Source organism: Dermacentor variabilis, chromosome 1 (assembly GCF_050947875.1).
Source record: "Dermacentor variabilis isolate Ectoservices chromosome 1, ASM5094787v1, whole genome shotgun sequence".
In the NCBI taxonomy this organism is placed as follows: Eukaryota; Metazoa; Arthropoda; class Arachnida; order Ixodida; family Ixodidae; genus Dermacentor; species Dermacentor variabilis.
In genome coordinates this window covers 228,126,189-228,270,367 of record NC_134568.1, presented here as the reverse complement: position 1 = coordinate 228,270,367, position 144,179 = coordinate 228,126,189, and the positions used below count along the sequence as shown (strand labels likewise).

General features: G+C 46.5%; 1 protein-coding gene across 3 annotated transcripts; it reads right to left on the bottom strand.

Annotated features, from left to right (window-relative positions):
- Positions 1-25,651: 25,651 nt before the first annotated feature.
- LOC142558217 (stearoyl-CoA desaturase 5-like) lies at positions 25,652-101,979 on the bottom strand. Of its 3 annotated transcripts, none has more exons than XM_075670376.1 (5): positions 101,836-101,979; positions 38,141-38,315; positions 31,766-31,896; positions 30,779-30,984; positions 25,652-27,102 (listed from the first exon to the last, which is right to left on the bottom strand). In XM_075670376.1, the coding sequence occupies exons 1-5, from the start codon at positions 101,950-101,952 to the stop codon at positions 26,652-26,654; spliced, it is 1,080 nt and encodes a 359-aa protein (XP_075526491.1). In that variant the 5' UTR covers positions 101,953-101,979; the 3' UTR covers positions 25,652-26,651. The 3 variants fall into 3 exon arrangements, with proteins under 3 accessions (XP_075526491.1, XP_075526496.1, XP_075526501.1); XM_075670381.1 differs by lacking the exon at positions 101,836-101,979 and adding an exon at positions 39,158-39,314; XM_075670386.1 differs by lacking the exon at positions 101,836-101,979 and adding an exon at positions 39,115-39,264.
- Between the last annotated feature and the right edge of the window lie 42,200 nt (positions 101,980-144,179).

The following is a 144,179-nucleotide window of genomic DNA, read 5'->3' as shown; positions in this document are numbered from 1 at the left end:
TGTAACCGTATAAAGTTCTGACGAATAATAATAATAATAATAATAATAATAATAATAATAATAATAATAATAATAATAATAATAATAATAATAATAATAATAAGTAGTAGTAGTAGTAGTAGTAGTAGTAGTATGTACGTATGAGTAACACACATCAAGTGGAGAAACAAGAGAACTTTTGGCCAACACTGCTGTCAATGAAAGGGGCGCCAGAAGCTTGCTGCCAAAAAGGCCAACTTTCTTTTGTTCGTCTCCTTTTTATTAATCGGTAAAAAAGAAGAAAAAACACAAATGAAAGAAAAACTGACGTGACCGGCGACTTCGCTTTGGCAACACACACACACACACACACACACACACACACACATGCAGTGGGAAGCAACTCGTTGTGTTGCCCGCTTATGGACGCGCTGATTGCGTACTCTGAATACGAACTGGTTATTTATCACGCACTCGCAACTGCGACAAAACATCGTGTGGTGTTTACTTTGCATTCGTTTTCCCATTGCGAGACCAGCTGCAATGCACACGCGATGTTTCGCCGGCTGCCATAAACGTATAGTGTTCGCAGCCTCTTCCTCACCGTATTTGTTCGACGCCCGAACGCAAGTATACCGTATTCACAATTGTCCCCGCATCACTGGCAATATTTGTGTTTGCGCTATTGGAGACATCATTTCTGTGGCGCACACGGTGCACACCACCACCAACATCGCGCGACTCCGGCCGAGTGCGCGACATCCACCGCGTATTGTAACGCACGAAACACCGTCGCCCGGTCTGGCCGGTGTCAGCGCCTTGCGTGATTGGTTTCCACATTCCGCCGCGCCGAAGTTTCGGAGGAAGGGCTGTTGGGAGAGGACTGCGTCGGCCCATTCGAGAAACCTGTCGTTGAGGGCGAAGTGGTTGGAGTGTGCATCGCTCTTCGGCAACTCGCTCCCCAGCCACGCATCGCCGGCCACTGTTTGACGATATTATTCGCGGTTCCGGTCGCACAAAATGCGCCGAATACGGGGCTGGCGCGTCCGCAGACGCCATTTGGCCGCTGGGCAGTCTTCGTCCCTTCTTGAGAAACAGGGCGGACAATTGTTCGACGGCCACAAATACCGAGCTCGACTTTCGCTATACTGCGTTACGCACGCGCTTAGAAAATTCTCAATGAATAGATCCGAGTCCTGTGCTCGCGTGTCATGGTCTTGCGAGAAGTAAACTAAGGGTCGCTTACTCTGGGGGATTAGATTCACCCGCGCGTATAGGCGATGCCTCACCGAAGTAGCACGCTTCTCTTCACTGTAATGAAAACAACGCTAAAGGGACATTGCCAAGCACCGCTTTTTTTCTTCGACATCCGTTTCCTGCTGCAAATGAAAGCGCGTTCCATCGGGCTCAGCGCAGAATGCGCGAAGCCCGCGATATCTGGCATCACCACGCGGCCATGATTGCACTCTTTCTTTTTTTTCTTTAGCCGATGCGTCCTTCTAAGTGTTTTGCTCTCCCTCCCAAGAAAACTATGCCGTTCGTGGCTCCCATCTCCAATGATACAATTGTGTGCGTCCTGCTCCGACCTCAAGTCTATTCTTAGAAGTACTCAGAAAGACCGATGCGAAGCAACAAGTGGAAAGCGACGTAGTGGATTCACTTTGAAGCATGGCTCGTTTTTAGCCATAGTTGGCCAGAGCTTCCTCTGGAATTTTGTGTTGGAATCCCGTGCACAAAGCAGTTCGCATCCTAGAGGCTCCGAAAAAAAAAAATACTGCAGGCGTGGCGCGCAAATGGTAATAGCGAACACATACATCACTAGCGAAGCCGCCCCCGCTCAACAAGAAATATAAACTAAAGAAGTGCGAATTTGTTTCCTGGCCCCGTAATCACAAAACTTAACCGTGCGTTTATCAACACGCGGAAAGTGACATGAGAAGTTGTAAGATTGGGGAAAAATTGAGGAGGCGCTACAAACGAAGGAAGAATGAGACATGAAATCGGCAATAACATCATACGTACGGCAGCCAGTGATAAACAGGGCAATGTGATTAGCCATTTATACGACGCAGTGAGAACAACAGAGAAATTCTATATTAAGATGTACATTACTCAAAACAGTGACGTGGCCGTATTTAGACGCAGTTGAAGGGAATATATGGAAAGTTCATGTGCAAATAGAAATGAAACCAGAGAGGATTTGCATGGTACATCCAGGGGTGAGGCGGCAGTAGCTCAAAACCGGGCTTCATCACACAAGGCGCACAAAGATGAGCATGATACATATGTTTGAACACAAGCGCACATAAATACAAATTAAGTTCATATAAATAGAAGTTGGTTGCGTCTACATATTGTACCCAGTGCGTCACCTAGTACACGTTTATTATTCATGTTTCCTCAAATAAATGTCCAAGTGCGTCCTATATGCTTTATAATTTCAAGTCTCTATCTTCCTGCCAACCTCTGCGTTGTGCGGAACCCAAAAATGGCCTACCTAGCTTACGAAAAAACGTTCGATTCTGTAGAGACACCAGCAGTCATGCCCGCATTGTGGACTTGAGGCGCGGAGAAAGGGTACGTTAGCGCCTAGTGAACATACATGCAGAGATTACACACACACACACACACACACACACACACACACACACACACACACACACACACACACGCACACGCACACGCACACACACACACACACACGCACACGCACACGCACACGCACACACACACACACACACACACACACACACACACACACACACACACACACACACACACACACACACACACACGCGCACACACACGCACACGCACGCACGCGCACGCACGCACGCACGCACGCACGCAACGAAGATTAGAATACAGGTTAACAAGAATGTCATGCATGGAAACCCAATCTAATTTATTCATTGCAGGGTCGCTATAACGTAAAACTATTCCACTCTATTTTTATTACAAATCCGCCATTAGCCCTCCGTGATTGGGCAAAAGATTTCGAGCCGCACCCACAGGGGAATACAGGGTCTGTTCTGAAAGTAGTAGGAGTAGTTTTTTCCTGCAGGCGAACGGGCGGACGAGAGGTGGCCTGCGCTCGCAGGATCGGTGAACGCTGGGAAAAATCGGCAGTCGGCTCTCGACCGTTCAAGAGAGCAGGTCGCTTGTACTGTGAACCCCTGTCGAAACGCCTCGTCGCGGAGAATCATGGAGCGTTTACTGGATCAGCGATACGCGATCAAATTTTGTGTAAAGCTTGGTAAAACGGGAAAACAGACTCACAACATGATTAAGGAGGCCTACGGGGATGCTGCCATGGGTAGATCTGGTGTTTTGGAGGGGCACAAGCTGTTCAGGAGAAGGTAAGGAAAGAGTGGAAGACGACGACAGCTCCGGACGCCCTTCGACCAGCAAGACCAACGAAAATGTGTCGCAAGTGAAAAGCTTACTCAACAGTGATCGTAGGATGAGTATGAGAATGATTGCTGATGACTTGAGCATTCCTCAAACCCAAGTTTTTGAGATCGTGACAGAAAACTTAGCTACGAGGAAAGTGTGCGCGAAGTTCGTGCCGCGAGTGTTGTCAGAGGAGCAAACGGCCAACCGGAAAGCGATCTGTCAGGATCTTCTTCATCATGTGAATGAGGACCCCGACTTTTTGGACAATGTAGTGACCGCTGACGAGACGTGGGTGTTTGATTACAACCCGGAGAGCAAGCGGCAGAGCTCAGAATGGCACACCCCTTCTTCGCCACGTCCCAAGAAAGCATGATTGAGCAAATCCAAGCAAAAGTCCATGTTCATTTCCTTTTTTTTGATCGACATGGAGTCATCCACAAGGAGTTTGTACCACCCGGACGAACAGTTAATGCAGTTTCTTACGTATAAGTCCTCAAAAGACTGCGAAAACGCATTGTTCGTGTCCGCCCAGCCATCGCCAACAACTGGTGGCTGCACCATGACAACGCGCCGAGCCACACAGCGTTCCGCGTAATAGAGTATCTCGCCCAGCACAAGGTGGCAACGCTACCTCAGCCCTCCTACAGCCCCGTCTTGGCCCCGCCAGGCTTTTTCCTATCCCCGAGAACAAATTGACGCTCAAGGGGAAGCATCACGGATAGGAAGAGGCGGTTCGACAGGCCGTGACGAGGGCAGTTAAACAGCATTCCGGTCCAGGCGTTCCTGGAGGCGTACGAAAACTGAAAAACTCGTCGGCAGCAGTGTGTAGATGCTGAAGGGTGCTACTTTGAAAAATTCTTACCGTTTGTACTATTCTCACGAATAATTTTTTTTTTTAAATGAGTCCTAGTACTTTCAGAACAGACCCTGTAGTTTTACGGTATCGCAATCCAAGTCTGCAAGAAGTATTCAAAATGCCATACGGGGAAGGACTACAGGCAAGAATTAGAGGGAGGTATCTCAGGAACCCACAGTTTTCAAATCGCTTTGCCCTGGTCAGCAGCGTAATGAGGACCTGAACCGGCAAAGCCTTAACGGTACGTCTGAAGATCATAAGAATCGTCATTTCCAAGTGAATGACAGTTACCACTGTCTTTCATGAGTGTTGTTATCTATACAATATGGAACGCCTTTTTATGAAGATCGTATAAAGAGGTTTGTTATGATTGGTATATTTCTCAATAAGCTGAATGATGACATGAATATAATACGTGTTGCTGAATATTCTCTTCCAAAGCCAGCCAGTTCCCCAAGTTGGTGGCAGTCAGGCGTTCTTCTGATTCGATTTTAACTTAGTGAATTATTTCTGCATAATGCAGACAGCGCGCTAGTGAGTTCGTCATTTTTCAATTCTGCGGTTCGAAAAATTGCTTTTATCCTTTAAAGCGTTCTTTTTTTTAGATTTTCCATGCAAAATTACGCTTGGGGATTCTATTTTCATGTGCAAAAAATCAAGGCGCATCTTAATCTAGAAGGCTGCGAAAAATTATTCTAGTCGAGGCACAATAGCTGCAGTGGCGTCATATTTTTTTTTTTTTTACTATTCATGCCCACCTGACGAAGGTCACAAACCACAAGTTAACCCACACGGGTGAGTTTTTCTGGTGTAAGAATGAGCGAGCACTAGTTCTGACTGAGCTGGCACCAGCTCATTCTCAAATTTTCATTAGTGCTCAGCCGAATTCACGCACTGTTGTAAAGGTGGCCACTTCTATATTCATATTGTGGTCCACCAAAGGCCACGAAGGCTTCGAAGAGGTTCTGCAAGAGCTGGTCGCGCTTCCAACTCGGGAGTCGATTCGCTCTGAGTAGCCAGACTAACCAGAGGATGGAGACGGCTGAACCCAGACCTCGTCGTCGCAGTCCAGCAAAAAAAAAAAAAAAAAAGGGACCGCCCGGAGGAGGACGCTTGCAAGGGTTAGGAGCGCACCACCTACTCATAATTAAAGTTTTGATGAGGTTGTCCACTTCTTGTGCAAAGACTGGTCTGCATTCTGGCCGAATTTCATGCATAGGGAGGTAACATAGAACATAAAGTAGCAGAAATAACAAACATCGTCACAAAATATAAGAAATAAAGATATATATGGATGCAAAGTGTGCAAAATTATACAATATACATAAAAGTTATACATAAATACGTTCTTAGCAATAAGTACACATCGGGAAAAACAATTTTATCGGTGTTGGCATTATCACAGGAAACGTGAAAAGATATCTTTACCAGTTACGGTAAAATCATCATATCGAAGCCGGTACCAATCCGGCATTCGGGTGTGTACACACGACACTAGGCGACCAACATGGATTTAGAGAAGTTAGCCGCCATAGTAGCACAGCTAGGCCTGTCTGGCGCTGAACTTCGCGAGTGTATTGAAGGAGAGCAGGTTAGGCAGAGGGATGAACGAGCAACTGAGTGAGGGGCAGCCAAAGAAGCAGCAGAAAGTCTGCATTTAGCCGACGAGAGGCAGCTACAAATCTTCCATGGCTGAAGCTTCAAGAAGGAGCGCAGAGCGAGATATCGGCCCCGGCTGCGCCCGTAATGTCCCGAAGCCTACCCTGCTTCAATCCCCAGAAATTAATACCGCTGTTCGATGAACGACGCGACGACCTGCACGCCTATCTGCAGAGGCTTGAGCGCGTAGCCACTGGGCAGGACTGGCCTAGAGATAAATGGGCTGTCGTCATAAGCGTGTGCTTGACTGGTGAGGCATTAACTACGATTGGGCGTATGAATGCTGTCGACTCCCTAGACTATATACGAGAAGGTGAACAGGACGCTTCTCCAGAGCTTCAGATTTACAGACCAAGGGTACAGAGAGAAATTTTGCGAAGTACGGCCAGAAGATGGCGAAACTCGGAAACAGCTTGCCACACGCATCTCAAGCCAATTTGATAACTGGATCGAGATGGCCGACGTTCCTAAAACTGAAAACCTTGACGAGTAGCGCAAAAAAACATGAACCAAGAAAGACACAAGTCTTGGTCCATGTTTGATTGCGCTACTCGTCAAGGTTTGCAGCTATGAACCAACAGGCCCAAACAAAAGTTTTGTTCCTAAAACGCTTGAAGACCTACGGGATCACGTTATAGCTGAGCAGTTCTTGCGTTGCTGCCACCCCAAGCTTGACATCTTTCTAAAGGGAAAGAAATGCAAAACCCTTACAACTCTTGCGGACACCACAGACCATTTCCTCGAAGCCCAGGGCATCAACAATATTTGGAAAGTAACAGACGACGCCAAGAGTATCAACGAACCCAGTATTGTACAACAGAACAAGCAAGGCCGACTTGCTTTCTTTGCACCCGTAAAGGGTTTACGGCGCCTGATTACCGAAGCGCTTCAAGAGAAGCTGAGAAATGCAAGTCATGCGGACGGCTGAGACGCAAGAGGGCTGACTGCAAGATTCAGCTTAAGGAGAAACACGTATCTTGCGTCATAGCAGATATGTGGAAAAGCGAGATTCTGGTTAGCTAGCAAAACCCACGGAAGAGACATGCGCTACAATGGAATGCCGCAAGACGAAAGAGAAGCCGACAATGTTACTAGGGGGCACTATGCCAGTTGTAGAAGGACGAGTACTAGGACAAGTAGTAAACGTTCTGAGAGGTACGGGCAGCAGCACAATTCCATTATGCGGCGTGATCTGGTTCCCGATCTGTGGCAAAACCAGGAATGTTGTACCGTTGGATGGCAATGGATAAGGACTTGGCAGAAGCACACATCCGAATTCATACGCCTTACTTCATTGGGGACGTAAATGCACTATGCATGAGTAATCCTCTGTATGAACTCGTGCTTAGCAATATTTAGGGACTCAGGGAGCCGCACGAGCCGCGGATCCTTATTGGGAATTTCGAGACGTGCCTCCCGAAGCAAATAATTCGAGTCAACAACCGGCAACTAGAGGAATGTCAGGCATAGTTCCTGCCCTCGCACTGGCGCAGCAGAAAACAGGCTCTGCGATAAAAGCGCCGTTCACAGACTCGTCAGAAGTTGCTCGAGCAGAACTAGCCGAGGAATTAGCCAGGGCCGGAAGGGTTAAGAAAAAGGAATTAGCAAAAGTGTGTATCTTTTACGGGTATTCTCATATTAAAAAAAAAATGTCTAGACCAAGCAACACGTGTACCCATCGGTTCTAAAGGTATTCGTGGGAATTTATGGTAGTCTGATTATAATAGATATGGTGAAGAAATTTGAGCCGCACTTTCTGCCTTAGTGTTAAGAGCTCCCATCGCAATGTACGTTTTATCTCACTGAGAAGTACTCGAGAATGAATTGTAGTTATTACGCACAGATACAGATGATTAATTTCGAACTTTTTCCAGTCTATTGATGAGGTATTGAATATGAGCGTCCCAGATTACACAAGCATAATCTAATAAAGATTTTTCCTAAAAAATGTAAAGTTAGCTTTACAGATTTTGAAGCTTGCTTAAGTTTCCCCCGTATAAAAATGTAGTATTTTACTCACCCTTCTCATTGCAACATCGATATGATTATTCCACGTAACGATATCAAAACAGTAGACAACGAGATACTTATAGGCCGATGCGTTGCTAATTATTGTATTGTTGATGTTGTAACTTATCTCTAATCTATGGACACATATGGTGAATTTTACGCAGCAGCATACACTGTAAAATAATTTAAACCCTTAAAAGTGAAAAAGGGTGTAAATGTGTCTATAACTAACATCTTTAGGGTGTTATCTATTTAACAGACACCCTAAGGGTGTGAGTTGTAGACACATTTACACCCTTTTTCACTTTTTAGGGTGTAAATTATTTTACAGTGTATCCTGACGTTTAGGTTGATATTCCATGTTTGTCACGATTGCGCTGTTGTGCGGAAATCCCTCTGCATTTCGGTATTTCGCCGCGATTTTATTTCCCTAAACCACTACGCATTCATTATCAAATAATTTGAGGAGAGGCGTAATATCTTCAGCGATGCTATTAATATATATTAAGAGCAACGGCCCTAATACTCCTCCTTGACGCACACCAGAAATCACGGTTATGGGTGATGATTTTGAGCCGTAAAGAATTTCGCTTTGTTGGCGACCATTTAAATAACTTTTATTCAATAAACTACTTTAAGATTTATGGGTACAGAAAACAATACAAGTTGCAATAGGTTGTGTGGTACGATGTCGAAAGCCTCACGGAAATAAATAAATACTTCATCTATTTGGAAATTACTGTCTAAAGCACGTGAAATGTAAGGCTGCAATTCAACTGCTGCGTGTAGGTGAGTGTCCATGTCTAAAGCTATGATGAGAGGGCGTGAAGAAGCTGATTAAATCAAGGTGTTTGACCATACAGCTGTAAGTGATGTGCTCAAACAAGTTACAGCAAATTGCTTTGCAGTATGAAGTGTGATTTCGAATATGATGCACAGATACTGTGCAATGATACTATGGTATTTAAAACGACCAACGATAATCCATCAGAACCAGCTGCCTTCAATGTGTAAAGAGTGTTTTCTTTTAGCTGCACCAAATTTTTAAAGATTGCCTGTGGCAGATACTTTAATTATTAACTAACAAAATTACGTTAATTAACTTTTAATTATTAGCACTACGGCCACTATTTCAATTACGAATTATAGCCGGTGAGTTTACAAGGCGTATTCACTTGGAACGAATTCTCAGTACTGCACCAATTTCGAGATATTATTTTGAAAGTGTCCGACGAAATGCACTGGTGTTTTAGTTACTTTTGTGCTTCAATGAATAAAACAGCGTTTTCTTTAAAAATGTAACTGGAACACCAATTAATATCTCGAAACTGGTGCAAACGTGCACTAGCGTCCCCGCTGTGCAGCTGTGTGCAAGTGGCTAGGATACACTCGTCTGAATGGACCATAAGCGTCAAGCCGCAGACACATATACGGTGACTTCCAAGCCCTGAAAAAAGTATAAGACCAAGCGAATCATGCTGTCCAGTGCATACGCCACACCTGGACGAAGCCAGTGAGTGATTAAGCTCCCAAATGACAACATGACCCGAAGGTGGAGACCTTATATTGTGGCAGGTGCTACGACGGTTTGAGACTGTTACTGCAACAAATGTTCACTGTTGCACAAATTACGTCACTGGTAAATATAACATCGCCTTTGCAAGCACTAGAATTATTCATAAGGCACCCATGTGTTTTGTCAAGTTTTCTGTTGTTGAAGAGCTGAACACGAGGCTTCTAGATATATAAAGAAATTCGAATATCGCACTTTCCCCAAGGGGCCTTTACCAAAAAAGGAGACACTCCTTTTTCGTACGTCACTCCGCGGGAACGTCTTTCTGCTATAGATGTTTCGGTAGCAATTACCGGCCTTGATCGCCAGGCTAAACCCGCCTGACGCTACAACCCGCCACCACGACTACCCCGTCCAAAGGCCTTTGGAGTGCTCATGTGTCGATGATCAGGAATACAGACCAGATATACGAAATACCTTTCTCGTTTGTCAAGATCTAGGACCACGATCTGGCATATCACAGCAGCAGGAGGCCACAAAAAGCACTGCTGCGATTCTAGCTCTGTGAATTTTTCATTGCGTCGGCTACCTCAGTGCACATTAACTTCTGATTTTGCATGCTTGCATCAACCTTGACCTTGCATCACGGAGTTCATAGCTCAGGTTGCTGCTGCCAGGCGCGTCGCCGTCGCCTGGTGTGCCTTTTCTATGGTGTTGGTAAGGACAAAGCGCGCTTAGCGGCTTGCTGGAATATATGCGCATATGCATTATACGTACTATCGTCCAAAAAAGTAAACGGACCACGGCTTAGGTGGCCGGAGCGGCTGCGGGACCTCACCGGGGCGCTGCTATCTCGTTCGGCGCGCTGACGGCGAGAGTGCCCCGAGCGACGCCAGACTCACTCTCACGCGGTACCTCATCACGCTTCATAAATTTCTAGTGCTCCGTTCGGTTGCTCTGCTGCTGATGGTCGCGACGAAGGGGGATCGTGCATCGCCGGTAGCCTAGCACATGGCGCTGTCGCACAGTAGCGGACGGCCGCGCAGCATCAAACCGCAGAACTGAGAAGGAACGAAGACCCGTTCTGATTGTTTTGCTTATATTCACCTTATCTTTCATATTAGTGCATGCCGACGGCGTCCACCGCTGCTCGATTTTAGGCAACATCACGCAAGTAAGCGCAATGGCGGCTACGGTGACGCGCGGTCCTTCACGCCGGCGCGATATTCGTGGCTTCGTGTGCTCGACACACCTTTTCAACCTTCTCTAGGGTCGGATCTTCTAACTTGAGAATGTCTGCACGGGCCTTTTCGTCATAGATACCACAGACGATCTGGTCGCGGATCATTTTTTCTCTTTCGTTTCCGAATCCACAATCGCGCGCCTTGAGCTTCAAATCTGTTACGAAGCTGTCGAACTGCTCTTTTAGAGTGGGAAGCGCTGCGCGGACGTCCGAAGCGGCGCTCTATGACTCGATGTCGAGGCGAGTAAGCCAAGTCATCGCGGTCGAAGGGAACTTTTCATCGCACTGAGAACCCCTTCAAGCCATGGAATGCTTCCGTGAATAAACTTGCACGACTGACTAGCTTATCCGATTCGTCTTCCCACTCATCTCTTCCTGAAGGTACTTTTGTAAAGTTACATAACGGCCCACGCATTGTAGTAGCTAATCAAAGCAGTTTTCAGAGGCGTCGCTGGTATGAATATTAAACCAACTGCGGGAGACAATGCCGGAGAAGTAAGCTCGACAGAAAAACCGTACCCGCAGTAAATCTTGACACCTGTAACTTATCGCTTACCTTGCCGGTGAAGCAGCGCACTGACACGGACACAGCGAAAACACACAAGACGACACTCGCTGCGTGTGTCGTCTGCGTTTCTTGTGTGTCTTCACTGTGTCAGTGTCAGTGCGCTGCTTCACCGGCAAGGTATGATGGTTAATCACCAACTAGCCCAACTTTCCACATTACGCAACTTATCGCGCTGGCGTGAAAGTGCGCGCGTCACCGTAGCCGCTATTGCGGCTGAATTGAGAGGCGGTTGACGCCGGTGACATGCACTAATATGAAAGATAAGGTGAATATAAGCAAAACAACATTAAGAACGAGTCTTCGTTCCTTCTCAGTGCCGCGGTTTGATGCCCCGCGGCCGTCTGCTACTGGTCGACAGCGTCATGTGCTAAACTACCGGCCATGCACAGTCCCCTTCGTCGCGACCGTCAGCAGCAGAGCAACCGAACGGAGCACTAGAAATTTATCAAGCGTGACAAGGCCCCGCGTGAAGTGAGGGCGAAGTCTGGCGTTACTCGGAGCACTCTCGTTGCTCTCGTCGTCAGCGCGCGGAGAGAGATAGCAGCGTCCCCGGTGCGGCCCCGCAGCCGCTCCGGCCACCTAAGCCGTGGTCCGTTTACTTTTTTGGCCGACAGTACATACGAAAGAAATGTGCTAAGAGAGGGCACTTTCAAAGTCGTCCGTGCTGACCTCGGTCGAGACCATTGTCCTATGACTGCCGTGTCCTAGACTGTTCCGATAGTGGACGGTTGTCCACCTTGTCGCACGCGACGGGAAGCACTCGATACGATTTGCGCACCGTACAAAGCGAAGGCAGCCACAAAAAGCGTCGGCAATCGTCTCGCCATGCTCGCAGACATAATAAAACGCGCTGTCGGCCACACCAATAAGAAGTAAGTAGGCTTTTGTGAATGCCACGCCGAAGCGCCGGCGCTCACTCTCGCAAATTTATCGTCACGCAGCCGGCGAAGGGCGCAACATCGTTTATTAATGGCTACTATGTCACTGCGCACGGTAATTGGAAATGCAGAGTCGACGCTGCGCCGGATCTACCCACGACGGCGTCAGTTGTGTTGACATCCCGTTTTCCAGAGCGGATACAGGGGTTATTGCTGGCGCTGGCGCATATGTTGGTTCTTTACATTTAATGTAATCGAGAGTACGACGGAAGCCCGTCTGGTCGGGATGAAACATGACAAAGAAAGACGTACAGCGACCAAGTAAAACATATTTAAAAACAAGGCCTTTCGTCTTTCATACGGAAGCCGGAACGTCTTGTTTTCAAAAAAGTTTTACTTGGTCGATGTACGTCTTTCTTTGCCACGTTCTTTAAATTGTGTCTTCAACTTCGTCTTCAGCCTGTGCCTGTGCACCCTTTTTTGTGGCAGTTGGGGCTCGATACCGAGATTCTCGTACACACTCAATAAAGTATGTTAGCGTAAGCAAACGTACTGTACGAAAAAAAAACTTGCCGCCGATGTAGAAGCAGAAACCACGCCCTCCGCACCGCGCGTGAGGTGGGTGCGAGTTCGGATTCCGTACCGGCAGCAAGTTGTTTTTTTCGTTTACTTTCATTGTAACCTTACCTTAACGTTTCTACACTTGAATTTAAAACAACAAATAATTTTCCCTGCGCTTTCCTAGGCTTCATTGACTGTTTGCTTCATATGTCTGCATGCTAGTGTATCATTATTTTGTGCCACCAAATATGAACGCACATCGGCTCGCCCAGTATTATATCTTGCTGCGGGAGAGCCGCGGTTGTTGTGCAGACGTTTCTGAGCAACGCACGAGGCAGATTAGCTTTGCGCAACTAGTTCTAATCATTCAATATGAATCCCTCGCTTTTAGGCAGCCTGCGAATTTGTTGTCTCGATTTGGGCTAAGCAAGTTACTATACTCGCGGCTAGACTTACGACGCTTCCATTCCTTTAAAAACAATGTGTATGCGGTGCTGCGGTATCACACTTCCCTTTTTGAACGGACTCATATATATAGCTCATGTGCATCTCGTGACATGCTGACCCCCCCCCCCCTTTTTTTTTTCCTTTTTCTTTCTCTCTCTTCATTAATGTCATGTTGCACCAGATAACTATATAGTGCACCAGGATCCTGGAGTACCAAATCATCGCTCGCAAGGATTTGCATTATACCCGCTCACGACCCAATGCCCGCGTCGTCTGCTTCGGCGATATTTAAAGGCTGTTTAACCAGAAAATTATACAATCACCAGCCCTGCAGCTTTTCCAAATATTGCTTCCATAGTGATACTAATCAATTATAAACAATTTAGCAAGCGTGAAATTTCCTTGCAGTTGGCCGTTAATTAAAACACATTCGCTTACAGCGCGGTTGCCCCCCGAGTGCTTCATTTTTGTATTCCTCTGATAGGTTATAGTTATAGTGTCGCCGTCGTGCGCATAGTCCCAAATCATTCGATAACTTTAGGCTTGGCTGCTGATTCCTTAGAGTACCGCGACGTTGAAGGCAGCCCGTGAGTAGTGGGCGAACAAGGGAATACTAATCCCGCTGCCAACGTTTCGACAACCCCTGTCTCGACGCCGTCTCCGGGCTCAGGATTTCGCGTTTCGCGTGCTGTGAATAAATTCGTCTCCATCTTCGTGCGACCCCTCGTCTCGTTTGGATGAGGGCAACCGCTTATTCAAAAAATGCACTGTAGCAGACTAATGAGGAATGTTGATGTTAGCTTTCACAACGCGCTCAGTTCATCATGCCTATAACCTGGCAGGCCAAATTACTACATATCGAATGGCAGTGCAGTAGCTGCAAGCGTAGGACCATCGGACGATAGTCACAAGACGTTTAGCTCGCAGTACGACTAGTAATGCTGGGAACGACATCTGCATGCACGACACATTTTCGCCTGATGCACCGAAACCTTCAGGTTTCAGCCGTAGCTGTTGGAGTGCATTAAAGGAAGGATAGAGAGGCTCATAAACTTATTCAGGTAGGAAGTACCAGAGAATGTTGTCATTGCAAGCGGCTTTTATTGCCTTTGGTCCGAACTTTTTTTTCTTTACCTGACACGTGGAGTGGATGGGCTTTGTTTATTCGCAAAAGAATAACTCAGGCCATTTTCGTCGAAAAGCACGAGGGATCGTAATTACAGCCTCTCGAATGTATACATTGACAACTTTTTTGATATTTTATGCCACCTTCACAATGAGCTGGCCTTCACAATATTACTGACTATCCCTTACCCAATCATAAGCGCAAACATATGTTTTCGTAGGCGCGCCACGAGCTAAGCTGGGAGAAAGGAGGTTAACCGAGGGGCCCGATTTTTATTAGTCATATCATAAGAAGCCAACAAACACTGACACCAAGTGCAACATAGGGACATAGGACAACACTATGTTGTCCTTGGTGTCAGTGTTTGCTGGCTTCTTAAGAGCTAAGCTGGTCGCACGTGACGGCATTTCACGCCTAGAATATTTTGGCCCGACAGAATATAAAATATGGCTCAAGTATGAGGGCAGAACGCGTGATTGTCATGTGTGGATTTTTCTCGTAGTGAAGCAGGGTGGCAACGGGCTGTAGCTTTGACGCGTTGCCAACGCTTGCCATTACCTTCAAGTGATGCTGTTACGTGGCTTATTTAGACTTTCTAAATATACACATTTTTGTTACTTCAGCGTTAAAATGTTCCCGATGAGGGCGCGGCGGTGATTAAGTTTTTCTTGTTTAATAACTGCTTCTGCCCGCGCCTTGGTTATCATCTCACTGGCCATCACTACGACTGATCGATGCGCAGTCGCACCAGGATCGTACTCACGCCGCTGCCAATCTCGTCTTTGTTTCCATGCGCTTCTCTGCCAGGGGCCACCCCTCAAGGTCTCCTTTAACTTAAACGGGTCCACTTCCCTGCTATATGATTTCGTAAAGAAGGAAATAATACACCTGAGCACGGAACACTTTTTACGTAATGCTCACGGGGGAGTCTTGGTGATGGACTTGGCGTTATTGCTTTCAAGAGCAAGTGGGAGCGCTTTGTGTGATCGTTACTGTTATATAATTATCGTCATATAATCATGCACATGCTCTTCCATGCGTTTCAAGAAACGAATACCGTCGTTTTATTGGTGTATATACAAACTTGCACCGAGGCATGTCGCCCAAATTTTAGCGTTGTAAAATGTTATTGTAATAAGTTCTCAACTGGCTGGGTAGTTTTTATATGAAAGCTTGCAAAATTATAAGCGATAATGTGAACCACGCGGGTAAGGATAAACACCCATCACGATGGCTTCAATTCAGCTCTTTTCAGCAATTAAACCCTCTTCTTTCCTTGTATATGGTGACGACTTAAAAGTATTTAGGATGTCGACAGTGTTCGCGACTGCATTGGCCTCAAAAAGACATTTATCTCACTCTCAAACGGGTACATAGCCCCTTTACAATACGCTACTCTTAAATGCTTCCAAAACTATCGAAGTTATACGCGGAAGACACACAATGTGCAATTTTTGTACCCTCTTCATGAAGCTCCTTTGGCAAGGGCCAATGAAATTAAAATCTTGGTGTGTACTAAATTTGACAAAACGCACAGCTTTTTTCCACACCTTTCATATGTGATAAAACGCGCCTTTCACGCTCTAGGCATTGTCTGTAGAATATCGGATGACTTGCGCTTGCCTGCTGTCTTTCTCAAACTGCATACATCTGTGCGCAGAAAGTGCAAATTTAATTCTGGCTTCACTGAGCACGTCCAGAATAAATTTATATATATTTTGAAGCACCGCTTCTGCCCTTCTGAAGTAGACGTGTTAAGTCCGACCTTTCGTTCCCCAAAACTCTACCAGGCAGCATCCCGCGCTTTATGTGCCCCCGTATTGCAAAATTCGCTCGCCTTTTCTTGATCTAAAAAACAAACGCACGCGCGCACGCACAGTCACCATACATATTATGCCCATATTGACATATCTCTATTGACATATTGTCATGTGTTCTTTACAAGTGTAGATAATCATGTTGTGTGATTAACTCGCTTTGTCGTTGTTATTTTTTCTTCTGTTGTTCCTGACTCATATTGCTTTGTGTACCGCATTTACCTTTTGCGTGCATTGTGTTTAAGTTTTTAAGTGCACCAGTACAGAGGCTTCATAATTGTTCCCGGGCATTATAATTAATCATTATCATCATCATTATCATCATCTTCGTCATCGTCGTAGTCGTCGTTATTGTTGTTAATTAGTTCTCTCTATCTAAAGCATAATATTTCTCCTATTTTGTTTCATGAGGTCATCTTTCTTCTATTTGAAAGCGTAATATCTTCCCATAGGAAGCACAAGAGTAACCTTCTTGGTGATTTTAATACACCTGGACTTGATTGGATTGGACATTTAGATCTGCTCATTGCAATCATTACATAGTGAACAAGTCCAGCTTGTTGTTGGACTTTCTGGCCTTTAATTCCTTTCAGGCAGTATAATTTTATCGCGAATTGCCGAATAATGCCTTAGACCTCTGCCTGTGGAACGCTCAAGTTGTAGACGTCTCTCGTTCTGACAGTCCCTATGTGCGTCCCCATAAGTTTCACCCGTCACTAAACATAACTGCCTCTGTGCCAGCCCCGAGGCAGAGCTCCTCCAGCGGCATTAGCGAATCCTCTCGCTTTGCTTTAAAGCGTGGTAATTACGCTGGTTCATGATTTCTTGTGCACCATCGAATGTTCACTGATTACCGACAAAGTCAATGCTCATGACCGAGTAGATCAGTTCACGGAGCTTGTTTTGAGCAGTATGCGCAAACACATTCCCCTGTACTGGCCTAAACATTCTGAATATCCACATTTGTTCTCATCTGAACTTACTTAAGTGAACTAAAGCATAAAAATCATGCGCGCCGCAAATCTAGAAGTCCTTTGCCTAAAGAGTAGAGAGACGAATCGAGCTTTTTTTGAGGCTCTCTGCAATAGCCCCCGCAAGTGGGATTGCGACCTTGCATATTCCATTTCTGTAAAAGAGCCCCTCTGAACAGCCTGCGAACATTTGGAGGTATATCCGCAATCGCTCCATAGTAAACGCAGAGAGTACTTTCGCCTGCTCGCCTATAGCAGTGTAGAAGTACAAGAACTTGCCGACTGTTCTGCCGCCCATTTCTCATCCTTATATAAAGCTTCGGGTTTCAACCCTCCATCAGTCAGCAGCACGCGACGATTCCTACGTCTATAGTGCTGTGTTGTTAGATGAAAAGCTCACCAGCGAATGCCTTAAGCGTTTGAAGCCGTCCCTGCAGCCCCGATGGCCATTCCCTTCGCGATTATAAAAGTTTACGGCAATATATTTGCCCCATTATTTACATCTATATTTAATAACTGTTTGAATAATTTTACTTTCTATCGCATGTGGAAAAGGGGCTCGTGTCTTTTGTGTATTTAAGTCTGGCTTCAGAAACGATTTCTCAAATAATAGCCCGATTTCTCTTGTCTGTGCCACATCTAAGATGTCTGAGCTTGCGCTTCACAGCAGGTTGTCTTTTAATGTACAGAACTCCTTGATTTCGAATCAGCATAATGTTCTCTCCGGTCGCTCAACTATTAGAAATCTTGCAAGTTTCATGACGCAGATCTCCGCTCCGGTATATTAGAGAAGGCAAGTTGACACCATTTACTGGCGACTTCAGGAAAGCTTTTGACGTAGTCAGCCGTTCACTACTTCTGGTTAAGGTTGCACACTTTTGGTGCTGACTCTTCTGTTGTCAAACTCTTGCACAGGTATCTTCTTGATAGATGATATTATGTTAACGCCGATGGCCAAACAACTTCTATGTATAAGGCAACTAGCGGCGTTTCTAAAGGTTTAGTATTAGGGACACTCCTTTTTAAAATTTCTGTTAATGGCGTTTCTTCCGCTATTCGGAATTCTTTTCGTCTATATGCCGATGCCATCAAGATTTTAAAGGAAATTCACAGTGTTGATGACTGTCGCATCCTAGTGTCCGACTTGCTTTCTTTTTCTGAATGGTGCAGATTTAAAGACCTCCCTCACAGAAAAACTACGCTGGTGGTGGAAGGACTCATAATCGTAGCACCGTAGAACTCACAATCGTATATTGCACCAGTTTTCGTAAACAACTTGGCTAACGTTGTCTGGGGCACCTTCTACAATAACGCTTTCCCAGAGAAATGCAATGTTTTGCGCTCCAAGTGTGTCGGCTTCTGTCCGTTTATTAGCAACATCCTATGCCAATAGTTGGCGCATTCGAAGCGTGCGTTCCGACTACCTTCCGGCTTTTAAACTACGTCCTGTATATGACTCGTGCAATCCATCGAGCCCCGCTTGCAGGATGTACACCGTATGTGTGGAAAGACATTGTGTCTGCGTGTTCGACATTTGCGCGATCTCCGTTTCCGGAATATGCGGTACAGTACTTTGGACCACTGCAGCTAAGTTGTTGTTAATGTATACATCCAACTTACCACTTCCGTAACATCGGCCTCACTATATCATATATTGCATGGCAATGTTCCTTCTTTTGTGATTTGTGAAGACTTTAGAGCGCATAGTTCACTTTCGGAAAGTGATCACTGTGGTCGGCGGCGTATGCTTGTAGATCCCTTTACTAAGCGATATCAAGCTTCTTTACTTAATTATGATTGCCCAATTGCATTACGTAGCTATAATTACTCCACTTGACTGCTATGAAGATGTATGAAAGGACCACATTCTGGTAAGTTGACCGTATACACAAGGGGTAGGGATCAAGTGATTCGTAACTGCGCGTTCAAGCAAAGCGGGAAACAAAGCGGACTGTCTTTTGCCAAGATATGGCAAATATTTCGGTAGCAGCACCATCCCTAAACATGACAATAATGGAGTCTTAGATGTCTATAACGTGTCCAAGTACGCATCTAGTGTGAACCGTTTCATGCCTTAAACATACTCGGCAATTTCAGTGCCCCTTACAATGGTTTTCACACGTGAAGGTGACGGTCGTGCTGGCACCTTAACTAATGGTAACAGCTATGTCTGGTTTGCATGCTTTGCGTTGCTTTTAGTCGAGACAAAACGTAAAAATTGATTGGAGTAAAACTTACAGGATATCCTAATGGGTAACAGCGGCACCACGCTTCATGTTACATACATCGTACGGTCCATAGCGTCGAAAGAAGAGGGCGTAGGGAGGGGGGCGGTATAGAGGAGGGGGTGGCAGCCGCTCCATTCTCTAGACCTAGATGGATGCCTCTACAAATACAGCGCTCGTCTTCGTCCTTTTTTTGGCCCCTGTCTATGTACGCGCTGTAAGTGATGTTTGAAATAATGGAATACCAACTAGCCCGTACCCAAACCCTGCGACAAATACTAGGCCAGACATCTCAGCGAAGTGCGAAGGGAAAATGACCACTCCTCCAACACTCCAGTCCCTGTCTGTTCCTTCGTTCGTTCTTGTCGGTGTTGAGCTGCATCTTTCTTAAAGCATAATGAACCAACTAGCACAGCATCAAGCCATGCACGAGCCCTATTAAATAAGAAAACCCATGCGCATCATAACTTCCATATCCAATTATCCAGTATGACATATGGGAACGTACGTCTTTTTTACAGGATGCGGCAAACGTTCTCGCGCTCAAATAAAAACACGTATATGTTTGATGCACTGTAACAAAATCACTTTTATGTTAACGCAGTGCGCAACGTTTTAGATACACAAATCCAAATCTACTTTTCGAAAGTCCAGATATGGTGCAAATGCAAGCCTTGAGTCGCTTCGGAGAATGCATCGATGGCGGCACGGATGTAGTCTTCGTCTAACTCATTCCATGCTCTATCTAATGCACAACGGAGAGCAGCCAAATTGCGGTGAGGAATAGATCAGGCTGTGCTCTTCAACACCGACCAGCCTGAATGGTCAAGCGGGTTTAGACTTGGGCTGCTGGGGGGCCATTCTGAAGCGGAAATAAAATTAAGGTAGTTCCTCATGCACCATTGTTGCACGACCTTCGCCTCGTGAGCCGGATCTGAATCCTTCTGATCCACTGATGGTTTCCGAAGCGTAATTCGGCCCAAGGTGGATCCTCCTTCTTCAGGATATCCACCATATAATTTGCGCTGATCACATGGGTCCTTGTTCGAAGAAAACCAGCGGTATTTTTCCATGAGAGAGATTGCTCCAAAAACCATCACTGATTGAGGGTGAGCAATACTTGAGGCAATCCTTCCACTGAAGCAGGCTTCTTTTGAAGCTTCCTGTCAATGCTCTATCGTTTGGCGGTTTAAAAACTGCTTGATATTAAACATTGACTCGTCTGTGACGAGAATGCTGCGATGGCGTGCCATTCTGCCGAAGCGTTTGAGCAGGTAGTTGCATCTTATGACGCTGGTCTTTCATGTGCTCTGTGAGTCTGGGCTTTCTGAACGTTGTACTTCTGCAGCTTCTTCTTCCCAGTTCTTCGGAAGGAACGTTCAGAAATTTCTTCAGTTTAGGCCATTTAGCTTTTTTACAACAGATTTCTGGAGAGTGCGGGAACTTTTGGCGTACCCTGTATATGGGACTTAAAGAGGAATGCAGCCAATCATGCGCGTGACAAAACGTCATATCTCGTAAATCGATGACCGTTAGACTGATTGAACGCAGGAAGGGATCTTCTGACAGATGTACGGAATTTATTAGTAAGATTTTTATTTATTTATTTACTTTCTCGCGGACAATGTGCGCACACGCTTGTATCACATCGTTCGAATCAGTCAGATCGTTATCTTTGGCCGTCTACATCCAGGAAATACAGCTTCAATATCCGCTTAACTTGATGCTGCAAGTATCTTACTCACTTATCGGCAACATTGTTTAACAATAAATCTTTGTAGAAGCTTAAGTTTTATCGCCCGTGCAATGCAGAGCCTCGAGAATCAGCACGCGCGTTACTAGCCTGCATAAGAAGCGTATCGTACTCATTAGTGGTGTCTCAATCGCACGCGCCCCAGTGCGCGATAACGCAGACGTTATCTTGCTATAATTTTCTGTGTTTATCATAGAAAGTGCCCGAAGAGAGCAGAAGAAAAAAAAATCCGAGGACATCTTAGCACTTTTGATGACTTGCGAATGCATTAACGTCCAATTTAACGCGGCTGAGCGGTCCTTCCAGTTATGAACTCCTCGCGGGCAAGCGAGCGCGTTTTGTTATCGAGGCGAGCTTCGAACGCCGGCGAGAGCTTGCGCGGACAAGCGCGAAACTACGAAGCGAGGTGGCGAAGTGGCTCGTGTTTGTGTCCTGTGTGTCTCGAAGTGTTTTGGAGTGTAAAATTTACGTAATTTTACGTTTGTGTGATGTAGTAGTCAAAGCCATCTTTATTTGCGCTGCTGGTGAAAAGATTGAAAAATTACTTAAGTACTTCTCTTTGCACTGCGGCAAACATTATCACCAACCGTAACGTGGCCGTATCTTGAAGGCTGACAACGTTTGCCAATAAGTTAACTTACGGATAACACAATGCTGAGGAGCGATAACCGATCCATTAAGCTTGTAAAACATATCTGACGAGCTTACTTTATTGCATAGATCAGGTCTTGTCGCTGCATTCGAAACTAACAACCCCGCCAAATCAACAACATATCCCGGCGTTGGCTGGATGTATTCCACGATGAGCGTATTAAAAAGAATTTAGAAGGCTCCGAACAACTTTTTTTTATGCTCTAATACGACAGTCAGTACCCCTCAGCGACAAGGAGCAACACTTTATGAACGATCAAAATTAAATAAACCTCCTAAGCCACGGGATAAAATCGTCGCGGCGTATCGATGTTACGTAATCCCACTTTCGACGCAAGAACGATTGCACCGTCGGCGCTTCCTGTGGGGCACCCTCGTGCCCAGTATATGTCAGTATATACCATACGATGACTGCTTCCCTGCGCTGTAATCTACTGGATTCACAGGGAAAGTCCACCCCTAAAAGAAACACTTGATTAGTCTCTTCCCAATGTGACTTCAAAATCTCGTCTATAATATATGGTAAAAATATGACGACGATATATATACTAAAGATTATTCTGCAGGGCACAATGTCAAACTTCAGCCGTTGTGATCGCGTGAATGCTGAATAGGTCTTCCCCTCACCGTGTACGCGCATTGTAGCGGCAAATGGGGATGACGCACAAGCAACTACAACTGTGGCGCGAAAGTGGTAGACAGTGGTTCATGAAATATAATTTTATAGGACTTAGGAGAAACATAATCCCAATGCAGCCCTACTCGAGCTATTGACTCCACTCGTGACTTTGGTGATGCATACACGGATAATTTCCTTCTCTCTATTGAACATGCTTATCGCGCATGCCAGTATGTCTAACGGAATGCGGCGTTGGAGAAAACATAGGCCATGTTGGCTGCGCTTGCAGCGGTACTTGCCTTTGTGGAGGCGTCGACAAGGCATGCATGCCTTGTCGGGACAAATGCCTTCCTATCGCTCTTGATCCGTGAGAGAATTAACCCCCGCCTGACCGTTTCGCGCAACGGAGTCAAATTTATACAGGTGCGGACTACGTGTGGTTGGACTAACGTCTCCAGTTTTTACAAATGTCTGTCTGGATCTTGTGGAATTTGGCCGTTTTCGAGACACCGCCCAATCATTTACGGATATCCGGTGTCGTCGTATTTAAATCTGAATATTATGTCCCACAGCACGACGTCTTTCGTATGTCCGACTTATGCCCACCAATGCACGTCCGCTTCTTACTTTTGACGGCCATACAAATTATACCTATAAATAACTCTGCCAATAATTATGCTTATATGTGAACTTCAAGGGCATATTTTGGACATGTCTTAATTGATGCAGCTTGAAACACGTAAAGGATACCTCAGCATCATAGGTGACAAAGTTGTAGTGAGATTTCCTTTCTTTGCTATAATGCCCCCCCTCCCCCCCCAAAAAAAACTGCCTAATTGAAAAAATTCGTTCTATTTAAATCTAACTAGATGCACCTTGTGTGAGTGGAGAATGCTATTCACTAAAGAGGTAGCGTATAAATAGCGTAATTTTACCGCAATTCGAGACTCTGACAGTTTAAGAGTAAAATTAGAGAAGCAAGCTATTATATAAGTTCCACGGAGCAGCAATATAGCCCGAAGGAATTGTGCAATCACGGTAAGCATAGAACATTTCAGGTGCAGGTCTTTGCAGTCTAACAATGGCGGATAATGGTGCATTTCTTTCATTTCTTTACCCGGCGAAACCACTAGCTAGCGAAAAATTGCCCGTCAAATTTGAGTCATCAGTTCAAATAGGTATCCCAAATTTCGTTTCCTGCTATTCAGTAAAGTTGTGCCTAACAGCCAAAGTGTCCTAATGTATGTGTGATGAATTACTCAGAGAAGCTGCATGTGGCCATACAAAACGTTTGGTGTCTATTCTTTATTTAATATCGTAACTCCATCAGGAGGTTTGCTGCTGGGCCACTGCGGCAGGGTGTCCAAAATCAGTCCCTTCCTGGATACTGTACAAAAATTCATGGATATCCAAGTGAGTTAATAGTTTTTGAAAGGTTTTCACATTACAACCCGCCCAGTACTTTTTTTGTATTTGCCAATGAATATCACAAAACGAAATATGGCGGATGTTCAGTGAATGTCCTGCGCTTCGCTAGGCGGCACAGTTCGAAAGTGTTTTGCTATTCGAAAATGGTGCACGATTAGAGACCGGGGAAGCAGCTTGGAATTTATACGAGGAACATTCGCAGCTACACCATGCCTTTTCCAAACAACCCATTTCCAGCTTTCATCCTCTTCGTTGACAACTCGTACGACACGGGATGAGCGAGAAATGACAGTTAAAAGAAAGATAAATCAAGGACAGGAAAGGCCAACAAGACGGGCGTCCGGTTATCTACCCTACACCGGGTTCTAAAGGCGAATAGAAAGAGGGAAGGCGAGGGAGAGTGAGCGCTGCACGCGCATAGGTGGGCGCAGAGGGGGGACTATAGACCGTCGCTCACGCCGGTGCACCACGGCAAACTGCACCAGTGCGTGAATAGCTTTTCCTTGCGTTAGCGACGGCCACGGTGTCAGAATTTTAGATTCAGTTAACGGCCTGGAATGGCAGAAAGCGTTCTAGAATGGCTGATAATCCAACCGCTCCCGTAGGGGCGAGGAAATCATCGAGCGCCTGTCGGGTCTCTGTCCTCGGTATACGTCGTCCAGCGCTTTTCTCTCCAGAAACGTCGGTTGAACATTAAAGAATTCGACCTCGCGTCCTTGCAGCGTTAATATTTGGTGTGGATACTTGCTTGATGACATGTTCTACAGAGTGGAAAAGAGAGAAAGAAAAAATTGGAAAGGCAGGGAGCTTAACCGTAATATAAATATCCGGTTCGCTACCCTGCACTAGGAGAGCAGTAATGCGAGACAGAAAGAAGGAAAGAGGAGAAAGAAAGCACATGCACGGAGGGCGTAGGAGTGTCAGTCAAACTGTGGCTCTTCTTGGTGCTGCAATGCTTCAGGAAGCCCATCTTTATATAGATTACTGCCGAGTTAGACACAAGTAGCCTTCACAACCGCCAGAGAATCATGCGTTCAGTCATCTCGTACGTGTTGAAGGCTAATGACGGGCTTCAAGATGGGTCTTGCCTGGTGCGAGTTTGAAACTTACAACATCTAATAATGAAAGTGTTTCGTTTGGTAATATGAAGGTTTAGCTTTCGTTAGCTTTCACTATTCTTCGGGCTCTGCGGGGTCTGCAACCCATTTTGCAATAATATTCACCAAATAAATAAAGTGCTAACGCTTTTAAAACTCTGCGAACTAACACAGCAGCTTAAAGTATACGTGGCTGCGTGGGCAAAACAAGGAATGCGAAGAACACATACAAGACAGAAAAGAAAGCAAACATTTTTTAGGCAGAGGAACATTTATGCAAGCGTTTCTACAGACATGAAATTTGACTGAAAAGTGGCAAGACTTCGCAAATAATTGCGAGACTTGACACACTGTATAGACTCCTCTGCTAGTGACAAACTTTGCATACATCAGCAATGTATTGAAAATTCACTGCACAGAACCTGCATTAGTTATGTAGAACATGCAAAGGCGCTGAAGTTACCTAGCTTACAAATAACGCAGTGGGGACTAAATTTTGGCAGCCAAAAGCTGACTACAGGCTTCGCTTTCAGTAGTTCGCAAGAAGGTGCGAATGCAGGTTCATGCGTTTTTTTTCCGAGTTCTTAGACGGTGTAGCTGACGACGCCAATAGTACCGCTTGAAAGCAGAGGCGGCCTTCCTGTGGACCCTGCCCACGTGAGAAGCCCGGATCAGGCACTGCTGAAGGCAAGCTGTTCCAAGTTTTCCTCAGAACCTTGGTTTTATTGTTAGTGACTGCTGAGATAGGCAGACACATAAAAAATATCTTCCTGCGACAGAACATCATCACCGTGGGAAAGCACTGCGACGTTGCCTATAGGTTTTGTTGCGAACTAAGTGGGAGGGCACACAAATTTAGATCACCTCGGAATTTTATTCACCGGTGCTTGTAGCTGTTGTATACATTATAAAGTAAGTCACATTTCACACAACATCAACCTAAACATACGAGATAACTATCACAGAACATGAGAAGGCTTCTTCCCTGCTTAACATACATGTAAAAACACCGCGTGACTTTTGGTGGCTGCTGTGCACATATACTGAGTGTCCAGTAACAGCCCGGCATTTGGACATGCCTAGTTGTACTTCAAATTGGCCATGACAGTACCAGGTGCTCAAAATTGATCTAAATTAATCCTGGTATTCAATTAATTGGATACAAGGCATTGAATAATTTTGTTGCATAGAGCCACGTAATGCATTTGTTGCACCAGGCGTGCCATTTATACTCAGCCTTCAGTAGTGCGACTGGCGAGACATTAGCTAAACTGAAACCATTTATATGGCTGAGGTACGACGGATTCTGCCAGACGAGTGCCCGTGAAAAACGTGCTATGAATGTGTTTTAAGTTAGGCAGACGTATCCGATCTTCAAGTTTGGTGAAACCAAGATACCCTGACGTCAAGACAAATTCAGTAAAACACAGAGGCAAAAGTTGGATCACTAATTGGCTGCTGCACCCGACGGGATTATAGCGGGCTGCTTTAATTCACTTGGCCTACTTTATCTACGCCTTGACGGGAAACACTACAGCGTTGGCTTTCATACTTCTACCGGGGCCGGACGGCAGGGGAGGCGGGGGCACCAGTGCGAGGCTGACAGTTCCGCACAACGTGGCTGCCATCCAAGCTGCCCCCTCTTGGCATAACAATGGGAATGTTTCCACCTGCAGCTCCTCCACAAACTTAGGAGGACTGCATGAGCTGACCGACGTCCTTGCACTGCAGCATGAACTACCAATCGCAAGTTCCATACGACAGACACGGGCGCTGACTTGTCGGAGCACGCCCACCCAAATGAGGAACAGAAGAGAGAGGAGAGCAGGTGGTCGAGGCCAGACTGTGCGCACGTCAGATGCTGCGCGTGCCCGCTGTCAGGCCCCGGGAGCCGTCGCCGGTACGCTCCATGCGCCGCTCCACAACATTCGTGGGCACCTCCTTGCGGTCGTACACCTGGCCGAGCCAGGCGAAGAAGTCGATGAACCACGTCGTCGTGTTGATACTGCAGCCCAGCTCGCTGGCGCGGTAGTCATAGGGGAATGTGTGATGGTAGTTGTGGAAGCCTTCGCCGTGGGCACCGACTATGGTCACCAGGTTTTGCCGGGGATTGATGTGCTTGTCGTAAGGTCGGTTGCCCCACATGTGTGCCGCGCTGTTCACCAGCCACGTCATGTTGAGCGTGAAGCAATAGCGAGTCAAGGAGCAGACCAGAAAGGCATTCCACAGCGACTCTCCCCACAGCCACCACGGCACCACAGCCGGAAGGACGAAGCAGATAACCACCATCATGGACAAATAGTGCCTGCGCAGAAAGAAACGATTAGGTTTGCACAGCAGGCTTTGAAGTCATCGGAGACTGTTCTCGATCTATCGCTATTGGTGACATTACATCTGAAGCACGCGTTTACTCGCTAAACCAGCAGAGGCAGTTACGACGAAATACACTTGCGGGCGGGAACAGGCCCTTAGCTTGGTGTCACGCTGTTATCGATGGCACGTACAGTACGGACAATGGAGACAGGCGCCCGTCGCTGCAGTAAGGCACCACAGGGATGACGCCTTACTGTAGCGTATCGTCCGACTGGGCGATTTCACGTCACGTGGAAATGAAATAATGAGCGAAAGTAATCTATCGAGACTGCCGGGTCTCAGTTTATAAACTGGCACTTCGCGTTCACGTGTAGGTGAGGGCCATGTGCTGCGATGATCCACGTGCGGTCGCTGGCACGAAGCACTTTAGCCGTGCGTAAATTTCATCATCATCTTATTACATGTCTACTGCAGGATGTAGACCTTTGATGGCTATTTCCAATAATACCTTTCCCCTGTCAACCGCTGCCGTCCCATTCTTGCAACTCTACTCATCTCATCGCACCATCTCTAGCACCCTCGACGTGCGTTTCCTTTTACTTGGTGCCGAGTCAAAGAGCCTACCGGTTATCTACTCTACGCCTTACACGACGAGCTCAGCCCCACTTCTTTCTCAACTAGAATATCAGCTGATATCAGATATCAGTTTGATCTCTAATACGCTCTGTCGCCTTCATCGTTTACCATTCCGTCGCTCGTTGCGCTGTTTCTTTGTTTATGCAAGTTTGGTTCCATAGGTAAGCGCCGTCAGAGTACCACTGAATGCGTACTTTTTTTTTGTTTTCAGAAATATCTATCTATTATCTTTGCAATTATGTCAAGTAATTAGTTTAAGTTTACTTCTCTTGTTTGTATTCTTAGTATCCACTCCTGCATGGGCCCGACAAGGGCCTGCAGTATCTGTAAATAAATAAATAAATAAATAAAAAAATATCTGTACGTTGCATTTCATGACTTATTGATACCCGTCGCACGTCCTCCGACCCATTTTTATTCGGCTTCCGCCTTGACAGCTCGACTGACAGCGGGGCGATGTGGAGAAGCCGTAGTGGAGGATTAACATTAAGCACCTCGGATTGTTGCAACGCTCACATAAATCAAAGAGCACGAGCGCTCTTTTTGCATTTCGCCCTCCACTCAAAATGCGGCCGACGTCAGCGGATATGCGTAAACCACGACCTCGTGCTCAGGGGCAGAACGCGACAGCCACTCGTCGACAGTTTCAACAAGGCTGACTATGCGATTCACGGACTGCGTTGCTCCCTGTCTACCGAGTAGTACTACCTTGGTCTCTTGTGCACTAAGTTCTGAGCCTGCCATTAGGCATTTTCGGTTCAAATCTTCAATCTCATTTGCTATACGTAATCTGTCGCGTTGCCGTGCAAGAAAATGTCATCTGCGAAACGAAGATTGCGGAGATATTCCACTATAATTCTCACACCTAACCTTCCAAATCTAGCCTCCCGAATACCTTTCGCAAGCGTGCAGTGATTAACAATGGTCAGATTGTACCTCCTTGCCTGACACGCTTCTTAATCGGTAATTTTGTTTCGACTTTTTCACGTGAAGAATTACGTTGGCCGAGGAAGGCTGAAAATATTTTCGAATATATGCAAGTGCGCTTTCAATACTTCTTGACTATGCAATAACTATGACTGCTGGAATCTATACTGAATCGAACGGCTTTCCGTAATTAGTGAACGACACATACTGGGTTTCTCACGAAATTTGTTCGAAATCCTTCAAAAGTAAAGAAGCTGAGATAGGGAAATTATTTCTTCTGGGTTACTTTTACCACAGAGGCATACATTTGAAAATGACTCGATGCGGTAATTAGGCAAGTAGTTATGTAAATTCGATTGACTTTCTAAGCAAAAGAGCTATGCGAATGGTTCCAACGGAAGACTTGAAGCGCGCTATCCGAGGAGCTCATAACCGATTCAAGGAACTAGAAAAAAAGTTGGCGCTGCTAATTTTTAAAGCGTAATTAATTCCGACCGATTTCACGCAGAGAGGCGAAACTGAACAACCGAAGAGTACAACTGTCGCGCCCTTATAGTAGGCGCCCGTCCAGGAGTGGCGTGAACCTCACCGTCGGGCGAGCATGAAGCTAGCGCGATGATAAGGGCGGTCGCACGATGCTCGCCCGACGGTAACGGGCGTCTACTAAGGGCGCGATAGTTGCACGCCTCGGCTGTTTCGCTATTCTGCGTGAAATCGGTCGGAATTGCGCTGTAAAAATTAGTAGCGCCAAAGTTTCTCCTTTCTGGAAGAAACCTTGGCAAAGCTGCAAGGCTAGTAATTGTCTCATAGCAGCCTTTAAATTAGCACCTGAGCAGACAAACGCGTACACCTGGTTGTTAGTGGATACGACGCAAGTCCCAGCACGTCGTCTCCGAGATATTCCAGCGCGCCGCCTAATCTTGCTGGTCATGCCGAAGAGGAGCCGCGCTGGTTCTCAACGTTCTGGTTTATTTCCGGCGACTGATAGCGGCAGCGTCATTTCCAGCTCGGGTATCGAACACGTCTATTTTTGCTAGCTTTGAGTGACGCATCCACTCGTATTTCACACCTACGTTTTGCACAGAGGCCGAGATATATCTATACTACCTGAGACTATAGGATTTTTATGGCGTCCGAAAATACTTCTCTCAGAGCAAGCCTATACTCTGCCCTGATTAAATGAAGTGTTCCCCTGGCGCTATTCGAAATCATATTAGTGAATATTTTGTACATTTTTAGAAGCAAGCTAATAGATCTATAACTCGTCACTTTCAAGTCATTTTTTTTTCTGAAGAATTAGTATTATACTGACATCCTTTCAAGTATCTGGTAGATTTCAAACCATTAGGCATTTCGTACAAAGGGTATCAAGCTTTCATAGTACAATGTCCCGGCAGTAATTCGTCAGATTCACTCTCATTCCGCCTTGTCCTACCGCTTTTCCCATAAACATATATTGCAAAGCCACCCTGAACTTGAACGTTCATTCTGCTCTGCAACTACGTCTAACCACGGCTACGCGGTTGTTCGTAGGTTCAATGTAAAACTCCTTCGTTGCTTTTACTATTTCATCGAATTTGATTATCTTGTTTATCTTTGTTCGGATGCATCCTGTTCCGGTCAATGACAAGGCTCCTCCTAGCCGATTTCAAGTTTGCCCCATTTTTTACCACTCCGACAATCTTTCCAACGTTACAATTTAAATTTCCGATGCTTTTCTTTAGCCCCGGGTAAACTTTTGCATGGGACAGCAGTGAGTTCCCGTAGAGCATATTTTCGAGTGACAAATAAGTAAAACTTGCGCGAAACGTTTTCCTTTGCTACTAGGCGGCTTACTGTGCGGTAAGCGAGCGTCAGCTAGCGAAGGTTTTTAAACGCGGGTAAATTGAGGTACCACTAAAATACTTCGTGCAAGTAGCCCTTGGCGTCTAGAAGGCACGTAAACGAGGTCACGCACTGCTATAGCATACGCGTAAGCCCTGTAAGAGCTAGTTAAGTAAGCGCGAGCTGTAGTCATAATCTTTGCCTTAGTACACTATCCTTCAGTGTACTTTAGTACGCTGAAGTATTTGTTAGCATATGCTTTGATGTACGAGTGTACGTACTTTCTTTGAAAACGGACGACTGGGTCAGCCAGGAGGTCACTCATGTCGATGGTCTTGCCCTTGGCACGCACGTCGGGGTGCTTGCGAACCAGAAGCCAGCCGACATGAGAGAAGAAGAAGCCCCGCGTTGCATCGTGAGGATCAGCGGTGGTCTCGGAGTACTTGTGGTGCATCCGGTGATCTCTCGCCCACTCATAGATATCGTTCTGCAATGGAAAACGAAACCATCACAAGATTAACCAATTCAATGCGATCGGTGCATTTCCCAAAAGACGCAACCCGCCTGCAGCGGTTCCTTGGAGCCCCAGAAACCGTGGCGCACTTGCACGACTTGAAAAAACGTTGCGCGTTAGATCTAAACGACGTTTGGGGAATCCCACTTCATTTAAACTGTACTAAGTAAGTTCCACAAGCACAGGTACTATTTATTAAATCTATCAGCAACTGGAATATAGCTATTAAACTTTTACTTCCGAGTTGGTAATCTGCAAGCACGTTTGCGCCCACTAGTTCGCGGAGCACGCCTCCTCAAAAGAATTGCTTATGAGTTACAAAGGAAGATCAATTGTCTCGATGTAGGCGGTCTTTCCGGGTCTTTATTTTCACAACTAAAACTTACATCGACGTCAAGATTTTTTTTCCAACGATTGCGAAGACGACGAGGTGTATTGAATGCGAACCAGGAGCTTCCAGCGCGAGGTTCTTCGCAGAAAATGTGTGCTATGGAACTGATTTGATTCGCAAGAGTTGCTACTTCACAAGTATCATTGCGTCCTTTCCTGCATTCTGAAGGGGCCACAGCCGCGCAACTGCAACACTAAAAAGCCGTACGAGACGAAGGAGCACCTCGGCACATCATTATCTGACGTGTTTCCAGCGGGATTTATACACAGCGACCACATTTCCAGGCGCTTCTGACGCGTCAGTTACACGCCCCCCACTGCCTTTCTCTAAAATGGAAGATCCAAGCTGACGTCCTTTGCTCACCTGGAATGCCATGGTCTGGAAAACCATCATCATGATGCGGTAGGGTAGTTTGGCTTTGTACGACTTGTGGGACCACATGCGGTGGGAACCGGCTGTTATTCCAATGCCAGACAACGTGTACAGGATGTATGCTGAAAGATGGAGAGATCATGCGCATAAGTACTCGCGTGATTCCCCGATGGGGTAGGCCAGTTGATATGCTCTGCAGTTGATACGCCCTGAGGAAACAGTTACACTTAGAAAAAACAAGAGAGGGGGAGACGCTGCCACCAACGTACAATTGTCAGCGCCAATGTAAGTGTAGAAATTACTAAAGCATTTCTTTTAAAACGATAAAGGAAAGTCATTCTTGCACACCTTCAAAAACAAGACGAAGAAGAAGAACAGCAACAAGAGCAGCCAAAACAAAATCAGTACAGATCGAACATTAAAGCACTGAAACGTAGTTGGGTCCGGTGGACCCAAAATGGATCCGACGACTTAGCATGCGTTAAGTGTCGGGTCTCCAATCTGGAAACTGCCGAAGGGACTCCCAATATTAATGATTTATTTATGGAATTCTGCATCGCAAGGCATGCCATAGTGGAGCACTTCGAATCAATATCGACCACTTGGTGCACTCTAACGAGGCCCTTCATTTCAATATACGTTTCCCCTTTCCATTTGTCTTCGGTCTCCATATCTGAGTTCTTACACTCTCCATCCTGACGCGCAGGGCAGCCTACTAGATTTTGATTGGTTCGCCGGTGTGCATTTTCTTATCTCTGTTCTGCCTCCACCTCTCACAGCATGTTCTGGCGCAACACCGCTGTTTTATTGCCAGCCACTGCATTATACAGGGTGATTTTTTTTTAGTTGCACCAAATTAAACAAAGAAAGTTGCCTATGGCAGAAAGCACAATTCTAACCCTTGACCTAAACTACTCGATGAGGCGGCCTTTACTTCTACGAGAAAGCGAAACGTTAACTGAATAACTAAATTGCGCCAATTAACTTTTTGAATAATTACTTTACGCCACACATTTAGATCTACGAATTATAGCCGCTGAGTTCGCACGGCGTATCCACTAGGAACGAATTCTCTGGACAGCACCACTTCCGAGGTATTAATTTTCAGTGTCCGATGTAATGCACTGGCGTTACAGTTACTTAAACCGCTGTTTTAGGCATTGAAGCACAAAAGTAACTGTAACGCCAGTGCATTTCGTCGGACACACTGAAAATTAATACCTCGGAAGTGGTGCTGTCCAGAGAATTCGTTCCTAGTGGATACGCCGTGCGAACTCAGCGGCTATAATTCGTAGATCTAAATGTGTGGCGTAAAGCATAAAGTTAATTATTCAATTGAACATTTTAATTTCTCGTAGAAGTAATGGCCGCCTCATCGAGTAATTTAGATCAAGGGTTATAAATGTGCTATCTGCCAAAGGCAGTCTTAAAAAAATGGTGCAGCTAAAAAAAGAACACCCTGTACGTGCCGGGGTCACCAGAAGCAGGCAGTTATTGAGCGCAGTGTCGCGGGCATATGCGCTTAAATATGTAACACGTGGCCTGGTGTTCTGTACAGAAGGCGCAGACAACATTCAGTTTAAATAGGAAAGTAACCTGCGTGAAGTTTCGTCAACAATGTTTACAAAACTCCCGGCAGCAGTTTGGCGCAACCCTGCTGGTTATACAAGCTTGCACGTGACACGCACGCACGCACAAGCTAACGTCAACGTCATAAAGGTTATAAAACTAAGATGTGAGTCATCCTCGCTTGCGCGGGACTGGCCCGGATGCAGCGCCGTGAAAAACTGAAAAACACCGTACCATAAACTGATATCGTAAAATACTGGTATATATATATATATATATATATATATATATATATATATATATATATATATATATATATATATATATATATATATATATATATATATATATATATATATATATATCGGTTCGGTTCAACTTGCCTGCTCCGCTACCACACGGTATTCTGCGACCACAAGCATCTCTGCAATTTTTTGAGCTTATGAAATTCAAAAACGCACGAGATGACGCAAGCAGTTACGTAGGTAGCTGCGTCCGAGGAATTAACGAACGAAAGGTTGATTCATAGAAAATGTAACCAGCTGACCGTGGAATCGAATCTGCCAATTTACGCACGTCTTATCACAATATCAGCTGCAGGGTTGTCGAGACTGGCCCGCCTCTGTTTTGTCTGGCATGAACGCCTTGCAATATGCACTGGCACTAGATTTTGCAACCGAGTCAGGAAATGGCTCTGGTCACTCCGTTATCTACTTCGGAGAAGCAGTATTTTAGACATAAATAAAACCAGGGGTCTACCACGCAAAGTTTTTCTGCTGTATGCGTAACACGTAATGGGCGAGTACTTGCTTTCTGCTTGCAGCCGCTAGAGATGCTGGTAGATGTCCCCCATTCCTGCTCATGCAAATAACGAAACTCTCACACCCTCAGGCCCCCTCTGAGGGGGCGTCAGGCCAAACTCCAGTAATCAATGAATAAACGATCCGCTGTGGCTGCTGCGGGGCTTTGCAATGCGTTTTATTATCACTGGTGGAAACCGTGGTCTCTCCCATAGCTAAACACAGCGCTCGTTAGAAGAAGAAATTTATTATGCAAGACAGCGTACGCGGTTCGATGGCGTTAGCATGAGAAAAAAAGAAATAGCGATAGCTAGTTGTTTCTCTCCCCCTCCGACAGCACAAACCAATTCGTGCACGCGAGTGGCCAATACTGCATCGAGGAAAGAAAGGAAATGGTCAGTTTCCATTTTTCCACAATGAATGGTATTGCGTACCCCAGGTCAGAGCGGAAAGTTTAACAGAAGAAGAACGGCACCATTCGCTTTCCACTGAACGTGCCAACTAACGCGAGCACTCTGAATATTTCACCGAAGGAACGAGAGAGCGATAACATATATAAGAAAGCAGGGTATGGGTCGAACTGAGAACTAGAAGGAAAGGTTGGAAGCAACAAGTTTCTACCAACTCCATTTCACGCACTTTTTGGTAGACGGTGATGCGCAACGACCTGGATTTCCGAACCACCGTATGTAGCCATGCAGAAGATTAAGCCGGAGAAAAGCTGGCAAGTGTCCAATGGCTTGTACACCCTCGATATTCGACTCGAATTAAGCCACACACACTATTTTTCTTCTCTTCGCACAATACACTGCTCTGTATTGATCCTCGCTGCTTTGGCATAGCAGCTACACTGATGGTTGCAAGTTCTCGTGCCGCTCCAGCCAGGGCCAGCCTCCGACGTCGCAACGCCCAGCAAGCACGTTAACGCGGACCTCGTATCGCATACTTTACGTCGCATACGCCGAAGAGACCGATTTGGAGCCTTTTTTGTGAGGCGAAGAGAGTTATACGATAATGCTGACCCTCATTCCCTCTATAGCTCTAAGGTCGCCTTATTAATCAATGAAGACATCCTTATTGCCTACATCAGCATACTTCATAGAACTTCCACGTGTTTATATCAGGGTGCTTTAATGCACGGAACGTGGCTAGACTGCGATGAACTTTTGGAGGACGGGCCTAAATTATTCTTAATCAGTCCATTACGAAATTACGCGCTGCACGCGTCATTTTATCACTGCTACCTTTTCGAACCTTCCGAGGTCGTCACAGGTACAGCTTTTCAGGGGCGAAGGTCTGACATAATTCTGTGCCGGCGATGACCTAGATCAGATAAGGCGGTTCGCAGCCAACGGAGATCCTAATCGAAACGAGGCCTGCGGTTGCGCCTGCGAAGGTAAAGCGCTTCGCGGGCGTTCCTAGCCGCACATGGCCCCGGTGCCTGCACTCAGCGCAACGCGAAGAGGAAGGACTCGAAAGGGAGAGAGAGAAAGCGTTCAGAGGACGAAGATCCAATCACGAAGGATTACCGCCTCCCGCGTGTGCCACTTGTATCTTTATGAGCTCATCAGCAATAGTCTTTTTTTCCCTACACCAATTGCAACCCGCAACAAATATCAACTTTACATGCATGTTTAAATGCCAAGACGGATACGTGGCCGAGTTTCACGATGTATAGGGCAAGCTACGCGGGAAGGAGAAAATTAGCTCATTGCCTTCTGGTACACTGAGCGTGGTTCCTTATACGAATATCTGGGACGATTTCAGGAGACCATTGTATAACCTTTTAGCAATATTAAGTATCCCAGTTTGAAACCTTCGGCTGCTGACGACAGGTTCCAGTCGCATGACGACAGTTTAGTATACTCTGCCTCAGAGCGGCCATCCAGAGGCTTCCCTGCGGAGACATCCATCTCCCGGAGGAAATGTTTATGCTTCCCAGCAGACGGCGCCACTATGGTTCAATGACCTGTTCCCATGTTTGCCTTGTCTGTCATCCCTCTAAGCACTAAGTGGAAACGTCGCGTACATAACTACACCCGCCGCAACAGCTAAGCGGTCGTGTCGTTCTGATGTTGAGCACCAGGTGGCCAGTTCAATTGTCGGCAGCCGCATCACATGTGGTTCAGGATAACCCGGAACGTTATTCTGCTAATGCGTCGCTAATAGTTCCGCTCCAAATTTCCGAAGACTCCACCAATTAACTTCGAGACGTCCTATTCCATCCTCTTTTCCTTGGCATTACCGTCTTACTTATTGACGCCATGCTGAAATAATTCTCAATCCCTCCCCCTCACGAAAAAAAAAAAAAAACGGAACACGATAATACGGTTTCGTTAGCTGCACCATTTCGACCGTCTAAAGCCTACAAATATGTAATATTTGTAGGTGGCGACGGAATGCGAAAACGCTCGTGTACCGTGCTTCGGGAGCACGTTAAAAGAACACTCAGCAGTCAAAATTACTCCGGAGTCCTCCAATACGGTGTCCCTGACAACTGATTGCGTGATTTCGGGACGTTAAACCCCATAACTTCAAATTAGAGCCCACTTATTATTATTATTATTATTATTATTATTATTATTATTATTATTATTATTATTATTATTATTATTATTATTATATAGACGCGAGCTCCGCAAAAGTTTTGCTTAGAAATTGTCGGTATACCTCACCCGCGTGTACAGTATATTCGTACGCTCCAGATATTCAAAGAGATGCAGTTTAGGGAATTGTGGTAGCGTTTTAGGTGTGTTGCCAAGTTACAGGGTTGTACACTTCATGGGCATCAGATTTTTAAAAATTTTCCAATTTTCGATGTGTTCGCGAGCAAAACAAAAATGACAGACGGTAGACTTACGCATCATGTGTTCGGAGCGACTGTTAGCAGCATATTCTTTGTAAACATCAACGAAAATAGAGGGGAAATAATGCGAGTGTGAATTACGCAAACAAAACTCGCAATTGTGCAAACGGCATCTGTCCGTCAGGGCGTCTAAAGCGGACAAACGTGACAGGTAGCGCACATAACCTTGATAACGACACTGTTGTGAAGAAGACTTTTCCACGGCCCAATTAAAGTAATCTAGGCAAACTCCCAATTGAGGTGAGTTAGTGCGCTTTAAACGACCTGTTAGTCGCTGTTCCCAAAATTACGATACCTGTTTTGGTTGGGGATGTGAATGAGGTAGCTTTAACGTCTTCTCTTTCTTTTTTTTTTAAATCGGTCCTTTTCGTTCTTTGTTCTTTAAAATGTAATTGACAGCCTAAATTTTCCGAAGTGCAGCAAATTTCACGCATGCATGTTCAGTGGTTGCGAAGTGATAGCATTTCCGCGTTTCATACGTATTCGAAGACGCAGTCCAATACGGGTGTCAAACAGTGCAATTTCGATCGCGATCGAGCACGATCGAGATTGATCGCGATCAAGAGTGCACCATGTGACAACCGTATAAGAGACAGTGCCGAAGAATCGCTGGCTTTGTGAGCAATTTAAAGAAAGAATTAAAAAAAAAGGGTACGACAAACAGGACCAGGCGCACACATGAACTTTCGGATGCAATGCATTATATGACAGTTTTGCAGACTAGCTGTGTTTACTCTGTCTAGACATGCTGCCATTATGAAACGTCCAAAACGCTTTGCGGCTAACACCTTCTGCGCTTGAGAGCATTCATGTCGATACATGAGCGAGTTAAGAAATATGAAGCAGGCGACACACAATGATCCTTTATACGTTTTTTGTCGTTGTGTGTGGAGTTCATTAAAGGACACTGACTTTTGCTTTGCAGACTGGCAATAATTCCTTCTGAGGGCTTCAGAGCGAAGGGCCACTTCAATGCCCACATTTGTACAGGCGGGCAAACAAAAGGCTCAGGTCTAAAAAAACAAGGAAGCGCAAGTAAAGCACATCAAGCTGGCTCGTGATGCTGCGTGGCCAGAAAAACGCTGCAACACGCGCCAGCGTTGAATGAATGGAGCGTGGGGAGGGCCTTACCGGCGAGCACTGTCTTCCACTGAACGGTGAAGAAAATCAAGTAGAAACCGTAGAGAGAGATCAGGTGCAGGCTTCCCATGAGAAGCACATTGCGCCATACAATCTCCCTTTTGTACGGCTTGGGGGCCGGCAGCTCTTCCGTCACGGTCTCCGTCACTGTCGACATGGTTCGCTTCTGCGTACGTTAAAGACGGCAACTTTTCAGTTTAGCAGACGACATGGCGGACTAGACTAGGAACTTGACACTCTAAAATCCGGACATACGCTGCGCGACATAGTGTGGTCGTGGCAAGAGCACTAGCAATCGAAATGAATTCCCGCTGTAACCCAGGGTTGCCCTATAAAACAATGCCTGGAGCTTGCGTGCTGGAAGGGGATGTGTTTAGGCGTGAGAACCTTGATTCGTCTGATTTCTACAAAGGTCTGGTGGACGGAGTGGCAGCAACAGGTAAAGGTGCCGGAGGAATAACACATCGAAAGACCTTTGACAGTCTGTACGAAAACCGCTCTGCATGGTGCTGCCGTTTTGCGGGAAAGCCAATGTGCTGACAGCAGCACAAGCTAAAGTTGTGCGCGCAACGCTACAGGCAGCCAAGGAAAACAATTTGCAACATCATTGGTGCCCGAAGCACACTTGCGAAGAAAATATGCTATCGAAACAGGGGCTTATGTACAGCAGCAAAAATAAGAGAGATGTGCTCCGATTCATTCTTAACATCACCTATACGGACGCGAAGTTCATAACGCGAATTGCATCACCCGAACTCACGGAAGGTAAAAGTTTTAAAAAAGAAAGGAACAATTTGTAACTTCAGTAAAGACTTAAGGGCTATATTCGCCAAAACAATACTAATTTCTGTTCTAGACACTAGAGAGAGAAAAAAAAACAACTGCCTAGCCAGCCCGTGTGGGCAATGTTGCCCCGGCAAATTCACCGAAACTTCTCCGTCCACCGAAGCTATCCGGTCCCTTACCGGCAGGTACACTTCAGTCAAACGCCAAGAAGGGAGCACTCGCCTGTGGTTAATCCAGCCGCGCGGAGTATCCAATGTGACGGCTGCCAACGTGCTGCCACCGCAGTTATAAGAGGAGACGTGCGCCGCTGCTGGCGGGAATCCAGAGAGAGCGGATAAAAATCACGCGTTCACAGGCCGACGGGAACGCCGGCTGGAGGAAGCCGGTTGTCACGTGGCGTCATCTCGCGGTCTTATGATTGGCTGGGGCGCGCCGGAAGCAACGTGGCCTTCCCTCACCATCTCCTGACGAACGAGCGGATGGGAACCGAGCACGCCGCCGAGCAGACGACGCTGACCGGCTGCTGTTCGCCATTCAATGAGAACTCAAAATATATAGCAAATCTCATGCCTTACGAGTGACCGAATGAAGGGAGCCTGTCGAAGACTGCTATCACTGTTTCAATACTTTAAAACAGCTCCGTGTTCGCACGCAGCCGCAGAAAAGGAGCCGCTGCAAACACCGGTTGGCAGTAAAGGGTGGCGTGACGCCCGTGGCGTGAGTAGATCAGATGATGCGCCTTCTCGCCCCGCTGCTTTCTCGCCCCTTCAGTCGTGCTTAGAGCGTACTAGATAGGGCGAGTGGATCCAATGCGGGCTCCCCGCTGAGGCATTTCTTTATTGAAGTGCTGGTGGCGCCATTGTCGCCTTTACCTGAATGAGCGGCCCCGCGCGCCGGCCGTACGCCTGTCGACGCGCGTCGGAGGCCCTACTGCAGCGGCATGGAGCTTGGACATGTGTCTGCTGTGTTCACTTTTTCTACTCAGCGGCGGAAACAGGGATGCTATTCCCCACGGACGTGTTATAAAGAAAATGGAGAAACAGTGACGAAAACAACAAAGGCGACGCAAGAACGACGATGCATCGAGCAAACGACGGCGACCCGGGCCGCAAGATCGCCTCAGCCAATCGGCGCAGCCGAAACAACCGGAGCTCCAGGATAAGGCGATGGCAGCGCCTCCGCAATTTTAGGGTTTTTTTTTTTTTTTTTTGCGTCACCCTCGGCGCTTGCTACGGCGCCCGCTGGATCCACTATTACATTTTATAGTACACTCTACCCGTGCTCGCTTTCTCCACGCTTCGCGCCTCCGCTGGGAGGAGGATGGGCAAGGACGTACCTAGGGGCGCCACTTTTGAAAAAGGTGGCAGCATCGAGCAGAATCTCGCGAGTGTACGTATATATATATCTCGCGAGTGCATGTATATATATATATATATATATATATATATATATATATATATATATATATATATATATATATATATATATATATATATATATGTATATATATATATATATATATATATATATATATATATATATATATATATATATATATATATATATATATTACATCCATAAAGCCAACAGGCAATGAAGCCAGGGAAGGCATAGGGGTAATTAGCAATGGTTGCAATTGAAATGTAGGAAATAATGAAGACAAAGGAAATAAAAGTGTTCGAAAAGATAACTTGTCGCCGGTGGGGATGGCGCCGGTTAATACTCCCAGGACAAGATATAGTACACATAAATACCTAAGTGGTGTAATGGATTGATGATCGTCGCTGTAGCACAATTGGTAGTTCATCGTGCGCGTAATGCGATGGTTGTGGGTTCTGTGCCCACCGGCGACAAGTTAGCTTTTTATCCACTTTCATTTATCGCCAGTATTTTTTACATTTCAATTTAAACCATATCTAGTTACCCCTATGCTCTCCTTGGCTTCATTGCCTGTTGGCTTTATGTGGTAGTGATTAACAAAAAAGTCTAGCCCCTCTGTTTCGCTCCTTCTCGTTGATACAGTGCAAGTGACGGTGGTCTGCTCCGGCCCACCATCATTTACACTTCGAAGAGAGACACAGGATGTGTGTCGAGTGAGCTCCTGAACAACACTTTGCGATGTGGTGAACGTGGTTTAAGTCATAGATCCGAGACCTCAAAGAAGTGCGTCGTAATGCTAACGCTTTTCTCTCATTTCTGCTAAATAGCCACAGCAGTTTTCTTTTTTCTCCACCCTCTAACTCTCGGTAAATTTCGAGCACCTCTGAGGTTCACGATAGCCGTTAGGAGACGACTATCCTGTAACACCCTCTAGCCAGTGTTTTCAGCGTAGTCAATGGCCTTGCTCGACCTGCTATGCTACCGGACCGATTCAAAAGTGTCTTAAGAGGAAGCTTTAGCTCGGGCCCAACTCCGACGCGGCCTATTCAAATACATGTAAAACGCAAAAACGTTTTTCTGAGATAACCCCTAGACCGATTTTAATGAAATTTGTTCAATGTCAGAGAGAAAGTTAAATTCTAGTGACTGTTGGAAGCGGAATTTCGATTTAGGTCCTGGATTTTGTTAAAAGAAATTGAAAAAATTCGGAAGTTCGAAAAGAAATAGAAGAACGAAGTTTACAAATTCATAACTCTACATCAAAGACAGATATCGTAGTTCTGTAAACGCAATCCATTAGACCATTGAAAGCGGACAAATTCAATATGTCATTTTATATCTTAAGTGAATTTGTTACGCTGTTTACGAAGGTTCTGCAAAAACTTTATTTCCATATTACTAAATTTTTTTAGATTCATGTGTATCATATCAATTTTGTCCGATTTAGATGTACTATTAGATGCAATTCACAGAATTCTATTATCGTTTTCAATTTTTGAGTTACAGAGTTGTAAACTTGATAGTTCCTTTTTTTGAAAATTTTCGATTTTTGCTAATTTTTAATAAAAAATTAAAGACCTAAATCAAAAATTCGAAACCAACGGTCACTAGATTTTAAGTTTTCTTTTAAGGGTAACAAACTTCGTCAAATTTGGTGCAGTGGTTGCCGAGAAAAACGAATTCTCCTTTTACATGTATATTTAGATAGGAGCACTCGAGCTAAAGCTTCCTCTTATCTCCGATAGCAATAAAAAAAAAAAAAAAATGCGCGGGGTGTGTGAGCGTTCGGCCTCTATGTGTTGTAGTTGTTACACGGAGCTGTCAAATGTAGAGAAAACTACTGATTGGACGGCAAAGGTATATATAGGTAGTCATCGTGTATGGGCAATGTGGTCGAGTGTAAAAGTTTCGGAATACAGCCAGTGGCGCCTACATACCAAAAGATGTCCAACAACACATATTGAAAATTTTTTGTACACTTGCCAAAGCCGGTAATGTGGGGGTGCATGCTTGTACCAAATTTTGATAGTTGCAATTCTCTCCAATACACGCCATAAATTCTTACACACTATGTTGAACGACTTCCAATAACTGTGGCAGTGAGGGTCGATTCATTATTTAATTAAAACAAGAAACATTGCTGGCTCGGCTAGGTTCTGATAACTTCGGCCAACGACCAAGTGATGTATGAATGGCGAGTACTGAATCTTCGCTATAATGTCCTTTTGTCTGACTACATTCGCTCTTCGAAGCGAGAAAGATATTGATATAGACATCGATCTTTGATATATTGACACTGGTCGCGCGCTTAAATGCACTGTTGCTGTTGTGGGCTTGGAAAAATGGCGCTTACTTATGAAGACTATCATCCTGAAGTAGTGTCCAGGGTCGCATTGCAAGCGAAGGATGATAATGAGAACGATGGAGAAAAAGTGCAATCGGCCCCTTGGACCGCGAACTCTCATCGAAATATTAATAGGTGTAAATACCGCCACCTACAGGTTTTACTTGCGACACGCGGAACGTTTCCTTTGCTTTTGTGCAATGCGCAATCTTCTAGCCTTACAAGAAACGCGTTTGGGCATTTAACTGCTCTAACACCCTGCTTCGCCACTTCCCTCAAATGGGATGATCCAAAAGTTTATTTATGCATCAGTGAAGATTACAGTGGTCTTTTTTTTTTTGCATTGCGTAATCAACAGCTGCAGTAATCTGGCGATATATGTGGTAATTGCCGATTAAGTGATTAGCATATATGTGCTAGACAACGTCGTAATTCATTACTTTAGGTAAAATTTAACAATCGCAGAATTGAAGCACGTCAGCGCTCAAGACATAGCGATATCTCTCCCCCCAAAATTACAGTGGCATTTGTGTATTTGCTTTATTTCTGCAAAGCCTCTCTCGCTCTATGCTGCGGAAAGCTAAGCGCAACACCGGTGCGTTTTGGCACAGAAAAGCTTTCAAAATTGAAATAGTTCAAAATCAACTCTCCGGCTCCCTACTAAGTGGACATGTCTACAGCCCCTGTACTTGCTTCAGCTTCGTGTTTGCAACGCTTGCCTGAAGTAATTGATCGAACTGTTATTCAGCCCATCTTAGTTAATTATTAATTACCACACATCTACTGATGTATGCCGCCCCTAGTAATAGGCTGCTGAAAGAAATGACATATCCTCTGCATTAGGCTCCGAAATTTCGGCTCTTCCCACTTTAAGCAGGTGTACTCAGCTCAGACATTAAAAGGCACTACACTCGCTCCGGTAGGTATTCGTCATTCAGAGCCGGTTTCGATAGTGCTCAACAATCCATACTCAACAGCGTCCTTTTTTCTTTCTCTTAATTTAGTACACTTTCCTGTTAAGTTATATATTGCCTTTCTAATTATATATGCATTGAAAATATGATATTGATGTTCGCTGCAGTCTCCTAAAATTTTTTTACCTTCCCATATGAAGCAGGCGGGATCGTCGACGGGTATTCACGCACTTGGTTTCTTTCTTTGCCTTTCAGGCATGCTTTCCAAGCTAAATGAAGCAACGCCAATGTAGAAGGGCGTTTGATATTGGCCGCGTCAATCGACGACTTTAAATGGACATGCAAAAGCAACAGTAAATTAGCTTAGACAGGTAATGTGCCATTTCAAAACTCAATTTTCATTCATTCGTCGAAGAAAGAAATATTCACTTTTACTAGAAACAACAACAACAACAACAACAACAACGACGACGACGACGACGATGGGTAAACTTCCCATTTCGGAATTTCGCGTCGAGGACGGGCACGTCAGTGCGACCTCGCGAATGCCAAAGTATGTCCCCGTGTTTGGGCCATTTCGGCGCAGGAAAAGCTCTGTAAGCTAGCTAGCTTTAACCTTTCGTTCCATTAGAATGCAACGGAGCCCTTTCGTTAACAGATAAGCAGTTAACGAGGCCTGAGCAGAGGCTGTCAAAATCCTCGACGTCACGGCGAGTTGGCGCGGTTCTTTTTTCGTGGCGGCGTTGCCATCAGTTTTTTTGTTCTTGCGCCTTTTCTGGTATACCGAAGCCTCCTCTCGCGGGAAGCGTGGCCCTTTTGCTGGCAGATAATCGTAACTTGCTAATACAACCTAACCTAATATTCATATTTAGTCATACACCCGCTAAGCTGAGAACCGGTACGTCTATCGTGCGGTTTATACATAGGGCGGCAAAATGGATGAGGTGGAAGCCGTGCTCGGGCGCCGGTCTCACTGCGTACGAGTCCTGTATTCGCGACACTCTGCGTGCTGCAGGAAATGCATCTATTCAAACGATGATCGCGGGCATTTCTGAGGGCGTTGCCTTTGAGGAGTTCGCAGACAGAGGGACCTGGCATCCTTCAGATCTGGTTTATTAGTTTCAATTGAGGCTGCATGTACGCTGCTGTCAGCGCGCGTATATGGGGCGTTGAGCAACCACCCGTCGCTATTTGGAATGATGCTTCAAATGGGACTACTAGTTGGTACGACGTCACTCGGTTTGCTGCGCTGGTTTCGTGCCGAAGCACAAGTTGTTCGGCTTGGCCTTCTTTGTGTGGTGTTGTTAATCGTGCGGAAACCAGCGCATGGAAGCGAATGACTTTTGTGGACGTTGAGAGCCACCTTAGAGAGCGGTTCACGGCCAACTTATCTGTGTATAGCGGTTTATGTTGTGATGATGCATGCAGCCGGATGACCACAACATAAACCGCGACACAGAGAAGTTGGCCGTGAAACGCACTCCAAGGTGGCTCTCAACGTCCGCAAAAGTCATAGTGTATATATATATATATATATATATATATATATATATATATATACACACACACTCAAATCTATCATGAGAAGCCAACGAACAAAGACACTAAGGAGAACATAGGGGGAACGACTTGTGCCCACTGATTGAATTAAAGAAATGATAAATTAATGGCAATGAAAGTGGATGAAAAAACAACTTGCCGCAGGTGGGGAACGATCCCACATCCTTGCGGTACGTGTGCGATGCTCTAACCAATCGGGCTACCACGGCGCCCCATCGCTCCCATCCCATCCACTTTCTGGGGTATTTATGTTTTACTACTAGAACTAACCTTGGGCGAAAAAGATGAGGAACAAGGATTGGAATTCAATGGAAAAACGGAATATCCTGCTTGCTAGCCTCTACTATGCACTTGGGAGCTGGGCGAAACGAGCATTAAGATGAAAGGAATAGTGATTAAGGGAAAGTTTGGCGGAGGCACAGTCTATAAGGGCAAATAAACGCAATAAAGAAGTTATGCATACAGCCCTCTGCAAAGTAGAGTGAATGAAGAGTATAGGGAAGCGATAAAACCTCAGTCAAAAGAGAACTTGACGCTGCAGGTGAACAAACAAAAACGACACCGATGCTTCAGCTTTTGCAGCTTATATTGCAAGATCTATTGGCAAAAGAGCAGGCTGTGAACTTGGGGGAACTAACTGATTCGTTTCCAGCTGGACGAAGAAGAAAGTAAAGCATTTGCAATTGTGCGTGTACGATATGCACCTATTCCGTAAAAAAAAAATTAAAAGATAACAGAATTAGATTCTGGGGTTTTACGTGCCAAAACCACGATCCGATTATGAGGCACGCCGTAGTGGGGGGCTCCTCATTACTTTTGACCTAATGGAGTTCTTTAACGTGCACCCAATGCACGATACACACAGGTGTCTTTGCATTTCGCTGCAATGGAAAGGCGGCTGCCGCGGCCGAGATTCGATCCCGCGATCTCGTGCATAGCAGTGCAAAGCTAGAGTTACAGTAACTCTATGCAAAGCCACAGTCGCTGAGCCATGGCACGGCGCGTATGGGCCTATATTGAGACGAACTTATTGGAAAATGGGGTCATGCGAGATGAAAACCGTCTAACTATAAACGGTTTCGTATCTACAGTGGCATTCCTTATTAATGTTTTAGTTTATTTTCTTGGAAAAGAGAGAGTGCTTTAGCAGTTCGGGGAAGAGCACCTGCGAGTAATTAAGTGTCGCAGCTTGAGAATTATGAAATAGACATCACGCGCGTTTATTAATTTCCATTGCATGGCCTGTCAGAGCTCGTGTGCATGGTGGGGCATCGCTCAGGCGACATCCAAAACTCAGTTAACCTCGAGTGAGCTGAGGCGGTCGTCAGTGCCTCCACTCCCGCCCTTCAGCGCAGGTTACCGCCGTCGCAGGCAGTGGCAGCGTTGCTAGCGCATGGAAGGACGTCCTTGAGCCAGCCTTACTCGAGCAAGGCTGGCGCAACACGGCCGTCCATTCTGCGGTGTTTCGCAAGCTGCGCCTCGGCTCCGAACGGACACTGACCCCTTTGCTCCAGTTGCTGAGCATTTAGTTCGCACCGCCCGCGCCTCGTGCAGTTAGGATGCCAAGGCCGAGTGACTTTGCAACGTCCGCGCTGAAACACTGCGGCAGGGGCAGAAAAGGGGCGAAATGAGCAGAAGGGAAGACAGTGCGCGCCTTGCATTCGCGTCTTTTCCGCACCGCTCTGTATACCCAGGTCCATGCCGCAAGACTGGCCTGTGCTAGCGAGGCGCCCATTCTTCGCACAGGAGTCGGTCGATGTTCGATCTCTGATCGACTCACAATGTCCTCTCTGTGCACTCAAAGAGCGCTATGCTGTTCTGTAGCGCTGCCTCGACCCCTGTAGAACTGCGCGACTCGTCGTCGGTGTTGTGTCGTGCAGCACACAGGTGGACAGTGCTCTCCTTCGCCCTGGCCGCGAGTCAGTGCCAACCAGTGTCTCTCCGCCTCTTCCTTTCCTCGCGGCGCCAGCGGAACGGAACACGTGGTCGCCGTGAGTTCTGAATGGGTTTCCGGGAAGGGTGCCAGCGGCCGACAAAATTATAAGGCAGCGCACGCCTCCGACGCCGGGGGGTGTCCACTTTTTTTCAAGTGTATACTACAGGCACGCGCACGTTACTCAACTGCACGTCACACCTCAAAATGTGGCAATATTGACCAAATTGGATAAAACGGGACCGCTAAAAAGTCCGACAGAACCAATTTCACGATGAGTGTCTACGTTTATGCTAGCATTGAAGCGATATTGTGACACACCGTATTGCCAATGCCAAAACGTGAATACAGCCGGGCTCCTTTGTCGCACGTTTCACTGCACACGCTGCGCGCCTTCTAGGGTCACCACTGCGCGTGACACGGATTCGACTCCACCGGGCATCGGATAAATTTAAAAAATCATTTCTTGTCACCGTGAAGCGGCACACACCGAGTGGGACATACCTAGTCACTCAAGTTAACGTCAAGAGATCTATATTTTATTGAAGGATGGGCCTGTTCCCATGTTTGCGTTACCTAGCGTACTCAGGTTGGCGGCAAAATGGTTAGGGACATAGATAGCCAGCCCTGGGAAGTGCGCCAAGTACCATATGAATGCTAATTGCATTAAACGTTTCTGCGTGGGAATGGGCTGCCTTGCCGAGATTGCAAAAAAAAGTGAAAACAATAGATTTCGGGAATGGAAGCACAAGTGGAAAAAAAAAACATTTAGGCATAGCGGCACGAAACAACAATCAATAGTAAGAGCGCTGTGGACGATATACTGCGGGCACGGCCCAACCTGTTTTCGGCATATCTAGGAAGAGCCCGTGTGGCGTTCCCAGTAATCAGCAATGTATCGGCGGGAAGACAACACCATTTTTGCGAGGAAAGTGAATGATTCAGGTGCGTCGGAAAACACGCTAATCCTTCACCCTGTGAATGTTTTATTTGTCCGGGTCCCCTATATAGTCGATCCCCGGTTATAAATATGCGGGGAGCTACACTGCACCGCGATGCAGCTGCACCGTTCCTTTCACTCACTGAATTGTAGACATACCCCAGGGATTCCTTTCCGCCGCTGCTACCCACGCTCTCCGCTGCGTGTCGAAAACGTGCGAGCCACTCATCCGGAAAATCCGACTGCGCGCTACGCCGTTCGCCCTTGTCCTGCGTGCGCAAGCGGCCCGTTTCCTGGCGCGTCTTGGTCTGCAGGAACGTGAAAAGGTTGAGAGTTGGCGTTGAGCATGACTCTCCGTGCAGTGTCGGTGCGTAAATTCGTTCACGTAATTCTACTACCTAAACAAGACGCGTGGGTATATCCGCAGTGCAAGAGTTTCCTTCGGCGTAAACGGCGACTCCGGTGCAAGCAGGCGTCGTCCAAAATCTTGACGGAGGAGGTTTGGTTTTCCTGACGCGCAAAGGCAGCCGCGACCGCGCGCTCTGTCATGCGGACTCGTCCGCTGGACGGCTGGACCACTAATGGGTACTGCACGGCACCGTTGCTGTGTGCTTTATGCGGCTGACTGCAAGAATTTTCGGCGCCTGTTTCAGGCTGATGCGGTTCGCAGCGGGAGCTATAGGTGTAAATGAAAAAAAAAAAAACAGAAAACTTCGACCGAAGTACAATACTAAATTTTTTTTTGTAATTTGAGCTTGCGCCATACGCACCGTCGAAAATCTGCTCCCCCCCTTTTTTTTGTTGTTGTCTTCTTTAGCTTTATTTAAGTTGCCCGCATGTGCAGGGGCTGATTTCAGGAGCAGCAATTGAAGTGGGAGGTAAGGCCCCAAGGCAACCAGTAGGTAAGAGAGAGAGAGAGAGCAAATGATAAATGAAAGGCAGGGAAGTTAACCAGGACTGAGCTCGGTTGGCTACCCTAGACTGGGGAAAGGGGAAAAAAGGAGGGAAACATCAAAAGAAGAAGAGAAAGTACACTGGGGATATCGATCGGGTCACTCAGTCCGGATGACAGACGGCGACTCAATCTTGTAGCTTTCAAATATCGTAGCAGCGCTTTTGTGGCCTTTTGTAGCTGCGATATGCGAGGCCATGGCCCCAAGATCTTGTTCAAGGGGAACGGTTTTCTATCTAACCGATTTAGAGCTGTGCAGAGATCATGTCAGTAGGTAAGCTCTCCCAAGGACAAAGGACATAATAAAGAAACGACAAAGCATGAAAGTGTCTAACGCAAGAGATCAGATAAAATTCGCAGAACTGTAAAAATTGACAAATAAGAAGAAAGTAAGTGATATCCGAAAATATAACGTCGGAAAGACTGAGGAAGCAGCAAGAAATGGCCGCGGCATGAAATCAGTGAGAAGAAAACTTGGCATAGGACAGGGCAAGGTGCATGCAGTGAAAGATAAGTAAGGTATAATGTAATCAGCAATTTCGGTGATATAATAAAAGCAGCGGAAGAATTCTACACTGACCCTGTTAAGCAACCAGGGCAACCACGTGACCGTCATTGGAAGTAGTGATAAACAGGATGCAGAGGCTCGTTCTATAACAAGCGATGAAGTTAGAAGGACCTTACATAACAGTCAATTCTACCAAAGTAGAAGAAGATAATTGAAATGCTCGCGGCCCTTTATACGGTATACTTCACAATTTCCAGTGTACCAGAGAACTGTAAGAATGTCAACATTATACTAATCCATAAAAAGGGAGACGTTAAAGAATTGAAGAATTATAGGCCCATTTGCTTGCTTTCAGTGTTGTATAAAATATTCACCAAGATAATTTCCAATAGCATTAATGCGACCCTTGAGTTCAATCAGCCAAGAGAATAGACTGGCTTCAGGAAGGTATATTAGACAATAGACCACGTCCATGCCATCAATCAGGTTATTGAGAAATCTGCGGAGTACAATAAACCTCTCTGTATGGCTTTCATAGATTTGGAAAAAGGCATTTGATGAAGTAGAAAGCAGTCATAGAGGCATTACGTAATCAAAGAGTACAGGAGGCATACTTGATTATCTTGGGAAATATCTACGATAATTCCATAGCTACCTTGCTTCTCCACAAGAAAAGCCGAAAATTACCTATCGAAAAAGGTGTCAGGTAAAGAGGCACGCACAATCTCTTGCATAGAAGTATTTAAGCTGTTAAACTGGGAAGCCTTAGAAGTGAGGATCAACGGCGAATATCTCAGCCACCATCGGTTTGCAGATGACATTGGGCTGTTCAGCAACACTGGGAACGAATTACGAGAAATGATCGAGGACCTTAACCGAGAAATTGTAAGAGTGGGGTAGAAGATTAATACGCAGAAGACAAAGGTAATGTTCTATATATCCTGGCAAGGGAACAAGAGTTCAGGATCACCAGTCAGCCTCTGGAGTATCTGCACGCCTGAGCAACGGACCAGGGATTGCCCGATAAAGCCGATTTTTTCCTATGCCTGTGAATGCAACTTGAAATTGATCACTGCAATCCAAACTTGGCTGTGTGAACTTTCCAGTGTGCTCGTCAATTTCAGTTTATGCATGTTAGTTGCAAAGAAATCTAGTTTTTTTCGGCGACCCTGTGGTCCGTTTACTTTTGCTCACGGGTGTACAGCAGCACGTTTATCAAGGTCAATTACTCGCCGGGGGGCCCTGATCCCCTGATTATGAGATGGAAACTTACAAAAGAATAAAAATTGGATGGAGTGCATAGGGCAGGCATGGCCAAATCCTGACTGGGAGCTTACCACTCTCGTTAAAAGGTGTACAATCAGTGCATTTTACCGGTGCTGACAGATGGGGCAGAAACTTGGAGGTTAACAAAGAAGCTAGAGAACAAGTTAAAAACCGTGCAACGAGCGATGGAATGAAAACGTTAGGCGTAACATTAAAAGACAGGAAGAGAGCGGTGTGGATCAGAGGGCAAACCGTGACAGGAGATATTCTGGTTGACATCAAGAGAGAAAAAAATGGAGCTGGGCAGGCAATGTAATGCGTAGGGCAGATAACCGGTTGCCAAGGGAAGGGAAGCGTAGTCGAAGACGGCAGAAAATGAGGTGGGGTGATGACATTAAGAAATTTGCAGGCGCAAGTTGGAATCAGCTAGCGCAAGACAGGGGTAATTGGGGATTGCTGAGAGAGACCTTCGTCCTACAGTGGATATGGATGATGGGGATCATCATCAGGAAGATTGGCAGAGGCTGCGTATTTTAAATAAATATGAGTAACCTTGCTACATATATCTCATAACGCAGAATATATATATATATATATATATATATATATATATATATATATATATATATATATATATATATATATATATATATATATATATATATATATTATACTTCTGCTTCTTCGCTGCCCGAGTTGCACATTGTCGTCATATCGCCCTGTGAACCACGGAAGCTACCCAAGCTGAGAGTAAACGTCGCTGCGACAACAAACGGCGCGACGTCAGTTTTCACCCTGGAGACGAAGTCCTGCTTTGGACTTGAATTAACCTTTCTTCTTTAAAGAATATATATATATATATATATATATATATATATATATATATATATATGCATGGCCATCCCGTACTCCCCGAGACAAAGTCCAGTTAGCACTTTCCTTATGGCAGGAGTGCCCTGTGATAGTTTGTGTGGTTTTTTTTGCTCGCGAGTCAGGTATCAAGCTGCTCAAACTACGTTCATATCGATGATGATTTTTCTACACGGTATACCTTTGCACGCACGCTTTCATAAGTGTTTCTTCTTTTTTCTCGAGCACTTGAGTGTTCTCACATCATTTTACAATATATTTATCGTCGCAATAATTATTTTACTTTTCTCTAACGTATCCATTCGTTTAATAAACCGGGCCGGACATGCCCTTCTCCTTACTTGACACATTTCCACTTGGGCACACATTCCCATGGGTGGATCCATTAACTCTCAGAATCATTCTGGCGATCATCGACATTACACGACCACCCTTCAGACGGCCACAAAAGTGAAACGGGAGGGAATGCGCTCAATCATCTGAATAGGTCGGGTCGGCAGGCTTTGAATATTTTCACGCGAAGTGCAAGGAAGGGAAAAAATATGTTTCCTTAGGCCTTAGCACGGCGGGACGCCAGTCTATAACGCCAAGCTTGGGAGACAACTCGGAGAGGGTAGGGGTCAAAGTATAGAGCGCCCGGAATTGAAGCGAAATGGCCAACCGTAAGCAAAAGAAACGTTCAAAACATGAGCAGGCTTAACCGAAAAGGTGACCCGCCGCAGTAGCTTAGTGGCTGTGGCGTTGCGCTGATGAGATAGAGGTCACAGGTTCGACTCCAGCCGCGGCGGCCGCATTTCGATAGGAACGAAATATAAATGAACGCTCGCGTGCTGAGATTTTAGGCGCAGGCTAAGGTAACCCAGGTGCTCAAAATTTATCCGTAGGACCACACTACGGCGTGCCTCACAATCATATCGTTGTTTCGGCATGCAAAGCTCCAGATTTTTTTTTTTTTTTGCCTGAGCATGAATGGTCACGGCCACAAACGCGATCTATTTGCTGAAATTGGCCGAAATCGGGTAAGATACGTGGCGCACAGGTAACATAACCTGTGACTATTTCGAACAGTGCAATGGATATCAAAGGAAAGCGAAACGCAGTCGGTGGTGGCAGAATGCGAAATAAAATTGTGTGCATAAGCTCGCAGCAGTATGGGCGGACTTTGTTAGCGCTGAGCGAACGTGAGTAAAGAGCCTCGGGGGCCTTTGTACCGTAGTAGACTTTGTTCTAGTGATGACGATGAACGTGAATAACAGCTTCGAATGCGCATAGAAATGATGGCCAAAGCACGCCGAACACAGTGTTCGCAACGTTGCACAGCGAATGGGAGCAGCATGTTTGTCGGCTGTTTGCTCACGGATATTAACCCTGTAATATCGGACCCGCCAGGCATTCCTAGATCAGAAGAGTCGTACCCGTGCCGTTCTCTACGACACTCGCACAATCATCGGTCATCGGTACGTTTTGTGTCTTCCCAAGTCTGTGTCTTTCAGACTGCCTCCTTTTTGCAGGACGTCCTCGCCGGCCTTCTGCGCCATCGGGCACGACTGAGCAGTCACAGTGTCGGGTGTCACGGTTTCTCCGCGCTGACTCTGCTCTAGGCAATTATCTCCGGCAGAATACTATACCAACCGCCCGTTATTACACTTCTCAGGGTTGCACTTTGCGCGCACCAGGGACAGTCTGGGTGCCATCTACTGCCTTCCAGAGTTACGTAATAGGCGTCGTCAGATAAAGCACTGGAAGAGTTCCAGCGCCTCTACTTCAGTCTACTTCAGAATGTTCTCGCGAAACCTGATCTCAATGTAGGGACAAATGGTGGCCAGCCTGCCCTTCGCTCATCATCTCAATATATTATCTGTGGATAATGATGGCGACTGTAGTGGCCAGTATAGCATTAATCATGGCGATGATGTAAGTTTGCCAGAATAAGCTGTCACACGTGCACACGGAAGGGATGACGCGCCAAGATCGCGCCGTTTGGTTGATTGAGTGAGCGAAACATCCTAAAGCGATACAGAGGCTGCGAAGGACGCTGTAGTGGTGGGCGTCGAATTAATTTTGCCGATCTGCGCGTTCTTAACACGCAGGCAATGATCGGTACACACGATAATTTTTTTCTTACATTTCGCCTCCATTGAACGCAGCCGCCGCGGGCAGTAGTCGAACCCGCCTTCTCGTGCTGAGCACCACAACAAATAGTCAGTGTGCCACCACGCAGGCTGAAGAGCGCCATTCTCAGTATCCGTAATGGTGACGTCGGTGCCACAGAACCCCTATGCTTCAGGTCGTTCGGGATGATATTTATGTGAGGCCCAGCTGCCCACGATACAGAACGTGGCATTATCAGCCGTTAGTCCTCGCTGCACAGGGCCCACTTTCCTCAGTGTTATTGGGACGTATACATGAGCTAACACAGTGGCGTCTCGTCTAAAATTTTTGGCTGATGTTGTAGGTTTATGCGTGACCAAAGTGACAAGTTTAATGGATGAAGGGAGGAAACAGTGCAGGGGCGGAGTTGCTCTTGCACTTTTCTGCCATCAATTTTACCCCGTCATTGATTAGTCCCTCTAAGAAAACTTGCACAGTGATTGCGCCACAAACTAAGAGTATTTTTTTCTTGTGTTAGTCGGTAATTAGGAGGACTCCATACTGGGTGATACTGGTGTTGTCCAATCCGAAACTAATTAGTTTGCGAGAGGGGCTATAGAGACGCGAGTCCCTGACGCGGACACGGCCCCCAGCTATGACACAAAAGTCACTCCGAAGAGCACGTTCTCCGGCGAAACTATTTTCTAGCTATGGCCAGCTGCACTCTAGGCGTGCGCACCACAGACCCCACGCACTGCGCGCCACTGGCGGTAGTTCCTGCAACCGACGGGCGCCCCATAGGGTATACGTAGGGTGCGAGTAAAATGGGGAATAATATACAATCGAACAGAGTATGAAACAGTCTATGGTGGTCCTACATTGTTAAATCATCTTGCTCGTTTTCAACGATTCTGGCTGTGATTGCATCATTTTCTCGCAATACGACTATCAAAGCCACGCAAAGCGTGAAAAGCAAGTAAGTAAATCACCGTGTCGTTGAATCCTCTTTTTTTGTGCTTCTGAACTTTGATCTGCGAAGTTTCCGGCTTTCGTTCTGTCCCATCCGACTACTATGATAGATAGCACCAAGAAACATTGAAGCTTGGACTTAGAGCGCAGTGCCCACTTATTGTTGCCTTAAAACAGACGAACTAAAACATGAACAATTTGCATTCGCGCCGCGTAACTATACGCTGCATGTAATACACAGATGTACGTATGTGTGCATGTATGCAGGTATGTATGTATGTATGTATGTATGTATGTATGTATGTATGTATGTATGTATGTGTGCATGTATGTATGTGTGCATGTATGTATGTATGTATGTATGTATGTATGTATGTATGTATGTATGTATGTATGTATGTATGTATGTATGTATGTATGTATGTATGTATGTATGTATGTATGTATGTATGTATGTATGTATGTATGTATGTATGTATGTATGAACAGAAATTACTTGTAAACACGCATGCACTGCAAGCATTTCGTGGTGAGCCCACAACCGCGGAAAAGACGTCATTCGGCGTATACCACATGACGCGACGGCATCCCATGTAAGAGAGAACGTTCATGCTATGCGCAAGAGAGTGTTGCATAAGGCTGAGGAGACCGCCTGTGTGTGCACGCAGTGATACACCGCCTTCTTGGTGTATCAGTGACTAGATGGTTTCGAGCAGTTCTCTTGGCAACGGCTCAAGGAGGGATAACCCCTGTAGGGTAGACATTCTTTCGGCGTCAAATGGCCGGGTCTTCTTATTTCTGTATTCCGAAAAAAGATACTGCGTTTACGCTGACGGTGGCGTCAAGAGCTCAAGCGTGCTGGTGGCCCGGTACTGCAGCGTCAGCGAACACCACAACGATATGCTTCGTATAATATTGTTGACTAACGAATGTGCAGCTCTAGAAGTGCACTGTACGCGGACTAATCAAATTACGGTGCTAAACTCCGTGCTCGCGTCTGACTCAAATGCAAAAACGAGAAAGCCGAGAAGTTAATTAAATGAACTTAAATTGTGAGATTTAACGTCATGTAAGAGCACAGTTGACTGTGAAGAATGCCGTAGTGGAGGACTTTGGATTAACTTTTTGTATTAATTAAAATTGTTTCACAAATTTCTTTGTACGTAATGCAGTAATACGCAAGCTTTATGTGCAAGTGTTTGAGGCAGCTGCAACAGCGAAGTAAAAAGAAACGGAAAGAAGAAAATATAAAACAAGATGTGCGAAAGCACAAAATTCTACGGCAGAACATATTTTGTCATAAATCTTAAGTACTTTTGTGCTATGGAGCTAAGCTAGGTCCACCACGCTGCTTGATTCCTTTCTCCCATCAATTATACACACTAAATACCCAGCAGATTACATTTTTTATCAACGCCATACTGACAGCTCCTTCGGTAGACAACAGTATCTAACGCTGCAAAGGAAAGAAAAAACGTCGCCTTCAACTTCGCTCAGCAGAACAATATGCTAAGGGTGCGTTTCAGTAATTCCGGCGTCTACACAAAGACAAGTCTTTATAGAAATATCTCCTTATACAGACAGGTCCTAGTAAACTTTTCAGCTTTGACGATGAAGGTTGTTGCGGCTTCCAAATAAACCAAAATAAAGACGTAAACGTCACGTTAGGAACGTAAACGAAGCCGAGGTGTTACATCACAAACGCACCTGTGTTTACGGTATCTGTTGGTCGACTTACATGGTTGACTGGTAACGTAACAATTAAAGTAAAAATGCAAATACCAGTGACCATGAGCTCCAGACATATTACGGTGATGCTTGGTGAAAGAAGGGGCGAGAAAGCACCTCTTATTTATTATTTAGAGGAAAGGGGGGCAGGGGTGTCGCACCATCAAAGGTCAGCTCAAGGAGATAGAAGGCGGCAATCAGATGGCCCGAATCGGCAACGACCTCGTTGCCTATCGCGCCGAATGCGTTGTTTGGTCATTTGCCATGTGGATCCAACGGGCAAAACTGATGAGATGTCTGATTACGAGCCTGTAATACGCGCACATATTAGTGGCTTAAAATGAAATAAAAATTAAAGAGAGCCGACGAGCCTCGCATCATTTCGTAAGCGTATATTACGAGGATAGCGAGCTTGTAATTCCGCCGAAAACTTTAGGAAATGAAACAAAAAAATCGTCCTTTACTATGCAACGTCCCTTCATCCCGCAGTTTCATGCACTGTTCCATAGACCTCATAAAAGCGGCCTTGATTTCCCTTTGTGAAGGCTGGTGTAAGTACGAAAGGTCACACGAAAGGAGGTCAAGTTAGTGCTGCTTTGTTCGTTTGATCATTGTAGCCTCGGCTCGCCGCACGGTTAATATGAGTCGGGATTCGCAAATCCGTTATTTGCACGCGGTAGCCGTTGGTGAGAACGGGCTCCGGCCGATTGTTGTAGCCAAGGAGATCATGGCGCATGGCGCTGACAACGACAAATACAAAAGCGTTGAACGTATACTCGCATTGCAGACTTATAGCGTCAACAGAGAGTTTTTGATTAGGGTGCCCAAGCGTTGGAGGGACGCGAACCACGCCTACAACAGAATGCAAAGCCAACACAAAAGAGCGCGAACGACCCACAGTGGAGTTTGCGTCCCGCTAATGCTTGGGTGTGGTTTGGGTACTCTTGTTCTAAAACTCTCTAATATCTCATGTGTTGAAGCCTTGCCCCGCAAGTCACACCGGATATATACTCTTGAGTGCATACAAGCAGCAAAGCACCTGTGGTACCTTCGCCTCCTCTCTCTGAAATAGAGCACCGACTCTATTCGGGAAAAAAAAGAAGGGAGAATGACAATCTACAGTAGCCCGCCAATATAAGGTGCCCCACCTCTGCCCGCTTTGATGAACAGCTAAACGTAGTTTCAGAAATAAATTCTGCTCCAAAATACACGAGAAATGGTTTAGATTCAGGTGCGCCTAAAACGAACCTAGGATGATCAAAATGAATGCAGAACCCTCCACTACGGCGTCTAGATCTCGTAGCCCAGTGTTGGTTTGTAACGTATGCACCTTCCGTATCAGTCAATCAAATGGTCCATACTGGCGCATGAGCGCAAGGCATGAAGCGTGTTTTTAAGCCGAAGCTTTCTCTGTGTTTAGAAAAAGTTTATTTCGACAAGAGACGATACGAACACTGAGTCATAATCACGGCACGATTCCACCCGGACGATAACATGTAAGAAACGAAACAAAGCGCGTTGTCAACGTAAGTAGTGTCCGAGTCCTCACGCACCAACATATAAACACGTATACCCACGGAAAGGCACAGTTACACATAAACTAAATGCCACATGTACAAAATGATTTTCAATATATACAGCGTACACAATGGTTATATACAATGATGATGTGATAGAACACTTTACACAATTTTGAAGTGATGTGCACGAGATGTGTATATACAAAAATGATCATTTATACGAGAGGACACACACACAGAAATCACGGGCACCTGCATTCTATGTGCATTAAATGAATAATTCTGATGGTCTGGCTACAAGAACCAGGCTGGACGAAAATTCAGCTATACGCGTCCATCAGCCACCGACAGGAAACGACATGACCACTGTCGAAGGAACTCTTCTTCTCCAAGGAAGAACAACTCCTCCGACAGAAACGACAGTAGCTCAGAGTAGAGCCTCCCCATAAGTGGAAACAGAGCGCGGTGACGACGTCCCATGGCAACTGCCTCGCACCGGTTACGCCATAGACAGAAGGCCCCCGCAGCAATTAAAAGTCGCGCGAAGCGGCCACGTGAGCAGCGACCAGATGTAATAAAGCGGTTAACTCCAAGGCCACGAAATACAGTATGCACGGCCCTCCAAAATATCCTGGCAACGACGCATTGCAGCAGTACATGTTTATTGGATTCTTGAAGGGGGCAATTGGGACACTGCGAAGATGGGACAACGCCCCACCGCTCAAGCCTGTCCCGAGTTGGAAGCACTTGCCACCCTAGACGCCACATGAAGTCGCGTAGGTGGCCAGGCAAAAATGACGCCGTTATCGCATCCCACGACACATTATTGGAACGTGCGAGGCGCGCTGGGGGAACTAGAGGAAGCAGTAAGGCTGACATAGTATCTACTACGCGGTTTTGGAGAACGTCTACATCAGGACATACCTGTTGTACGTGGCGATAAAATGCCACGGCCGTACAGTAAAATGTAGGTGCGTTTAACACTTGTGGGCCGCGATTTAAGTGTACGCCCGGTAACATGTAGCGAATTTTCGTGCCAAGGAAATAGCAAGCGAGTTCACGCGCTGGACACTGATCATGCTGTAACAGACGGAGCAGAAATCGCAGAGCAAGCAGCCGGCAGCGGACAGACACGGATGGGAAGGCGAACCCACCGCGAGAGCGTGGTTGCCCAAGCGCCGCGCGACAGACTAGTTCTGTACGGCCCGACCAGAAGAAGGCACCAAGAAGGGATTGCAAGGACCTAGTAACCCGTAATGGTGGCTGTACGACGTGACAAACGTACCACACTCGGCCGCAAAATACAGACTGCGCTAAGTACCTTCTTTCTGATAGGGGTAAATCATAACCTAGAACATCTTCAATATTTCGCCTTACATCTTCAAGAATTGAGAGCCACACAGAGTCTGATATGCCATTAGAGGTGTAGTCAAGGCCTAAAATGCGAAGAGAATTGCTCTTTTGAAGACGGAAAAGGGGACTTAGGCGTGTCTGTGGTGAACCAATGAACAAATAACGACATTTCGAAAAATTTAGCGCAGCACCTGAAATATTTCCGTACTCAGTGAAAATTCGAAGGCTACGGGTTAAGCTATCTTCATTCCTGAGATATAATGTGATGTTATCGGCGAAGGCTGTCACCTTCACAACACCGCTACCAGGCAGTGGGAGACCGCATACGTAAGGGTCTCTCACTATTGAGCGCAGAAATGGTTCTAGGCTGAGCACAAAAAGTACTGGGGATAGAGGGCACCCTTGACGAACGCCACGAGTAACGGGAAACGGTGCACTTTCTCGACCATCAAGGAACAATGTACTTCGGATATTTGAATAGGTATTCCTAATAAGTTCAACAAAATTTGACGAGAAGCCGAACGAGGTCAGTACATTAAAAATGTAGTTATGTTCAAGGCGATCGAATGCCTTTTCTTGATCCAGTGAAACTAAGAGACCACGTGCCGACCTCGTCAGCGTGTATGTCATTATGTCACGAGTAACGAACGAAAGACTGTGTATCTCTCTGCCAGGGACTGAGCATGCCTGATGGTGTCCTATTAGGGAAGGCATCAGGCTTCTCAAGCGCCGGGTGAGAACAGCTGTGAAGGTTTTGTAGTCGACGTTGAGAAGCGTGATTGGCCTCCATTCCTCTGGACGAACTGATGACGGATCATGCTTAGGTATCAGCACAATACGACCGTCCCGAAAACTAAACGGGAAATCAAAGTTCTCAAAGCATTGGCTGATAACCGATACGAAAGTGGCACCAATATCTTCCCAGAACGTTAGATAAAACTCCACGGGTAACCCGTCCGGCCCTGGGGCCGAGCCACGCTTCATAGAAGCTAATGCTGCTTTCACTTCCTCGGCTGATGGTCGTGCACAAAGACGGTTAGCTACCTCAGATGGAACCTGAGGCAGCCCACTAAGCAAAGTATGAAGTCCTTGAGAGCCAGAATCTATCTGCATGGTCGTACGCGCCATGTTTTCAAAATGCGTTACAAATAGCGAATAATCACGTGTGGGAGGTGGTGTAACAAGAAGTGCTCTTGGGGCCGCAGAACCGAATGCATTCGGCTGTCTAAAAAGCGAGTTTCTTGAAAAGCGCAGAACTTCGGGGTGCGCACACGGATTACGTCTGCATCGCCAAGCAGCAGCTGACAAAGACGACGCCGCGATGAGGCGTTGGAAACGCCTCCGTAGCTCACGCTGCCAGGACCGCATCAACGGAGTCAGTTGATTGACCCGAAGGGCGATGCGGAGCTTCGTGGCAGTATCCGCCAGTTCCTCTGACATACGTCGTCTGAGTGCACGTCCTTCAACTGAACAGTGTAGACGCCACTGCACCTTGAGCGCATCCCATGACTGTCGGTCAGATCTAGAAACAGAGGCGCCCAAAACTCGTGACAAACAAGAGCGCGAGCGCGCGTCATGTAGAACGCGCATGTCCAGACGCCAGGGTTTTACTGATGAGGAAGCAGGGAAGCGAATTTCAAGTATTACTGGTTTGTGATCGGAAATATAAACAGGGGATGAAGGTAACGTTATCACATCAGACTGGGTGACATACTGAGCTAAACTGCTTGGCACATAGGCACGGTCTAACCTGCTTGACGACGCACCGCGTCGCCAGGTCCAGGCAAATAAAGAACCATGAAAAAGTTGATATGTATCTAGCAACGAAAAATGCTGGACGAGGCGCCGCAACTCCCGTGCGTTCCAATCAGGGCGACCCCAGCCCGGGCCCTGCACATCTGCTCGCGTGTCTAAGACGCAGTTAAAATCCCCAACGAGCACCACGTGACGGCCGTCAAGGAAATACACGTCCAGGTCACGGAAAAAATCATTGGACTTAATGGCCTGCGCGGGTCCATATATGCACAAAATCCGTAACCTAAATGAAGATAGTACACAATCAAATGCCAATATTCGCCCAGTCCCATCATAAAAGACATGATGATCTCGCAAGAGAGCTCTGTTGAAAATAATAATACCAACTCCGCTAGATCGTGATGTAGCGAAGGAGAAGAAACAGTCTAGGTTAAAAGTGCGTTTCAAAGTAAGGACATGTCCAATGGTGAAAAAATTTGTTTCTTGTAAACACAGTATGTCACACTGTTTTGCGCGGGCCACGCTGATAATTTCGGCTTGTTTTACAGGACTTCGGAACCCTTGTGCATTTAATGAAATAATCTTCAAGGTGTCAGCCATAATTAATTAAATGTATCACCAAACTGACCTGGTCGTGTTGTTCAAGTCGGCGCCCCGGGAACAAGTCCAGGGTTTAAGCAGTCCACGCGTCACTTCTTCGACCCTCTCGAAGAAGGCCGAGGTTTTTTGGGCCGCTGTAACTCGGCACGGCGATCGGGGCCGCCGTCCGAGCCAGAGGCTGACGCATGAGCGCGCTTTACGTCTCGTGGGGCCGCCATTTCTATGTCGAGTTCATCCAGGCTTGGTGACAGTCCAACGCTGCTATCAACTCCGAGGCTGAAGCTGTTTTCTGATGAGGATGATGTCGGTAGCGGTAGGACGGCGGGATTGATTTCATCGTCGCCGACAACCTCGGCAGCCGGGGGCCCACCCGGATGCAATGGCTGCGCCGCTGTAGGAGATGCAACTGAGGCGGATGAAGCCGCAGCAGACTTCGTGGGTACATCGACTGCAGCGATCGCAGAGTCAGGCGCTTTATCCGCGTTCAAAACGTTGCTGGGATCAGGAGGAGTGATGGTAGCAGCCGAAGTGGAGGCGCTTTCGGCCACAGCACGCGTGTCCTTCGCTGTTTGGAAGGCCAGCGAACATGGCGTGTTGCGATCCGCCACGTCACGGTCTTCTTTTTCAGTAGAGGAGGCCGGCGAACACGACGCGCTGGGACTTCTCGAGCTGCATGCCTCTTCTTTTTCATTTCTTGACGCTAGTTCTTGCGGTGTCAGTGCAATTTCTTTGGTTATGGCCTCACGCGCAGTCGCAACCGCAGCTGACGCCGGCGGTAAGGGGGGAAAGGCCCCAGTAGCAGCGTCTGAGTATGAACGCCGCACAGGGCACGCGACTGTAGGGTGACTATCCCCGCAACGCCGACAAGGACGGTCACACCCGTCGCTTTCGTGGCCATGGACGCCACAACGGCCACAGAACGCTGCGGTGCACTGTGCACGGTAGTGGTCGCTGGAACCGCACCGACGACACACGCGTTGCAAGCCGCGGTAGTCAAACGTCACACGATGACCAGAGACTCGCAGATAATTTGGGACCGGGGTTGTGGCACTCATTTCCATACGCACGAAGCGTGCGCCCGTGAGCACGCCACGTCGTCCGCTCATGAGACCAGCATTGACAGACAGAACCTTGCCGTATGGTGATAGTGCCTGGACGAGGACTTCGTTCGGAACGAAGGACGGCAAAAAGAGGCAGGTTACGTTGGTTACCTGCGGGCCAACGGGAACGACGGGACAACGCTCGCCACCGATGACGAGGCAGCCAGCATCGACGATTAGAGTCATGGAAGCCATGCTCTTGACGGTGACTTGGAAGTTGAGGCCTCCCATGTGCTGAACGCAGTAGACCTCAGAGAGGCCAACTATTGAGGCCGTCGCGTCGACGACGGTCTCGGGACCATTCCCCGTAGGGACAACAACATCGAAGACATGGGCCTTCGAGGGAGTCCACGACGCTGTAGGCGCCATGGCGTGAGAGGTGGACGTCCCCGACGTGGAACACGCAGGGGCGTCGGTAGAAACGCTTGTTCCGTGCTCCTTCTTCTTCTTCTTCTTCTTCTTCTTCTGCCTAACCTTCCGGGATTTGGTGCACGTAAGTAACGTTCCTCGGCGAATAGGCATCTTACGTATAGTCTTGATTGTTGACCGACATAGTACTGCCGGTGAGCGCACCTCTGCGCTGCTTAGCCAAAGAATAAATCCCGACATAAAACCTGCACATAGAATGCTGGCTCGTAGGTATTTCTGAAGCACACAGACATCTTAATGTTATAGCACATGATATTAAACGGTTTCTCTCGTTTTCTTGTATTTCTTATATTCAGTTTGCCGGAATTCTCGGGCCATTATAGTTATGTGCCACTGGCCACTCGCCCAGAATGGGTATGTGCCACTGTAACATGTGGTATGGTAGCACTAAATGCTTCTCTGCGCACACACCTCTCACGAACAGTATTCGCTCGACAAGCATCGCATATCGCCTTAGTCCTCGTGACACAAAGAGCTGCAGCTCTATACAGGCAACGAGGCAGTGGGCGTGTCATCCGCTACTGCTGCTACCTCGCTTACTCAAACGAGGTTCGCGTCATTTAAATTGCAACAATTGCGTTGCGTTTGCTACATGTTGTTACATTTGAAAAAAGAAAGCGCATGATGGGGGTATGCTGATGTAAAGGAAGAAATACCTTTTTCTTCCCCGTGTTCCTCGCTGTGTGGACGACCACAGACTTGCGACCGTAAGTTTTCCGGGTAAGCAGACGAGAACACCTTCCGCGCACAGGGAATTAGAGCACGAAATGAGCCGTTCAGTCTTGGCGCAAATGCCAGGCTTGGCCACTCTGTACGAACCTCGGCAGCGCCTCCCAAATCGCCTCTCAATTCAGGTCTACACCGCATCGAGCACTGGCGTAGGGTTTTGTCACGACGCGAGTGCAGTACGCCAATTGCATCGGGCGTTTAACAACGCACTCTCAAGGCGACGGGTTGTTAGCACTTGTACCTGTCTTCCTTTATTGTTGGCCAGAAAATCGCCGAGCCGTCTCGGTGAAAAGCATATTTAAAAGAAAAACTCAATCTTTTTCTTCTTTTTTTTTCCCGAAAGGAGCGTGCGCACGCCGTTTGCCGCATGGACTCGCTTGTACATCAGATAGCGTCGCTGAAAAACAGTTGCGCAGTATTTTCGTGAATATTCTACGAACTTTTCTAACAGCTACTAATCTCTCTAAGAATGTGTCTCGTCCTGTTGCTTGCCACCGTGCTTTCAAATATAGCGGTATAGATATTTCTTTCGACGGTCTGGGCTTGGCAGCCTTGAGTCATCCTTCTCGCATTTCTGCGGGACACAGGACTGATGGGCACACGGTGGCACACTTGACGCAGGAAGAGACGCTCAGGCAGAGCAACTACCGGCCAGGTCTGCCAGGCTAACCCCGCCTGTAGCAATATCACCACCACCACCACCACCACCACCACCACCACCGCCGCCATATTACAAAGAGACTAAATGTCTTTATAATATAATGTCTTTAAGTATAATATGGATAGAATTGAACATGCTCTCAGGAGCGGAGGAAGCCTAAAAACAGTGAAGAAGAAACTAGGAGTTGGCAAGAATCAGATGTATGCGTTAAGAGACAAAGCCGGCAATATCATTACTAATATGGATGAGTTAGTTCAAGTGGCTGAGGAGTTCTATAGAGATTTATACAGTACCAGTGGCACCCACGACGATAATGGAAGAGAAAATCGTCTAGAGGAATTCGAAATCCCGAAGGTAACGCCGGAAGAAGTAAAGAGAGCCTTAGGAGATATGCAAAGGGGTAAGGCAGCTGGGGAGGATCAGGTAACAGCAGATTTGTTGAAGGATGGTGGACAGATTGTTCTAGAGAAACTGGCCACCCTGTATACGCAATGCCTCATGACCTCGAGCGTACCGGAATCTTGGAAGAATGCTAACATAATCCTAATCCATAAGAAAGGGGACGCCAAAGACTTGAAAAATTATAGACCGATCAGCTTACTGTCCGTTGCCTACAAAGTATTTACTAAGGTAATTGCAAATAGAATCAGGAACACCTTAGACTTCTGTCAACCAAAGGACCAGGCAGGATTCCGTAAAGGCTACTCAACAATAGACCATATTCACACTATCAATCAAGTGATAGAGAAATGTACAGAATATAACCAACCCTTATATATAGCTTTCATTGATTACGAGAAAGCGTTTGATTCAGTCGAAACCTCAGCAGTCATGGAGGCATTACGGAATCAGGGTGTAGATGAGCCATATGTAAAAATACTGGAAGATATCTATAGCGGCTCCACAGCCACCGTAGTCCTCCATAAAGCAAGCAACAAAATCTCAATAAAGAAAGGCGTCAGGCAGGGAGATACGATATCTCCAATGCTATTCACAGCGTGTTTACAGGAGGTATTCAGAGACCTGGATTGGGAAGAATTGGGGATAAAAGTTAATGGAGAATACCTTAGTAACTTGCGATTCGCTGATGATATTGCCTTGCTTAGTAACTCAGGGGACCAATTGCAATGCATGCTCACTGACTTGGAGAGGCAAAGCAGAAGAGTAGGTCTAAAAATTAATATGCAGAAAACTAAAGTAATGCTTAACAGTCTCGGGAGAGAACAGCAATTTACAATAGGCAGCGAGGCACTGGAAGTCGTAAAGGAATACATCTACTTAGGGCAGGTAGTGACGGCGGATCCGGATCATGAGACGGAAATAATCAGAAGAATAAGAATGGGCTGGAGTGCGTTTGGCAGGCATTCCCAAATCATGAACAGCAGGTTGCCGTTATCCCTCAAGAGAAAAGTATATAATAGCTGTGTCTTACCAGTACTCACCTACGGGGCAGAAACCTGGAGGCTTACGAAAAGGGTTCTGCTCAAATTGAGGACGACACAACGAGCTATGGAAAGAAGAATGATAGGTGTAACGTTAAGGGATAAGAAAAGAGCAGATTGGGTGAGGGAACAAACGCGAGTTAATGACATCTTAGTTGAAATCAAGAAAAAGAAATGGGCATGGGCAGGACATGTAATGAGGAGGGAAGATAACCGATGGTCATTAAGGGTTACGGACTGGATCCCAAGGGAAGGGAAGCGTAGCAGGGGGCGGCAGAAAGTTAGGTGGGCGGATGAGATTAAGAAGTTTGCAGGGACGGCATGGCCACAATTAGTACATGACCGGGGTTGTTGGAGAAGTATGGGAGAGGCCTTTGCCCTGCAGTGGGCGTAACCAGGCTGATGATGATGATGATGATGATGATGAAATGTCTTTATTTCGATATCAATTATGGAAGGAAAAAAAGCTGCTAATTATATAGTTCATAAGGCCTCAATGGAAGGCGACCGGCAGCCGTATGTTCATCGGTATGGCATGTGACCGCGCCGCACACGGTTGCAGTTATTCAGCACACGGTTGCAGGTTGCGTTATCCACTCGGCGACAGACACCGTTCTGTAAACATGCGAATGTGGCATCGCATTAGGAAACGAACTGTGGCTCAAGAGCAACAGTGCGTTAAAATTCCGGACGAATTAAGGATGTAGTAAAACGTCATCAGCCTATTTTCATCTGAAAATCGACCGCTGGGCAGATATCTTCACCATTCTAATAAAACATGCTCTATTGTTTCCCTAGCTTTACCGCAGCCCCAAGCACATGCTTCTTCTTCCTTCTAATATTTCGCTTTATAGGTGCGTGTTCTAAGGCATCCTGATCTCGCTTCGAAAAGTAATGAGCTTCCCTTTGAGTTATCATAAATTGTTTCTTTTCTGAATTCGTCTTTTTTCTCTTAAGTAGTTTCTCATGGCAGGTTTCTTTTCCATTACCGCCACTCATGAGATTATCTCAGTTCTGACTTTCCGCTTGACGTTCTTTGTTGCTGTGTTGCTCACCCTACAGGCCGCATACTTGCTGGTAAACTTCCTAGTTCTTTTCCTCCACTGTGAATCAATGTTATTCCTCTCCAAATACCTGAACACGATCCCAGCCCATTTACTTTCTTCCATATTCCTCGGTCGTTCATCGTAATCAATTTGGCTGTGAGCTTCCCTCACTTCAGAAGTTGTCCAGCCCATAGCACCCTGCACAGCTTCATTTGTAGTCTTCCCGTGAGCACACAATGCGAGGCGTCCCACTGACCTTTGGTTTTCATCGAGTCCTGATTGTACCCCTGATTTCAAGCGAACATCCGCCTTTCCAAATGTAAGTCCTGGAACCAGTACACCGTTCCACATACCCCGGAGCACCTCGTACCTATAGTATCCCCACAGTGCTCTGTGCTTCATTATGACTGCATTTCTCTTCCCCTTTACTGTTATTGTTTTTTCCTGCGTTTCCATATATCTATTGCCTTCGTTTATCCATGTACCAAGGTATCGATATTATCTTACCCGAGGTATTTCCTGGCCCTGTATTGCCGCTGTCTGTTCACTGTTTTCATTGCATACCATAACACCTGATTTTATAACACTAAATTTCAAACCTAAATTGTTGCCTTCCTGTCCACAGATATTAGCCAGACGTTGCAAATCATTTTGCTTGTTAGCTAACAACACAATGTCGTCCGCATAAAATAAAACTGGAAGCTGCTGCTCTAGTACTGTACCCGCCTGTTTGTATGAGAGATTAAACGCGATATTACTTCCTTCTAGCGTCCTTTTCATTCTCACTATGTACGTCATAAACAGCAGTGGGGATAAAGGGCACCTCTGCCTCAGTCCCTTGTTGATATGAACTTTCTCCTCGTTTCTCATCCCTTTCCATTCAGCGCAGACGGTATTTTCCAGTTAAATCTCTCTCAAAACCTGTAGACAATCGTCGCCCAATCCTTCCCCTTCCAGAATATCCTACAAAATGTTGCGGTCTACGTTGTCAACAGAAGCCACTCGCCGTCGCGGCGATTGCCATTTGGTGGTGCTGCTGCTAGGAGCCCAGCGGCGCGCACGAAGCGCGTGCTCCGCTGTGATTGGTTGGCATATTCGGCAAGGGAACAGACAGGCCGCAGGCGCGGTCGCGAAACCCGGCGACGTTCGCAAAGAAAAGCTTCGCTCATAGTAAGTCGGCCTTACATGCACGTTGTACACTCATATCTTCCCATTACATCCAGGTTGCCGCGAAAAATGTATGATACAACGTGTTGCAACTGCTGTGACAGGTTGCAAGTGGCGCAGCGTGCGTAAAGTGAAACGCGGGGAGACCTCGGTGGTGTTCTGAGGGCCCGGCTTGTTTCCTTTTTACGTCAGGGCGCTCGCGCGCACTGAGCGGGGTGTATAGGCGAAGATCGGCTGAATGAACAGCGAGCTTGGAGGCAGCTGTTTTCAGAATACCTACTGTCGTTTTTTTCGTGTCACTTCGATTCTTCTGGTCCCAGTCTCTGGTGAGACGCCTTAAAGTATAGTGTATAACTGCAGTGACTCCACATGTCCTCGTGAAGTGACCCCGCTGCAAAAAATGAAAGGTCAGCGCACCGTGGTCGGCGACGGTAGGCTGGCAATCACTGTACCTTTCTTTGTGATAGGATTTGCCTCTGATGGACGTCGCCTTTAGTGGCCTCACGAAGTGATGGTTCACGTTATAACCGCAGCAATATATATATATATATATATATATATATATATATAGATATATATATATATATCATTATTTTTTTTCTTTTTATAGCCGTCGACATTTATTTACACTCGCGGTCCCTTTACCTTCGAGTGACTACGGTAATGTCGCATCTGGAAGAGCGGGATAGGAGTGCACATCTGGGGCCCCTTCTCATAGGAGGGCATTCAATATGCCCGCTTCTCTTTCGCATCTCCCTATCTGAGAATCTAAAGGCGTCGTTATGCAACCAGGCAGGATTTCTAGACAGAATACACTTACATGCTTCGAACGGTTTTTTTTTCTGTATACACATTTATGCTAGAAAAGCGAAATTTTTTGCCGTCAAAAGCACACATGAAGGGACAACCCGTCCAAATGTAGACTTTACACTGTAGCTCCACTGTTATATGGCTTCCTGTACGAGTGAGCGTTGCATGACGCGAGCGAAGCAGTCTGGGATTCTATTTTTGTTGCGCAGGGATAGCAGGTATCTTTCGCGCGAGAAGCAGTGAGATAGGAGTATTTATAAATCGTACCGCCAAAGAGGCGTAAACATCCGAACAGCATCCACACGCGAACAAGATAGGAGGACCAAGCACGAAAAAGATTGAGAGACCCAGCCACTTCGTCTAGAACGTTGTGCCAAGTCGAACAGGTAAAGTGAATCGCATGGCACCGGAGGCTATTTACGTCATTTCGATGGGGGGGAAATGCGAAAACACCCGCGTACTTAGGTTTAGGTGCACGTTAAAGAACCCCAGGAGGTCCAAATTTCCGGAGTCCCCCACTACGGCCTGCCTCATAATCAGATCGTGGTTTTGGCACGTAAAACCCAGATATTTTTTTTTATTTGTGTCCATATTCGGATACCCATTGGTTACGAGAAGGGAGCATCGCAAATATATGCGTCGGCAGCAAGGTTTCGCTACCGCTTACCCGATACGTGCATGTGAGCCGCCAGCGGGGCGTCGAGCGTGCCAGAGCTGACGCGTTATCGGGCAACGTCAGGTGCGCTATATCTGAAAGATCTAAAGCTCCGCCTTTAAAAAAAAAGGAAAGGGGGGAATGCTTCTTGCCAGAATGACCCTTTGCTTATCTTAAACCTTTCTTGGGTACACGAGCAAGTATTAACATTTTCCCGTCACGATACAACGCGACGAAAATGAAAGCAAGTATCAGTCAATGCTCGCTTTGCTATTTCTCCCCCCACTGGGCACATGCTCAGCTAAAGCACTGGCAGTCGATGAAGGGCTTCGAATCGCCGTCTGTCTGTACACTGGCTAAAGAATTAAGAGAAAAAGAAACAGCGTCAAAGGGCTACCGAGCACCTAACCTGGAAGCGCGACTGCCAAATTTTCGCACTCGAGGCAATCGAACCTCAAACAATCCCCGGCCACCTGACACTCGAACACAGCCCTGAGCGCTCGGCTGGCTCACGCGTGCTTATTGGCCCTCGTCGCGGCACTCATCTGTATGCGGAGACGTGCGCAGCCGCACTGCTATCACCACGCGTGAGTTGCCGCAATCTCCGTCGGATGTCTCGCTCGTTTCCTTTACCTGCGCGCGAAAAAAAGAAGCGTAAACAAAAGATAGCGTGGAAGTTTTCGGTGCCTTCTGAACCCTGTGTTAACTTCGAAGCCTTCTGAAGAGGTGCACTTAGCCTTACGGAGCGGTTTTATGCGACCAAGGCAAAGTAAGATTAATAATAATGAATTATCCCGTTCGTTCGGCGATTGCGAAAGTTCTTTCTTTGTTGAATTCTGGAGTATTACGTGAGAAAACCACGATTTGATTATGGGGGACGCTATAGTGGGGGATTCCGAATTAAGTTTGGCCACCAGGGGATCGCTAACGTGCCCCCAATGCACGGTACACGGGCGTTTTCGCGTCCATCGAAATGTGACCGCGGCGGCCGGGATTTGATCCCACGACCTCGCGCATAAGGCCGATCCACACGACGGACCAAATTGCTCTTGCGGTCCGCGCATCACGTGATAGGACGTTCGTACCCACTTCAGCCGTAATGGCAGTTACGTTTGCTCTGTTGTAATTCTAAATTAATTTATTTCTTTGTATTTACATTTGCGTTTGACATTCGAGGTTTCATTGAAAAAAAAATTGGCTTTGTGATCGCTTACACCCTGAAAGCAGTTCAGAGATGAAACCAGATCAGGTGCACTAGTATGAATGAGACCCAGAGTATTAGAGCATGCATGCTGTCGTGCGGATTGGTACCGGAAAAAATTGCGTTGAATTGCAGTCAAAAGACACGCCAACAAATTCTACGAACTCTGAAGACATTCGCTTGAATCTGACAGAATCTTATTGACATACAATTCCAGGGAAATTAAAATATCCCTACAAAAATAGGGTAAATTAAGGTGCCGAACAACTAGACCGTGTAGAACATCATAAAGGTCATTGCAAAAGGAAGACGCAGCATTAGGTGCTGTATAGCAAACAGCGAAAAGGACCTTGATAATCAAGCATAAAGCGCGCAGAGATAAATTCAAGGGCCGAAGCCACCGGCACTGCTCACGAAACGAGCGCATTGCAAACAGCTATCAAAACACACACCCTGCTATTCGAGCGTCGCGATTATATTTACAAAAGCGGTACTTCTTCTCACACTCAAATATTTCATTGGTAATTTTTCTTGATAAACAAGTTTCTGTGAGTACAACTATGTCAGCATAACAAGATTCAATAAGGGACCGTAAGGTTGCACGCTTGTCTAAAATCCCATGTGCGTCAGTAAAAAAGGACTGCAACGTCAGCAGGTCCCGGCCGGGGAGAAGATAGCCATGACGTACTATTATTGGGTGCGTTATCGCATGAGGTGGTAGCAACACTCGGCCTCGTATTACGACTAGTGCGAAGCTCGCATGCCTTATCAGTGACCGGGCAGTACACATGTCTTTTGTTCATTGTTAGCTTATCAAAGCGCGAAGTATAAGGCTTACCCCTCGGCTTTTCCATATTCAATATATTTTTTTACTTGTTTACTGCCGCGCTGGGCAACAGAAATCATCGCCGATACTTACAGCTGTACACCGATCCTTTAACAGTACCGCGCAAGCCTCGACCTGGCCAGCAGTTACTGTGTAGGCTGCCTATACAGTAATGCTAGATGATGATGATGGTCATGTGCGACCATTCACTTTGTAACGGGCGGGTAAACTGTTACCTTGGTCCGAGTAGATAAATAAAACTAATAAAAATAAATAAATAAAAACGCGCCAGCCGGTCAGCATCTTCTACCGCCCCGAAGAGCACGAGAAATCCCTTGCTGATCGAGTCGCTTCGCGCCGTTAAAGGCGCTGACCGGCCGGCCTCTCGGCGCTCGCGCGGTACTGTTAAACAATCGGTGGACGCTACCTTTCAAGCTGCGCATTTCAGAGATCATTTTAATTATTTTTTTTTAAAAAAGAAGAACTCCTTGCTATAATAGACGAGCTTTGTTTGTCATGAACGAGTCGAGTCGACGCGGTCTAGCGATCAAGTGGCTTGTAAAATTGATTTTCATGTGCGTATGCATCAAGAACGTGACCCTCAGACTCTCGCCACTTTTCAGATTCATTGTCCCGTATGACATAGAATAGCAAATTTTCTCTTCTAGATCGGTCTTCAAGGTTGTCGAGCTTAGAGGTTACGGCTACGCCTTCACTTCTTGTGGCTGCATTTACCATGCTGGATATATTCGCTGCGGACCGAGTATATATATATATATATATATATATATATATATATATATATATATATGCTTTCCTCGTCGAATAATTCAGCTCAAGGACAATAATTATGTTACCTGTAACAGGCGATTTTTAAAAATTCTGTAAAACTTAAAAATGATCTCCCTGTATATCACCAAAAGCTTCGACGAGAGTTGCGGCTAATCTTACGGTTATATCGGGGACGCACCGGAAAAGTTCTTGTCTTTAAACTTGCTATATATATCAGCAAGTACAAGCTAGTCTGGACAATACACATGAATGGTGTATAATATGGGGAATGACCCTTAACACGAGCAAATGTGTCTCCCTTCCAGTAACTCGCCAAAAAAATCCGCTGTCATATACCTACATATTAGGGTCTTCAGCATTACAAGAAGTAAATTGCTATAAATATCTCGGTGTAACTGTCACTTCAAACCTGTCTTGGAATCTTCACATTGATAATGTTTGTTCATCCGCCTTGCGCAAGCTTTGTGTTCTTAAACGTAAACTTAAAACTGCTCCCACTAATGTTAAGCTGCTCTGCTATATTGCTCTTGTGCGGCCAAGACTGGAATATGCGTGCATTATATGGGATCCTCATACTAAGCGCAACATTGATTGTCTTGAACGTATTCAAAGAAAGGCCGTACGGTTTATTTTTAACAAATTTTCAGCATTAGATTCACCTTCTGATTTAATACAAGCAAATGGCATTCCCGTATTACAGGCACGAAGGCAAAAATTTAGATTAGAATTTCTTTCCCAACTTTTGGAAAACAAACTAGCGCTATATGCATCAACATATTTGTCACCCTTAACTAGCAGGCCCACCCGACACCACAATGAAAACTCCCTAACCCCATATTTCTCTCGCACAGACATATTTAAGTTTTATTTCCCGAGAACCATTAGTGAATGGAACTGCCTTATCAAAACAAGTGGTCAAACAGTGAAATAACCTTTCTGAGCCTATGTTATTGTTGCTTTCTTCTTTGCTGTTTCTTTTGTATTTCTTGTATTTGTATCGACCACCCTGCTTGGACCATGAGTCCGCAGTATTGTATAAATAAAATAAATAAAGAGCATGCAAAACCTCTGCACGCCTTCTGTCGAACGTAGAGAATAGCGCTGCGATATCATTCAGCAGTTAAGTCTGCTGCTGATTTGGCTCTTCGCGAATGGGCCCAGGGTTCAATTTGACATCCCCGCAAAGCAGAAGTTGCTCAACGACGTAAATAAAAAAATGCAATCGCAATATAACACACAAAGCACATTCGGGCGCAGGAAGAGCAGCAAGCGAATGTTGTTCGAAGCCAACGAATGCGCGGATATAACGTCGTTGTCCGAGCAGGCGCCGCAGTTGCAGTCTGCGGAGTCGGCTGGCTCTTCGTGAAGCAGCGTAATAAAGGAGAGTGAGAGAAAAGGGGGGGGACTCAAAAAAAGAAAAAGCAAAGCGAGCGCGACGGCATCATCAGCTGAGGCAGCGGGCGGAGGGAGCCGCTATCGTGGCCCGTCTGCAGCCCGTCTCGAGCCGCACGGGTTGCCACTGCGGCCGCGCATCAGCCGACCGATGGCGTGAGCGCCTCTGCGGTCCGGCGACGCTCCCGCCGTTGGAGCGCGCGTCTCCATCGGCGGCATCCGTTCCGAAGGACAAAGGACCGTACATTCGTTCTCTCCCTCTCGGCGATAGCTGTTAAGTGTTGTTCATCCAGTTTTTGTCGCGTCTGTCGCGAAAATAGTCGCCGCGTTTATCAGAACGCTTCCTTGACAGAAGTAGCCTTTAAGGAAAGTTCCGGGAACCGCCGTGTTGTCGCCGTTACGCTGCTGTCGTGCCGTCATAGTTGTCCGGTTGGCTGTCGCAGCTTCTGTCCCCCATTTATGACCTTCTTCGAGTGGCTCTCGACAACATTTCTTTCTTTCGTTTATTTGCTCACTGGCGGATGCGTCAGTGGCGACATGAGCAGTGGCGAAAAGTGCGACGTGGATCTCAACACAGGGCAGTGCTGTGTTGATAGACGCTCTCCTATCTTGTCCCACGCGTCCATGGAAACTATATATATATATATATATATATATATATATATATATATATATATATATATATATATATATATATATATATATATACTGTGCCAATTCAACGTACGTCGTACTCTCTTTTTCTTCGTTGTACTACCGGGGCCAGCGTGATTTCCTCAGCCGCAACTATATATATATATATATATATATATATATCAGTAGAGATGCCAGCAGTCATAGAGGCATTACGTATTGAAGAACAGGAGACATACGTGAATATCTTGCAAATATCTACAAAGATTCTACAGCTTCCTTGATTCTCCACAAGAAAAGTAGCAAGAGAGAGGGAAAGAGCACAGACACGAAAGGCAGGGAGGTCCACTAGGCGAGCACCCGGTTTGTTACCCTACACTAGGGGCGAGGAAAAGGAGATTAGAAAGGGGAGGATGCCTGTAAAAAAAAGACGTCAGGCAGGGAGGCACAATCTCGCCAATGCTATTCACTGCATGCTTGGAACAAGTATTCAAGCTATTAAACTGGGAAGGCTTAGGAGTGACGATCAACGGCGAATATCTCAGCAACCTTGGGTTTGCAGATGACATTGTCCTGTTCAGCAACACTGGGCACAAATTGCAACAAATCATTGAAGATCTTAACAGAGAAAGCGTAAGAGTTGGGTTGAAGATTAATATGCAAAAGACAAACAGCCAGTAGCCTGGAAAAAGAACAAGAGCTCAGGATCGCCAGTCGGCCTCTAGAGTCTGTGAAGGAGTACGTTTACCTAGGTCAATTACTCACAGGGGACCCTAATGATGAGAAGGAAATTTACAGAAGAATAAAAATGGGTTGGAATGCATACGTAAGCATTGCCAGATCCTGACTGGAAGCTTACCACTATCATTGAAAAGAAACGTGTACAATCAATGCATTCTACTGGTGCTAACTTTGAGGTTGACAAACAATCTCGAGAACAAGTTAAGGACCGCGCAAAGAGCGATGGAACGGACAACGTTAGGCGTAACCTTAAGAGACAGCAAGAAAGCGGTGTGAATCAGAGAGCAAACGGGTATAGCCGATTTTGTAATTGACAATAAAAGAAAAACAAATATATATATATAGTTGTCACGTTGCAGTGACGATGAACAGTCGCAAAACTGCGAATGACGAAACTTTTTATTGGGCGAACCTGTGCCCACAAAGGCAAGTTACACTCAAAGCCCAACGATAGCGGAGAACACAGTCGGCGATCGTCGAAAATCTCATCAGCGGGCCAAGCGCGTCGGCTTTTATAGATCAGTAGCCGAATGTTCCAGAATTATCGCTGGTGCTCGCGTGTCTTCCACAAAAGTACTACACAATTGGCATCGCGCATACAGAGTCAGATTACGCAAGGTTCGTGGACAACAGACAACGGATCGAACCATCGATAGCATTCGAGAAACTTCCGGTATATGCAGCCGCGTACTGCGCTGGGCGACAACGTTTAACCTGTGTTAACCGGTGAAAAAGTGGTCATCCTAGAAAGATGAGCAAGTACACGTGTCAATATATACTCTGTGGCGACACTTTGAATATGTGAACGCAGAAATTAGTACGACGTATAGCAATGTGGCCCTTTCAAGCACCGGATGCGTTTTTGCGCGAGCACCCCTGTTATCGAGATTACGAGACGAGCTAATGCGATGCGAGAAGAGATGGACAGGAGAAACGCTGCAGTACGACTGTCATTTGCTCGTTAAAGGGCAACAGAGACAGAAGTAAACATTGTTTGACTTAGGGCAGACAACGAGAGGTACGTAGAGCGACGGGCGCAAAATGGAGTTTCTGCTAAAACGTTCATGTTCGTTGCCGAAAACGTTTGCGAACCTGGTTTTCAGTTTCCATTTTTGGCCGGCAAGTCAAACGAAATTTCGTTAGAGCCTCGACAGGACAAATGTTTCATTTCTTTTCTTTTTTAACCCATTCAGGCCCGAATCAGGAGTGCCCACAGCTGGAAAATATTGATTATTCGGATATGAAGCCCCATCCTGGGTCAAATGAAAAATACCAACCAGACACTGCGCACTTTTAAGGGTGTAATGTTATTCAATGATTCCAATTGAAATTGCTGGGTCTTGGTGGTACTTAAATGAGCACGTCGTTTCACCTGAATGGATGATAAGAAATGGTCCAACTTTCAGAGGCTGTCGTATCTGGGACACGTATTAGGGGTAATTTTACTTGTTGCCAAATACATGAAGCTATTGACTGTCTCTGCAGAAGCTGCTTTTTTGTACTTGCGTCAGCAACAGTGCCGAGGACTGCCTCTTTTTTCTCCAGTACAATTTGGACAGCAAAACATCACACCAGAGAAACCTTCAATTAGTAAAAACTTTATCTGTCCCCCCCCCCCCCCCCTTCTTTCCTTCCAGCTTTTTTTTGTTAACATATGTCTACACAAAAGTGCTGGGTGTCTTTCCAGAGCAGAGCACAGGTTTCCCTTGAAGCAACATTAAAACGTAATTTTTAATCAAAACACTTCGAAGCAACGACAAGAAGCAAGGACTTCGTCTGGCTGGCGACTAGGCTTTTGTAGAAAAATAAGGTGAACGGAGTCTCTATCAGCATGTTTTCAGAGAAACTTCTCCCTTCTTTGTAGTTTTTAATTTCTTTTTTTCCTGCTGCTTAGACGCGGTTTCTGATTACGCTGAGGGTTTTATTAGGGCTGCTGTGTTGCTGTCGTTACCTTACGTTTTATCATAATTATCAACACGGAGAAAAGAACGATCATATTTTTGGCATGATAAGCAGCCTTATTAATGCTCGTAGTGTCGTCTTCTCGTCTCGTGACCCCGTCTAATTGCGCTATTAATACCAGCATAATTTTGTTCCTGTAATTTGACTAATTTTCGCTTTCTTATATAGTGATTCTAGCGTATGTCTGACACGTCGCATGACGATAAAGTCAAAGCTTTCGGTTTTCTCCTCCTTCACCAAAAACAGCTGATGCAGTCGGCTTTCTTCCTAGGCACCAGAAACGTTCAGCAACATCTAGCATCTCCTCCTTCTACTTATGCGTATGACACTTTGGGCATTAGAGTGCCTTTTACAAAAGCTGAGTTACTCACTGCAATTGGAGGCACAAAGCAGCATTCAACGCCTGTACATGACCGTATCTCGTAGGATCTCTTTAAGAACTTGGAAGGTAAGGTCACTGTCTGCAGGCCATGAACAGGGTATGGATCGAGGGATCTTTCCCACCTGAATGGAAACACTCCCTAGTGGTGCCCGCACCTAAGCAAGGCAAGCCACCAACATATTTTGAAACTCTACGACCAGTATATTCGACACTAATAATCTGCAAACTGTTTGAGCGAATGCTGGCTATATCTGAATTTCGTGGTAGCTTGAACACAACGATAAGTACCACCCAGCTCCGATCGAGTTCAGGCCGTAATTGGGTACGGAAGGTGGTCTGTCTGTAGTGGTGGATGAAGTCCTGCATATTTCACCTTACAATAATTTGGTTCATATTGCATTGGCTAGTCAAAGCATATGATACTGAACAACACGAGACGATCCTACGAAACCTGGAGGCACTCGGCGTTCCGCTTCAGGTCCCGAAAATAGCTCCCGAAACATTTTCTATACGTGTGGAGGGACAAGAATTTCGGTCTTTCACACACAGTCGAATTTCAAACCACGGGGTGCCACAAGGCTTCATTCTGGTACAGTTATTATTTACCTATGTCTTCACACCACCCATGTGAAAACAGCAGGACATCCATGACATAATATTTCCCATTCATGCCGACGGCGTCATGCTGTGCTATACTCACCGAGACTTTGAGACACAATGTCAAAAACTGCAGAAAGATCTCGATGTGCTACACAAATACGAGCAGATCGCCGCATTCCGGCTATCGACGCGCAAGTCTTGCGACCGTATACGTGACCAACAAACCGGGCAGGAAGTTAGTTTGTGATAACAATTTCTGACTCAAGATTGGCTCATTACTAATTACTGAGACTGAAGATCTGCGAGTCCTTGGCATGGAAGCTCACCATTCCGGGTCCAGCGTCGTCTGAAACATCGTCTGAAACTATTCACCTGATTCGCAAATTGCGCCATTGAGTGGTGGGGCTCGCTTTGGGGGGACGTAGGTCGTTGCCTCGTGCGCTTCGTGCTGCAGCCTCGCACGGCACCAAGCTCAGCTCCTACGACTCACTGCTCAGCGATGGGGCAAACTTGAGGTTAACAGACGAAGTACCCCGAGAGCAATCAGGGCCTACACCTAGGACTCTAACACTTGCGCCAACGCTTCGAGAGCATGGGAAACTTGACACTGTTTCTGCGCTGATTGACGTGCGACCGGGAACAAGAAAGCTTAAAACACACTACATGCCGACAGTCGCGGCGCTCCATTTCCATGTCTATGGAGATTTTGCCTTAACTACGACCTCGGACAATCTTCTACAGAGGCATTACACGACGATAACCACCAACTTTGCAACTGAAGTGCGAGCTGGACGCCTCACCGTAGTGAGTGCTGAGAATTTCTGATGTCCGAGAAAGGGTTACGTGGTACTTTTCGCTTCACCGTAAACGTCAAGGATAGTTAACAGTCCCGTACGCCCACCATATGCTATCACTTCCCTCTTGGTAAGACAATTCAGTGCTAACTAGACGAGCGTTTGCAAAAAACTCCATAGTGTAAGTAGTTTACTGACCGACAGGAAGCTTGCTTTCGAGAAGCCTGTTATTGCATTGAGGTTTGCTTAGGCCAACCAGCAGCCATCTCCACTGACCAGTTAGCTGCGTGAGCGTATGGGAAAGCTATTTTCTCGAAGAGTCTGCGTTCGTCGTGACGCTACATAGGAGTTTCGCCGAAATATCGTAACGCATGCGGCCGTGCAGAGTTGGTCACGAGAAGCCGATACCAGACACACACCGAATGTTTGCAAGGAAGTGTACATAGCGAAGAAGTCACCCCTGCACGGGGAAAAACGCGACCTTCCTGCCTCACAGCTCATCCGCGCTGGCGCACGCACACATCTATGCCATTCGCTCTTTCCTCACCACGCCCACAAGAGCGCCCATGGAGACGGTGTTGGAACCAGCCTACCCTCAGAAATGGCGCCGCGTCTCAACTCCCGGGAGTGAAGAACGCACCTACGTCTTGACTTGCGTTCCTGTCGACGCTCCAGGAAGTTTGCGCTCTTCAGGGCGTCACCGATACCTCTGCTGCCAATACACATGTACAACAAAGCTCCCTTGCGCACGCTTTGCGCTCTCAAAGGCTTCATAAATTTAACCCTTTCAAACCCAGTAATTCTATTCGGAATCACATGATCTCGCGTGCTCGCAAAAGAAATGTGTCGCTTGATGTTTTTCTAAGACAAAAGTGGTCTAATTGGAAAGATGAGGCTTTTATTTATATCTGCCGACAACTATGTGTACGTCAGTACAATGCTTACAATCGTGCAACATCGCAAACACCCCACTGTCACGGGTTTCCGCACGCGCTCTTCACAAATTCCAGCTTAAAAAAAAATTAAAAAAACCTCCTCGATATTATTTTTTTCTGATGTTTATATTTAGCGAATCTTAAAATAGAGCCCCAAATGAAATTAACGTGATTCTAATTAGATTCATTGGGACCTGCTGTGCGGTATTTACTGGGCATGTATGAAATGCGTCGCCATAAGCTTTAGCTTTCGGTAGATGTATTTCTATATTGTTGTGCATCGGTGCTATCTTTCTAAGAGAGTAATTTCTATTTTTGCAGTTGTTCATAGTCTTTTTTTTATTGGCCTGAGTTGCCACGCGGTATCGTGTAGGAATTAAATTATATTATTATTATTATTATTATTATCACTACTACTACTACTACTACTACTACTACTACTACTACTACTACTACTACTACATTTAGATATGGAAATACACATACACGCAAATAGAGGGGAATAAGGATGGTTCGTGCAGGAGTACGTTTATCTAGGTCGATTACTCACAGGAGACCCTGCTCAGGAGAGGGAAAGTTACGGAAGAATAAAAATGAACTGGAGTGCATACGGCAAGTATTAAGTAATCCTGGTTAGGAGCTTACCACTGTCGTTGAAAAGTGTACAATCATTTTATGCTAATGGTGCTAACATATAGGGCAGAAACTTGGAGGTTAACAAAAAGGTTCCAGAACAAGTTCAGGGTCGCGCAAAGAGCGATAGAACAAAATATGTTAGGCGTACAGCTTGAGCTAGACTAGTCTTTTATTCAGCATTATGTCCCCCTATAAATTCCTGCTTCATGAGTCATAAAGTTATCCAATGCGAATAATGAAGTATAACAAATAATAATTGACACGATATTTCTGCGTACCAACCATGCCACCCGTGGCGCTTCGCCGTTCACTCTGAACGCAGTCACTCTGCGTGGATCCAAAACAAAATTTATGTGCTTGTCCCGAGCGGAAAATGAAGCCGCGAAACTTACACTAGACGCTTTTGCCCGATCGAGCCACAGTGAGGACTTGCGATAATGTTGTTTAATTGCTTGCCTATGACAATATGCTGGTGAAATTAATTTTTTGCACGCGAGCAGGTGCGCATCTCTTGCGGGAGAAAAATGGGTGCGTTATTCCTTGTATTTGTACCCCCTTTCGCTTGCAAGAATGGCTGCAGAGTTTCATTTCGGAAGACGTAGTGGGCGGGCTGGACACATGGCTGGATAACGGCCTATAATCAAAGCGGACTAACGCAGTCGCGAGCGACCGTCTCTGTACAGTATGGCGATGACAGTCACACAGAACGTTTTCAAGGATCTCCTCGTGACCACAGTAATAAATATTATTGCATCGCTGTCAGCCATTCCAAAACGAAAAGCAAAAGACTTCGTAAAGGCTGCTCCTTGCCAAAGGCGACAAAGTAGGGTATCCTCGCGTCCGCAGACTCCAGTTGGGATGCGAAGGCGGAGGGAACGTTCCAAGTAGTGCTATCGGTTGCATTGAACATTTGGGGATTTCCACATAAAGAACGTGATACCTCGTGCGAGTACTCGAAGTTTTCTATAACAGCAAACGACCTTGATAACAGTTTCGCTTCCTCTTGGCTCTCCTAAAGAGCTAACCGAGCAGCATTATCAACATACTCGTTACCTATGACGCCCCAGTGACTTGGAAGCCGCTTAAAAGTGGCATGGGGCCCTTTCTCGGCTAAGGTATGGATGAGTTCTGTAATCTCGAACGCCAGCTGTTTGCGAGTTCTTCGTCATGGCCCCCATTCCGCGCACACAGGCAGTCACTCGCGACAGCGCTGGCGCGTCTTGACGAATGGCTGTTTTCGGAGCAGACCGTCCTGGAACGCCGACATATACAGTCGTCATACCACAAGACACTAAAAGCGCTCTTGATATTTTTACGCTCCAGTTGCCTATTGGAGAGGCTGTTACACTCATGGACGTTCACGACCTTCCCTACATTTCTTTTTCCGTTAGTTTGCCTTTTCTCTCCGCTGTTTTTTTTTCGTCTTTCGTTTTCCCTTACCCGTCCCCCAGTGCAGGGTAGCTAACCAGAATCTCATCCGGTTAACCTCCCTGCCTTCCCCATCCCGTTTATCTTTTACCTTTGGTCCACGCCAATGGGTTGATTTGAATGCCTGCAGCACTGCCTTCGAAATGCTGCATATCGACCATCGTCGAGGTTTTTCTTAGCTGACGACACTAAGTGAAGCAAGAAAAGCTGCAAGTTCGTCGATACAAGCCCCAAGCCGTCGATGTAAGTTGGGTGGTACGTCTTGAAAGTGATGGCACGGGCTTTCACTTGGGAAACCACAGTTCCGGACGAACCGTGGGAGCTGCTGAGCCGTCGGTATAAATGCAGTAGAGCACAGTATTGGTAAGAGCAGTATTGCATGGTCGGTGTACCTGCATTAGCTTAAGCTCATGGGCCAGTTGATGCATGATGAACTTGAATAACGGGGGGAGGGGGGTACCAGCGAATACACAAGGACGCGTACCAAATAAAAAGGCGTTAGACACGGACGGACCCTGGGCTTTCAACTGCGCTTCTTCTTCTTTTTTTTTTTGGGGGGGGGGAGGGGGAATAAAGCACAGTTGAAAGTCCAGCGTCCGTCCGTGTCTAAAGCCTTTTTCTTGTGTAGGCGTCCTTATGTATTCGACGGTACCCCCGCCCCCCTCCTTTCTTAAAAAAAGCTCATCGGTGTACCTTTCCTGCAATATGAGCAGAGCTAGTCGTTTTAGTGCAAGAAACGCCACCTATATTTTTTTCTGATTCCTGGTATGGTTACCTGCACCCAGGTCATACCAAATACAAAGCAGTAATCGACAGTTTAGTTGCGGGAGCGAAGCTCGATGAAAGGCTGGCTTTATTAGAGCCTTTCAATCAAGCTCGGGCTCTCGGAGTTAACTTGGTTTGCGAAAATGCGTATCAATAGCGGCAACCGTTGCAAACGTCCGGGACCAGCCAACTTATTTATTTATTTATTTATTTATTAGTCCGAATGCATTACAGAAACGAGTGTTTCATAATAACAAATAACAAATATGTACAGCAAAATAGTTTAACATAATGTGTAGTACACGGCTGCCTTGCATCCTGCATTGTCCGGAATGGTGGCGATGGAAGTAGAGAGGCTGTTACAGTCAGGACTTGTTCTTGGAATTAAGAAATCCTGGTATAACAAGATGGCACGTCCACCTTTAGGCTGTGATCATGTAATCATGTGATCATGACATGTAAGACAGACGTGTGACAAGCTTTTCACTTAAGGTGGGGTTGAAATGCTATATATTATGAACAGGCCACAATCGTGCACATTTGAGACGGGATGATAGTTTGGGCACATTAAGAGTACGTTTCATAGCCGTAATACTGGCGAGACGGGAATAAGTAGACAAAATAAAACGAAAGCCACGATTATGAAGAGGTTCAATGACTTCAATTAAAGTAGCTCGATAAATGTCCCAGATAGCCGAAGCATACTCGAGCTCAGAGCGAATAAACGTCTTGTAGAGGATTAGTTTAAGTTCACTGGGAACAGTAATAAAGTACAAATGGGGAACTGCGGTGGAAGTGCTGAGAGTGCACATAAAGCACTTTTCCTGGGTCTGTTCCCCACATCTTGTCACACTACCTTGAAAAAAAGCCGCAGACACCATTCTGTGCTATGATCTCTGATTATTACACAAGGTGTAAGGAAAAGTAATAAGTAGGAGGACACCACCTCCGCTGTATGCGACTCCACATCCGTCTGAGAGCAGGATATCAGTGCGCTCGCTGTAGTGGCGTAGTAACGGGAAGGCCGTGGGCCCCGGGTGCCAGTTGGTGGGGGGGAGGGGGGGGGTCATATATATCTGAAGACCCCCCACTTTCCGCCGGCTTGACTGGGCGTAAATGCTACAGGATGCTCAGGTAACCAGCAGCCCCAGCTCATGTACCCGATGTGCCAGATGTGTAGTGCCGCAGAATAGTAGGCTGTAGGTTTAGCAACATCCTACGTAATAAATGCAAGAATGTGCGGGCTAAAAAATTAATTCGCTAAATGGTTTCTGTGTCGTCAGTATGTTATACAGTGTTCCATTTAACAGCTTTGTATCATCTGTATTATTTTTTCTATCAGTTTCTCGGTGTGGAATAAAAATACCGTCTCCTAGTCCTAGCTAACCATCTCCGTATCAGTTTGTTGTTGCCATTTCACAAATACAGTGTGTTCTTTTAGCTGCACGGATTTTATAAAAAGGTGAATTTTGTTAGGTTATTTTCCGATATTCTATCACGTTATGTGTCTTTGTGAGCACTAGGAGCTAGGTATCTTGCAAAATATGGCAGATAATTAATAAGGATATCTTAACTTACTGCTTATATAACAATTATAGAGGAAACTTTGCAATTCGCGAATTGAGGACCCAAAGTAACACTGTTAACTCAACAAAAACTTCTCTAAACAAAATCGTCTTGAGTGATAGAGCCTGCAGTACTTCGGCACTGCAGGCGGCCCAGTATGGCAGTACCAAAAGAAATATGAAATAGTGCACCAGTGGCATCGATATATCCATCCTCTCTATTGCGAGTGCAGAGCAACAGTAGCGCAAGCTTTAGCTGGCGCCTCGCTTCATTGCGGCCTTCTTTTTTTTTTTCCCCGTGGTGGGACGCCAGGAATCGACGCGAAGCGTTCTCTAGTTCGTTCTCTAGACCGCCACAAGCTAGTTCTAGCTTGTGGCGGTACCGCAGCTCGGATAATCACGTTTGCCAATAGCAGAATATTAAAGAAAGACTTTATGGATCAGAATAAAGAGAACTCGTAATTGTGATAGCATTGGCGCACGCGCAGCAGGGAAGCAGGTGGCGTTTTCTAATACGGTGGGGAGATCAGCGTCACTGACGCGCTGCTAAATTTTGTTTGGGTTCAGGGCTGCCCACCGCCAAAATACTGCATGCCGTAGTACCCACGGCGATTTTTGTGAAGTTGTTGGTCAGCATGTGACTGTCGGACATCAATTTCGCGAATGCAATATTGCCTCTAAAATCGCTAATGAAAACTTTATAAAAATATTTTTGTTACTTGTGAGTCATATTTCCCACGGTGCTCCATCTCTATTGTCTGCCAAGCCTTACAGCCGGAAAGCAGATGTGCAAATGCGCTTATCACAAGTCACCACTGCAGCAGGCTGTGTTATTTGGCGCAGAAAATAAAACAGCCTGTATACCTGCTACATTCGCGATCTCTGGGAACGAAAGTGAATGGGGGGTGGCGACATGTGCGGTATCCAAGGCGGCTGTGCTGGTGCTGAACCGTCAACACCCCCCCCCCCCCCCCCCCCCCCCCGCTCCCCGGAAATTTTCGATATTCTCGCCTTCCTGACTACACCCGAGTGGTGGTGGTGGTGGTGGTGGTGGTGGTGGTGGTGGCGTAGGGTGACAAAAGACCTATGGGCCCCGGATGCCAGATGACCTAGATACGCCACTGGCTCGCTGTGAACCACTGCCTGTCACTTCAACGATGAGGGTACGAGCGGACAGCCCGTGCGAAAAAACTCTCCCATCGCCCTCTCTGGATAATGGCAGGCTTGAGAAGAGAGCCTAATACGTTCCTTGCCGCGATGCCCATTGAAACGTTGCGACGCCGGACGCGAGGCGACGGCGCGGGTACCATGCAGCGGCTGCAAGCACTCGACGGCGAGCGCTCGATAGTGTGCACGGCGACTATAGGTCGGCGCTTTTCGCGAGCAAGTTACAGACGCTACGATATCGGATCTGCTGGCACTCGAACATTGGCGTGGGCCCGAAACATCAGTTCTACCAGTTTTAAGAAGGTGCGTAGTGAAATCCAACTTGGAAGAAATGGCGCAAAAGAAGGCGGCTCCGGTCCTGTTTTATATATATATATATATATATATATATATATATATATATATATATATATATATATATATATATATATATATATATATATATATATAGTCTATAGGCGTCGTCTTCGGTGCCATTTCTTCAAAGATGGCCTCGTATAAGCTGAGGCCAGCCACAAGTCCTGTACTGGAATATGAAACCCAAATCTGCGTTGGTGATGGGGCCCTGCTCCACTGGAATCATGGGCGTCGGGCATCGGTAGGCATCTGTTTTTTTTTTTTTTTTTCACGACGTGACCCTGTGATTCGCCACTCAGAGTCATTGCGCCGTTGTGACTTGTAAGCTTCTTCCACGAACGTGCTACGTTTGTGCAAGGCAACCGCGGCGACGCGCCTATGCGTTATGCCAATTTAAATTACATGCACCCCATGCGTACTAACGTGTTCTTTTAGTTTCATGGAGACCAAGTAAATTGTCTAAAGCATTACTTGCGGCTAGTAGGCAACAACGTTGTTCGCCTAGTTTGTGTTGCATCGCTCAGAACTTCCGAGAGACGAAGCAGATTGCTACCAGAGATAGGGAGACAATTCAGACGAGCTCTAGATGCCACGGAGCGTCAATTGTTTGAAGAACCATTCACAATGAACACTACTTTTATAAGATATTTTATTTTATTTTGCTATTCCGAACATCGAAACAAAACAGAAATGGCATGGGATGGTATCCCGGACTGGTAGAATACACCACCGTAGCTTCGTATTATAATCTGTCACTAGTGAAAATTGTCTAACGCCGCAGACACAATGTCTCGACCTTGATTGTCACGTGCGGTGGCCGCCTTCTTAACGGCACTCCAAAATGAAAAACTATAGCAAATGTCGATGGCGTACACAAATTAGGGTTTGAGATGAGAATTTATTCAGAAAAAAGACAACAAATGGATTCAGCTATTTGTGTACGTTTATACACACGGAGAGTAAAAAAGTTAATCGGTATCCTCCACTAACGTCGTTCCTGCCCGCCTATTTTATTTTTGCCTCTCAAAGCCGGTGTGGCTTTGAGGCCCCAAAAAGAATTAGTTGCTCAAAGTAGTACGCAAGGGTGACTGCGACGGCTAAGAAAGACGAAAATGACTAAATGCACAGCGGTAAAGGAAGAATCAATTTTGCTAACCTTGTCGGGGAGCATACTGCGTACAGCGAGGTATTTTATCTAGAAGACAAGGAGACTTAGGAAATGCACATAATTCAGGACCACAAGCTACCAAAAAAAAAGAAAGAACTGGAAAGAATAAATAAGTAGAAAAGGTACCACAAACACACTAAAGTACCATAGGCGCCTGCGCAGAACCGTGGAGCTGTGAAAGTGTGCCACAGTGTTTTAATGGCTATCTGACGCCCCAACAGTTGAAGCCACTGCTCGATAATTTCGACCCGATGCCGAGTAAAGTGAGCGACGATAAATTTGCGACGAAAGAAAGGAGGAAAGCTGTTTTCTCCTCAGCATAAGTGGGATTACAGTGTTGATGACGTCAGCGAAGTACATGTGGGATACAAGCCCGAACATGGCCCCTGGCTCTCGTCAGGCAGCCGGAGTAATTGAGTCGTGCCCGTCATGAGGCGCAAATAATGAGACATGGACCCTCAAAGACGACCGGGGCTCGTGAGGCTTTCTTGAGCGTTTTAGCTGACGGTAATCGCATTGTCAACTCCTTCAAGGCTGCAAGCGTTGTACTGGACCCCAAACACCTCAAGCGACGGACTTTGACTGCCAGGAACTTGAAGAAAAATAAATAAACATGCCTACTCGCAAAAGCACTTCTACTTTCTGCACCAAAGAGCAAAGAGCGGAACCTCTTTCCTTTTCTTCACAGAGCTGCTTTTGCATAAGTTTCCGATAGCGTTGAGCTGTTTCTGCAGAATAGCTGGACTCAAGAGGCCCTAGCAAGACACCATCCGCGCGCTAGCCTTCGCGGTCGATGCTTATCGCGAATGAAAGAGGTAAGGTCGACTCTCGACTTGAGACAGAGGTTTCTTATTTGTCCATTCAGTGATAGCGCCTTCTCAGGCACCGATCCTGTAGCTATGGGTTGCACACGTCTGAGCAAATACACGAGGAAACGTGCTGAAGCTGCCATGCTCTCGCGCGCGATTTCAATAAAAGAAAAATAATGCCTCAGAGTCAGCGCGCTGACTCAAGTGAATCAGTTGGCTTCAGCTTATACGATTCCATCTTTGAAGAAATGGCACAGAAGACGACCGCCTATAGACTGTGTGTGTGTGTGTATATATATATATATATATATATATATATATATATATATATATATATATATATATATATATATATATATATATATATATATATATATATATATATATATATATATATATATATATATATATAAAACAGAACAGGAGCCGCCTTCTTTTGAGCCATTTCTTCCAAGTTGGATTTCACTACGCTCCTTCTTTAAACTGGCAGAACTGATGTTTCGGGCCCACGCCAATGTTCGAGTGCCAGCAGATCCGATATCGTAGCGTCTGTAACTTGCTCGCGAAAAGCGCCGACCTATAGTCGCCGTGCACACTATCGAGCGCTCGCCGTCGAGTGCTTGCAGCCGCTGCATGGTACCCGCGCCGTCGCCTCGCGTCCGGCGTCGCAACGTTTCAACGGGCATCGCGGCAAGGAACGTATTAGGCTCTCTTCTCAAGCCTGCCATTATCCAGAGAGGGCGATGGGAAAGTTTTTCGCACGGGCTGTCCGCTCGTACCCTCATCGTTGAAGTGACAGGCAGTGGCTCACAGCGAGCGCACTGATAAGTAGGAGGACACAACAGCGTAGGTTGTGTCCTCCTACTTATTACTTAAAGATTAACCTAAATTAAAAGCACACCTCTGAATTCCAGGAGTTCAGGAAAAAGTCAGATCTACCACCGCTTGCATTAAAACAATTGAGCTTACTCATGTTGTACGAGAAATACAGTAGCCATGTACATATATATATACTGACGGATCGACCACATCGACCAGTTCTGGCCGTGCTGTGTTTATACGGACAAGAAGAGTAACACTGCGATTCAAGGCATCACATTTCACGACGTCCACGGCTGCAGAACTCACCGCTCTGCGCAGTGCGCTTAAACTTATGGACACAGAGAGGTCTGGTACATCCATGGGCCGTGTTTTCCGACTCGAGACCGGCTTTACACAGCATGTAGTCAATTCTCAGACGTGGAGCTTACGAACAGCTAACATACGAAATCGTCAAACTTCATCACAACGTCAAACAGAAAGGCTACGAAATTATTTTCCACTGGCTACCTGGCCATTGCGGGATCAGTGGAAATGATCAAGCAGACAAAGCTGCCCGATAGTCACATCAAGAACAACACATCATTCCCATTCCTTTTACCAGGACGGACGCTGCAAGGCAGCTTCGTCACCTGGCACGCAAGCTCTCTTTAACAGCGTGGAACACCCCAAATATAAAGCACACCAGGTTGTACGAACTTAATTAACCCTTCGCTACAACCGCGACCTCCAACCGGGCTTCACCGACGTGAGGCATCGCTTCTATACCGGCTGTGGTTGAGAGTGGCTTTCACGAAGGCGTACACTACTTTGATTGGAATGACCGACAGTACTGCATGCGACGTCTGCGGCGTGGAAGAGGACATCGAACATTCATTCTGCCACTGTCATCGATTTCAGCCGGAAAGACAAACATTATCGATTGCATTGCGACGACTGGACGATCGTTCCTTGTCTCTGCAGGTGCTACTTGAAGGCCGTCCCCATCGCTCGTCGGCTCACAAAGCTATGAAGGCGTTGTTGCCTTTTTTGAGGCCGACTGGCCTATGTTAACGTCCTTGACTTGCTCACGCCCTCCGCGTGCGTGCGCGAGCTCACCGCGGCTTTCCTCCCTCTCCCCTCGCTCTCTCTATCTTATCTTTCTATTCCCTCTTTCCCGTCCCCCAGAGTAGGGTAGCCAACCAGGCGCATTTCTGGTCGTATCCCTGCCTTCTCTCTTTATTTTCTCCTCCTCCTCCCTTCGCAAACCAAGTAAACTCTGTGAGCCTGAGCTTGAATGCCCTGTAAAGCCAGTCTTTCATCGGGCTTCGCTCCCGCAACTAAACAGACGATTACTGCTTTATATTTGGTTTGGCCTGGGTGCAGGTAACCATGCTAGGAATAAAAAAAAATATAGGTGGCGCTTCTTGCACCTAAACGACTATTTCTGCTCATATTGCAGGAGAGGTACACCAATGAGCTTCTTTTAAAGAAATGATGTGAGGGGGGAGGCGTACCGTATAATACACAAGGACGCGTACACAAGAAAAAGGCGTTAGACACGGATAGACGCTGGACTTTCAAGTCTGCTTTATTCCAGAAAAAGCACAGTTGAAAGCCCAGGGTCCGTCCGTGTCTAACGCCTTTTCATTTTGTACCCGTCGTTGTGTATTCGCTGGTGCCCCTCCCCCACCCCACATTTTTTCAACTTCATCATGCATCAACTGAAGTAGTAAAGGCAAGGCGCAGAAGAACAGGACTCAGGAAGAAGAACACAAACGACAGGACCGGCGCCACTAACAACTAAGTTTATTTTCGCAACAAGCGTGCCTTATGTAGTTTATTCACGCCGAGTCACGCACAAAACTTTAGAAGTAAAAAACAGCAATCTATCGACCATTCAGGAATGTTATCTGGCACATATCGAATGAGCAAACAAGAACCAACACGTGGATCAGCACAGGAGGCAATTGATCTAGTATAGTCTTTTTCCAAGCCAACGGGGACGGTACTTTTTATGTCTGGTTTTTTGTCCCCGTTCGCTTGGAAAAAGACTATACTAGATCAATTGCCTCCTGTGCTGATCCACGTATGGTTCTCGTTTGCTCATTCCATAATATGCGCCAGATAACATTTCTCAATGGTCGATAGATTGCTGTTTTTTACTTCTAAAGTTTTGTGCGTGACTCGGCGTGAATAACCTACATAAGGCAGGCTTGTTGCGAAAATAAACTTAGTTGTGAGTGGCGCCGGTCCTGTCGTTTGTGTTCTTCTTCCTGAGTCCTGGTCTTCTGCGCCTTGCCTTTACTACTTCAAGCATGAACGAACTAGCCCAAGCAAGAGTTTTACTTATGGATCAACTGGCCCAAGAGCTTGCGCTAATGCAGTTACACCGACCATGCAATACTGCTCTTACCAATACTGTGCTCTACTGCATTTATGCCGAAGGCTCAGTAGCTCCCATGGTTCGTCCGGAACTGTGGTTTCCCAAGTGAAAGCCCGTACCATCACTTTCAAGACGTACCACCCAACTTACATCGACGGCTTGCGGCTTGTATCGACGAGCTTGCAGCTTTTCTTGCTTCACTTAGTGTCGTCAGCTAAGAAAAACCTCGACGATGGTCGATATGCAGCATTTCGAAGGCAGTGCTGCAGGCATTCAAATCAACCCATTGGCGTGTACCAAAGGTAAAAGATAAACGGGATGGGGAAGGCAGGGAGGTTAACCGGATGAGATTCTGATTAGCTACCCTGCACTGGGGGAAGGGTAAGGGGAAACGAAAGACGAAAAAAAAAAACAGCGGAGAGAAAAGGCAAACTAACGGAAAAAGAAATGTAGGCAAGGTCGTGAACGTCCATGAGTGTAACAGCCTCTCCAATAGGCAACTGAAACGTAAAAATATCAGGAGCGCTTTCAGTGTCTTGTGGTATGACGACTGTATATGTCGGCGTTCCAGGACGGTCTGCTCCGAAAACGGCTGGTCGCCAAGACACGCCAGCGCGGTCGCGAGTGACTGCCTGTGTGCGCTGTATTGGGGACCATGACTAAGAACTCGCAAACAGCTGGCGTTCGAGATTACAGAACTCATCCATACCTTAGCCGAGAAAGGGCCCCATGCCACGTTTAAGCGGCTTCCAAGTCACTGGGGCGTCATAGGTAACGAGTATGTTGATAATGCTGCTCGGTTAGCTCTTTAGGAGAGCCAAGAGGAAGCGAAACTATCATCAAGGTCGTTTGCTGTTATAGAAAACTTCGAGTACTCGCACGAGGTATCACGTTCTTTATGTGGAAATCCCCAAATGTTCAATGTGTTGCGTTTCGCCTGCGACACGTGGTTTTGCCGGCGCGACTGCGGCGGGGCGGCAGACATTTTGGCCCGATCGTCGTCGCCGCAACGCTCCCCGCCAGGTGTTTCCAGGCGCGACTGCGGCGATGCGACCGCAAAGGATCACCCTCTCATTACAGTCATTGTGCCCGACCGGCAGCGCTACGACAGTGTGCTACGACATTGCGCTACGACATTGTGCTACGACAGCGCTACGACAGTGTGCTACGACATTGTGCTACGACATTGTGCTACGACAGCGCTACGACATTGTACGTTCACGTGCTCGTCTATTGAGGGGCTCCTTCTTGCCCTCAACTGCGAGAGTATAAAGACAGCTGCCCCCGGACGCCAAAAGGAGGGCTCCGATTTCTTCTGTTGAGTAAAGTGCTCTCCCGTCTCTCTACTTCGGTCAACCTGACCGCCAACTCTTTGCGATGTTAAAATAAACAAGTTGTTTTGTTGTTACCAGTCGACTCATGCTTTGCCGGGACCTTCGGATGCTTCCAGTTGTACCCCAGGCCGCCAGGCCAACGCTACCCTTGGGGCTTGCGACCCAGGTACAACCACGGGCGTCAGCGCCGAGTTCCCAACAACCGATCGCGCCAGCGGTGCGATCAAAACATCTGGTTGGCAGCGGTGAGATCGCCTCCGACTTCAAACAACTGTCTGCCAGCGGGGAGATCGCGACAACGGAGGCCAGCAGCGAAGAGATGCAGTTGACTGTATGCTGAGCAGCTCAACGACGATCCGGGAGCAGTGCAACGAGCCCTGTGTGACGACTGGTTGCCTGCAGCGGAACGACTGCGCGGAATTCCTGCCTGCGAGGTTTGGTGAGTGCGGGACTTTCTTCTTCTGAGCTTTGCCAGGCTTTTGTTAGTGTCAGAAACAGAGCTGGTAATTGTGGTTGTCGTTGCTGCCGGGTTAGTTTGCGGCAAGACAATAGTAAGCAGTACAGAAAGCAGCATTCAGAGCAGCCATGGATTTGAAGTCGTTGCGCAAACCGAAATTGCTGGAGCTTGCAAGAGAGTTGGGTCTGAATGTCTCGGACAAACTCAGAAAACCAGAACTGCTAAGGGCTATTCTTGAGTTAGAAGCTGAGGATGACGAGCTGTCGGAATGCCTTGAGACCATTGAAGAGAGGGAGACTGCAAAAAGACAGGAGCGCGAACTTAAAGAACAAAAAGAGAAAGAAAAAGAAGAGCGTGACCGTCAACACGCTTTGGAAATGAAGCGTCTCGAGATAGAGATAGAACGCGCTCGTAATGGAAGTCAGGCACACGGTGCAGGAGAACGCGTATTGTTCAAAATGACTGACCTGATGCGGCCGTTTAAGCTTGGAGAGGACATTGGTTTGTTCCTGGTTAACTTTGAGCGAACGTGCGAGAAGCAGGGGTTCTCTCGGGAAACGTGGCCACAGCGCTTGCTCACTTTGTTACCCGGCGAGGCGGCCGACGTAGTCGCTCGCTTGGATAGAGAGGAGGCAGAGGATTTCGACAAAGTAAAATCGAGTCTGCTAAAAAAGTACCGGCTGTCTGCGGAGGCGTTCCGTCGGAAGTTTCGGGAAATTGAGAAAGGCAAAAGTGAGTCATATACAGAGTTTGCGTATAGGCTTATGTCAAACATGCAGGAGTGGCTCAAAGAAGAGAAAGCGTTTGGTGACCACGATAAAGTTCTGCAGTGCTTCGGGCTAGAACAGTTTTATAGTCGGTTACCGGAGAACGTGCGATACTGGGTCTTGGATAGGCCAGACGTTTGTACGGTGGCTAAAGCCGCTGAGCTAGCCGAGGAGTTTGTGACGCGTCGGGCTCGCGGAGCTAAGGACGGTCAAAAGGGTGAATTTGGCTCGAAGTTTGAGAGGCCGAAGTTCACACCCATGAGAGTAAAGGGGGACACGCGTAGTGAGGATGCGAGTGAAAGCAGTCCGACCAAACGTAAAGAGACGGCGGCAGCCAAACGCAGAAAGCGGTTCGAGATGAGGCGAGCGCGCGTTTGTTATACGTGCCAGAAGCCGGGTCACTTTTCGGCGCAGTGTCCGGAAACAACACCAAAAGTTGTGTTTTTTTCAATAGGCAGCACTGACGAGAACATGAAGCTTCTCGAGCCTTACATGCGAGACCTCCTCGTGAACGGGAAAGAGTGCCGAGTGCTTCGCGATTCCGCAGCTACGATGGATGTAGTTCACCCGTCTTACGTAGAACCCCATATGTTCACGGGCGAGTGCGCATGGATCAAGCAAGCCGTGGAAGCTCATAGCGTGTGTCTGCCGGTAGCAAAAGTGCTTATTGAAGGACCTTTCGGAGCGCTTGAGACGGAGGCGGCAGTGTCATCTATGCTGCCACCCCAGTACCCGTACCTATTTTCAAACAGGTCCGATCACCTCCTGCGCGAGAAGGGGCTTTTGTTTGGTGAAGCTAGTGTTCAGGCCTTAACCAGATCGAAGGTTCGGGAGCTCGCTGCAAAGGCGGTAGTTGCGGGGCCGATGTTATCAAACAACGAAAAAGGGTCAGAGGCGCAGCAAGCCGATATTCAGAGCACGCCCGAACTGAATAAAATTGAGCCTGTAGCGTTGAAGGCGCCAGATACTGGAGAGGAAACGCCCGACACGGGAAAGTTAGACGAGCTATCTACTGATTTGCTCATCGCGCCTACGTCAGACGGACTTGATAGGTTGCTAAAAGTCAGCCGGTCGGCTTTGATAGCCGAGCAAAAGAAGGATGGTAGCCTAGAAAACATACGCTGCAATGTCAAGGAAGGTATCGCCAGGAAAAATGCGCGTTTTGTGGAAAGAGGTGGAGTCCTGTACCGGAAGTATCTAGACCGCAGAGGAGTGGAGTTCGATCAGCTGATCGTGCCTCAATGCTATCGTCAGGATCTGATGCGCTTGACGCACGGGGGTTCGTGGTCCGGACACCTAGGAGTTAAGAAAACTAAGGACCGTCTCTTGCAAGAGTACTATTGGCCAGGGTGTTTTCGGGACGCAGACCATTTCGTGAGGACATGTGACACTTGTCAGCGGGTGGGCAAACCAGGGGACAAATCAAGGGCGCCGTTGAAATTGGTACCTATCATAACGGAGCCTTTTAGACGGCTCGTTATTGATACAGTGGGACCTCTGCCGGTAACAGCCACGGGGTACAGACACATTTTGACTGTGATCTGCCCAGCGACAAAGTTCCCTGAAGCAGTGCCGCTTAAAGAACTCAGCTCAGTTGAGATAGTTAATGCACTACTGTCCATATTTGCGCGAGTTGGTTTTCCTGCAGAAATTCAATCAGATCAGGGCACAGTGTTTACTAGCGCTTTGACGACAACTTTTCTCGAAAGGTGTGGGGTAAAGCTGTTACACAGCTCAGTGTACCACCCACAGTCGAATTCCGTTGAGAAGCTCCACTCCGTCATGAAGCGCGTGTTGAGAGCATTGTGTTTTGAACATCGAACTGACTGGGAGCTGTGTCCGCCTGGGGTGATGTTTGCTTTAAGGACCGCGCCGCATGCAGCTACGGGGTTTTCGCCAGCTGAGCTGGTGTACGGTCGCTCGCTTCGATCTCCGCTTCGCATGCTTCGAGAATCATGGGAAGGCAGGGGCGACGACCCAGTCGTGGTGGAGTACGTACTTAAGCTCCTCGAACGCTTAAGAAGGGCACAGGAGTTGTCAGGTGAATCAATGACAAAGGCCCAGCAGAGGGCCAAGGTTTATTATGATCGGACAGCCAGGGCCCGTCGTTTTGAGGTGGGCGATGAGGTCATGATATTGCGCACATCGCTAAACAACAAACTAGACGTGCAGTGGGAGGGCCCAGCGCGAATTGTTCAGAAACTGTCGGACGTTAACTACGTGGTAAGTCTGCCAGGAAAGCGGAAAGCACAGCAAGTTTACCACTGTAATCTGCTCAAACCTTATAGACAAAGGGAAGCAGTGGTGTGCATGATGGTAAACGTTCCTGAAGAGCTTCCGGTCGAGCTTCCGGGACTAGGCTCAGTGACGAACAGGGAAGACACCGGTCAAGTCATTAGTGACCTTATCAGTAAAGCACCGCTGTCGCCTGAGCAGAAAACCGAACTACACCAGCTATTACAAGAGTTTCAAGGTCTGTTCTCTGAGAGGCCTGGTAGGACTTCTGTCCTTACTCATGACATAGAACTTACCTCCCCAGAGCCAGTACGATCCTAGGCGTATCGGGTGTCACCCCGCCAGAGCGATATTATGGAGGCTGAGGTAAAGAAAATGCTACAGCTCGGTGTTATTGAGGCAGGTGAGAGTGATTATACCTCCCCTTTGATTTTAGTTGAGGTACCGGGCAAGGAACCTCGTCCTTGCGTCGACTACCGCAGGCTTAATTCCATCACTAAGGATCAAATTTATCCGATCCCTAACATCGAGGAGCGCCTTGAGAAAGTTAGTAGCGCTCAGTTTATTTCCACCCTAGATCTTGTCAGGGGTTATTGGCAGGTTCCACTTACAGAAGAGGCTAGTAGGTATGCGGCGTTCATTTCACCAATGGGAACATTCCGTCCTAAAGTGTTGAGTTTTGGTTTGAAGAACGCGCCATACTGTTTTTCAAGCCTCATGGATAAAGTGTTGCGGGGACAGCAAGAATTCGCTTTACCGTATCTAGACGACGTAGCGATATTCTCCGCATCCTGGTCTGAGCATATGACACACTTGCGGGCAGTGCTAACCCGCCTGCGCGAAGCGGGCTTGACAGTAAAGGCTCCTAAGTGCCAGTTAGCACAGGCCGAGGTTGTCTACCTCGGTCACGTGATTGGTCAGGGTCGTCGCCGCCCCTCTGAGATAAAAGTGGCCGCTGTGCGAGACTTTCCGCAACCGCGCACAAAGACCGATATTCGGTCGTTCTTGGGTGTCGCCGGCTACTATCAGAGGTACATCCCTAGGTACTCTGATATCGCGGCTCCCCTGACGGATGCTCTAAGAAAAACAGAGCCTCAAACAGTCGTCTGGGACGAGACAAAGGAAAGGGCTTTTAGCGCCCTAAAGAGTGCCCTAACAAACCAGCCTGTGCTACGATCGCCAGACTATACAAAAGGGTTCGTTGTTCAATGCGATGCTAGTGAGCGAGGCATGGGCGTTGTACTGTGCCAACGGGAAAATGGAGAAGTAGAACACCCCGTCCTGTATGCTAGTCGTAAGCTGACCAGTCGTGAGCAGGCGTATAGCGCCACCGAGAAAGAGTGTGCATGTCTCGTGTGGGCCGTTCAGAAATTGTCATGCTATCTAGCCGGCTCGAGGTTTATCATTGAGACGGATCACTGCCCTCTCCAATGGCTGCAGACCATCTCTCCCAAAAATGGCCGCCTCCTGCGCTGGAGCCTCGCTTTACAACAATATTCCTTTGAGGTGCGTTATAAAAAGGGGAGTCTCAACGGTAACGCCGATGGCTTAAGTCGAAGCCCCTAACGTGGGAATCAGCCTCAAAATTGTTGGTTACTGATGTTTTTCTTCCTGAGGCAGGATTTTTTTTAACATATTGCTTTTGTTTAGTGTTTCAAAGTGATGATATGCTTTCTAGTGCAATTTTCCAATTTGTGGACGCGTTCTGAGTGATGCTAGACTACTGTAAGGAACTAGGCAGTGGTATAAAAAGGGGAAAGAGCCTGGCAGGGCTTAGTGAGGGTTGTGCCGTGCTTGCTGACTGAGCGGTTGAGTTTCAGCGTAGTTCTAACGCTTGCCGGGAACGAGAACAAAAATGTGAACTCTCCCGAAGTCACTTTGCAGTGTCCCGTGCGAACCTGAACGAGAGAACGAGGCCTTCTCTGTGCGCTGCGCTCAAGAAACGTCGAGGGACGCCCGACTTCGGTTATGAGCATCATCGAGCGACATCCCTCCGGACAGCGGATGCAGTCCCCTGTCCATCGGGATCTCCTTTCCCCGGCGGGGCGGTCTGTTGCGTTTCGCCTGCGACACGTGGTTTTGCCGGCGCGACTGCGGCGGGGCGGCAGACATTTTGGCCCGATCGTCGTCGCCGCAACGCTCCCCGCCAGGTGTTTCCAGGCGCGACTGCGGCGATGCGACCGCAAAGGATCACCCTCTCATTACAGTCATTGTGCCCGACCGGCAGCGCTACGACAGTGTGCTACGACATTGCGCTACGACATTGTGCTACGACAGCGCTACGACAGTGTGCTACGACATTGTGCTACGACATTGTGCTACGACAGCGCTACGACATTGTACGTTCACGTGCTCGTCTATTGAGGGGTTCCTTCTTGCCCTCAACTGCGAGAGTATAAAGACAGCTGCCCCCGGACGCCAAAAGGAGGGCTCCGATTTCTTCTGTTGAGTAAAGTGCTCTCCCGTCTCTCTACTTCGGTCAACCTGACCGCCAACTCTTTGCGATGTTAAAATAAACAAGTTGTTTTGTTGTTACCAGTCGACTCATGCTTTGCCGGGACCTTCGGATGCTTCCAGTTGTACCCCAGGCCGCCAGGCCAACGCTACCCTTGGGGCTTGCGACCCAGGTACAACCACGGGCGTCAGCGCCGAGTTCCCAACAACCGATCGCGCCAGCGGTGCGATCCCAAACAAATGCAACCGATAGCACTACCTGGAACTTACCCTCCGCCTTCGCATCCCAACTGGAGTCTGCGGACGCGAGGATACCCTACTTTGTCGCCTTTGGCAAGGAGCAGCCTTGTACGAAGTATTTTGCTTTTCGTTTTGGAATGGCTGACAGCGATGCAATAATATTTATTACTGTGGTCACGAGGAGATCCTTGAAGACGTTCTGTTGCGACTGTCATCGCCATACTGTACAGAGACGGTCGCTCGTCGCTCGCGACTGCGTTAGTCCGCTTTGATCACAGGCCGTTATCCAGCCATGTGTCCAGCCCGCCCACTACGTCTTCCGAAATGAAACTCTCCAGCCATTCTTGCAAGCGAAAGGGGGTACAAATACAAGGAATAACGCACCCATTTTTCTCCCGCAAGAGATGCGCACCTGCTCGCGTGCAAAAAAATTCATTTCACCAGCATATTGTCATAGGCAAGCAATTAAACAACATTATCGCAAGTCTTCACTGTGGCTCGATCGGGCAAAAGCGTCTAGTGTAAGTTTCGCGGCTTCATTTTCCGCTCGGGACAAGCACAAATTTTGTTTTGTATCCACGCAGACTGACTGAGTTCAGAGCGAACGGCGAAGCGCCACGGGTGCAAGGTTGGTACGCAGAAATATCGTGCCAATTATTGTTCGTTATACTTCATTATTCTCATTGGATAACTTTATGACCCATACATCTGCAATTTACAAGGTAACACACTGCTGAATAAAAGATTAGTTGAGCTCAAGATTACGCCCAATATTTTAGAGTGCGACTCCTAGGCGCCGATTGCTGGGTTGAGCGTCGGCGTCCCCCGGCGTAACCGCGCGAACGCACTCGTGCGTTCGTCTCGCACGTTCGTCGTCGTCAACTACGCCAGCTGGCGCCGATGCAACTCATCATGCCAGCGTTCCCATACTGCCCCTTCCTCTGCGAACGCTCTGACGGCACTGGCCCACTGCCAGTTGGTGCGGTGATTTCGGTCTCAAATTCTTTGCCTCAATATATCGCGAAATGAAAACACGTATCGGACTGTTCTCAAATTTCGCATTAGGCAGGATCGTAACCGTTGGACATTTTTTTTTCGTTCCATCGCTCTTTGCGCTGTCCTTAACTTGTTCTCGAGTTTTTTTGCCAACCTCCAAGTTTCTGGCCTATATGCTAGCACCGGTAGAATACAACGATTGTACAATCTTCAACTACAGTGGTAAGCTCTTAGTCAGGATTAGGTAATGCGTGCCGCAGGCACTCTAGTCTGCTTTTATTCCGTAATTTTGCTTCTCATGGTCAGGGTACCCTGTGATTAATTGACCTAGATAAGCTTACTCCTGCACATACTCTAGAGGCTGACTGGCGATCATGAGTTCTTGGTCCCTTGCCAGGCTAGTGAACATTACCTTTGTCTTCTGCACATTAATTTTCAACGCTACTCATACACTTTCTCGTTCAACGTCCGCAATCATTTGTTGCAATTCATCCCCAGTGTTGCTGAAAAGGACAGTGCCATCTGCAAACAGAAGGTTGAGATATTCGCCGTTGATCCTCGTCAAAAGAGAGAACGAGAGGGGTGTTGATCAGAGAGGAAACAGGGGTAGCCGATATTCTAGTTGACATTAAGAGAAATCAATGAAGCTGGGGAGGCCATGAAATGCGTAGGATAGATAACCGATGGATCATTAGAATTGGTGCCAAAGGAAGAGAAACATACTGGAGGACGGTAGCAAATGAGGTGGGGTGATGAAAGTATGAAATTTGCAGGCGTAAGGGGGAATCAGCTCGCGCAAGACAGGGGTCAATGAAGGTCGACTGGAGCGGCCTTCGTCCTGCAGTGGACATAAATATAGGCCGACTACGACAACGACGACGATGATGATGATCTCAAACTCTCGTCGGTGGCTGTCGTAGCGTCCGGTTGCTTCTATTAGCGTTAATTTCATCATTCCCCTACCTGTAGGACATCTCGCGTTTGTCTGGTGTGTTACAAAAAGGTACTGAAAGACATACCGACCACAACTGCCCATATTTATTTCATCCACGTTTGATGCTCCTTCAAAAAATTACTTGTCTGTCTAACGAGCTAGACGTCATTTATGTCATAAAATATCAAAGCGCATTAAACATACGAAAAGAGCCGTGTGTAAAGAGTTTGTGAATAGCTATCTTTAATTTAGCGTGTCACTACGTGACGTAAAAAAATAGTAAGACAGCCGGAACACAGTTTTATTTATATGGATGTTAGATGCTTGCGGATGTATATGAATTTGAATAAGCTGGTTCATGCTCCGTGTTTGGGGTGTTCTAGTACGCTTTTGTATGTATATATTAAATCTTGCCCAGGGAAAAGTTTGTTCTCCCTTCCGCTCCAACCCACGATAAAAAATTCTGGCTGCGTGCCTGCCGTAATCAGAGCAAATCATTTTTGAATGCCGACTTCATAAGTCATCGCAGCGGAGGTCGACGAAGTCTCTGCTTGTGCTTTTTAGAAGATACCTCCGCAAATGGTGTCCATTGCGCTGCACGTGGTCCTGTGTTGTGATGGCATGCGGCGATCACGACCGGCTCGGACTATGTGACCGTACACAATCTGTATCTTCCTATTTTCTTCTTATGTTTCATCTGCCCCGTTCTCCACTGTGGAGCAGCACTCCGGAATTTTCTTTCTGCTTAGCTCCTCCCTGCCTTTCTTCTTTCCTTCCTCTCTCTCTTGCATCTTCTGCCTGAGAGTGCGCTTTCCGGCGAGAGCTGGACAGCGCATATGCCACCCGACTTTTTTTTTTTTTCTTGCTGTCGCCCTACCACTTGCGCTTTTTCTAGAATGTTAGATTCGCCATTGCTGCGTGTTCTGAGAAGGGAGATGCCGAATGTCCCGCAGGTGGGCAGGGTCGCCTCCTCCAGGCGTAGTAGCTGCGCCCCTTGCTCGCTAAGTTCCAGCTTTACGCTTGAAATGAGCCAACATTCTCTGAGACAAAGCCGTTAATTGTTTAGTGTTTTCTAACATAGAATATCAGTCCTGCTGTGCGCTCGTTATGAGCTCAAAGTTCTAAGTAAAAAAGAAAAAGAAAAGAAAGAACTGGCAAAACTCTTTATTAAATTAATTGACTAACTAGTGCGATGACTAAGTTTTCAAGCTCTTGCCGCTGGATCTTAAGCGACGGCGAGAAACCGCTCATGTGTCTAATTTGCCCCGTTGTGGATTTCTCAGATGGTCAGCACCTTGTATTTCACAGATGTTATTCCGGGTTGTCGTTGACTCACCTTTGCTGGAATATGCGATGACACATGGTTAAGAAGAAATTGAAGAGTTAGTGTTTTCCATACGTGTTGCCAGGGATAAACAACTTACCTTCTGTACAACAAGCCCGCATCCAGTGCCCTTTAATACGTAGCTTGGGGGTCTGCCAGCTGTGAATTCTAAGCTGCATCGTGAATCGTGATGGCCTTGGCATAGGTGTACATACATCCCGTAGCTGCGTCTCGAGCGAGGGAAACGTACGCTGTTCTCGTATATCTCCCGTCGGACGTCAAATTCAGGCTCAGAGGCGCGCCTGCGCACAGTAGGTTAGAAAGACCCCTTGAAAAGTTGTTAGGCAGTCTGTTGTTCACAACAACTCTGGAATATTTGCATAAAATGTAGACACCCAACACCCTCCTTGGCCTAACCGATGGTTACTAATCAGTGACTATGTAGCACAAAGTACACGAAAAAGATTGGTGTTTCACTAAAACGCTGATTTTTGCAATCTTCAGTGAGCATCTCAATGAATGACGAATCGCCCGCTGCGTCTCCGTGGATGAGCGTCTGCGTTTGTAAGCATACGAAACCTTCAGTGAAAGCAGGGTTGCATCTAATGAACATACCCGCCGAGCTTATTCGAGCTCACGTCGGACAAGAAAACTAGAATTCGGCTCTTGCTTACCTTACAATATACGTTACCAAGCTACGCGCGTGAGGTCAGAGTCTATTAATATAACCACATAACTCATTTTGCTAAGGCAAATACGAAAGCGCGGATAATGTGAAGTCAGCAGTTTCGCTTCAATAGCATCGAATGAAGCGCGTTTTCTTCGAGCTGACTATGATTTGGCAGTAAATACCAGCGCATACAGGCTGTTGGCCTCCCTCATGCACTGTGCAGCAAAACTAATTAGAGTGCAAATGTATTTCGTGTTAAATTTTACAAACTGACACCTGAAGATTGGTGCTAGCTTTGGCCCTCCTGCTAGGAGGAACTACCTCGAGCGCTAAAACTTTTCAATACTACAATTGCTGCATGTGCCCTAGTAACATAGCAATATGAATGATTTAATTAATCCTATACTTAAACGTATACTGAAAAATGATACCTTAATTTCATGGATCGAGGCCTACCTCTCGTATCGAAATCAAACTGTCACTATCGACAACGTGTGCTCCGATTCACGACCGGTGAAGTCGGGAATCCCTCAAGGTTCAGTGCTTGGGCCACTGTTCTTTTTAATATTCATAGATGACATCACCGTTGATATTCCCGTCACTATTAAGTTATTTGCAGACGACTGCATCCTTTATCAGGAAATACGTAGTCCACGCGACCAGGCTCTCTTAAACACAGCTTTAATCAAAATATCTTCTTGGTGTGAAGTCTGGCAAATGAAGGTCAACAAAAAGAAGACGGTGGCTATGAGCGTGACGCGTAAACGTTCTCCCTTAAAATGCGATTATTTTATTAATGGCCAAAAACTATCTTTCGTTGATACTTACAAGTACTTGGGCGTCATACTTAGCGCTGATTTTAGGTGGAACGAGTATGTTGCCTACATCGAAAAGAAAGCTATGCAGAAATTGGGATTTTTAAGAAGGTCTCTGCGCAAATCCACCCCAAAATTAAAACTAATTGCGTACAAAACGTACATCCGTCCAATCCTCGAGTACTCTTCCGTGGTTTGGGATCCGCATAGCCAAGAAAACACTAAAAAGCTTTAAATGATTCAAAGGAAAGCAATTAGATTTGTTTACAATCGCTACAGTTCCTTTACATCCCCCATTACACTTCTAAATAACGCTAACCTGGATACATTGCAGACAAGAAGACTACATGATCGTTACCCGCCGTGGTTGCTCAGTGGCTATGGTGTTGGGCTGCTGAGCACGAGGTCGCGGGATCGAATCCCGGCCACGGCGGCCGCATTTCGATGGGGGCGAAATGCGAAAACACCCGTGTGCTTAGATTTAGGTGCACGTTAAAGAACCCCAGGTGGTCAGAATTTCCGGAGTCCTCCACTACGGCGTGCCTCATAATCAGAAAGTGGTTTTGGCACGTAAAACCCCAAATATTATTATTACATGATCGTTTGAAATACATGTTTTTACTTTATCATGACAAGCTGCGCATAGACAAGGATACGTACATAGAATCCGTTAATCGGCGATCCACGCGATCCGAGCGTCCAAAGAAACTGAGGGAGTATTCTTGCAAGACACGAGCTTTTAAAAATTCTTTTTTTCCGCGCACCGTTACTGAATGGAATGCTCTTTCTGCTAATACAGTAAACTGTACTACTGTTGAGTCGTTCATGGCAAATCTGCGGCAACAATCCACTTGATTTACCTCATCGTACATGCCCCCCTTCCCCTATCTGGCCTCGTTCAACGCACGCGCACTACGCTTCAATTTACGTTTTCTAGTACTTTTTCAGTGTGCTAAAAATATTTGTTTGGCGTCATGTGTATCTTTCGGTGTTCGCAAGGCGTAATGTTTACAAATTTATCTTGCTCTGATTATGGTATGTTCACTCGTTGCAGAGATGTTTGTCAAGAGATGTCTGTTGCCGTCATTCTGCCCTTGAATTGTATAATTTCTAGTATTCGAATTTCTAGCGTTTCTTTCTTGTACCTGTGCATGCATCACGTTCTCCTAGTACCTGCATTGGACTTGCTTTGGCAACTTTTTCTGTTGCGCTTCTAGATTTGTTTCTCTTTGTTTCCAAATATGTTGTGTTACAACCCACTCCTGCCTAAGGCCCCAATGAGAGGTCGGCAGTACTCTTGAAATAAATAAATAAATAAATAAATAAATAAATAAATAAATAAATAAATAAATAAATAAATAAATGGAAAATCAGACATCCACCCGTTCGTAGCAATTGCTACAAAGGAAGCCCATACGGGTTCCTCGAAAGAAAAGCTTCGCAGCTGCGAGTTGTTGACAAATTCAACTGCGCCCTGCCTTCTGCTAGCCGCCTGGTTAGCTCAGATGGTAGAGCGGCTGCCCCGGAAAGGCGGTGGTCCCGGGTTCGAGTCCAGGACCAGGACGAATTCTTCAACTGCGAGGCTTTTCTTTCGAGAAACCCGTATGGTCTTCCTTTGAAGCCATTGCTACGAACGGGTGGATGTCTGATCTTGACTTTATTAATTACTTCTCTCCACCTCGCGGGTTTCCGCAGACCTGTTGTCATACGAATGATTTAGTAGTGAAATATCGTAAATTGAAACCAAGCATTCGTTGGTCTGACGAAATATTCAGTGAATAGCTCGATGGCGCGCGTATGAATTAATTTAGTGACATTTCGATCGAGGGTCCTTCCGAAGGTCTGATGAAGGCCTTGGCTGAAACACTAATATGTATGTATGTGATTTCCCATGCTGACATTTTTGTTTCAGTTAAAGAGCCCCAGGTGGCCAAACTTAATGTGACTTAACTCCTCCCTCACAGCCTCAGGTGCAATTTAGCTGTGTGACAATAGAATCAAACCAATTAAAGTGATTGTCGCGCTGCTGCGCGACCACTCTTTTCTCCGTTGCGACAACGTCGTGTTGCCCGCCACTCAGCCGATTCCGCTTCGAAGAACATCTGCACCAGCGTTGTTTCAGCATGAGAAGAGGAAAGTAAAAAAAAAAAGAAATTCGAACGTCAAGAATGATAAGAAGGAAAGAAAGGCACCGTTGAGCGTGACGCAAGTACGAACCTCGTGTGCCACCAGCGCGCATAATTCGCTCGCGCAATACCTCGGCGGCAGTTATAGGCCGGGGTTCGCACTGAATCACCGGCATCAAAAAGGAAAGAAGGGCTTTCGTTGCGTCACTTTACTTGCGCATACAACGCGACATGTGACGCACGCGCCCCGCGTGTGCCGTTGTCGATCTGTAATCAATTGAACACCGACTGCGTGCAGCCGAGGGTGATCGCGTGGCGTGGTCCTGCAGGCGCCGCGGCGCTGCTTAGCCGGGGCGTGTGGTTGGTCGCAGAGGGCAACGAAGGCGCGAAAGCCGGTGTGTGCGAACGTCTTGGCCACCCCCGTCACGTACGCGAGGAGAGAGCGCCGGCGAGTTGCCGCCAGTGAGCGAATGATAAACCTCGCGGTTCAAGTGGATTACCAAAAATAGAGCCGCAGGTGTGTACCAATGAGACGATTCCTTCGGGGGTGGCGCTTGACTAGCGCGGGCGGCGGACGTCAGGCAGTGCGTGTTGCGCAACAAGTAGCCGAATGATGCATAAAATTGACTTTTTTTTTTGTTTCTTGCGGCGACCTAGAGGACGTGCGTATCTGCAAAGGCGGAATTGGATACAGCCGTTGTTAAAGGCGAACGGGCTCGCTGATAATTATTGGACTAGAGCGCTAGTTTCGAGAGGAGTGTCTCAGAAATGGACGCGGAATCAATTGCTGTTTCACGTGGTGCTGTCCTTGAATGCCTGATCTCGGCTTTCGGTGATGCTACGCACTTCCGCCGATGCCTACCTCTCCCTTTCTTTTCTCCTTTTAAATTTGCGATATGTCGCGCTCTTTATAAGTCACCGCCGGGCCGCAGCAGCAAGCGCTGGCGCTCGTCGTCTTGGTAGCGGGAGAAAGATCGTGGTCCAAGAGCGGCGATGCTGCGCAGCCCACAGGGGCACGCGCGCCTATATGCGCATGCGTCTGTAGGGAAGTGAAGTACCATGAAAGCTGATATTTCGATTATATGCGGCGGAGAATGACGGATACAAGCATCTGCTAAAAAATTGGCCCAACTTTCGTTGAAAGCACCGTTCAAGGTGGCGCCATGAAATTTTTAGAGGATGCATATGGTGTGTCTCTGGAATGTGTAGGAACCCAAACGCGTCGACGATTACGGGCGTTGTGGAGAAATATCCTGTTTCTGTTACTTGTGCATATTCCACAGGGTGTCCCTTCTGGACTATCGGGCGTGTCAATATGAAACATGGTAGAAATTAAAGTGACAGGGAAAAACGCGGTGAAGAAATTCCACAATTGCAGAAGCTTTGAGAGCGCCAGGTGAAATTATCAAATTTGTGTAAACTGGTTTTTCTCGCCTGTCGCGGGCCCTGAAGAGCTTTCTTTTTGCGAACTACTGGGCATATCATAATGAAACTTCGAAGGAATGAAGTGTTTTCTGGGTGCAAGACAATTTGAAATTTCAGCTTTAATGCAGGTGCCGGAAAGATTTTCGGATCGCCAACGGAGCGATTTAAATATTCAAATTGTGGATGTAAACAAACACCTCAGCATTTCTTCTCACAACTTTGCAAACGTTATAGGCGGAATACCCTATACTAATCAACTATCGAAAGTATATTGTTCGAAAGTTCATTAGTGTTAATTGGCGAGCGTCGATTGTAAGCGATCTACATTGACTGTCCACGCGCCGTCTGCATATAACTGCATTATTGCTGGACTGGCCTAATACATCACCTCACCTTATCATCCTTTGCATGATTTAACGATTTCATGTTGGTGGAGAAGCTGGTGACAATATACTTCGACAACGCCGGCGCCGCGCGACAGTTGCGGATCGACCCGGCACGCGGAGGTGGTGTGGAGCACGACCTCGGCGATCGCGCGCGGGCGCGGTTGCCATGTGAGGAGCACAGAATTTCGTATAAAGAATTACTGGAGGGAGCTGTGGCGCTAGTGTCTACGGGAGCTGCAGGTATGGCCGTTAGGCCAGCATTGGGAATGATGGGGGGTACATGGATTTGCCTAAACTTTGTCCTTCCGGCTTCAAACGGCTTTGTGGCTTCGCAAACTGACCATTGTCAACATAACGTTGCCTAATGCATGTAACAATTAGCAACGATTATGCACGCGCACAGGAGCTTATTGCCTTCATGCGTTCAGAAAAATGTGACTGCTTGGAAACTTGGAAAGATGAAGCCTAATAAACAAAGCCGCAGGAATGTCTAAAGTCACAAGCATGGCTAGTGCAAATCTATGCACTATCCATTATTGCGATGTTGAATGGGCGGCTGCAGCGCCAGAGTTTCCTCTAGTAATCCTTGCGAAAAGCTCCATGGTAAGGAGCTACAAACTGGGAGAAAGTTCCGCAGGAACAAGAGGTGCCTCCTTGGAAAATACTCGCGCTGGCCGGGCGCGGTGGCCCCTTTGTCTCCGTCTCTGCCTCGCTGGAACTGGATTTGGGATCGTGCAAGTTCGCACATGCTCAGCGGGTTCTTTTTTCACCTGCGTTTGGATGCACACTCTCTTTGTCTGGGGAGTTTTCACTAGTGGTAGACGTAGAATAACCTATACATAGAATGCAAACTATGCGGCGCATAGAGACTTTGAAGACAAGTGTAAGTATTTGCACACTTCATCTGCATGCTACATACTATATATCGTACAACCTCAAGCCCTTCGAGCAGGTCTTGATATCTTGAGATGTTCGACAGCTGCAACAGCTTCCATTGCACAGGAGCACCAGATAACCACATATATCGCTGTTGAGACGCCCAGAGCGCAAAATACGCTGCGAAGTGCAGGAAGCTCCGGAGCAGTCGATGTTGTCCTGTGAGAAGTTTTAAACTGAATGGTCACGGCTTTTTGCGAAAGACTACAGCTGTCGAGCCATCAGTAGATGGCATGGATCACGCATTTCGCATGATCCATGACGATATATGACGACGATGGAGCATATTCAGCGATTAGAAGGCAGCCCTGCATTGTTTGCTACCCGCTCTACGTCGTGGACCACAAGACCAACTTGTGCTGGAAATAAGGCAGCTATATCACCAGCTAGCAGAGAAAGGACATGACGTCACTTTTCAGAGGCTCCCAGGCCACTGCGGCATCATGGGCAACGAAAACCCCGATGCTGCCGCTAGGAGGGCTAACGAAGATGCCGTGAAGGAACCAATCCCGCTAACAAGAACTGACGCAGCAGCAATGCTTCGCATACTAGCGCGTGATGCCACATGATCCATTTGGAACATGCCAGGTTTCCTACGTACTCGACTGCACCGCCTGTACCCATCCCTTCGACTACGCATTCCATCTGGACTATCCCGAATCGAGACAACTGTTCTCTGCCGACTGTGGCTTGGAGTGTATTTCACGAATGCATTTGCTTGCCGCAACGGTATGGCTGACAGTGCTGCCTGTGATAGTTGCGGCAGCACGGAAACAATCGAACATATCCTCTGGTATTGTCCTCGCTACAGCTCCCAGGGGCAGTCGCTCGTGACGGCGTTGGCACGCTTCGATGACCGGCCGTTTTCTGAGCAGACGATCTCGCAGTGCCGGCTAATGAGATCTTCACAGTAGAAGGCGATGAAGGCGCTACTGAGGTTCCTGGAGTCAAGCGACCGGCTTGAACGACTGTGACACTCGTGCGTTCCTTTGCTTGTTTTTTTCTTTCCTTTTTCGCCCTCTCCCACTATTTCCATGTGTGTGCACTTTTCTATATCTTTCTGTGTACTCTTACCCCTCCCCCAGTGCAGGGTCGCAAACTGGATATCTATCTTCTGGTAAACCTCCTTTCCGTTATCATCTCTTTCATTTCTCTCTTTCTCTTTATCTCTCTCTCAGAGCACACATTCGGTACCATCACACCATTTAACTCGTTTGCCAGCGCAGAAAGCACATGCTTCATTATGTGATATTGTGACTATAGTCACCATGACATGATGCCACCTGGCTTCAAGCCTGCGCACCTAACCTCTGCATTGTGATGTATTTGACAGCCTCACGTCTGCCTCTCAGTTAACTTTCATTGAAAGCTCCCATGATGGAGAATTATATGCCATATCTTGTTTGTCTCACGGAATAGCTGGTGCAAAATGAATTTGAGTGCCCCTTTGTCGGTGGTTTTCTCGACCATAGGACAGTTGTCGCAAATCTCAGCCTGTACTTAGACGTGAGAAATCTGTTCCACAAGGAAATTTCCTATTTTAACTATGGTGATGACATTTGTGACAATAATATTCTCGCGTCATCCTCGTATAATTTCTTGCTCTACAGCAGTCATTCTGGCGTAACGATTTACTAGACTAAGCTCAGTGCACTGTGAATGAGTGCCTCGAAAGATTTATTCCCAAAAGATACGTAAAGTAAAATCCAAAACACAACAGAAATAATCCAACTGATACGTCGCATCAAGCATCGGTGCAAACGAAATCGTTAGCTTAATAAGAGCCATGACTCGTTCTTAGCTTTTCTTAACTACTCTGAAACCTAAAATGCATGAGGCCAGGAACATTTATTACAGTAGCATGCACGCGCTGCCTGTATTTGTGCAGTTTCTGTAAGCCACTTACATAAAGATATTCTCCGTCCGACAGAGGTCTCCTTTCCTTTTATTAGTTTTCTGAGTTTTCTTGTTTTAGTTTTCGGCAGCAGGCCGAATTTTTGTGACAGTAAAGGAGGTGTTTAATGTCTTCATTGGATTCTTCACAGCAGCATACTGGGATATTTGCTCTTCATATTCTTCAGAAGAAGTACTTCGCGTAGACCACGACATTTTGTAATCTACATGTGACTGTTTCCTCACCTTCATTGGCATATTGAACTTTGTACTTGGATCTTAGTTAATGCTCAACCCTAAGTCTCATTATTAAACATAGTTTTTTCGTGATTACGGTGCACATTTTGTTCACAGAGCAACTTGCATCGCTTTCTGACAAAGAGAGTAACGAAGACTGTCTCATGCTTTTATAAGTGTACCGCCATGCTATGGCAGCAACAGCAATATCCTTGCAATTAAACAATGACTTAGGACCCACTGGAATGTGATATCATGATGCTGCATTTTTTGCTCTGACGTAAGCCTTCTGTATCTCGTATACTATAGTATCGTTCCCTGTTCAAAAGCTGATGTTTCTACCGAAAGTAGCAATGCTTGGGAAATCGCTTAGAATTACCCATGGTCATGGGTATCTTTGTAGGCATATGAACGTCAATTCAGAGATAATCGCGTTAAGTTCTGCCATGTTGAAGGTGTAGTGTGAGATAGCTTCAACGCTCTTTGTCCTTCGGATTCTGGAAACTGATCGCTGCATGATCCACCAGTATATATTTGAATGCGGTTTTGGTACGCAGTGCGAAAACTTTAGATAGTTTAAGCTTATTACTGGCATGCTGAGTTTTCAAGACATTCTTGGCACCTAAGTAAACACATTTGGAATATCGAGAAGTTGAGGAGGACGCGAGACGTCTCAGTGGCCAATATTCTTTCACCATGAGGAGGTTTCTGCACTTGTCCCCTCACTCGTTAGGTGCCTGGCAAGGGAAAGGGTTGTTGTATTGAGTCACTAAGTGACAATAATGACGGCACCTCTCGACAAGTTTTAGTGTCTGCAAAGACAGCTAGCGAGACTCAGCAATTACCAAGAAACAGGCGGAAGCCCGAAGAACGGCCAAACGGAACGTTTTGGCTAAGAGTTGTAGGATTTCTCATTAGCTGTGAACCATCAAGATTGTTTAACGTGCGCGCAAATATAAGTAAACTAACGTTTCTTAGGCACTATCTTACCTTCTATGCAATGTACTGAGATGAAATAAAGACATACGTAACTTAGACCAACGCCTAAAGTATTTCCCAGCTTTATTTCATTCTATTCTGCCGCTCTTGCGCGACGCGCATAGGAAAAAGTATGACACACAGACTAACGGTACAGACGATCTCGTCTTAATTTGTTTCATTGTCCTTCTGCTGTCAAATATTTATTTTGGTGCTGTCCCACAATAACATTGTCGCTCCTGCTCATTACTGAGAAATGTACGGATGGCGGGACTCTTGTCAGGCAGTGTGCAATCGCCTCTACCCTCTTAGTCCCTGACATTGTATGTCCAAATGAAGTTGAACTAAACAAACCAAGTAGGTATATGTAAACAAAAGGACATCGCAGTACCTGTTGGTTTCGCAATACAGGTACAGTTCATCATTCTCATTCAATTCTAAATGTCAGGTTGTTTCAAGAGGTCAGAGAAAAGTTAATGTGTTTACATGAATATCTCATTTAAACTTAGAATATCTAAATTTTCAACAAGATTGTCGGTATTGTCACCACACTTCTCACTGATATGAACGCGCATACTTCATCGTGAAAAAAAAAATCCTTTGAGCTTTAGGACCAGTTTGCACCTATCCCTTAACATCGTCATCACCCTGAAGCCTCCTGGCTACTTAAAACACTTGCAGTCGTAAGAACATATTGAGATAGTAGGGAACGAGACAAGGACGGTGTGGTGGTGCTGCCGGATCCGTAATATCTGTCGTTATTTCGCGCTAGGTACGCTGCACACGTTCGCGCACGAATCGTTTTCTACGCATCAGACAGCAGCCTCTGCGCGAATTGTGAGGACTGAGCATCTTACTGACGCTATAATTGGGAAAAGATCAGGGAACAAGATTAGGATGTGATGATTTAATATCGACGTCTAACTTCAGGATGACAACTTGGAAACGAATGCGTTGGCGAGTGATGACGCCAGAGCAATTCGCGCTGTATCAGTTTTGGACAAACAGAAAGTGCCGGAAAGAGGGACGGAGATTGGGAAAGGCGTGGAGGTTAACGAGGGTTTCACTTGTCGCGAACTTTTCTTCGGAAAAATGGGGAAATGCTCATACATACTCACAACTCTTGCGTCAATGAATCTCACGAGGTTTCACGCGTGGCCACCCAGAAACAGTCGGAGAGAGCGACGGAGATTGGCAAAGGCATGGAGGTTAACTAGGGTTTCGCTTGTCGCGAACTTTTCTTCGGAAAACTGAGGAAATGCTCATACATACTCACAACTCTTGCGTCAGTGAATCACGAGGTTTCACGCGTGGTCACCATACGGTGGCTCCGTGGCTATGGCGATACGCTGTTCAGCATGCGGCTGCAGGTTTCATTCCCGGCCGCAGCGGCCACCTTCCTATTGGGTGTAACACAAGACGCTTGTGCCACTTTGATTTAGGTGCACATTAAATAAATGTTAGATATTTGTTTTTTCATGTTTACTCGCTAACGATGTATAATTTCTTTGTACTCCTTTCTTTTTGCTAATTTCCTGTATCCTCCCCTCACGCAATACTCCTTCGGCAGCATGTGAGGTAACTGAATAAATAAATAAATAAATAAATAAATAAATAAATAAATAAATAAATAAACCCCAGGAGGATACATTAATCTGGAGCACTGCACTGCGGCGTTCTCTATAGTCACAGTGATGCTTCGGAGACACAAAAATCAATCAATCAATCAATCAATCAATCAATCAATCAATCAATCAATCAATCAATCACGACGGCTAAATTTTCACTACTGCTCGCAGCTCTCGACGGGCCATGCAGCTGCATAGGCACCGAATTTTCGTTCCTCCGATTGAACGCTTGTAGCCGTCGATATCGCAGTGTCGCTTGCCTTCGTCATTCCATTTCTCATTCGTAGTTTTTTGAGAGCTGACTCGTTTACCCCACACAGCAGTAGAAACAGTTTGCTCATCCCTTTTTCGAACATCCTCGCAATTAACTGTGCCATCGGAGATGACATTGCGGCGCATCGTGACGAACGTTGTTGTTTTCTGCGACGAGACTGAATGGTCACTCTATTAGGCACGTGTCTTGCACATGCCACGGCGTGCAATGCCGCGCTGGAAACGGCAGTCCGTTAATGAGACGACGCTCCCGGCCGACTGTTTTTCAGACGTTGAGACAGTAAAGCACCCGACACCGGCAGTGACATCCGCGACGTCCTGCCTACTGCGTGCAAGCACGTCAGCCCTGCGTCGTTCCGAGATAGTTCGGGGCACGCGTTGCGGCACACGGCGGGAGAGCGCTGACGCCTGCGGCGTTTGCGTTGGCCGCGAGGACGGCGAGGCGGAAAACGAGACTGGCTGCCACCATGCGGCTCGCTCGCGGCTCTTTACCGGCGCAGCGATAAAAGGCCACCCGGACGAGAAGGAAAACGGAATAAAAAGACCGCAGAAGTGCACCATATACAAAAAAGGTCGGCACATACTTGCCCTGAACTATAATCGGTAGGGATGACGTCTGCGGAAGCTAGACGATAAAGGGGATATGTAAAAAGGATGACTCACAAAAAAAAAAGTTACGCGGTTCTTCGCACTAAGAGCGAACAAAGACTCTGAAATGAGTCGTGGTTTGACGGCTATGGATGGTCATTGTGGCGACATTTCGCGAACATAAGAATGCCCGCTACTTCAAAGGCTACGCTTACAAGTGGTCCGCAGATACCATACCGCCCCCCTCCCCCCCCCCCCCCACCTCCCTCCCAATATTCATTTTCGTACCTGAGTCCCCCCGATACAGCTGCTTGTTTATTTTATCAAACTATGTAATGTCGTGTGTGTACAAAGGTCTGTACGCTCCTGCACTTTTTCTTATTACTGACCCCTTTTTTCCCTTCGAAATTTGATGAGCTTCTCAAAATCGTGCTGTTTCATTAATGTTTGCTTTTGCAAGACTAGCGTGACTATAGTTATAATCTTGTAAAAACGCACGTTAGGCAGGTGTGCTTGTTAATCCCGGCGCTAGCATGTTCACATTATTTCATCATCATGATCTTGATCCTCTGAGACAAAACTACGCTTCAAAGAAAAGGGCACCGCACGCAAGCAGTTCCTCTTGTGCGCTATGCGTTGAGGAAATAAGCGCTGCCGACCTTATTACAGCCGGTGGACTTCACGGTCAGTTCCAGGAAAACCACCGCGCCGCGTGGAAGCGTGCGCGATCCCTTGTAGTATGCCAGACCACCCATCGACGGGGCAGAGCCGGCATCGAACTTTTGATTGACAACGGTCACGTAATGACATTGCCGGAGAGAAGAAAGCTCTGGTGACGTGATGGCATCACTGGGACAAAAGAAAACGCAATCAGCACGACTCTGCCGCCGAGACAAAAGAAAAGGACAGCTGTGTTCTATTTATATGCTTGCATTTATTTATGTCAACATACTCCATCCCAGAAAGGGCTATTGCAGGAATTTGATCAGCAGTAAAGGGCAAAGAGTAAAGTACACTTATATATATAATACAGAAGAAAGGAAACTGAGGGCCAATTTTTATTAGTCATATATCATAAGAAGCCAACAAAGGCACCAAGGACAGCATAAGGGAAATTACATGTACCTATTAATTGAAATATTAAAGAAATGAAAGTGGATGAAGAAACAACTGGCTACAGCTGGGGCACAAACCAAGGTCATATATATATATATATATATATATATATATATATATATATATATATATATATATATATAAAAGCGGTTTCAGGTCAACTTCATGATAGGCAAATGCCGGTTTAGTAAACTATAAGTATTTATTATTTGCAACCCGACGCGAAGGGTTAATGATATATGGTACAAAAACTTCAAAGAATCAGTTTCACGCCGTGCAGAGAGCGGTGCTAAGATGGAAGAACAGAAAAAGGTGAAACGTATCTCAGAAGCACAGAAAGTTGAGCGGCTGAGCGGGCGACTTCCATGAAATCGTCACTGTGCACAGCCTTAAAATATCGGCGCAACGAACCATGAGCACGCCGCAGGCACTCGCCTTTATAGGAACATAATGGGCTTGAGTCCTTTAAAGCGCTAACGATTTCGCGCATAAAACCTACTTGAGGCTTCTTTTTTTTTCTTTTTAGTAAGGGACATTGCCGTTTCTCACGTCAAGGAGATGTCAAAATCGAACAAGGAGTCATTAAAAAACGACGACCATGTTTCACCGACCTTCTCCTGCATGCTTCTTCGAAGCAGCCTCCTGGCCGCTATAGCTCGGTTCAACTACGCTTCGAAAAAATCACTGATCACGAGACAGTTGGCCCTCGTCCAATGGCGAAGTCGCTGCCTATATTAGCTTGTGAAGTTCTCGCGTCATTATACAGCGCGGCTAAATAAGCTCGCGCGATGTCCCTGAACAAGAAGACTGCAAGGCTATACGGTGGTTAGTCGGTCATACTTTCGCAGAATCATTCCAATCGAATGGGACAAATACTCATTCGTGTCTGCCACGCTTGACCGCCGAGACCGAGCGTTCTGAAATCGGTTTCTACGCGATATCTGCGACGCCTCAGCGGCTATTTCCTCGGCATGGCAAATTTGCAAAGCGCGGATTGACAAGTTGCTGATCCATGACAACATAAACAGTTACTAATGAAGGAAAATTAAAAAAAAAAAGAAAGCCCGCGCAAGCATGAAATGATGGAGGTCGGGCAAATCCAAAGCGCGCAATGAAACATGCGCGAGTCCAGTGCTGCCGCAATTATCGGTACCGGACAAAGGATTCTCTTGGCGTGGTTCATACACTGGTGAAGCAGTGAGATCGACTTTCTGGCTGCTTGAACAGCAGACAATGCTTCACTCACTCACTGAAAAAAAATAACGCATTTCTGATAAAGAAAATCCCCGAAAAATTCTCGCGTTATTTAGAGGACACAAGTACTGTACCACGTCAAATTTCCTTCGCGGGGTGCTTTGTCAGTAATGCATCTGTATTTGCTAAGCTGGTAAATAGTTACTTCTCATCCGTATTTACCATTGCCCATCATGATTCAACGCCTGATAACGTTCTTCTAGTACTATCCCCCAAGTTTATAACATATGCGGGTGTATTTACTGCTTAACCTGAACACTAAATCCTTAGTCGGTCCAGATAATATCCCAAACGCATCCTTGAGCAGGTATGCTGAAACCAATGCACTTATTTCAACGCAATTGTTCCGTCTTTCTTTCGACAGCTATGTAATTCCTAATGACTGGCGTACGGCATGTGTAGAGTGAGTGCGGCGTGAGTGCGCACTCACGCGCGCGCTCAAGCGCGCAATAAACGTGCGATTAGATAAAGGAACACGAAATAAAATAAAATAATAACATCATTGCACTTTAAAAACGAATGTACTCCATAAGTTCTGCCTACAATAATCAGACACATCACATGACAGACTATATATAAGAACTCTTATGACTTTATATGACTGCAACCATTGGATCATAGAAAATGGTGGTTATGAAGCATGTATTTGTTAATTTTTTAGAACATACCGGCAGTCCGAAGACCAAGCAGGCGTGGCATAATACAACAAAACTGAAAAAGTAAATTAATACAATATACACAAATTGGAAGTAGTGAAAACATTTTTCAGTATTAGAGCACACTATACTAACTACATACGGTTAAAAGTCATTCAACACAGCTAAGCACTTGTCGCAGACATTCATATGCAATATGATATTGACAGCCATCATAGTTTGAATCCTATGGTCATGAAGAAAACGATACATTATATTCAAATTCAGGGGTTATCCATTTATAAAAAGGCTTCCGATGGTAAAGCGTTCCATTCATTGACAGTCCGAGGAAAAAAGGAATACATGACAATATTAGTACGTGCGAAGTATGGGTCAAGGATGTGAGCGTGTGTATGTCTGGTTTCTCTAGAATGTCGATGTCTTAAGTAGGTTTCAGGACTAATGTTAAATTCACGGATGTAAAGCGAGTTGAGTCTAGTAATCGCTCTTCGGTGCTTTAAGACAGGAATGTTGTTAGTGGCCATGGACGTTGTTGGTGAGTCATTCTTCTGGTAAGCATTAAAGATGAAACTAACCACTTTTCGTTGCACCATTTCTAGTTTTTAATGTTTTTTCTTTAAATTTGGGCCCCAGACGGCACTTGCATATTCTGATTTGGGTCGTATAAAATCATTATAGACCAATAGTTTGGTATCTGATGGTGCCGTCTTTAGCTTGTCTCGCAAGAAACCGAGCTTTTTCGACTCAGATGAGCAGATCTTATTAATAAGCTGGACAATGTCACACTATTTGTAATTGTGACACTAAATTTTTGTACTCATCGACCTCAGTTAAAGGACAGTTGTTAAGGAAATACCTATGAAATAGCAGACGTTTCTTATTAGATATATGCATAAACACGTATTTGTCACTGTTTATATTACATAGACTAGTCTTCGCACCACTTAGAAACAGCATGCAAATGAGTTTGGAGGCATTGCTGGTTCTTCGCAGTATTAATGCTGCGAAAATTTGTATATTTACTTCTGATGCATCTATTGATGTAGCGATGTCATTTATATAAATCAAACAAGGACAGGTCCTAGAACGCTGCTCTGAGGGACTCCCGATGATATGGGCAGTGTGCCGGACATGCAGTATTTATTTGAACATACTGTTGTCGATTGCTAAGATAAGAGCGAATCCAGTTAACGAGGTTAATTGGAAGGCCTATACTACGTAATTTAGAAATGAGTTTGCTGAGTGTAACAAGGTCAAAGGCCTTACTAAAATCTAAATAGCAGCAATCTGATTCGTATTATCAAGAGACAAAGCAAACTCGTGAATTATTGTGGTCAATTGTGTCGTTGCTGACAATTTTTTTCCGTAAAGTACGTTGGAATGGCGACAACCTGTTTTTTTCAAGCAACGAGGTAATGCAATGTGTGACTACGTGTTCCAATAGTTCAGATGACGTGCAGGTTAAATATATAGGCCTGTAGTTTGCAATGCTTAGACGGTCGCCTTTCTTGAACACTGGCACTACACATGCCGTACGCCAGTCATTAGGAATTACATAGCTGTCGAAAGAAAGACGGAACAATTGCGTTGAAATAAGTGCATTGGTTTCAGCATACCTGCTCAAGGATGCGTTTGGGATATTATCCGGACCGACTAAGGATTTAGTGTTCAGGTTAAGCAGTAAATACACCCGCATATGTTATAAACTTGGGGGATAGTACTAGAAGAACGTTATCAGGCGTTGAATCATGATGGGCAATGGTAAATACGGATGAGAAGTAACTATTTACCAGCTTAGCAAATACAGATGCATTACTGACAAAGCACCCCGCGTAGGAAATTTGACGTGGTACAGTACTTGTGTCCTCTAAATAACGCGAGAATTTTTCGGGGATTTTCTTTATCAGAAATGCGTTATTTTTTTTCAGTGAGTGTTCTTACCTTTTTCTTTAAGAGCGGCAGGGGGAAGAACTTTCATTCGGTCGCTCTTAACTTAATTGCGGCAGTCTGAGAGAGAGAGAGAGAGAGAGAGAGAGAGAGAGAGAGAGAGAGAGAGAGAGAGAGAGAGAGAGAGAGAGAGAGAGAGAGAGAGAAAGCAAGGACAGGAAAGGCAGGGAGGTCGACCAGAAGACCATCCGGTTTGCTACCCTACACTGGGGGTGGAGGAAAGTGGGATATAAAGAGGAAAAAGGGAGAGAGTGAGCACTGAGTGCGTGTGGGCAGGACACTATGCTATGTCAGTCTGGATGACTGCATAAGTATATGCACTAAATTACTCGCAACGAAATATCGCGATTACAGCCTGTTATCAATTTGTGGATTGCTGGCGCACTTCAGATTTTTTATTATCGCCTCATACAGCAGCTGAGTTCTTAATTTTACTTTCGCGCATAATTTTTTTTCTTCATTAAGAAATAGCTGAATAGGAATGAAGTCTGAACGCGTTCCTGATTGTCTTATGGATATCGACGGAGGTCGTTACTTGTTCGTAAGATTGAAAATTCGCTAAATAGAGTTTTGCGGTGCGGCGGTTCAAATGACATATGGCAAGTGCACGAATGCTGAGTGCACGACCAACATGTATGTATGTATGTATGTATGTATGTATGTATGTATGTATGTATGTATGTATGTATGTATGTATGTATGTATGTATGTATGTATGTATGTATGTATGTATGTATGTATGTATGTATGTATGTAGGTACGTACGTACGTACGTACGTACGTACGTCGTTTCCCAAGAAAAATGAGCCAGTTCTCAAGAAAACGGTGAGGTTCCGTAAGTCATGCGCTGCCCTATCTATTCCACGTATCTGCCGGCCCTATCTCTCCCAGTTTTTCTTTTTTTGTCCTTCGTTGTCTAGGTCTTTCGTCGAGAGGAACTTGAGATGGCCGCTTTTTCTTCTTTATTTTCTGTTTTTGTTTGTGCCAGCTGTGGTCTAGCAGCTAAATTATATCTCTGCGCATCTAAACACCATCTCTGGTTTTCTTTAATTTGTCTTTGTTTCCTACTTTCTCAGTTCCTCCTTTCCGTTCCGTTTTCATGGTCGTCCTTCACGTCAGTTTCTTGTTTCTCTTCCAGGAATATTTCATGTCTCTTTGCTGTGGGAAATATAAGCACCCGCGTCGCTTCCTCCCAAACCCGTCGCTGCCCCCCTTCCGTCCTGCTCCAGCAGACATATAATTCGGCGCTCCTCGTTGGAACACGTGACACAATTATCTTTACTATCGCTTTACATTGATTGATATTGAGGGCCGCCTAACGGGAAGCAATTTTGCGGGGTGTGTGTTGAAGGCCCGCGGTGTACAAATAATTATGCACGTCGTTCATTTAGGTATATAAAGCGAACAGGTGAAATATTCTTAGGAATACGCTGACTTGTGTCCTCAGCGAGGTGTACGAGAGGAGAAAACAATTTGGCGCTCAGGTTTGGCCCAGGTTCAAGAGGGAACGCCACTCTGATGCGCTTACAAATGTTTTCACGGCGAGTGTTGTATAGGTATTATATCACGAAAAGCTCCACGGGCGGCGTATGCTGGAGACAGGACTACGGCCGGGCACCTGCTGGTCATGCCGAAATTAGTCGCAAGCAGTCCTTCGCGCCGCGAAGACGTCGATCCGTAGCGAATTGGTCGAACACCGCGCATTTACTGCGCATCTCAGGCGGGCGGCAATTAGACATAGCTACAGACATAGCCGATAGCTACGGCGCCTCGGTTTTTCACACGCGGCCAGCCAACCTCCGGGTATCTGGTGTACAGTGAAGACCGGGGGGACAGGTGACGAGCACATTGCTCGCTTTCGCACTCGAGAGCTGCACTTGCTTGAGGACATCTCACTTATTGTTTCGGAGTGGCCATTGTACTAGAGAAGCGCAGCTGCGAAGAGAAAGACTTTTCCATTCCCCCAGGTTCATGCCGAAACGTCTGCTGGAAGGTCTCGAACGAGCGGCTGCCAGCTATAGCACGAACGCGACCGGCATATTTGCAGCGTTCGAACTGCACGAAAATGGCGGGCTGTCTCGAGGAGTAAATATTCGGAAAGAATACAACTTCATATAGCGTTTGGGACATAAAAAAAAACGCAAATAAAAGGCGTGCGTGTAGCCAGAAGACGAAACAAGCTCGGTTGTGGAGCACTGAATGCATGTCAAGTTCGGCCTGTTTCTCTCAAAGGAGACTGCTGGCGAACGCCAACTGGCTCATTTCTCTCCTATCGTTCTTTTCATTATTTTCTTACTTGTCACCGTTCAGTCCAAAGCACCGAAGTCGGGAATAACCCGAAAGGTAACGCAAGATGTATTAATAATTTCTTAAAACATGAATATTTTTTTTATCCCTACGAATTTGCTGTCTCAATCTGCGTCAGATATTAAAACAAAACGTTCAACTTTTTCGTGGCGTTTATTCAAGATGGCAGTCGTCCTTTCACGTTAAATTGTAACGTTACGCACGTATGGATGAAAACAAAATGCACGCGAAAACCACTCACCTTGTGTATAGTTAGGTGTGAGTTAGTTAGTTAGGTGATGCAAGGATGTTGCAAGGTGTAGTTAGTTTAGATTTTACATTTGCACACAAGAATGCATTAAGCAAAAAAAGTCGCAGTCTCGGCCGGAAAGCGAAGCATCGATTGCGATAGCAAAATAGTAGACAGCTTTACGAAGAAAGGATGGAAGTTCTGTCGGCTGTATAACCACGGTAAACATTCGCCTACTAACTAAATTAACAAGCACGGTGTCACGCGCGCACAGGAAGAGCGGCAGCAGCTGCAAGCAAAATTGACCTTCGTGCTGCCTCTCGCTTCAAAGCGAACTAAGCGACGATAACAGTGTACACGAAGCTATGAGACTTCAACGCACCTGGACTCTGTACTTATCGCAGGTCGCTTTCAGTATAGGGACCGCGCGGCTGACTCATCCGAGATCGTTTTCAGCAGAAAGCCCGCGCGGCCGTGCTCAGCTGCTCCACAAACAAGAAATGCTCTGCAAGAACGTGGCGTTCTTGCAGAGCAGTTCCTCGGCGAGGTCGACATACTTAGCCACTAATAACGTGAGCTTCAGTAGGCTAACTAAATCCGGTTATTATCTTTTGTTTAATGGGTTGGAGGCAGTTACATTTTAATGCACCCCATTCTTTGTTTTCTTTTAAATCTTGAAAATAGTTCCTGATTCGAGTTATTCATAATCGAGTTTCATAGCGCAGTCGAGGCAATATCGAAACCGAACGCGTCCCACTGTTTCGCGTGATGGAAACGCTCCGTAAAGATGTGTGGGGCGAAGTTTAAATGACAGCATATCGTGGAAAATTCTGACCCGGCACAGAGCCGTATATGCTTGCCAAGCAAAGCGTGCCGTATCAGTAGCTGCCGCGAGTGGCCGAGAAGTTCAGTTGCAACCTTCCTCGCGCTTGTCGTCACGGGGCGTTTCCGTCTGATATGACAGAGCGGCAGCTTCTTCTGCGTTCCCTCGGTGCTCGGTTTCGATATTAGGTGCGATATTTCAAGATAAAACGAGAAAGAGAGAGAGAGAGAGAGAGAGAGAGAGAGAGAGAGAGAGAGAGAGAGAGAGAGAGAGAGAGAGAAAATGTGACTGCTTGCAAATTGGCCAGTTGAACAACTGCCCCTAGCTAAATGACTAGTAAAAAGTTCTTTATCGAAATTTTGTTAATTAGTCTTCTGAAGCTCACGTTATCAGCGACACTTGTATGTCGGCCTCGCCTAGGAACTCCTCTGCAAAAACGCCACTTTCACTGCGCTTATAACGTTTTTATGAAAAGTCTGTGAAATCTAAAAATAAAAAAAAAACATCCTGTATAATTAAACAATACAAGTTACTGTGCTAAATTTCGAGAGGAATATAAGGGGTTCCGATCCCGTAAAGAAGCGCGAGGACATTACCATATTTCATACGCTTCAAGTGCAGCGGGAAAGACAAACAAGAAATGTCACAGTTGTGCTCTAGTACCTGTGTTTTTGAGTGCCAGGAAGCACCTCAACAATAAGAACGATGGTAAACAATACATCCACGTCGATAAAAAGGATTTCTGTCGCAACGACTAGCATCATCGTCGTATAAGGTAGATATAGCCATCGCTACGAGTGAAATTCTAGTGGGAACTGAAATTTCTGTAGTGTAAAGACGAAGTCGTGCGTGGTATAGTCCCGACAAGGTTGGCGGTGCAGCAGTGGCAGCCACCAGACTCGTAAGCCTGAAGCTTTTGTCGTGACTGAAATTCCAGTCCTATTGGGATGACAGAGCGTATTGTAGTGACGACGAGTCAGATTTAGGGCAGGAATAGAAGCTTTACAAAGAGCGGACATAAATGGCTTCCTTAGAGGTATACACACTAAAGGCAGCACAGCATACTCGCACGCCCCAAAGCGTACATGACATCGCGCATTTTCAGAGTAGCACATAACAGAGCATATTGCAAGCGAAAATCTTGAGCGCTTTATTCTTAAAGCTTCTTAGTATTTGGTCCTATTTCAAGTACAACTATCTTCAACTGCGAGCGCTCTTCTACGAGTAGTTAGTTAAGATTTTGCATTTGCACACAAGAATGTGCAGTTGAGATTGATACCTGTGAGTTGCAATAGCTCCTCATTCTCACGTAAGAGAAACACAGTAAAATGGGGTATAAGCTAAGGGAGCGCGAATATTTGAAATTTCGAATGCCAATCGAATCGTCCCTGTTATTCGATTCACATTTAATACGAAAATTCACTTTTTAGAAGTTGTCGAATATTCATTTTTCCCCTCGAATATAGAAGGGATAAAAAACACTTATTGGAGTCTCGAGGGAGAAAAAAAAAAACAATGACTGTGAAGACTGTTCCGAATGATTCTGCTGCAGGACAGCGGTGGTTGTTGCGCCGACCCAGCGGTTTATGAAAGAACTCACGAGACAGGCAACTTCCGCTGAATAATTTCCAGTCATTCGATTGCTCAGAATGGGTCTCCTTTAGGCAGGGTATATGTCCATTAGTTTATTATTTGGCCATTCTCACCACGTTTGCATCCTTTTAAAAAAATGGGCGGTGCTGTAGTATCGCACTTTCCTACCTCAGCAAGAACAACTATGCACATACATCTGGTAACATGCTCTTCCCTTGTTTCATCACCGTCATTGCCGCGAAGCCCTCAGTTGGGGGGACGTCCACTTGTGAAAGGTGTTAGATGCATGCGGTCAATGTTCATTTATAATTCCAATTTATTTTTCTACCGAACGTATTGCTCGCAAACTGCATATTTCATGTTGCTTTGGAAATGAAAAAATATTCGGTTCCGTATACGGTGGTCGTTTTCCTCGAATATTCGTATTCGATTCGGAAATTTCCCTATTCGAACACTCGTAACTATAGCATACTATAAGCACAAGTAATGACCGCGCGTTTCCTTTTCATTATTGTTTAAGGTGCAGATTTCTCGGCAAGCCACCCCGGACTTTCCTGACAGTGGCTGCGGAGTGCTATAGCGTTGTCTTGCTAATTAGCTCATACTTAAAAACATTTTGAATTACGTGCCCGATGCCGGGATCCAAGAGAGAGAAAAAACATATTTAATGAGCCTAAGGATGGCTTGACTCGCAGGAGTGGTTCCCTCTTCACGGGAATCCCTGCGGCGTCTTGGCTGCGACTGCACTCTCAACCAACATGATCTGGTTCCAGAGGCGGGAGCTGGACAACACCGTCTCCCACTGCTCTTGGGGGTGGGGGCTAGGGGACGCATAGATTGGATTTCGTTTGCAATTTATGGACAACGTGACCCAGTGTTCCTAGCTGTTCGCAGTACTTACGTGGTTCGTCATGACGAGCAGGGAACGTGAGATCAAGCCTCCCCGGGTGCGGGAACGTGTTGGTTTGCAACACTCTGTGAGTCTTGTCTCTCGCGCCTTCGTGAGCCGCGGATGCGGTGGCGGGAGTGTTCGGTGGTCGAATCTGTAGCGTTAAGTGGTTTCTTGCTGTGCCGTCAGTGTAGCGAGTTCTTCCGTGTCCTCCGGGGCCTGGTCGATATGTTCTCGGGCCTTGGAGCGGGCGAGTTCGTTGCCCTCCAGGGAGGCACAGCAGCCCGATGCTGTAGCCATTAAAGCCAGAATCGCACGTTCTACACATCTAATCGTGCCATCGCCAATTAGCTCTTGCGAGGTGATCGCCGCGTGTGTCGCCTTGCGTAGCACGGGTACGCGCGAGAGCAAGTATAAGCGCCACGCCAGTTTCCGTTACGCCAAAGCCGCAGGAATGAAATGGACAAATTTATAGCATTTCATTACCCGCTTCACGAAAACTTCGCTTCGCATAGATCCCAAGGTGTGCGTTGGAGCTGCATATCTTTTTTTTCTGTCAGGATTTCGCGCGAGAAGTCGAAATACGGATGATACGATATATGTAAAATAAGAAGCGTGGTGTTTTTCTTTCTGCCTTATCTGATCTCATCATGAAAGTGATACAGCGCGCACAGACTCCTGCCATAGACTGCAGTTAGATGGTGGCGGCGGGTGAAAAGCGCAATAACACTCTACCGCAAATATACGGCGTGTGTTTATATGGTTTTATGCTATAGTTACCTTGACGTTTGAGCACAAGTGAAGGATAACTCTTCGGTTTACATACCGAACGCGGACTACAGGCCGTGCATATGTCTATGCATACTTTTTAAAAATTGCTCGTTGTTCGTGTTAGCCCGTGCACTTGTTTCGATACTGTCCTGTTATTTTGCTATTTTTCTTTCCCGTGTTCCTCTGGACTGTAGCGCTTGCAGTGGTCAATATTCTCATTTTTACTGTTAATAAAACATCGCCAATAAAAATGGACTCGACGTTGATATGTTTGCTAGCTTCTTCATACGGCTACACACACACACACACACACACACACACACACACACACACACACACACACACACACACACACACACACACACACATATATATATATATATATATATATATATATATATATATATATATATATATATTGTTTCCTATGGTAATATTACAGTCGTGGCTAATCAACATTTCATAAATCTCAACGAAAACGCTTTTCAGATTGTTTTTTTCATGTCACGGTTACGGCTGTCATATACACACGTGCATACATCTACATGCCGTACGTTCTTATGCTCATGCCTAATTTGGCACACTACGGAGTGCACGTCGGTTGCCTTATTTACATCACATATGCGCGTAACGCATTTATAAATGCTGTAAATATAAACAGCATCGGTCTCGCTGGCAAGCTTATAAAACATAAAAGCCAGTCAAGCTCATTACCTAAATAAATGTGAAGCCTCGCAAATGCCGCATTCGGAGTTGTGGTTCGCTTACAGCCGCACTTCCACCCAAGAGAAAGCTAGGTTATTCCGTTTGCGCCATTAGGCTTCGCACCAAGTTACTTGAACGCTTCTTCGCACGATGAGGCGACACCGGAGGAGTTGTTCTGTTTTGAACATCGCGGCTCGCGCTTTCCAAACAAGATGTAGTGGTGGGCTCAGTAATTCCCGTGATGCCGGCAACACTTGCGTATCAACCCGCGCGCAAATGTCGCGTGTCGCAATAATTCGGCTAACGGCGCTTGCCAGATGTTCTACTTTCTGCAGAGTACAGCCCGAAGTGGGTGTACAGGCGGTACGCCTGTCATAAGTAAAAGCCTTGACTTTCCGCTAACCGCAAAAAAGCGTGAGAGCATGAAAGTAGGTTTCACTCATCGCCCCTTAGATAAGAGGACTGGTATAGGGCGGCTATGGAGTGCTCCTGGATGAGCCGTCTCGTAGTTTCCGCTCCACAGCGATACCGACTGACTGAAGAAACACCTTTTCCGTTATCTTTCATGCTGGGCAGACTTTGGTCAAGCCGGATGAAAACCGTACCACATACCCTGGCGATGTACTACAGCAGGTCGCGTGTCGTGTAGGATAATAATAACGCATCTTGTCGTTCACTGTAGAAACGCGGCCCCAGAGCCAGAGAAAAAAACTGCCCAAAACTTTTTTTGGTCCGTGGCATGATGTCTGTGCAAGCGGCATTCATCTGCACTCATCAAAACCAGAGCGGCTGCTGTAGTACGGCGCAAAAAAAGAAAAGAAAGAAAAACTGCACCGATCCCAACGAAGTCGATACGTCGACAACTCCGGCGTAGCAGCACGCCTTTCCCGCTGCTCTGCCACATCTCCGTGTATACCGCCACGACGCAGCGCGCCTTGGCCGTCTGCCAGCGCTGCGTGGTCGTTGGCGGCTGAGTCAGCTGCCTCTCGCGCGACAGAGAGAGGTCGTGCACTACTACACTAACACGTTCACTCAGCTCAATTGTCTTACGAGGTATTCTTACAATACGCGGCCACCCAACGACCTTGTCGCCTCGTTCCGTCTCCAAGCCCGGAACGACAGGGAGAGAGAAGGAAGCGCTGTTTGGGTGACGTGCAGGTAGTGACGAGACAGCCAGTGCGGTGACGGGCGAAGACTGCGGGCTCGTGGAGCGGAAGTTAGTTCGGCTGCCTGAACAAGAGTGCGCTGTAGCTGAACGATTGTTTGCTTCTTTTCTTGCTTCTCTTTGCAGAACGTTTTCTTTACACACACACACACACGCACACGCACACGCACACACACACACACACACACACACACACACACACACACACACACACACACACACACACACACACACACACACACACACACACACACACACGCACGCACGCACGCACACACGCACGCACACACACACACACACGTACGCACGCACGCACGCGCACACGCGCGCACACATAATATTTGAACAAGCGCTGACAGATATTTTAGAAACTGCTTCTCGCAGGTACAATGATCGGACTTAGCAAGTACGAAAGTTGGGAAACAGTTGCATGACATTTTACTTCTGTGCTAAAGATGTCTCGAAGTGACGGATCTGGCGTCATCGACGTTATGGTTACGTCATGACACACAGTAAATGTCCGCCGACTTTATCTAGTAATATAAGGCTAAGTATGGGCTGGTATTGCTTATAAAAAAAGGAATAAATAAGACTGAATAAGAAATAAATAAGAATAAGAGTGCTGCGACAGTCTCTTCTGACTGCCCTCACGTGTGCCAGCCGCAGCGATCGTAGGAATGGGGCCAGTAACTTTGTCGTGACGTCAGTCATGATGCATTCACCATTTGGATAACGAAACCGAAACTGGTTAGCATAAGTATTGTAGCAAATCGTTTAGCGCTTGCCAGTCTATTTTTTTTTCTTTTTCTGCGGGTTACTGCGTTCGCACCTTCATTTAACACAATGACGACAGGTAGTAGAAACGTAAGTACTCCTTTAATTTTAGAGAATAATTTTCATGTAGAGCATTAATGTGCGATCACTATGGGCTCCTGAATGCAAATTTGCGTGTTATTTTTTGTGTGGCACACAGAGGGCAATGCATTTCGAAAGCTTCCGCCTATCATGTTGTTTTAGCGGTCAATGGAAGGATTTCCCCAGTGGCCGTTTTCTTCGGCTCCAGCTCAGCTTGTCTAAGCGAGGAAAGTCCGTTTGGTTACTGTACAGTTCACTGACGAATGAGCTGAGACAACAGCGCGCTCCCCGTAGGATTCGTAATTTCGACATCAATTTGAAAGATTCGCCGAATCAAGCACGTATGCCTTAAAGCACAAAGAAAATAAAATAAAGAAAACTTAAAAGTTCGAGCTGTCCGGGCGCATTGTAGCCGCATGTGCCCTTTCATGTATTCTAAGATGTTCTTCCCGGTGTGTTTCCCTTCGTCTGTCTCAGCCTGTAAGAGGGCTTTAGCGGTGAACGCTTTTCCCTTTGGACGTAAGCAGCCTGCGCTAGAGGTAAAAGGATAAATGTGCAACGGTAAGCTTTACCCCCAAAGTTGCACGATTGATGACTCAAGTCCCTCAATCAGTGAACTCACTGCTGCTACGTTTAATACGCGGAAAATAGAAAGAGAGCGTCTGCAGCAGGAGATTTAGCAGTGGTTAGAGTAAATTTAGTTCTCGGGTTTTACGTGCCAAAACCGCGATTTTATTATGAGGCACGCCGTAGCGAGGGACTCTGGAATAATGTTGACCACCAGGGGTTCCTTAACGTGCCCCACTGGACTGGACAAGGGCGCTTTTGCATTTCGCACCCATCGAAATGCGGCCACCGCGGCCGGGGCTGTTGTTTGACGTAATGTGGAAGATGATAGTGCTCTGTCACTTCTATACTGCTGAGAACAGTGAAAAAAGAAACACAGAAAGAAAGCTGTGTTAAGCAATGAGCTGCGTCTACAACCCACCATATATACATAAATGTTCCCATTGTTACAAATGCAACCCGCCGTGATTGCTCAGTGGCTATGGTGTTGGGCTGCTGAGCACGAGGTCGCGTGATCGAATCCCGGCCACGGCGGCCGCATTTCGATGGGGGCGAAATGCGAAAACACCCGTGTGCTTAGATTTAGGTGCACGTTAAAGAACCCCAGGTGGTCAAAATTTCCGGAGTCCTCCACTACGGCGTGCCTCATAATCAGAAAGTGGTTTTGGCACGTAAAACCCCAAATATTATATTATTGTTACAAATGCAAGTGCAAATGTTACATAAATGCATAAACGGTCCCATTGTGTTATGTCGAGATTTGGGCTACCATGGGGTACCCAGTCTCAGTTCCTGAACTTGGCTATATGATTATACTTTGCGGCAGCAGATTATCAGCTGCGGAGCGCGTTGGGAATTGTACCGCAAGAGCGAGATTCGTCTTTCTTGCGCTACTGAGCTGCCTTGCTTGCTAGCTATAAAGCTAGTTTTGAATTGGGTCGTTCCCTGCCCGTGATCGCGTTCGAGGCTTGATCTCTGCAATTGTGCCGTGCTGCGACTTCTTTCATGTTCATGTTGTACGTTGAGAGGAGACTTCCTTTTTTCTTTCTTTTGATATGCTAAAAATGTAAAACTTGCTGCACTGTACATTCACAACCATATAAAGCCAACAGGCAATGAAGCCAAGGAAAGCATAGGAGAAAATAGCTGCGGTTGAGACTGAAATGTACAGAATAGTGGAAAAGAGAAAAAAATTAAACCGTATGAAAAAATAATTTGCTGCTGGTGGGAATCAAACCCACAACCTCCGCGTTACGCATGCGTTGCCCTAAGAAAAATTCCGGGGCAAACGGGAGAAACTGGACAGTTAGTCTTAAAAAGGGTGCTTTCGCCCATCAAGGGACGAAAGCAGTTTCTGAGGCTCGGATCGGTTGCCTAACGACAAAAAAATATTGGAGCCAATATTCGGAACTAGAAGAGACCTGTGAGTGCGGCAGCAAAAAATCCGGAGACCACTGAGCCATCCTAATCGAATGCGAAGGGATTCACGCAGTGAGAAGCGTAGGTAACGTACACCTTCCAGAAGCGTTTGGGTTTAAAGTAGACGGAAATGTCAACCGGTCAGCAGTCGAGACAAGCAAGCAAGAGATGTTTAGCGTATTGGTGGAAAAAAAAAAGCTGGGAAGAGATTCATCTCTTACAATCCACTGCTAGCGGTACAAGGTATATATTGAAGGAAGAAAAAATAGATTAAGGAAATGTATACAAAAATGCTAGATAAAAAAAAAAGTGTAGCATACCTGATTAATCAAGGAGGCTAGGTGACTATTTGTCACCGCCCCATTTCCAAGGGGATGCCATTAAATAATCACCATCGTCGTCATCATCCGAGTAACTGTAGGAGTGTACGTGCCGTGTGCAAATTTCGGAAAGCAAGTGCTTAGTCCCTGGTCGGAAAGAGAGCAACGGGAGGACGAAAGGCAACATTTCCTCCCCATGTCCTCCGCTGTTTGCCCCCGTGTCGTCGAGTGGTGCGGTGAAAACGGTATTGTCTGTAAATGGTGAATAACTTGAATATCGTGCAATGTCTATTGAACTACATGCAAAGCAGCACTTTGTCTCTTCGTGAAAAAATTGCGCGAAATTTAAAAGATGGAATGTTAGGAGCCATGCACTTCATCTGCACACTATAAGTGAACGATGCACACTAAGCGCACGAGTCACTGATGGGCTGGCAGATTTTCATGGCCGATGGTACCTAAGTTTCTTCCGCTGCAAGGAGATTACAAACTTAAGTGAAGCGACGTGTTACTCAAACGGGGCACGCTAAGAGCCTTCTCTGTTGTCTTGCGTGGCCCGTCTGCGCTCGCTACACATACATCACGTAATGTGTCTCACTTGAAATCGCCATAAGAACAATAGGGCAGCTTTCTCTTTGCAGTCGCTTATGGTTGCAAGTACAGGCACCGTTAGGCTCTTCCCGCATGGCATACAGAAAATACCGTCTCTTTTGTGTTGCCGCACCTACGTTCAGATGCTTAACTTGGTCTCAGTACCCTCTCTTGCCAACCGAGTTGCTGTGGTGTAGATATAAAAACACCTTTTTTGGGCAACCAAAATAAGAAAAACATTTCTTTTATTAAAAAAAAACAACTGCGAATTGTCGCCTTCGCGATGGGCCCGAGACCACAGAGCTTTGCTTCATATGTTGTAAAAATGGAATATTTTGGGATGTGCTTCAAAGAACTCTTAAGATGACTTCATTTTGAATCACTATATACCACCCGATCCTTGACTGCACCCCACGGAGAAGACGTGCCTTTTGGCATGTTTTTCCTATTTGGACTACATGGCTTATGGAAGACACGCATGTTGGACGGAAACACTGAACCCATTGTTTCTTCGAAATTTCAGTATGCTCAAATGAATGGTCACTTGAAGGACATGCCTGACTTAACAGAGTTTCAACCGGACTGGAACCACCTCTTGTTGATTTGCTTGCCATTGCCACTTTTTAAAGTTCAAGACTACTTCTAGTTTTTGTGGGGAAAACACGGGGATGGCGGGAGATGTAAATTCAAAACGATGACCAAAACGAGAACAACGTGAAAGCAGGAGCCAACGTTTCGACATACGGACTTGTCTTTTTCAAAAGACAAGTCCACTTGTCGAAACGTTGGCTCCTGCTTTCACATTATTGTCACTTTGGTCATCGTCTTGTAGTTTTATGGGGTGCATGGTGTGCTTATCGTGAATACGATATGAATACGAGATGTGTTGGCTAGTGGTCGCACGTTTTTCGCGTGTAGTACGTCCCTCGCATATGTGATGTCGCGATGACTACCATGTAAGATAAAAGCAAAAAATCGTTGCCGTGTGTAGTGCTGAAAAAGAAAGAAAAAAGAACCCGTGGTGCAGTGGTTAGACTACCTGACTTCCGAACTGGAGACGTGACTTCGAGTCCTAGTTAGGGGCACTTTTTTTTCGTTCCTTTTTCAGCTCAATCTTTCTTTACCAGCGTATAAACGGCTCAGTGAAACAAGAAATGAAATTGATTTCATACTTTCTACTGATCCCAGCATAGTGCAGGATGTAGAAGCGTTAGGCAGGGTAAAGCGATCAAAGGATAGTCAGGTCTAGGATTCACCTCAATCTGAAGAAAGAAAGAGTAAAATTGGTCAAGAAGAAACAGGCCAATCTAGACGCAGTAAGGGTAAAAGCAGACCAATTTAGGCTGGTGCTTGCAAACAAATATTCATCCTTCAAAAAGATGGATGAAGTTCACATAGAGAAATGAATTAAGCATTCACTAGACCGGCTTCAGAGGAGCAATTGAAGTAGGAGGTAAGGCCTCAAGGCAACCAGTAGGTAAGCTCTCCCAAGTAACGAAAGACCTCATAAAGAAACGACAAAGAATGAAAGTTTCCAATGAAAGTGTCCAAGAGATCAGATAGAATTCGCGGAACTGTCAAAACTAATCAACAAGGTGAAAGCAAGGGATATTCAAAATTAATACCTGACAAAGACTGAGGAAGCAGTAAAACGTGGACGCAGCATGAAATCAGTGAAAAGAAAACTTGGCATACGACAAACCAAGATGTATGCCTTTAAAGATGAGCAGGGTAATATCATCAGCAATTTTGATGATACAATAAAAGCAGCGGAAGAATTCTATACTAAACTATACAGTACCCAGAGCAGCCACGGTACCTCCATTCAAAGTAGTAATGAACAGGTTACAGAGGCGCCTTCTATAACGACAGAGAAGTTAGAAGGGCCTTGCAAGACAAAATGGAGAAAAGGAAAAGCGGCAGAACATGGAATAACAGTAGATTTAATGAAAGATGGAAGAGGCATCATGCTTGAAAACCTTGCGGCCCTTTATGCGAAATGTATCACGACTTCAAGGATCCCAAAGAACTGGAAGGATGCGAATATTAAACTAATCCGCAAAAAGAGAGACGTTAAAGAAATGAAAACTTATAGACCCAGTAGCTTATTTCCAGTATTGTATGAAATGTTCACCAAGATAATTTCCAATAGAATAAGAGCAACACTAGACTTCAGTCAACCAACAGGCTGGCTTCAGGAAGAAGAAGAAGAAACTTTGTTGAAGAATAGTCCGGCAGTTCTTGCTGTGGTTGCTGCGAAGTCTTTGGACTCGGGCGGCATCTTCGGCTTGCCGGACGGCCCAGAGCTGGCATGCCAGCTCTGAACTTTTGATAGCCGCCTCCCAGCGGCGGCGACGCCTACGGAGAAGGTCCCCGGCGGCTCCCGCATGAAGGATACTCTTAAATGGATCACATCCATGTCATCAATCAGGTAAACGAGAAATCCGTAGAGTACAATGAGCCTCTCTATATGGCTTTCATAGATTACAAAAAGGCATTTGATTCAGTAGAGATACCAGCAGTCGTAGAGGCATTACGTAATCAAGGAGTGCAGGAGGCTGACGAAAATCTCTTGGAAAATGTCTACAAAGATTCCACAGCTACCTTGATTCTCTACAATAAAAATAGAAAGCTACTTAGAAAGAAAGGGGCCAGGCAAGGAGACACAATCTCTCCATTGCTATTCACTGCATGCTTGGAAATAGTATTCAAGCTATTAAACTGGGAAGGCTTAGGAGTGAAGATCAACGGCGAGTATCTCAGCAACCTTCGGTTTGCAGATGACATTGTCCTGTTCAGCAACACTTGGGACGAGTTGCAACAAATGATTGAGAACCTTAACAGAGAGAGTGTAACAGCAGGGTTGAAGATTTATATGCAGAAGACAAAGATAATGAATGATCAGCAGTCTGGCAAGGCAACGAGAGTTCAGGACCGCCAGTCAGCCTCTAGAGTCTGTGATGCACTACGTTTACCTAGGTCAATTATTCACAGGGGACCCTGATATTGAGAAGGAAATTTACAGAAAATAAAAATGGTTTGGAGCGCATTCGGCAGGCATTGTCAGATCCTAACTAGAAGTTACCACTTTCATTGAAAAGAAAGGTGTACAATCAATGTATTCTATTGGTGATAACATATGGGGAAGAATCTTGACGATTTACAAAGAAGCTCGAGAACAAATTAAGGACAGCGCAAAGAGCGATGGAATGAAGTATGTTCGGCGTAACGTTGACAGGAAGAGAGTGGTGTGGATCAGAAAGCAAACGGGGATAGCCGATATTCTAATTGACATTAAAAGAACAAAATGATACTGGGTAGGCCATGTAATTCGTAGGGGTGCGCCTCGTGCGGGGAGGCCCACCCAACCGGTGACCATTCGTGCAAGCAGCGACTCAAACCGGTTCGACCCCGACCCACACCATCATCAGCCCCGATGAAGTCGAAAGCCCCACGATGGTTCGCCTCGGAAGACGAAGAAGAGACCTACAGGGCGGACACTCGCGGCCGGCCGGTCAATACTGAGGAACGCTCCCGCTCCCAATCCCGCTCCCGTTCCCGGTCAGCGAGCCGCGAGCATCGGGCACCACCGACACCCAAGAGGAACCCGTCGCCTCTGGCAAGGAAGCAGAAGCCTTCACACGAGGTAAGCTGGGCGGAAGTCGTCTCTCCCAAGCCACGAAACACATCCACACCGATCGCACAAAATCCAGAATACCAGAGAGTCATTGAGGAAAATAGACAGCAAAAACAGCGTCTAATCGACTACGAGCACAAAATCGAAACTTTAATGAAAAGAGTAGCCATGCTTGAATCGGCACACGCTGCGACCTGTGAGCGATCGCCACAATCTCAATTACCACAGCTAAGCACTCTCACCGGACATCCGCCACTACAAACAAAACTGCTCCCCTCCCCCCAAACAACACAGCCAAAGCAGCCTCAGGCGCACTCACTGTCTGAGAGCAACCTGGTAACCCAGGACCAAATGCAACAAGCACTGCAACAATCACAACAACAAATAATACAACAAATACAGCAACAATTTCAACAGTTCTTTAAGGAATTCCAAGAATTAAAGAAATACGTTAACGAATCCCTAACCAAGGAACCCAAGCGTAAACGAAAAAGTAGCAAAATACCCTCTCAGACAGATGACGGTAGCATGCTAACTTCCGACACAGACAGCACAATACACTCTAAGTCCCATCATGGCCCGTAAACCTCAAATGGAAACCGAAAGCATCACGATCTGGTCTTGGAACTGTAGGTACATTAAAAGCAAGCACGCATCCCTCTCGCTATACGTACAGGCGGCGCTAGTACCCCCGGATATTATCTGCTTGCAAGAGGCGGGAGCGCAACCGAAGCCAATTATGGGGTATAAAATACAGTACGACCCCAGCTACCGTAGGGTGGCCACGCTCGTCCGCAAAGATTTGGCAACAACCCTCACAGTGCTCCCCGGTGAGGAAATCCCACATCTCATCACCACGATATGGCCTGTCAAGAAGGGAAGACCTAAACAAGTCGTATGCAAAGTATACAGTCCCCCCCCGCGACAGAAAGGCTGACTTCGCGTCATTGTTCCGGCACCTACAGGGAATGCTGGAGCACCGCGATCGCCTAATTATAACCGGAGATTTCAATGCAAAGCACAACACGTGGGGCTACTCGACAGCAGACACCAAGGGCGCCAAGCTCTTAGAATCCATAGAGCGCCACGAATACACACTAATTACAGTACCAGGTACGCCTACTCGAATAGGAAACAGTGCCAGCAGGGACACGACTCCTGATCTCACCATCACCAACGATAGCGTGGGAACAAGCTGGAGGGTCCTAGACGACTCACTGGGTAGTGATCACTACATTATCGAAATCACCAGCGCCTCGGCCAAACTACGCCGACCCCTAGGGAAGGCCAAAATTACAAATTGGCCTAAGTTTAGGCTCGATTTAGATACAAGTCTGCCCTTCCCGGAACATCAAGGCCGCTTAACCACGATCAAGGAGTGGGCCAAACAGCTCGATTTAGATACAAGTCTGCCCTTCCCGGAACATCAAGGCCGCTTAACCACGATCAAGGAGTGGGCCAAACGCATCAAAGAATTATATGACGCCAACACTAAAGTGTACCAAACCGATACCGACACGCCGGCAATCGACAACCATCTAATACACTTATGGGAAGCATGCAGAGGCCTCACAAGAAGATGGCGCAAACAGAAGCTAAATCGCAAACTTAGACTTAGGATTTCAAACGTCACTAAACAGGCCAACGATTATGCCCTGAAGGTTAACAGGGACAATTGGCGCACGTTCTGCGATTCGCTTAAAGGCACGCTAAGCACCAAAAAGACATGGAACATACTCCGCAGCATCATCGATCCTTCAAACACCAAAACAGAAAGAAACACAACCCTACAAAAACTCGTTGGCGAATATCCGGGAACTGAGGATGAACTCATACAGGAACTCCTGCAAACGTACACGGGAATCCGGACCGGGCATCCGAAACCATACCCTCAATATCCGGGAGCTCCGAACGAGATACTTGATGCACCCATCACGTATGCGGAGGTATACGCGGCAGCACAGAGCTTCAAGAAAAACACGGCACCGGGTCCCGACGGGATCACCAACGCCATCTTGAGAAACCTAAGCGATGAAATCCTGCGAGCCTTTACAAAGCAGCTGAACGAAGAAATATGGGCACCGGGCGGAACATTACCCGAGGAATGGACTACAGCTCACATAGTCCTTATACCCAAACCAGGAAAACCGCGCAGGCTCGATCAATTACGACCAATCTCGCTTACGTCTTGCCTAGGCAAGCTTCTTGAACGCATTGTGCTCACTCGAATGGAACAACACATGGAAGAACATGGACTACACCCCAATTGCATGTACGGATTTCGGAAAGGCATGTCATCACAGGATGTCTTCCTCCTCCTCAAGGAAGAGGTCCTCAACCCACAACCGGGCAGCAACAACAACATACTCCTAGCCCTCGACGTAGAAAAAGCATTTGATAATATAGCACACGAAACCATCCTAGATGGCCTCGCCGCCATAGGATGCGGAGAGCGAGTATACCATTATGTCGTGGCTTTTCTCAGCCACCGCAAAGCTCGCATCGGCATAGCAGGCGTACAATCGGACATATATGACCTACCGCAGAAGGGTACTCCGCAAGGGTCAATATTATCTCCTTTCCTCTTCAACATCGGACTTAGAAAACTTGCTTTACAACTGGAAAACATCCCAAAACTCGGATGTGCCTTCTATGCCGACGATATCACTCTATGGGCAACCAAGGGTTCATACGGCGACAGAGAAAACACGTTACTCACAGCTATCGGATACATCGAGTCATACCTAACCACAGCAGGAATGAGGTGTGCCTCACACAAGTCGGAGTACCTTCAAGTCCGGCCTAAGCAAACTAAGGAACATCGAGCCCCGCCAATACATCTCGAGATTGCCGGGCAACCTATAAAGCGCGTCCCGACCGCACGCATACTAGGTATGCACATCCAGGAGAACAACGGCATAAAGCTAGCCTCAGAGAAATTAAATCACGTTATAAGAAGCCCCTCATCACTCATCGCCAGAGTAGCGCGCAGCAAAGATGGTTTCACAGAGGACGAAACCTTAAGACTGGTACAAGCCCTCGTCATCAGCCGTGTCACGTACGCGCTACCGTATCAAGTCAAGCGCAAAAGCGAGACAGAACGCATGGACACTCTTATAAGAACCGCGTACAAAACGGCCTTACAGCTACCGTCAAGCACAAGCACAAAGAAATTACTAGCGCTAGGCGTATACAACACCTTTGAGGAGCTAGCAAGTGCCACGCTCATAGCGCAGAGGGAGCGCCTCAACAAGACTCAACAGGGAAGACACCTTCTTCAACGGCTAGGGTACCCGCTGACACCTCAGTACTGCAAAGAAGAAACACAACTCTTGCCTAACCACATTAGAGAGAACATTGTACTAGACCCTATCCCCAAGAACATACACCCCACCCACAATCAGGAAAGAAGAGCAGCGCGTGCCCGCATGTTGCACAAACGTTGTTTCAGAGACCCGGATACGTACTACACGGACGCTAGCCAGTATCCCTCGTCGCCACGTTGCGGGCTCAAATACACAATCGCGGTTGTCAATCAGGGGAACCTGGTAGCCTCAGCCTCCATCCGCGCCACATGCAGCGCAGCAGCAGAAGCAGCAGCAATCGCTCTCGCACTTCGCGACGCTGAGAGCAAGGGAAGGTCCGCCCGTGTCCTTACTGACTCACAAGCGGCTTGTCGTTTATACCTGAATGGAACACTCCCTATACAAGCCATTCGAATCCTTGGTCGCACACTACAATGGACCCATGGTATCGTCTGGTGCCCCGGGCACGAAGGCCTGCGGGGCAACGAAGAGGCGGACTGCGCAGCTCGAGGTCTCACTAGCCGAGCGGCAGACCACACCGTTCTTCAGCCCCCGACAGACCGACGAGCGACCCACGAGTTATTAACGACAGGTCAACAAATACTACAGGACCAACGGCTCGGAAGAACGCAATACGCTCCCCCACACAAAGCTCTCAATAAACTCCAGGCAAGGGACTGGCGCCGCCTGCAAACTAACACATACCCACACTTGTCTCGTCTACACGCAATCTACCCAGACAGTTATACGTCCCGAACATGTCCCTGGTGTAGCAACCACACAGCGACACTCGCGCACATAACACATGAATGCACTGACCGTCCGGGCGACGCAATTTCGCCACGAGTCACAACACACACACTCACTACGTGGTCTTGGGAGGCGAGACTCTCCGAACTGGACCTGGGAAGCCAACTGGCGACCCTCGACCAGGCCTGGCGAGCCGCGATCGCCAGTGGAGCCCTGTCAGAGGGAACCACCCAGGAATAAACCGTGCAACGGTTTCTGCAATAATAAAGTTTCTCCTCCTCCTCGTAGGGGTCACAACCGGTGATAAACTAGGTGGGTTGCTGCTGCTGCTGAAATGGCTCATTTAGTTAATTGTTTTTTTGAGACGCATCTGAAACAATGACCATTACTCCTATGAGGAGCAACGGAAAAGAGCAGCTGCTAGTCCTTGAAGGAGTAACCGCACGGGGAGCAACAGTTGATCTCCTTGCAGTTACACCCCAGAAGGACGAATGGCTGCGGCAGGTGAGTTACTCCCCTAAAGGAGTAACCTGGATACCCCATTTCGTCTTTTTATTTATACCCGCCGTGGTTGCTCAGTGGCTATGGTCTTCACTTCACCGGTAATCTTCACAAACAGCAGTAGTCCGCGGGCAGCTTTTTTTTTTGTGCCATGTGACGGATCTCGTCATGGTACCAGTATTTCCGACTCAGAAAATATGACGTTGCGGATCCCAGGCCGGCTTAACGTGGTCTGGAGCGAGAAACGCTGGACGTCGTGCCGACGAGAGGTCCACGACAGCTGCTCGATGCTTTCCTGACATCGACAATAGCCGCCCGTCGAACTGTCGACCACTCCAAAAACGGAAAGAACAAGCGTTCGCAAACATATCTCCGAACAATAGGCGGTACAGCAGGGTTGCTAATCAGCGGGTGGGGCTGATCGGTACTTGCAGCCGTAGCAAAGGCTCGAGGGCACGAAAACGCCAGGAAGCGGGTGTTTTGTGCGAGCAAACAGACGAAGTTTCCTTGCGGCGTTCTTCCTCAATAAAGAACTTGGCAGAGTCTGGGTGCCTTTGTGGGCATATCGGGCAGCCTAATAAATTAAGTCATTACCCACAATGCCACAGTGACCCAGAAGCCACTAAAAGATGATATCGTGGGCTTTTTCAAAAGTGCGATTTACTTTCCTCTCTTATGTTGAGTGCAATCTGTTGAGTGACAAAAAAAGACCGATCTTTGTGCTGGTTATTATTATTATTATTATTATTATTATTATTATTATTATTATTATTATTATTATTATTATCATAAAAACAAAATCGTATACTTCCCGCGGAAGACTAACAGGACCTTATTTCCCTACAGGGCTAAAGAGATTCTCCTGCCAAGAGTTCACGGAACAATTGACCTTGAAGTGTACTTCGATAGCTCTCCGAATGTCTCGCCCCACGCTCAACAGACGAGGCAGCGTGCACTTCGAACGCTCGGCACAATATGTCGGGTGACGAGAGACTTCAAACAACCTGGACCATTTGTAACTTCAATATAAGAGCGTATGCCTTCCAGTTCTTGAGTACGACTTCGTCGTTTGGGGAGGCGCTTGTAGGTCTAATTGTGATCTTCTCGAAAGAGTGCAAAAAATGTTCACATCTATATTTAAACATCGATTCTGTCAAAAGCCTTCCATCTCCATAGAGCTAACACAGGCACGCGCGTTATCTACCCTCACCTGTAGACGCAACAAATCGCGTGTTACTTTTCTCCACAAATTAATACATGGAAAAATCTGCTGCTCGCACTTGATTTCTATAATGAGCGCTGTTACATTCCGCGGAAAGGCACAAGGAAGCAGCGCGTCTTTCAGCTTTCAGATTTCTTGTGACCCTCGTCTATAGAGTGCAGGTGACATACAACGCCCATTCTGGGTGTCTGGGTATCCGCATACCTGATTTTAATATTTTCTTGAAAGGAGTTACAGAGCAATTGCAATAAGTGAACAAAAACTGTTTTATTTGTTGCGTGTTCGATCATTCTGTAATCGTTTCTTCTGTTTCTCCAATTTTGCTTTGTATTCTCGTCGTGTACACATTTTATGCTCTGCTAAAAACTGTATTCGCGAAATTATTATTTTGTGTGTGTCAGGACCGGGGGACGTCAGGAAACAGGTTATGTGCCGTAGTTTGTTCACTACTTAGTTACATACAATAATTAATATATTAATTAGCGCAGTTACGTGCCTACTGACAATGAAACGCTTGTAGTACTATCGAGGAGATCTCGCATCAGTTGTCAAACCGCGCGAAAAGTCCTTCTCCTGCAGGCCCCGCTGCCCAAGAACATTTCTCTCTTTTTGATGGGAAACTGAGACGGGGCGCTTCAGGAGCGCAGGGAGCCACGTGCACAAGAAACGTTAGCTGTTGACGTCCACTTACGTCTCCCCAGTCGGCGCCACGAAGGCCGAACCACTTCTTCTTATTTCGGTGAGGTATTTACGCCTTTTGGCGTGCCCTTGGCTTCACTGTTACGTCGGCACTGCTCAACATCACCTATGATTGGCAAGTTAGATGTTCACTTGAACGGTCACAAACGTCAAGATCATAACATTTTTAGGAGCTGAAAGTGATCAGAAAAAAAAAATTACACTCGCCACCCAACAAAACCCATACGAGCATGACCGAACGGCGAGTGGGCGCTATAAGGTTCGTTTTGGCGCATCGATGACGTGTGAGGGGAGCGCCCCGCCTCGAGCCGTAATCACCACGTCGAAATAAGAAAGATGGTTCGTCTTGCGTGACGCAGACAGGGAGACGCCAGAAAACGTCAACGCGTGACGTTTGCTAAGCACTTGGTTTCCTGCGCTCCTGAAGCAGCCAGTTTCAGTTTCCCAGCAGAAAGGGAAGCTTTTTCGCGCTGCAGGGCCTTGCAGAAGGATATTTCGCACGATTCGAGAACTAATAAGAGATAACCCAATAGTAGCTACAAACTTTTCATTGTCAGTATAGACATGTAGGTGCCCTAATTAAATATATTTATTATTAGAATTAACTAAGTAGCCGGCAAATTAGAACACATAACTTGTATTCTGCCGCTCACTGGTCCCTACAATCCGGTTTCCAAATCCGGCTCTATTTTTCGTAATTTCTGGCAATCTTCGTATTGACACCAGGCATAACAAGCACGCGTATCAATGATGCAAATAAAGAAAAATAAGAAGAAGGATGGCTGGACGTTGACGGGATGGTCTTATGAAGGAAACCGAAGTGGAGATAGGAAACTCCCAAACGCGAGTTGTGGTGCAGCTAGCAGAGGGCTCGACATGGCTCCAGAAGCAGCACGGGTAGTCTGAGGTACATGTCGCGGAAGGAGCAAGACATGCACCACGCCACGTGACACTCCTGCAGCACAGAAAGCTTAGGTTATACGATGACACGAAGGTCATATGTAGTAAGAATAGACTCTGCTCTCTCTGGAGGTGCACAGCCGTGACGGCAACATTGATCCGGCTGTAGACGTGTAGTTCATGCTACCAGGGCTTGCATTGTCTTCCGGCAGATTCAGCAGCACGTCGAATGTTTCATACCGTCCACTTGAACCACATCTCTAAACTGCAGAAGCATTCCAGGAACATTACATTCTGATTAGATCGAATTATGTCACAATTTTACCCAGATGGATGACTAAAGTTGCACTGAAAAGATAATTTCTGGAGCGCTGCCGTGCTGGCAGTTCTCCAGGCTGGCAATATGTTTCTGAATTGTGGAGAGCCTTAACATGACGGTTCCTTTGCTTTGGACGTGAAAAGTGCGCCGAAAGAGGCATTCCGAGCCATATTACGAGGCTGAGGGATATCGTATTAGTTAATCTGTGATCAAAAAACCCAGATAAGTTGTGCAGAACAATCAGAGTATGCGGGATGGACTGGGCGTACAAGAGGCCCGTTAAGTTTCTCCAGAGATTACATCATGCTGTCCTACGTAGTATGCGAGATACATCACAATACGGTCAAGGTGAACTTAACGTGTCCCGTGGGAGACTATATTATAGACACACTGGAAAAGCTGTGTGTCCGTGCTGCAGCTGCTCTTATCTGATTATCTGGTTGCGGCTTATCCAGATATCTTTATGTCGAGGACAACTTTTCAGTCCTTTCAGCCAGAGCTTGTCTATAGATCTTTCTTGACTCCAAAACCCCATCTTGGCGATCCGCCTTGATCAGATTGAAGTTATAGAAAACCACAGAATGGCAGTTTTGATTTCTAATCAGCCGGAGCGCAGCACGTGGTTAAGCGGTGTTTCATGACAAAGCGCAAGAAATTTGTCGCGAGAATACGTTGCACGGACGTGAAAGAACTCAACGGATCGAGCTGGGTAGCCCCGCTAGAGGAAGCGTCAGGCCATGGACATACGAAACGAGCAAGGAACGCTGTAGCGGCGCTGTAGTCGCACAATTTGGAACCATCTCCACGCGCGTACTACTATTGCGTATTGACCTGTGATTACTATCATGGTTCGCGTAGTGATCACCACCCTCAGTTTCTGTGGTCGCCTTGTTTGGTTCATAAATGAAATAGCCCTGAATGTTTGTGGCACTATATCTTTTAACTAGCAAGGTATTTTGTCAGATAAAACTAAATATACTACGTCAGACAGCAAAACAAGAAGCCCAGGGAAACAATTGTCCCCACTCTATAAGTTGATTGTGTGCATGTGGCATATCTTACACAAACGTGGCTGCAAGTAGCGAAAGCGCATTGGTATACAATTAAAAGAAATGTCGGGTTTCACATGCCAAAACCACGGCTTGATTATGAGGCACGCCATAGTGGGGGACTCCGGAATAATTTGGATCACCTGGGGTTCAGGAACGGGCAGCTATATCTAAATACACGGTTGCTTCCGCATTTCGCCTTCATCGAAATGCAGCCGCCGTGGGCGGGATTCAAGCCCACCGGCCTCGTGCTCCGCAGATCAACACCACAGCCACTAAGCAACCACAGCGGGTCATTGGCATAGAAGAATAGCCGCGTTCGACACCCCGAGAGACGCCTACTCCTGGTGTCGTTTACGCAGAGAGACGTTTACATGCTTCACTTCGTAGGCAGGTCCAGGACGGCAACTTATCTTTGAAACTTGACTTAAATGGAATAACAATATTCTGGAAGGTAATGAACCCCAAGCCGTCTTCGTCATCCTGAGTATCGTATCAAAGAACGGTGTGCTCCTTTTACCATAAGAGGTTGCAACAGAAATAAATGGATTACTTTGTTCCGTCCTCACAGAAGACAACCTCACACCCCCGGACTTAGTTGCGAGACGCTTAAATCAGCCATGTACAATTTAATTGTAACTCACCAAGGTATCCAACCCGCTATTGACAGGCTCCCTAATTTCTCGGTACCTGACCTGGATGTTATCTGTACAAAACCGCTTAATAAAATAAGGCCTGTAATTTCTTGTATTATAGAAACAATTTTTCAGCAATCGATTGATATCGAAGGTGTACCAGACTCCACAAAAATCGCTCACGTTACTCTCATCTTCAGATCAAGTGACCCCGCTATGCTTTCTGTATGTACAGGTCAATCTCACTAATGAGCATCCCATGCAA

Bases quoted from the DNA above. Each gene is read 5' to 3' on its own strand.
- LOC142558217 (XM_075670376.1), bottom strand. From the start codon at position 101,952: ATGTATGTACACCTATGCCAAGGCCATCACGATTCACGATGCAGCTTA. The intron at 30,985-31,765 runs GTGAGCAAAGGA...TTTCCATTGCAG, and splicing joins TCCAGACCATGGCATTCCAG to AACGATATCTATGAGTGGGC. The intron at 27,103-30,778 runs GTACGTACACTC...CTTTCTGCGCAG, and splicing joins GTCGTCCGTTTTCAAAGAAA to GCACTATTTGTCCATGATGG.